Raw genomic sequence first — 144179 nt, 5'->3', positions numbered from 1 at the left:
ACGTTTACATGAAAGAAAATATGAAAGAAAAGTAATTCTTCCTAACCACGTAGTAGTAGTCAAGGTCACTAACAGAGAAACATTATCTGCAGTAGTACAGCATAATGTGAGGAATATCAAACATCAGACACAACAGAATAAAATAAATAGGGAATTATTTCTTAGGAAATATGTAAGAAAACATAAAGAAGGCGTAATAACATTATTAAAAAAAATATAGAGGTTATTTGTATGACAAGTGACCCTGGTCGTACAAAGAAGGTTAAACACATAATAGGTTTAAATAACAATAAATTTATGGCACAGAGACCTCATGGAGTGCTAGCGAAACACATGTTTTAATAATAAAATTGTGTGAAAGATGTGCTTTTAGAAGGAGTAACAGATGACGGTATCAGTCCGCATGCATTTCCGGTTGTATAAGTTCCTATGAAGAACATAAAGTTCATGTTTTAAATTGGTAAATGTTGTTACAGTTAAAGATATTTATCTGTTGCGTAATTTACAGAAAAACTTTAGAAAGGTTGGGTAATATTAAATACTTTTCATCTATTGATTTCAAAGTGGGTACTGGTAGGTAATAACAAAAGATAAAGCTCAAACTGCTTTTGTCTTACCTTCCAGTAAATATCAGTTCAACAGAATGCTCTTTTGTTTATGCAATACTCCTTCAACATTACAGAGATTAATGAATATCGTATTATGACACCTAGAATACTGAGAAAGTTTATGTTACTTCTATGACGTTATAATGTTCGCCACGACTATAGAAGAACACTTAGAAAGACTGAAACGTGTATTTGATAGATTACGAGAAGAAACTTCAAAGGTTAAATCAATCAAATGTCAGTTCTTGATAAAGAAATAGAATATCTAGGTCGTTTGGTAACCACAGACGCTGTAACACATGATACTAAAACGTAAGGTATCCGTGCATTGGTAGGACTTTATAGAAGATTTATTCTACATTTTAAGTTATTGACAAAACCTGAAACTAAGCTAACTATGAAGGAAGCAGAAGTTATGTGAGCAGATAAAAGACAAAGAACATTCGAGAAATTAGAAGACGTTGTATTAAATCATCCTTTTTAAACTACTTAGATGTTAGTAAAGAAGTTATCATAAACACAGATACTTCACGCTAAGCTATAGATACGGCAATATTACAATTAGATGAAAACAGAAAAGAACATCCTATCGCTTATCACAGTAGATAGTTAGGAAAAGCTGATGTAAATCACTCAGTCACATTACAAGAAAGCTTAGTGCATGGAATGTTACAAACGGAAGACACGTCCATATTATAAAAACATTCCATTCCAAAAAGTGCCAAGTTTATCCACACCATCTCAGATAGTAGATATGGATATTTTTTTGTTCATTACTTACTTTATACAGCGGAGAAAAATATTTGTTTGTCGTCGCACTCTATTCAACTAGATATATCGAGGCAATAGGCTTGTCTGTTCATAAGTGGAAACCATTGCTGAAACATTTGTAAATAACATATTAGCTCGACATTGTGTACTCCAGTACTTACTGACGGATAGAAATAGTAACCTCCTTTCCAAGTTAATAAAAGATATTTATCAATTGTAAGGTGTGAAGAAAACAGAAATAGTTACTTTTTATCCAGCTGCTACTGCATTAGCAGAAATATTGAACAGAACGTTGCTAAATATGATCTTTCAATTCTGTGAGAAAGATAATAAAACTTGAAAATAGCTGGTTCATTTATTACAAAAGTAATGAAAATTCGTCTACTCTTGAAAGTTCGTTCTTTTTCTTACATGGTAGAGATGTAATGCACCTATACAAGAGATAATGACCCCTAAATTATGTAATCATGCAGTAGATTATGATTACAAGACTGAACTAATTGTATTTCGTGGATTTGGTTAATAAGACCAACTTGTAATTCGGTGGTTTCGGTTAATAAGACCTACTTTATATTTGGGTGGTTTTGGTCAATAAGACTTACTTTATATTTGGGTGGATTAAGCTATTACAGAGAATGCAGTCAGCTTTTAAGTTAACTATTAAACATTTGACCAAAGCTCCTGAACATAAGGAGAAACAATGATGTAAAAAGGCGAAAACTAATGATATAAAAGTAAAAGATAAACTACTGTTATATACCGCTATTGTTAAGAAAGGAAATACCAAGAAACTATGAAAACAGTTGGTACACGTTTACATATTAAAGCAACTGAAGAAAGGAAACTCTATCAGAACGAATATATTACTGATGAAAACCAGTTGATGACAAAAACGAAAAATGTTTGAGTCGAATCAAATGATTCGAATAAACTAGATTTATTAAATGATGATGAAGAGATAAGTGAAGCCGAAATAGAAGCTAAAACTTAGAGGACGTTAATACCATATATTAGATTATGGAAATTTTGAGATAGATGTTCCTTCGTATAGAGTGTCAAGTTACGTCAACGTCTTTTTACCCGAGGAGAGTAAATAAAAAACACCTATAACGAAGTAAGCTGATACTGTTACCTCTTATCAGAAATAATCCTAACCCCTGATACTGTTACCTCTGATTATAACCTTAGATCACGTGGTCCTGTACCAACTCAATCAGAAGTTATCCTAACCCCTGATACTGTTCCCTCTTATTATAACCTTAGATCACGTGGTCCTATACCAACTCAATCAGAAGTAATCCTAACCCCTGATACTGTTACCTCTTATTATAACCTTAGATCACGTGGTCCTGTACCAACTCAATCAGAAGTAATCCTAACCCCTGATACTGTTCCCTCTTATTATAACCTTAGATCACGTGGTCCTGTACCAACTCAATCAGAAGTTATCCTAACCCCTGATACTGTTCCCTCTTATTATAACCTTAGATCACGTGGTCCTATACCAACTCAGTCAGAAGTAATCCTAACCCCTACAAGGAGACGAGTGAAATTCCTTCCCTAAGTAGTTCCACATAATCCTAAAATGACGTTAATAGAGTTATTATTCGCTCCAGTGAAGAAACATTTGGTGTGCAAGAATGTTTTAACAATGTTAAGACATATGCGTAGTTCTAAGTATGATTAAGTAGACAATATAGGATGTGTATAAACATTATTAAATATGTTATATATATGTGTGTGTGTGGGTTTTGAGACATTTGTCTTTATATGTTTTACTTGACGACATATCTGCAGTTTTACTACGATCATTATCCTACGGGTGAATGGAAACCTGGCGGCACAGAAAGTAGCATTTTACCAGTAAAAAATAAAACTGGAATGTTTCTTATTGAAGAAGGTATTTCACATTATCAGGAGATAAGTGGATAATTTTCGGAGATATACCATATTCACAGTATGTCCGATTAATAGTTTGATTGCGAGAAGGACTAATATCGTTTGAGAAATCTTTTGACGTAAGTCGTCGTGTTAGTTTCGATGAGAGTGATTCGGAAAATATGACGTCATTTCATGTGACAAATCCTGGAACAGCTATCTTATGTTCAGTGAGGATCTTACAGGAAGGATTAATTTAGAACTATTCAACGCAAGTTCGACGAAATCTTATAAAGATAGAAGATTTGTTATGAGAATTAAAGGATATTAAAAACAGCGTTTCTATTTTGGATCGGATTTCTCACAATTTCTTTTTAATAGACGAAGTTAAGAAAGGTTTTCAAATTTTTATTTGGATATGCTACCACAGATGATTAACCTGAATTAAACAAGAAAACGGAACATCAAACACACCTGTCTATAGAAATGATTATCTGACTATAAAATATTTATTATACCAGAAATTTGAATTGCTTGACCAGGTAATTAGAAAAGTGTCCTAAACAATGGTAAACATTACTAATTCTTTGATACATACCAAAATAAGATCTTCTACGCTTCAAAATACAGGAACTGAAAGGTTACATCACAATTCTAGAATTCAGAATCAGTAACTACTATTATCATTTACAGTTGGAAATAGTGGGACTGAGTTTTCTAAGTTGGTACAAGTATTGTATGTAGCTGCAGGTGGAAAATTGAGTTCATGCTTTACATCTCCAAAAACATTAGAAAAATTGTCACATCAAATTATTACAGATAAACTGAAATAAAGACAACCGCAGTAAAGAATGCACTGTGAGTGTTTATAGAGATACCTTTGAAAGGAACAGACAGAAAAAACTGAAAGGAAATTACCTCCATACTTACCATCTGTAAAACCTACATGATGCATGGACTGATATAAAAACAAAATAGTTTTTGTACCAACAGATGACAGTATGATGTATAAATATTTATTTTTATATTTTAGATAATTTATTCTTAATGTTTATAAAAAAACAAACTCTTCTTAGGATTCTTCAGAAAATGTTACGTTGTTATTGACTTGTCATTACCCCTCAAATGTTTCACCACTGTCATTACGATTAATAAATCTCAGTGTCAAACATTTCACCATGTAGTAATATTACTTCTGGACCGTTTCTTTTTCCACTTGTCAACTTCTTCGGTCTTATCATGAAGTCCATTTGACCATGACATGAAAATACAGAGAAATACCTATTACATTAAACGAAAATTTTTTGATGATGACAAAATATGTTTTTCTCTGAAAGAGTACAGTGTGGAATTCAACTAATCTAAGTAACCGATAACTTTGTAATATAATTAAAACTATACAATTTGCTTTCATTCCACTGTATTTTGGGGAAAGCAGATAATGGAGAAATAAATTTTAAAATCAGTTTTAAGGAATGATTGTATCGATCTATAAAATGATGATTCAGCCGATTTGCTGTTCGTTTTTGCCAATCGTGGGTAGTAAGAAGTGATTTCATATTGCCATAGTTTTCACCCTTCAACGTTTAAAGAATACATTTTACGTTAGCCGAATTTATAGCATAATTTTATTTTTACAAAATTAATACACCAGAAACTTCACTATCTTATGTGTGAAGGATGAACTTATCTTACTGATACTATACCCTAAATGAAATATAAATCGATTTCTTCATCGAACTGAGGTAATTAAATTAAAGAATAATTGATATCTTAGATTGGCTATAACTTGTTCTGCTCACAGCCAAGGAATTACATCATCCTATAGTTTTAGAAGTAAAACTAAATATAAAGGAAATCTTTTAAATATCAGAATACCCGGGCAAGAACTATTGACTGTAAAAGAGTTACAGTTAATTCAGAATATAAATGTAAATTCAAGTCTGAAAAAAACTGTCGAACATAAAAGATGAAATCTGAAACTTGCCCTATTCGAGAGCTGGATAAAGTATCAAGGAATTTTAACAACATGTACATCAAGAGAGAACTATAGCAGAAGGAAGTAGTTTAGATAAGTGGAAGTTGACTGATTCAGTAATGATAGTATTATGTTTTTTGTAGTAATATCAGTAAGTAGTGTGTTACACACAATACGTGAAAGATTTGTTTTAATCACATTTTGGAAGCTACATGGGCTGCGTAAGTTAAAAAATAATACCGGAACATGGCCAGTCAACAACAAAAGATCGTCTTACTCATAGGTCACTGAAGTGGTTGAATTATGTGACAATAGCCCATCTGGTTTTGATGTAGAGTAATTTATGATAGCTTTATTTTAATATTAAAGTATTAACTAACAGTCGTGGTTAGCTGATAATAAAATAAGCATATTTATCAAAATTAATAAAATTGATAGTTATATATATATATGTTCGACCATAAAAAATGAAGATTTCGAGAGCCGGTGCAGAAGGACAAGATTAATTTCCCACAGACAATAACAAAAAGTTATGAATTATTAACATAATAGTGTTAATAGCTTATTTATAGTAACGCCATGAAATGTAGACAAACAGATTCTTGTCATTAATCCTATGAAATCGACATAACTCTATCAAGCATTATCATTTTAGCTAAATGCTTAATATAACATCCCCTGATGCTAATCGTTCTTTGATTAGCATAATTTTCTAAAATATAGTAAAATTGTGCAGAAAAGTTGGCAGAGAATAATTATTAACAACCGTCCACTGCTGTGATTCTTTTGAAAACTTGAGATAGAAACAGCTAATCTAGTTTGCTTGACGAAACAAATACTTTTGTATCTGTACGTCCTTTTATCATATGGGTTTGTTGCTTCAAATCAGCCGTCATTCATCCTAATGACGACAAACCAAAAACGGTCCACTTTTATTCGTAGGTGAAGCTGAATGTTAAAAATGTAAGACCAATAACTCACTTGACGTTTCACGAAGGCATGTGCAGATATTTTCGTGAAGTTAAAGCGCTTTTAGCGAAATAACTTCGCATATGTGGCTTGTATTTATATCAAATTATTAATTTGATTCAAGAATTCAAGTGTTTATATACTGCGTTGTACGGTATCAATGCGTACTCTAACGGCATACAATATGACTGTATTTTAATTTCTATACTTGGATAGATAGAACGTATAGAGATTGTATTCTATGATACAATCTCTCTGAACCTTCTTTAGAACGATAAAATTAATTTATTTTTCTAAATTGTAACACAAACGCTATTATTCTATAAACACGACTGTTTTAAACTTAAGACACCGATTAACAAAATAAATTTTTCCTTTCATAAGACAAACAAAAAACGTTTCGCTATAACTCTCACTGATATCTCAGATTTTCAAAAACACTAATGTTGTTATAAATTCCACGAAACGTCTCGGTGCACTATATGGTCTGTAAAGAACATTAACTATTGTGATGGTCAGGTAGAAACATACTGATAACACTGTCCGTTAGAGGGAAGTGTGTGTGTGTTTTTCTTATAGCAAAGCCACAAAGGGCTATCTGCTCAGCCCACCGAGGGGAATCGAACCCCTGATTTTAGCGTTATAAATCCGGAGACATTAGAGTGAAGTAAGTATGAATTAATTATTGTTTCTTTGTTTTGAATTTCGCCCAAAGACTACACAAGGGCTATCTGCACTTGCCGTCCCTATTTTGCCATGTAAGACTGAAGGGAAAAAAATTAGTCATCACTACCCACAGATAATTCTTAGGCTACTCTTTTACCAACAAATAGTGGAACTGGTTGAAACATTATAACTCCCCCACAGTTAAAATGGCGAGTATATTTGGTGTGATGGGATTCGAACCCACGACCCTCCTATTACGAATGAATTAATGAACATTTTTATTATGGAAATGCATAACAACTTTTTAATATAAAGTTTGAGTTTTCTTGATATAAAAACAAACGACACAAACAAAACATAACTATGTTTTTATATATATTATATAGTTCCTTTACTTTGTTTTTTTATATTGCCATATCTCAATAACTGAACATTCCCGTCACACTAAACATGTTCGCCTTTTCAACCGTGGGAACGTTATAATGTGATGACCAATCCTACTATTTATCAGTAAATGTGTAGCCCAAAAGTAGGCGTTGGGTGGTGATGGATAGCTGTCTTTCTTCTAGTCTTAGCGCAAAATAAGAATGACTAGCTCAGATTGTCCTCGTGTAGCTGACCGCGAATTTCGAAACAAACCAAAACAGCAGCTTAACATTGTGTTTATTATCGTCACCAGTGTACGTACACCGCATAATGACACAGGTCCCACCGAGGTGAGAGAGAGATCAAATTTACCTGACCCTCCTGGGTATTTAACAACATCAATACCCAAATACCGACACAGTGAACTTGAACATTATGTTTACTTGGCCACGATTACCTATGATTGGTTAATTGGCAAGTTTTGGTCAACAAACACGGTGAAAAGTCTTTCGTGATATTTTCTCAATTTTGGATTTTAAGAATTTGTGAAATATATTTTCAGTAAACTTTATTAATTAAAAGTATTATACCCACATAATATATTCATACAATAACATTTCACATTCAACACAATTTCCAGAATCAACATCTGACACACTTAATTTTGAACTTTAAATTAATCTCAAAAAGAAATTAATTAGTATGCTCCCAAATTTTAAAAATAAATCAGGTTTATCATTTATTCGCCATTGCAAAATTCCTTTAGCAACAAAATTGTTAAAGACATGCAATTTTTTGTTCGGTTTGGTTTGATTTGTTTTGAATTTCACGGAAAGCAACTCGAGGATGATCTGCGCCAGCCCTTTCTGATTTTGCAGTGTAAGATAGACGGAAGTCATCACCATTCACCGCTAACTCTTGAGTTATTCTTTTACCAACGAATAGTGGGATTGACGGTCACATTATAACGCTTCCACGGTTAAGAAAGCGAGTATTTTGGATTGGCGTGAAGTCGAACCCGCGATCCTCAGATAATGAGTCGAGATATAATAAGGGAAATTTAACTATTACAGACGTTTTTCTCCTGTATCATGTTACATTTTCTTTCATGTATAATATGAATTATGATGATTCATATGTTGAGACTTTGACAGCTTTTGATCACTCTGATAATTTCGTTATTAGGCTTCTCTTGGAATATTTTTTCTGTTGTGTGTATATTTCATCAATTACCTATTTTCTTTTAATTTTATAATTATCATAATCTTAGATCATCATAATTTCCTTCTTTTGTTGCATGTTTGTTAAAAGTAATTTTTAACTTAAAATGATAAAATTCGGAACTCAGCTCAACAGTACGCAGAAAGCTCATTGTTTGTGCTTCCGTTCAAAGGTCACCTATACATTGTTTTAATACCTTTGAAATAAAGATCAATAAGTTGGTTTGTTTCATATTGTTTGTTTATGATAAGTAAATTTGTGTTGTATTGTTTGTTTGTGAAAAGTAGACTTCTATTACATTGTTTATAACAAGTAAATTTGCATTATATTGTTTGATGTTGTTTGCTTATGACTGGTGGATTCGTTTGTTCATATTGTTTGTTTATGATAAGTAAATTTGTGTTGTATTGTTTGTTTGTGAAAGTAGACTTGTATTACATTGTTTATAACAAGTAAATTTGCATTATATTGTTTGATGTTGTTTGCTTATGACTGGTGGATTCGTTTTTTATTGTTTGTTTATAATAATAATAAAGAATTAAAGAAGACCAAAACAAGCGTAAAAGTAATAACTTAGGTCGGTTCGTTTTACTTAGGGGAAAATGAAGCTTTTTTTATTCATTGTTTATATTAATGTTATGATTATTAATGCCCCAGCAGTTTTTGCTTAATTTTAATAGCTTATAACGTTAAAATTTCGATACCCACAGCAGGTGAAACACAGGTTTACATTGTGTAAAAATTCTATATAGAACAGCAAACAAAAGCAACATAAGCTTATTATTGCTTCATAAATAAAAAAATGAAGTTAATTTGCTCCATAATATTTTTTTGAAAAATTGTGAAACGAAGTTGTATATCTTTGTACCTGTTGTTCAAAAGCAATGAGAAAATTTTTCCATTTCTCTAATGGTACCAACAGTATTTGTTTAATTACTCAGATAAGCACTTTAGTTGCTCAATTAATTATCTTAGTTTCGTCTCAACTTGTTTTCTTGCGTTGTAAGAACAAGTTGTCGTTAACGTAGCTATGACATTGCACAAAAGAACAAATAAAGGGGTCTCCAATGCGAAAGGTTCGAAGTAATTGATATGTAGAAATAGTTTTAAATATATTTTCAGCCCTTTCGATATTAAAATCTGTCATTAAGCAACTTGTTCACTCTGAAAGCAACAACATGATTTTCAGAAAGTTTAGAAAAAGAACAAACAAACGAAAATGTAATAATGTTATTACTGTTATTTCACTCCATTATACATTAAACACATTTTTATCTTCTCATCTTTCCAACATATGCATTTTAATATCCATTACAAGTGCCTTTTTGAGGTTAAACCAACCACGTTAGTCATATGTACAAAAAATAAATCCTTCAGTGTTTTGCTTCATAATAATTTGTGTTTGGAATTAAGCAGGGAGATACACAATGGGATATCTGTGCTCTGCCAACTAAAAATATTGAAAACAGATTCTTAGTGAAGTGAGTACATACCGGTGAGCCACTGGGGGGAGGATGATGGGGAAATTAAACAAAGGATAATAAAGAATAAATTGACATTTCTAAATAAACCAAAACATTTCACTTAGACGTGTTAATTTAATCTTTCATCTGTCAGTTTTATTCACTTCTCTTCTGTTTAAGCAAGCAAAAGGAAATCAATATTTAACTTCTACAATATTAAAATTAATAAGAATAATCTCCCAATGATATAAAACACCCTTCAGTATAATCTTTAAAGCAGGTGACAAGAATAAAACAGACAATTGTATCCAAACACCTAAAATAATCTACATTTAAAATTCATATCACATTAAACTATCATATTATTTTGCATCAGTGTGACCAGAACTATTGACCTTTGACCCGAAAGATTCATCCCTTATGACCTAATATTGAATTTTTTGAAAGTAACTCACCACATAGTATGTGCAAATGTTTCATGTTAAAATATAATCTGAACACTCAAGATTTTAGGGTTATGTGGTCAACAATGTATAAATTATAACATGTTTTTGTTTTTCACTTTTTTATTTGTGCATTCAGTTTGTTTCCCAGAAATAAAAATATTAAAATACTGAAATGGAATTATAAATTATGTGAAATTCTCTTGGATTTTATTCGATCTTGATAAACGTGATTTTAACTATTTTGATTACCAGACAACGATTTTAAGTAATTTCAAGCTTTGTTGTTTATATCATTATGTAGCAATTCGATTGATGTTTATGTTTAAGTGTTGTTAGAAACCAGGATAAAAATACAGAACACTTGCTAATAAAAATCACTTAACTCTAAGATGATTGGATGTTGTTTATTTCGTGTTTTTACGTCATTTGTAACGTGAGTTACAAAAGAAGTACTTTTTCATATTAACACTAATATGGATGGGAATAAAACTGTCAAATATTATGAAACTTCGTAGAATGGACGGAAACTGCCTGTTGTGGAAGCAAGTGAAGAGGACGACGTTTAAAAGTCTTCCGCCTCTCGTGTTCAAGTCGACTTGAAGACAAATTTGTTTTACTACACGGTCAAATGTTTGATCCTGAGATTTATTAATTGTAGTGACAAAGGTAAAAGTTGGTTGTTAGTGACAAGTCAATAAAAGTGTAACATTTCTTGAAGAAAATTTATAATCGTTTTTTTCATATATATTAAGAATAAATTCTTCTAAAATATAAAACATTTATTTATATATGATTCTGTTCTTTATTGGTGCAAAATATTTAAAATGCGTTTCACTCCGGTACTTAAAAGAGTATATCATTTTCTATCAATTTTTTGTAAGTTCCGTTAAAGGGTGTAAAAAATATTACATTTCTGTAAACACTGTTCATCATAAATAAAACACTGTGTTTACATGAATCAAACTTTATTCAGTTTACAAGTTGAAGCTATCTTTACTGTGGAATTAATAAAGGAGTCTAAATATTATAAAACTACACGTCAGGTTTTTCTTTAATAAACCCATTGATTAATTTCGTTATTCAAATATTTTTGTCAAAATATATTAATAACAAACTAGCCTAACTAAGCATTTGATGAGTGAACAGCGTAATAGTTAGAGAAGTTCCAGAGCTATTCACTGAGCAAGTCAGACGTGCTAATATCTCTCCCAACATGCTTTTTAGAACGAAACGTTCATCCTCGCCAGTCAGGCCGTTAGTACCGCCGGTAATCGTCAACGGCCTATCGTCGAACCTCACGCCGTTTCAAGTCGCCACGTTGATCGCCCGAATCAAGCCAGGGGCAACCATTGAACCGTCCAGGACCCGAATTTTACGCTGGGGCGGAATCCTCATCCAACCAGCCACTACTGCAGACCAAATTTATCTTTGCGAACCATGGAACACCAAATTTAATGTAAGTTGTTCCCCTACTAAAAGTCCAGTCAGTCTTTACTCAGTATTCCTCAGGGGAGTCGACCCATCAATAGAACAAGAAGAAATCAAATAAGCCATAGAATCTCAAATCCAAGCCAACGTGTATGCTGTTCACTGAATCTTTTCTAAAAACACTGACCTGCCAACGTACTTTATGAAGATAGTGACAACGTCGAAGTACAGTGCTGACTGTATTTTACGTGACGGCTGTTATTATCACATATTCCACTTTAGAGCCGAACGCCCACATCGACGACTTTTCAACACTTGGTCAAACAAAGCTTCCAGACATCAGAAACAACCAACGGACAACTTTCAACAAGAAACTACAAAAATACCGCCGAGTCCAGATCTAACCAGAAGAAACACGAAAACAGATACAGCTAACTCGACCCAGAAGACGTCAACTCTCTCTGCTAGCAACACGCCAACCCAAGAAGGAAAGAGGACAGATCATGCCTGACTTCAATCCAAGTTCCACAGAATTTACCAACTAGCCAGACTCAAATCATTACCAAGGTAACCATCGACGCGACAGTACAAACTGAAAAACAAACTACCTCCACGCAGAAAACTCAAACTAAAATCACAAGAAGAAACAAAGCATCACAGACCAGCGAATAACAACTCACCGAAGAACAGTTAGTTGTTCCATCACCGAGACCACGTTTTTCACTTGCACCAATGGGCTTCAAGTGTGAAAACAAGTTCATGACGAAGATACCACCTGATCTACGAGACCGCAGCTAACAGTTTCCATGTATACCACCGTCATAGCTCATCAGTTCTTCTTTTTTAATTTTAATCATTTATTTTTTATTTTTCTCCCTATATTTCTTCCTAGCTAATTCCGGGCATGGTCTGGGTAGATTTTTCGGCGCCCAGGTCGTGAAAGTGGGTTTTCTCGGGGTACTCCCGTTTCCCCCACAGCAAAATCTCTGGCATCGGATCTGCAAGTCCCAGATACATTCTGAAAAGGGCCGTTTACTCAGTCATAGGGTATCTAGTCATAGTAAACAGTAAATTTTAAAATCAATTCGCCAGCCGCGACTGTAATCCGTCCTCGGGCCAAGGTCTGGCTCACTTCACTTATGCTGCTCTCGTCCGGTTCTCCCATCTCTCCTCTCACTCACAAATACCCCACTCCACCTTAGAAATATTAAAGAGAAGTAAAGGAAAAACCCCACGGATATTTTAACAATTTCTCAAGTAAGGGAACGAAGAGGAACCACAACGATCCTGAACATCCCAGTTGGAGAGAGAATTCTTCTGATTTCTCTCTCTCTAAACTAAACCCCTGCCACATAAGTTTGCGTAAGCATATGATTCTGTATCGAAACGTGTTCCTGGTAGAGGAGAAACACAGACAAACAGATTTACAAAAGTTTTATTTTAACTATAAATTACACTTTATTTCTTACTTTATTAGTTTATTGTTCTTTGTTTTCTGTTACGTAAAAATCAAACTAAATTCCAATGCAAAATTTATTTATATCAAAATTCAGTTTACAGTAATTTCAATATTTTTGTTTTCACTATATTACCTACGGGTTGTTGATTGAACAAAGGAAAGATTTCACAACATCACTTCTACCAGCGATAATCCAGATTCTAAGAAGCTGTAAAAAGGAAAAACATCTATAAAGTTTAATATAAGTTGAATTAAAAAGAAAAACATTGTCGATGTTGTTTTACGTAAGTTATTTAATTAACTTTAATAATTTTCAAAGGATTTGGGAAGTTTATTCGTGATAACGAGAAACTCACTTGAAGCGAAAAATTATCTCAAGACGTTTGGTGTGGATATTAAAACTTTTATTAAAATAAAGTAGACAACAACGTTTCCACCTATGTAGGTCATATTCAGGATAACAAAGATCTGCAAACTTTCTCTTTGTTATCCTGAGGAACTTGATGTTTGAAGACAACTATAAATTATTTGATTACTGTTGTATTTGGTTTCAATATGCACTATACTTTTATTCATACATATATATAGATAATTTTTCTATTCATATAAGTTCAATTTCCATTTCATGTTATTATACCCGACATATATATATATATAAATACACCAGTGGGATCTTTCGCAACAAATAATATATCACAGATGCTATTCTATTTATGAATCTCCTCTTATTTCCTTTCAGCTAATTCTGAAGTAGAAGTTAAAATGTCCCATTCTTACCCTTTTGATAAAATCGAAGATTACTTATGCTGCACAAACACAACTGTTCTCTCTCTTCCCCCAACGACTTGTCGATGACTTTAGTAACTTAAATCGCTAATATCCGTTATAGGTTCTATGCGAAAAAGAAAGATCACATTGACCACTGTGTGGCTTTGCATTAAATAAACAAAGTGACCTTAGGCCCTTATGTTTCTCATTTCATACCTGATACGTTTTTTAATGTGTATATATTTTAAACTCTTGGGCATTACACATTACCTAGAAAAGCAACGACTTATATTTACCATTAGAAGGCGGCAAATTTTTTAAATATTCAAATATTTTAAAAACAATAAAGTTATCAAACCAGATTCTTCCAAAAACTTAACATACCAATGACAATATGGGGTTATAGTTATTAAAAAAAAAGAGTATGCATTCTTTTATCCTATGAGATAATGTTCATATTAATAAAAAAGACATTACATTAGTCACAAATTTTGAAAATGTTGGGGCAAACTTTGACTAGTGATAGGGAAAGCATAATTTCAAACAGCGATCCTCAGATACACGAGCCGAGAGGTATGGCCTGGTGGTTAAATTGATTAACTTTATTATTTGAAAAGTGAAACTTTGAAATTCTTCCGTTTTTAAATGTTGATATTCTTACTTATTTATACTAACTTGAGCATCGAAATTAAGTCAGTTATTATCAATTACCTTCCACCAATACGATTTTATGCGTCCAAATGTAGACTGTCATTCATTCTTAGCTCACTATCCAATCTTGTTTCACTTTCTCTTCTTCCTCCGGAATCTCCTTGTCTTGTTGTTCGGGTTTCTCTTGTTAACCCATCTATTAAGTTAGGGTCATTGTGAAAAAACCAAGCCTACGTCTTCAGTGATGTCGAGAAACCCACTTGTTGAGAAATTTATATGCAAAAACGGCTCGTTTGGGTTGAGAAAATATTTTACATAGAAGAGCGAACAACGTTTCGACCTTCTTCGGTCATCGTCACTAACTAAACTAAACTAACGTGGCAGGGGTTCAGTTTAGAGAGAGAGAAATCAGAAGAGTTCTCTCTCCAACTGGGGTGTTCAGGAACTTTATAGTTCCTCTTCGTCCCCTTACGTGAGAAATGTTTTAAAATATCCATGGAGTTTTTACTTTATTTTTAACATTTCAAAAATATTTGTGAGTGAGAGGAAGGACGGGAGAACTGGACGAAAGCAGCGAAAGTGAAGTGAGCCAGACTTTAGCTCGAGGATGGAGAACCCTGGCGGCTGGCGAATTGGTTTTTTAAAATTTACTGTAATTGATTAGATACCCTTGACTGGGTAAACGGCCCTTTTCAGAATGAGGCTGGGACCTACAGGTCCGATGCCAGAGATTTTGCTGTGGGGGGAAACGGGAGTACCCGGAGAAAACCCACTTTCACGGCCTGGGCGCCGAATAGTCTACCCAGACCGTGCCCGGAAGTAGCTGGGAAAGAAAAAGAAAAAGAAAAAACAAAAAAAACACAAAATTAATAAAAAAACAAACAAAAAAAAACTGATGAACTACGTTGATGGTGTACGTGAAAACTGTTAGCTGCAGTCTTGGTGATCGGGTGGCAATTTCATCATGAACTTGTTTCCACACTTGAAGCCCATTGGTGCAACTGAGAAACGTGGCCTTGGTGGTGGAACTACTGGCTGTTCTTCGGTGAGTTGTTCTTCGCTGGTCTGTGATGCTTTGTTTCTTCTCGAGATTTTGGTTTGAGTTTTCTGCGTGGAGGTAGATTGTTTTTCAGTTTGTGCTGTCGCGTCGATGGTTATCTTCGTAATGGTTTGAGTCTGGCTGGTTGTTGAGTTCTGTGGAACTGGGATTGAAGTCTGGCAGGAACTGTCCTTTTTCTTTCTTGATCTACTGCAACTTGGCGTGTTGCCAACAATGGGTGTTGTCTTCTTCTGAGTCGGGTTGTCTGAATCCGTCTTCGTGTTTCTTCTAATACGGTCTGGAATCGGCGGTATTTTGGTATTTTCCTGTTGGAAGATTTCCGTTGGTTGTTTACGATATCTGGGTGCTTGGTTTGAACCATTCTTGGTCATCGTCAGGTTCACAAAGAAAGAGGTAACTGACCGGAAGCTGACCACATGTTTGAAAGGGGTTGTGTAACTGTGTGTCGAAATGTAGAGGGCGGTATTAGATGTTTGAATATATAACTTTATTTATTTTATTATATTAATATAGGTATAAAGGCGTTCCTTTATATTGGTTTATTTTGGGTTTAAGTTGTTGTATAAGTAAGGCTTCTTTAATTTTGCGTTTGTTTATGTTTGTTTCTTTATTTAGTATTTGAGTGTTTTCTATGGTTATGTTGTGTTTATTTGACTTGCAGTGTTCGAAAACGTGTGAAGGTGACTTTTTATGTTCTTTGAATCTGGTTTCCATTTTTCTACTTGTTTCTCCAATATAGAAGTCGTGGCAGTTATCACATTGTATTTTATAAATAATGTTGGTGTGGTGTTTGTCAGTGTAGTTTGTACATAGTATAGACCTCAGTTTTGTGCCTGGTTTTTTTAAATAAATTTGGTATTAACTGGAATGTCATATTTTATTACTAATTTTTGCCAAATGTTAGTTATTTGTTTGCTGATGTCAGGAATATATGGTATACAGTCATACCTATATTAATATAATAAAATAAGTAAAATTATATATTCAAACATCTAATACCGTATTCTTCAAATTTACGAATTTATATAATGTGTTATAATGGCGCCATCACAGTGAAGGCCACAGCTCTGAGTTACGAAACTTTTTTGACCCAGATTACTATTTACTGATTTTAAATTATACAAAGGTCGTACTTTATAATTAGATTCTCTTCCAGATATATTGATAAACAAATTTAAATCACTAATCAACGCTACAAACTTTATAGAAATGTTTTTAGTTTTTTTCTGAGACTGATGTATTTTCAAAGTACGATATCCCGTTGAATAAGCCTGATGGGGTTTATATAATTTCGTCCTAAGGTAAAATACAGAGCAATTTGTTTTTCTATGTTACAATCTCCATTATTTTATGCAAAAACTTTAAGTTATTTGTTTTTATTTTACAAATTATTATTATTTATTTGTTTGTCACACTCCAAACGAGTTTAGGTTTGGTATCGTTACGTCAAGTTATGTCAAACTTTCTAAATAAGTTAGCTTAAGGCTATTTAGATGAAAATTTACCATTTTACCTAAATTATACGTTACAAGGTGCGTCCAATAATTACTTCTTAATGATTTATTGTTCTATGTTTTACAGTACAGACTACTAAATATACGGAAGACTCAGCAGAGAGACCGATGTGGCTTTACTATAATAAAAACACAAACACAACTGAATATAAATAAACTTTCCTAAAGCTAATTTTTATTGTCAGGTACTTATTTAATAATATTTTTTTTCATTGGTATAGTATGTATGATTAACAATTAATATTCTCATTAAATAAGTTTCCTTATTTTTATTATTGTTTCAATCAAAAGCTGTAAACAGATCTGAAATCGATGCGAATATTTAATGTATTTTACTATCTTGTTTCCGTGTAATTGGTACGTGCTTCGTATGGAATGTTCTATTCTTCTTTTAAAGATAGTTACACTATCTTTATTGATTATAATATCTGTAATATAATTAATTTATAATGTCTACAAGTTATCTTGTCTCGAATATATCGCTAGATTTGTTATCAAATTCTGATCCTTATTGGTTCATTAGATCAGAAGCTAGCGAATTTAATAATACTGTTTGACTTTTAACAGTTTTGATGAATCCCATTAAATTGAACAACAACATGTCACACTGTTTTCAAATATCGCATCAAAACTATAACCATGCAGGAAATATGGAACATGTTACCGTGAAGTAAAGACAAAGACATTGTTCTACAACACTGTTTCAGTTCATTATTGAAAAGGAAACGTTGAAAATATGTTAAGAGAAGTATTTTATGTTTGGACTGGAATTGACAAAAATGGAAAAATCTATAAACTTAAGTTTTGTTTTTTAAATGTTCTGAAACCATGAATTTTATTTGATAAATAAATATTTCATTTCAAAGATTTTCTGGAACATAGTGCTGTCTAGTGTGATTCAAACAGTATAAAAGGAAATAAAAAAGTTTATATTTGTTTATGTACCGGTGAACTAAAAATATTTTGATTTAAGATTATGATAAACTCCCATCTAATAAAGATTTCTGACTGTAGTTGATTGTAAAGAGTGAATATAATTATTCTTACCGCCACTTCTTTCATTTCTTAAAATAAAAATAGATGGCCGGATGTCACGGTATCTTCTAAAAAAACTGTATTATCAAAGATAGCTTCGACTGTCTCCAAGCCAACTTCATATCCGTAAACTCACTTTGAAGATTAGCTAATTAAATATTAAAACTGATCTATTAATTTTACGTGAGTGTGTGGCCCAATTATTTGTGATTTAGATAATGTGATTACTGAACAAATTAATGATGAGCTAAAAAATAACTTGCTTGTTTGATCAAAAAGCGGAAACAGAACTTTGCTAGATATGATCTCTCAATACTGTGAAAAAAATAATAAAACTTGGGAAGAGCTGGTTCATCTATTACAAAAATGCTGAAAATGAGTCTACTTTAAAAAGTCCGGTTTTTTTTTCTTTTACACGGCAGAGATGTACTGCTGCCTAGGCAAGAGATAATGACCACAAAATATTTTATCATGCAGAAGGTTATGATTACAATATGATTATTATTACAGAGAATGCCGTTAGCCTTTGAGATTAATAAAAAACATTCAACAAAACCTGCTCTACATAGAGATAAAAAAACAAATAAAAAGGCGAAACCGATGATTTAAAATTAACATATAAATTATTTTTTATACCCTTGTCGTCAAGAGAGAAAACACCAAGAAACAAGTAAAACTGTGGAAAGACACTTTCAGAGTCCTTAAAGAAACAAGTTTAATTTATTTTGAGAATAAAGAAATGTGTGGAAAAAGAAAACAGTTGGTACATGTTAATAGATTAAAGAAACTGAAGAAAAGAAACCCTATCATTCCGAATATATGACTGATGAAAACCACACAACTGATAAAAAGTTAATATTAAAGTGGAATCCAGTGAGTTGAATAAGCTAGATTTATCTTATGATAATGAAGAGATTGTGAAGCCAGTATAGAAAATTAAAATTTATAGAACGTTAATACTACATTAGGTGATGGAAGTGTTGACATAGATAACATATACCGACGTATACCCTCTCTAGTGACGTTAACGTCCCTGTACCAAGGGACCATGTATCAAGAACATCTACAACGACGTAAGATGATACTGTTACCCATAATTATAACCTTAGATCACTGGTCGTGTACCAACTCAACAAGAAGTAATCCTTACCTCTACTAAAAGACAAGTGAACTTTTAACCCCAAGTACTTTTAAATCGACCCACAAATGACATTAATAGAGTTATTGTTAGCTCTGTTGAAGAAGCTTTTCACAATATGTTAAGCCGTAGTCGTAACTGTAATTAGACTTAAGTTGACAATATAGGATGTGTATAAAAATTATTGAATATTTTATATACATATATCTTTGTGTCTGTGTGGTTATCGGACATTTCTCTTTATATGTTTTAGTTGTAGAAATATCTGTAGCTTTACTACGATCATTTTTCTTTTGGTGAGTGGAAACATGGCGGAAAATAATGTATTTTACCAGAAAGAAATAAAACGAGTATGCTTTCTATTGAAAAAGAAAATCTTATATTATCATGAAATAAGTGAATAATTTTCGAAGATATACCATTTTTACAGTATGTTCGATTAATAATTTGATTACGAGAAGAAGTAATATTGTTCGCAAAATCTTTTCTCGTAAGTTGTCGTGTCAGTTTCAATGACGGTGGTTCGGAAAATATTACGTCAATTTATATGACAAATCAAGTAATAGCAATCTAATGTTCAGTAAGAATCATACAGGAAGGAACTGAGAACTATAACACCTTAGTTAGACGATATCTTATCAAGACAGAAGTTTTGTAATTATAATTAAATTATATTAAAGATAGCGTCTCGATTTCCGATCGGATTCCACAAAATGTGGTTTAAAAGACGCAAGTAGAAATGTTTTTTAAATTTTTCTTCACATAAGCAAAAACATACGATTTACGTCAATTAAACAAAAAAAATCGAACAACAAAGACAGGTATAGATACAAATAGTTAACTTAACAGGTCACTGTAATGAACTAATTAAACCAGACTCTTCAATTAGATGACCAGAAATTTAGGAAAGTGTCCTAAGTCTTAGAACACATTTTGATACCAGAATCAGACCGTCTGAACTTCATAGAGCAGGAACTTATCTGTTAGCTTTCAATTCTAGAATTCAAAATAACTAATAAAAATTATTATTTACAGTTGGAAATTGTGAGACTGAGTTATCTAGGTTAGAACAAGTATTATGCATGTAGCTGAAGATAGAAAGTTAGTTCATACTTTATACATCGAAATATATTAGAAACAAATAGTGGATGAAATTGATAGGAAAGTACTTCCGTACTTACAATATATGAAACCTACTAATAGTGAATAGATTTATAAGTATTACAAATGAACTTATATAAAGACAGCTGCAGCATAGGATACACTTAGGGTGTTTACAGAGATGTATTTGAAAGCAACGAATAGAATGTTCAAATTATATAGGATTGCATACTTAACCTCAAACTTTAACCGTTCGTTAGCTCTAAGTGTGGAAATGAAAGAGAAAGATATCCCGAAATGTGTAGAAGGTCCCCTTAAAGTACATAACCCTGAACATTTTAAAAATAGAATAATTATACTTACATTATTTTATTGTTACAAAATTAAAACACCAATAACTTGGTTATTTTATGTGTAAAATATGAACTTACCTAATCGATACTATGCTCTCAATGAAATATAAATTGTTTTTTTTTTTTATCGAACTTAAGTAATTAAATTAAAGAATAGCTGATATCTTAGATTGGTCAGCTCCTAGCCAAGAAACTACGTTGTCCTCTTGTTTTAGAAGTAAAACTAAATATACATGAATTCCTTTGAATATAAGAGTACCCTACCAGCAAAAGCTATTGCCTATAAAAGAGTTATAGTTAATTCAAAATATAAAAATAGATTTAAATTTTAAACAATTATCAATCTTAAAGGATGACATCCGAAACTTGCCCTGTTCGAGAGCTGGGTAAAGTATCAAGGAATTTTAACAACATGTACATCACAGGAGAGCTACAGTTTAAGTGGAAGTTGACTGATTCAGTAATGATAACATTGTGATTGGTAGTTATGTTTGTAACTATGGTGTTATACACAGTACGTGAAAAATTGGCTTTAATGACATATTGTAAGTTAGATACGCTTATTCAAGAATAAAACCAAATCAGGCGCGGGCAACAATAAAAGGTTGTCTTACTTACAGGCCACTGAAGTGGTTGAATTATGTGATGATATCTCAGCTGATTTTGATATAGAGTGATTTATAATAGCTGAACATTAATATTGAATTTGTAAATAATTGGCGAAGTTACCTAATTATCAGTTAAATATACAGATCAAAATTAATAGAGTCAATTAATATATATATATACATATGTTTGAGAAACCAAAAATGAAATGTTCGAAAACAGGCGTACAAGAACAAGATTAATTTCCCACAGACGATAACAAAAGAAGTTATGAAATATTACAGCAAAACAGTTAATGAATGACAAATAAAATAAAACCCACATTACGATAGTGTTATTCCAGAAGAAAACAACTTGAGCGATGAAGTGTTAAGTGATACATCGAAGTGCCTGTAAAACAGTTAAGTGAGAGAGTTGTTACAATGTTCTCTTCCGAGAAGACATTTCTGTTATGAGTTCAAAGAGACGACCAGGAGAGAACTAATCGTGAAATGAAGACCAATGAGACGTGTCTTGATTGTTACGGATGGACTGCAATTTGTTGTATTAATTAAACTTAAATAATATAACGTGTACCATATTAATCACTCTTTTCTTAATTTGGAGTTGTTTTTTTTACGATAAGTATTATATGGTTAAGTGTTATATGGCTAATGAATATTATGTGATTATGTATTATCATTGAGTGTGTTTACTATATATCACTATATCTCTGAACAGGTGTGTAATGAATTTATGGTACATATGTTTATATATATACATTTATTTACATTATTAATATTAAATTGTAAATGGTGATGGATGTAAGATGTAAGGATCGAAAAAGTGAGCTTTTACGAGTAAATATTTATCAGAGATTTTTATAAAGCAAGTAGGAGTGAGGCCTCGCTGAATATTTTTGAAGTATCGTATAATATTGGTTAATAATGATAATTGTGATACAGAATACAGTGAAGTATCATTAGACACGTATATAAAACAATGATGATCCTAGAACAACAATGCTTGAATTAAACATGTTGAGAAAAATTTTGCTGCTCGTTTAGCGTTTAGTCTGTAATTAGTTGACGCTATTAACTAAAGGGTTCAACCAATAAGAAACTATGATAGATTGACACCACTACAGTGTGAGAAAAAAGTTACAAAAGATTGAATACCAACAAGCTTAAAACTTCATGACATGTAAACAACTGTCTTATTGATTAAATATCGATAACAGAGAATGTACAGATACAAGATAAATATCCGGGTAAAACATTTGACCATGTAATTTCTATGCAAAAAACGGCTCGTTTGGGCTGAGAAAACACTTTTACATAGAAGAGCGAACAACGTTTCGACCTTCTTCGGTCATCGTCAGGTTCTCGAAGAAGGTCGAAACGTTGTTCGCTCTTCTATGTAAAAGTGTTTTCTCAGCCCAAACGAGCCGTTTTTGCATATAAATTCTCAACAAGTGGGTTTCTCGTCATCACTGATTTGACCATGTAGTAATATTTCTTTTACAGCATTTCTTTTCCGAACTGTCAACACTCGATATTTATTCTACAGAAATTAACCTAAGCAAGCATTCGATTCTGTATCAAATCGTGTTCCTTGAACAGGAGAAACACACAGACAGACAGATTAACGAAATTTTTCTTTTAACAATAAATTATACTTTATTTCTTACTTAATTCAGTTTATTGTTTTATGTTTTTATTGCGAAAAAAAATCAAACTAAGTTTCAAGCAGAGTTTTATTTCCTAATTAAGTTTACAGTAATGCCAAATGTACATTTTTCTTGCACTGTATAACCTTCGGATTGTTTTTTAAATAAAAGTATCAAAATATCACTTCTACTGGCGATAATCCGGATCCTAACAAGCTGTAAAATTAAAAACATATATAAAGTTTCACATAAGTATAGTTAAAAGCACAAAATTGTCAATGTTGCTATTAATAAGTTATTTAATTGACATAAATAATTTTAAAGGATTGGGGCAGTTTATGCGGGATGACGAGAAACCCACTTCACCTATTACAAGTGTATTTTGGTGATGATAAAAGATGTTGCAGATGAGATTTATGTCTATACATTTTTGTTGGAGAACAATATATTCCTGCTACTGTTATTATCGAGTGGTTTTATTAGAGGATATCAACCATTATATTTTCATTGCTGTTGTTCATTTGGATTTCAGTAACGGAAAGGTGTTCTTTATATGATAACATAATTATTCTGTTGGTGTCTTGATTATTTCTTCTATCTCTTCTTATTGACGTATAGTTACATATTTTGAATCTATTCTGAGGATAAATTAGTGTTACACTTACAATAAGAATAACAGGGTTAATATCATTTATTAAGTCTTCGATCTCGTGTTTCTTGGAAGCAAGTGCACCTTGGATGTTGATACTTAGAACTGTGAAATTAAAATTTTAGCATGTATCCTGTGATTGTTGTGATTTGTTGTGGAATATGTGATGTTATGTGTTTTTTTAGCTATGTCTATGAATAGGTCTGTGCTATATTTCGATTGGGTCGGTTTTGTACATTCTGTAATGAACTCTGTAACAATGTTTTTAATTAAGTTTACTGTCAGACTTATTTCATCATTTGTGTTTTCTTTTACTGTAAGATTGTTATTTTCTTGGTTGTTTGTTGTATCTGTGATTTTGTTAAGTTCTTGTAAATTGCTCACTGTTTTGGTTGAGGTTTGTTGTTCTTTTGTTGGTGGTTTTGGTTGTGTAGAGTTTCCTTCAACATTTGTGCATATGTAAATGAACCTGTAGTTGTGTGTGTTTGTTGTGTTAGGTGTGATATCTTGTGTTGGTTTTATTGTTTTATATCATAAATGCGTTGTTTTATCTTTTATTTCTCACATCCTTTGTAATTTATGTGTTTCCCCAGAGTTACAGCATTTTGGTGTAGCTTGTTCTTTTTTACATGCAGATATGTGGTGTTTACCGCCACATCCGCAACACCTCGGTGTTGCTAGACATGCCGCTGAAACGTGTTCATATCGTTGGCAATTATACAATAATATTGTGTAATGTCTACTGCTGGTGTTTTAAGCTGATCAACTTGGAATTTTGGTACCACAAAATGATACCATTGTTTATCAGTTCCAAGATGTTGTAATGTTGTTCCATGTAAACTCTTTCTAAATTTGTTGGTTTCTTAGTGACCTTGGAGATAATTCTTTCTACTTTAGGAGTATGGTATATTTAGTTTATGTAATGCTTGCTCAATATCCTGTTTTGTTATGGAGTGGTACACCCTACGGATTACTATTGCCTTAGGCTGTGGATTAGTTCCTGGTAAATATATATTCATGTTCCCAGGTGCGAAGGCGTCCTTGGGCCATTCTTTAAGTAGTTTATTTACGTCAGCAGTTCCTTGACTTCGGACAATGATACCGCCCCAAGGAAAACGCTTGACACTAGCTGTTTCAACACCTGGTTTACATCTGGTAACTTCCGCTGCTTGTTGCGGTTGATTATATGTGCCAGGCTCGCCTCAATAATAATAGAATATTTGGGTGTTTTGTTTTAAGTAGTGTATTTTTTGGTTTGTAGTTTCATTTTGTAATAAATTTCCACTTTTTCTTTTCGACACTACCAGAGTAAACTCTTCATTTTTATTTGTTTGTTCATCGCTTTGTTCTAGATTTTTTCTTCTTCATTAGTTTTTGCGTTATCGACATCCAAGGCTTTGTTTAAGTTAGTAACATCATTCGTATTATTGTTAGTGTAGGAAGGAACTATCTCCACCTCTGTATGAGAAGTTTCTTCACCTTCATCTTCAGAATTTTCACTTGAATTACTTAACTATTTTTCTTTCTGGTTTTCGTTATTCTTTTATATTCTTTTATTGTTTTCTTTATCACATTCCAGATATGTTAATTTTGCTTTTGTAATATTACAAAGTGCCACTAATGGGGAATTTTTTCTAAATTCTAAATTATTCATAGTTTTTGGCCACCAAGCGAAGTAGACATCTTTGTTTGTTTTTCAGGCCACTCGTTGTAGATGTTTCTTCGTTTTCCAGAGTCATGGTTGTATTTCAGTGGTCAGCATCGCTTTGTTCTTGGCGACCCACACTTTCGTCGACCTAGTTGGATCCATTTCTTTTTTCTTCTCATTCAACTGGTGCTGTTTTTTTCAGTATGGGTAATTAGTTTTATCCAAGTGAGTATAGTAATTTATCTTTGTTCAGATAAGTGAAGGTGGTTGTCGCTGGGAAAGGGTTATAAGTTTTTCCTACACTATTCATATAAACTCAAGAGTTTGCAGAAAACTCTCCTACATCTCAGCTCACACTCGCTAAAAGTCCCCGGCGTTTGACTCAAAAACTTAGTGCCGCGGGTTCGAATCCTGGTCGTACCAAACATACTCGCCCTTTCAGCCGTGGGAGCGTTATAAAGTAACGGTCAATCCCACAGTCAATCCTACTATCCGTTGGTAAAAGAGTAACCCAAGAGTTGGCGGAGAGTAGTGATGATTACTGATTACACTTCGTTGCTAAGGAGATTTCCTCACTGCTTACACTTCGTTGCTGAAGACATTTACCCCATTCCTTGCCTCCCATTGATAGGGACATTTCCCTCACTGCTTATCCCCCGATGCTAGGGACATTTCCCCCATTTCCTTCCCTCGTTGTCAGGGACATTTCCCCCACTGCTTACCCCTCGTTGCTAGGGACATTTCACGCATTGTTTACCCCTTGCTGGTGACATTTCCCCACTTCTTACCCCCGTTGCTACAGACATTTCGGACACTGCTTACCCCCGTTGCTAGGGAAATTTTTCCCACTTCTTAACCCCATTGCTATGGAAATTTCCCCCACTGCATACCCCCGTTGCTAAAGATATTTCCCCCACTCTTTAACCCCGTTGCTAGGGACTTTTCCGACACTGCTTAACCCCGATGTTAAGGACATTTCACCCACTTTCTACTATCGTTGCTAGGTACATTTTTCCCTCTGTTTACCCCAGTTGCTAGGGGTATTCCCCCAGTGTTTACCACATTGCTAGGGACATATCCTCAACTTCTTACCACCAGTTGCAATCGACATTTCCCCTGTGTTTATTACCCGTTGCTAGGGACATTTCCTCCACTGTTTACTACCATTGCTATGTAAAGTTCTCCCACTGCTTACCCCCGTTGTTAGGGACATTCTTCCCACTGCTTCCCTCCCATTGCTTGGGACATTAGTAATTTACAAACTATAAGAGATAGAATAACAGAACTTTCTCTCAAATATTATCTAAAAGCAGAAAATAGAAATAAACTAACGGCATCACTACACAAATTATCAAGTGCACCAACAAAATACATATCACCTTACAACATATTTCAAGAATCACAATCCACTCAACAAAGAATCTAAATAAATAAAATCCATGTCATTAACATGAATTCCTTTTTTTTTCAGATACAGGGCACACGACAGGCAAAACTTTCGGCGCCTGTCCTGTGAAAGTGGGTTTTCTCGAGGCACTCCCGTTTCCCCCCACATCAAAATCTTTAGGCATTGGATTTCTAGATCCCAGCCCAGGCAACTCTTTTGCCAGACCCCGAACCGTGCCGTTTGATTTGATCTGGATTTGAATTATATTCATATTCACATCTGCTCAACTTCTTCCTTTCGGGACAGGTCCCGGCCTTTCTTTCCGCTGCTGCCTTTGCCTCCACCCAAGACAACATTTAGAGAGACATCCTCCACCCAAAAAGTCAAGAATAATAACAATAATTAATTTATTAAATTAAAAAAAACAAAACCACCACTTAATCTTAATAACAATCCACGAAAGGGGACGAAGAGGAACCACAACGTTCCTGAACACCCCGGTTGGGGGGAGAACTCTTCTGATTTCTCTCTCTCTAAACTGAACCCCTGCCACGTTAGTTTAGTTTAGTTAGTATGTAAAGAGAGCCTGCAGAGATGCAGTTAGCTGTAGAATCATTTAACAAAAAAATGCCATAAGTTAGTTTTATCATAGATACTGCCAAAAATTAATTGTAGTGATGAAGCTATAAATATGTCACTAGGGTTAAGTGCTAGGTTTAAGAATAAGCAGATATTCTAGTTGACTTATGGGATCAGTTCAGCGGATACAGGGAGATTTATTGTAATGGATGATTTACATTTACATAGGGTAGGGGCAGGCTTGCTTACTAAGATTATTAACTCAGCTGTAAGAGAAGATTTTAATTAGGTCTAAACAATATTAAGGATCAGAAAAACTAAATGCAAAACAAATAAGAGGCAAATAAATGTTTTAGATATGTAATAGCATAGAAGGAGTTATAAGGATAAGTTTAATCGTTATTATTGTTATACTAGACGTATAAGAAATGAAAAAGATAACTTAGAGTACTGGTAGGAATGGGCGATTTTTATATAATGAAAATATTCGAAACACGACTAACCCTAGATGATTTTGATATAGAGGTTGTTTTGAAGTAGAGGGTTTATGGCTATTTATTAGGGATGGAGTATTAAAGAGGTAGGAGAAGAGTGACTGTATATGCACAATGTAGGTTACATTCTGTTGTAATTGAAAATACTAAAGATAATAGTATGAAGATTAAATCCATTACGGTCTGTATCAGTGGATAAAAAGGGAAAAGCTATTTAGTGGGAATTTCTTACAGATCACCAAATGATGCTGATGTAATAATTGAGAATCTCTACAATGCGATTACGAGTTAAATTGTTAATGAAGTAATAATTTTGGACAATTCTTATTTTAGGCATATATATTGAGAACTGCTAGGGTCAAACCATGAAGACAAATGTTTTGGAATCTTTTCAGGATTACTTTATTTACCAAATAGTCAAGGAACCTATCAGAAACAATGCTATTTTACATTTATTGTTAATTTCAAATATGGAAATGATCAAGAGTGTTGGAGCTAGAGAACATCACGATGCAAATGATAATTGGTTTATTAGTTTTAATGTTTTGGTACAAATGGAGATAAATGATAAAGATATTTTGGTTACAAGTTTCAAAAAATGTTTTGAGAGGATGCAACAAGAATTATCTGTTGTTAACTTGTCATGCAAGTTATGTGGCGACACTGCCCAAATGTGGAATATTTTTAAAGATAATTTTTCAATATTCATGTTAAATATATTCCTCAGAGAAAGAAAGGGGTAGCCGGAGGTAAAAAAAAAAAGAACAAGTTGGCTCAGAAAGGGTTTAAGAGATAAACTCGAAGAAAAGCATAATAAATTGACTTGTATGACAAGAGTTTCACAGGATTATAGAAGATAAAAAAATCGTGAAACACGAAATTAGAACATCGGAAAGGATGTGTGATAAAATACTGGGTGGAAATTTAAAAATTAACAGTAAAGATTTCTTTACGTACATAAAGAGTAAACAAAATGTAAGAATGCTGTTAGTTCGGGCCCTTCAAGGGTGATTTAGAAAGCTTAGTATATCGTGATTATGAGATGGCTGGGTTACTAAAATTTGTTTTTCTTCGATTTTTATTTACGAATATTTAAGCAGTATTCTACATTTTGAACAAAAAACATGGAAAACAAAAATATTACATGTGAGTATTTATAATATTATTATAAGTATAGTTTGAATGGGAACGACCTTATCAATATCATGAAAGAAAAGGAGCGTGGTTTAATGATTGATCAGTCTCCCTCTAAGTAGTGAGATGTTGCTTGTGATAGGGCAAATAAAAATTTAAATTGTAGCTACAGAAATATTGAACATAAGTCTAAAGAGGTTATGATTTCATTGAACTTGTCACAAGTTTGGTAAGATTTGGAATATTGTGTTCAGTCTTGGGATCCTTACCTTAAGAAAGACATTGAATTGTTGGAAATGGTTCACAGAAGCGTTACTAGTACAGTGAGATGAAGGGGTTGTCATACAAGAAGATATTAAATCTTCTGAAATTGTTTTCTCTTGCTAAAAGAAGAGTTATGGTAGATCTGATTGAAATATGGTACACAAATATAAGTTTTGACAGAGTAGAAGTCATATTCAGCTCACAGTTTCAATTTTCCAAGAGAGTGGTTGGCGTTTGAAATGGGTTACCTTCAGATGCTCAACGGCTGACTATAATTCTTAAAGTTGTTTTAATTTAGTTTAGAGAATGAAACAGTTAAGATGGACAAATAGGCTGCATGCTTGCACAAGAGCCGTAGTAACTAGTTATGGGTATTATATTTTGTTTTTCATAACTATTACATAAAGTTAGAAGTTGCATGGAAAAAACTAAAAATATAATAAAAGTTCGGTCATACAAAAATATTTTTAATGAACAACAGTTAACTAGAGTTTATAATTTTTGTTATAATTTGAGTAGAAAGTTTCTGTATGCAATGTTCCACATAACCTTTGTTGTTTTTTACTGTTTATGTTGTTTTCAACAGTGATTTATCTTTAAAGCGCTGCCAACCACGTAAGATCTGTTGGTAAAGACAGTTACATTGTTTAATTATTCTGGTTGTAGGGACTGAAACCCTTTAGTCTCAGTAAAACTTTATACAGAACTTAAATCTCTCATCGATTGATTCATCTATAGCTATTCTGCGGGTATGATTCAGTTTATTGACCAATAAAATTTAGTAACACACATATAATAAAGAATAAGAATAGAATTTAAGTTTATTTTACATCCGTTGTTTCTCAGTATTAATCTGTACATATGTATATATGCTACGACTTAAAGATTAATACTGAGAAACAATGATGTAAAATAAAATTTTGTAATACACATATAATACAGTAAATATAGAATTTAAGTTTATTTTACAAAAGTATGTTTGATAATAAAAACGCTGGCAATGGTCGATGAACTTTTTTCTGTATTGTTAGTTGTTATTTTGATCGAGGTAGTATTTTCAACAGTACTTTGTTTTTCTTCATTGTTAGGTGGTCTACCTCGTCGATGTCTTTTTCTTTTACATTTATCTTGTCAACCTCTATAATTTCATCGCCTACGTCGAGAAGCCCAGAGAGAAAAATCGATGATTCACAATCTCTCATCCGGGTTACAAATGTTCCTGAAACCAACAAAACGATACATATATATAGGAATAGTAAAATATTTGTAGTGAATTTGCATTGTTATTGCATTTTACCTGCCCAACTAAAATTCATCCACTAGTATCTAATTTGATTTGTTCGACTATGCTTGTCGAAATACATGAAAAATTAGATTGCGTTTTTTCTACAGGTAAGGATTTCCCAAACTAACAACTCAATGTTTTTAATATATTAATCATATATCAGTTATCCTGAAATTTATTCAACTATTTTTGGCAGAAAAACAAGTAATAACTCATTGTGGCTTAAAGCAACATCAAATAAATTAAAAACATGCGAAACAGCGAATTACAATTATATAGGCGTAATTATCCCATTTCTTTTAATGAGGTTTGTTGTATAACTGTTAGTATTACAACGTGTCCTGGAGCAAATGGGTCATTATTAACCATGCTCAATTTCGCATCCTTTTTCCCTGACTTATATCTTAAATCACAGACATTTTTTCAGGCTTTTAACTACTGAAGAGAGGCAACACACAAGGTCATATCGAATAATTTTATGTTTTTTTCCTGTTGAAAGTGCTAAGTGGACAGGGCTTGACCTTAGAGTTAGCAGAAAAGGAAAGTGGACCCGCGTGTATAAAAGTTCATATCTCACCGCCATAAGAAGATACTTCAATATTTAAGGCTGTGGGTATGCTTTGAGAATGAAAGTCAAATCACACTTATTCGGTTAGAAAATAACGTTTTAAGAGTTGGATTGCTTATTTGGATTAAAGAACAGATGCACAATGGGTTATCTGTGCTCGACCCATCACGAATATCAAAACCCAATTTTTAGCGGTGTGAGTCCACAAGCACACCGATGCCATTCTTGGGTGCAGTAGTTGTTGGTGAGTGTAATTCCGTGAATAACTCCCACCTACGTTATCAGTTATCTGCGCTATGTCCACCATAGCTATTTTCCAAACATTATTTTGAAACCTTCTTCCTTTATCCCAAAAGGAACAACTGGTAAAGGTAAATTGTAAAAAGTTCAGATGAGATCGTTTCAGTCACGATATAAAACATTTAATCTATATCATTTCAAAATCAGTTAATACAGGTGATTTTTACTTTCTCCTGAAATAAAAAAATAACTAATTGATAAAATATTATGTTGCGCTGAAACAAGCTTCGTCTTGATATTTAGTTATGAATTTGCTCGACCACATAATTTATTTCAAAATACAATAGCAACAACTTCGACATGAAGTAAATCCTCACTTTTAATAACTACATCGTTTGAACCTTTAACATGGTACCATCATCAGTTAAAATTGTTGTAATTCTATTTTCAAATTAACGGTTACTTTATTTTATTTAAGATTGTCATGATAATTGTCAGGACAATATTGTTTCCCCTACAATGAATTAACCTGAAAATAACAAATAATCCTTTCATTTTTGGTTAGATTTGCACCGATGAAATATATTCAAAAAAATTGATGCTTACTGAAGGGTCCTCTAATGTGTTTTGTTTCAAGGGTAGATAAAAACAAAATGAAGAGTAACAAATATTTTTATTTCTTGTTTTTCAAGTTCACGTGTCATGATGCATGTTATAGAGTGCATAATTATTCTCATGATTCATGGCATGTGCACGTTTTACTAATATCACGGCAATACAAATCATAATGTTAAGTCTCATTCATATTACATCATCGTTTGTTTATTTTTTATTAATTTCGTGCAAAGCTACTCGAAGGCTATCAGCACTAGCAGTCTCTAATTTAGTAGTGTAAGATAGCAGCTAGTCATCACCACCCACTGCCAACTCTTGGGCTACTCTTTTACCAACGAATAGTGGGATTTACCGTCACATTATAACGTCCCCACCGCTGAAAGGGCGAGCATGTTTGGTGCGACGGGGATTCGAACCCGTGACCCTCAGGTTACAAGTCGCACGCCTTAACACGCCTGGCCATGCTGGACCATGACATAATTTTAGTGCCTTCAGACTGATAAACAAACAGAGAAGAAAACAACTGTACGGCGGTGCAAATGATAACAACAGGTAATATTTCTAGGCGGTCTTGGACCTCCTTTGCGAAAATAGTAATAAGAAAAGAAACGATATTCTGGTACAAACAAGAGGATGCTTACCTTTGCTGTTTCCGACCTTTCTCCGAGCGGTAAAAAATCCGTAGGGCTTATGTGGAGGTTTTGTTACTTCCACAACACGTGTTTCATCCGAGAGAAACTGAACGAATCGACCACACGTGTAGTCGGAAAGAGGTAGGGAACTGTTTTCAGATTCCTCAGACGTAGAGTGACTGAAATGTGGTGTAATACGTCATGTGAATAAATAAGTTAATGTACAGGTTGATATTTTCCTTTTATTTTAACATGGATTAACAATTCCATTAACTATTAACCAATAGTGTTGATACAGACGGTGAAATGAAGACTTACTCTGTTCAAACGCTCAGTTAAAGTAAAAACCAACACTGCTGAAGCAGACCGTGAAATTGATGACTTACTCTATTGAAACAGTCATTGAAAGTGAAAATCAGTTGTGTTAAAAGAGACACTGTTGAAACACACAGTCAAGTTAAATACCAACACTGTTCAAAACAGACATTGAAACTGAAAACCAGCACTGCTGAAACTCACTGTGGTATTGAAGATCTCCGCTGTTGAACCAGACCATGAAATTGAAGGCCGACACTACTGAAACAGTCATTGAAAGTGAAGACCAACACTGTTGAAACACAGTGAGATTGAACACCAACACCGTGCAAACCATCAGTGAAAACGAAGACCAATAGTGTTGATAAAGTTAATAAAATGGAAGACGTACACTGTTGAAACATGCAGTGCAAGTGAAGACCAACACTGTTGACACATACCGTGAAATTGAAGACCAGTGGTGTTAAATTATAGTGAAAGTGAAGATCAACACTGTTGTAGCAGACTGAAAATTAAGACTACACTGTTGAAACAGAGTGAAATTGAAGACCATTAGTATTGAAACACACAGTGAAAGAGAAGAACAATAGTGTTAAAACAGACATTGAAATTGAAGACCAGTAGTGTTGAAACAGACAGTGAAAGGTATGACCAACATTGTGAAAACAAACAAACTGAAGACTGGTAGTGTTTACCCAGAAGTTAAAGTGAAGACCAACAGTGTAGAAACAGTCAATGAAAGTGAAGGTCAACAGTGGTGATACAGTCAGTGAAACTGAAGACTAATAGTGTTTAAACAGTCAGATAAAATGAATTTAAGCACTGTAGAAACAGTCATTGAATGCTAAGATCCATACTGGTGAAACGGAGAGTGAAATTGAAGACCTACACTCTTGAAATAGATTGACATTGAACACCAACACTGTTCAAACAGTCAGAGAAACCAAAGACCAATAGTGTTGATACATACGGTGAGATTGAAGACTTACTCCGTTCAAACACTCAGTTAAAGTAAAGACCAACACTGTTTTTCTCCCCCGTATTGGAGAAGCTTCCACACCTTTCTTAATGGATTGTTTGGTACTTTAATATATTTCTGTATTATCGTTCAGTGCTGGACTTTGCTGAGTTGTAGTTGATAGACGATAACTGGCTCGATCTTTCAGTGAGGCATCGATAAAGTTGCTTTTCGCTTGTCATGGAATCAGCGAGCTCTTGACACCAATAATTCATACAGTATTTTAGAAATGCTCGCTGAATAGATAAGACTGCTCTTCAGGCACAAACACAAATCCTTTCTAACATTTCTACTTGTTTATCCTGAAGTCTTGTGAAAGTTCATACATGAGAGGAGAAGTTTGAAATTTGACAGACTTGTCAAGGTTTCAACAACATATGTGCTGATACACAAATACACATAAACACATGTATTACATTATACAAAACTATGGCACTTAACAATACAGCAGTCAAAAACTTAATTATAACCATAGACAACTGCATTCGTTATTTGTCCTTAAGCTGACTGTGTCAGACTTTCCTCATGCGAAAACAAATTTTGATAGAACTATCAAGTTATAAACACGATGTTACAATCAAACTATTACTGATGTGAAACATTAAATAGTCACTCAATCATAATTTGATAATGTCATACACATGTACGTGTCACAGTTGTACAAAATGTTGCTTGTCACAGAAATAAGGAGAAAAGATAAATTTCTATAAGACAGTATCCCGCTATTAATAGATAGATACCCTTTGTAATTACTTGTTTTGAAAGTGATTTAGTACACCTTTTTATGTGCGCTAACATTTGATATTATTCTAATAACCAACAGCTACATTTTTTAATGTTGTTTACAAAACTTCCTGTGCAACCTGATAACTATCGTAACTTTCTTCTAATTGGTGGATTCAATCTTATTTAAGTGATTTTGAAAATTCGAAAACTAAAAAGTGGAAACACAAGCATCAATAACTCTTTATGTTAAAGATCAAAAGTCACCATTCATAACCAGGGCTGAATTAAGGGCAACTGATGCCCTAAGCACATCCCAACAATGGTGCTCCCTCGGATCCTCCATTGCTTAACTGACAAGACATTAAGACTCAATAAGTGGTGAAAGTGAAATAAAAGTTTGAAAATTTATAACCGTTCTTCAGTTTTCTTCCAAGTCAGAACCCACGACTATATTAAATAAAAACTTGTTTATTTATTTAACAGATTGGACATAGGTCAAAATCAAGCAATGGCTGAGACCTTTTATTTAGAAATGATGAGGGAAATCACTTCTCTGATTAATGTTGACTTTAAGAACTATTTTTACTATATATTTGTTTCACTCTGAGTTAACAATTTCTCACTTTGAACTTAAACCCTTGTAAGCAAATTATCTACTTATACCTTAATATTTATTAAAATTTTAAAAAGTTTTCTTCTATATTTTTTAATCCCAAAGTCTTTGATCAAGTTCTTAAAACTAATTTGGCGTAACAAATCTGCTTCTATACTCAGCAGAGACAATGAAGGCATTTAGCCTGTCTTGTCGCATAGTTATTCTGTTGGGATTTTTAATATGCTTGACTTGAGAAAATGAATGCTTAGCTGTGCAAGTTGTGACCATTAATGTTAAAAATATACGTAATGCAATGTATACGTTTGGAAACGAACACTCAATTTTGTCTTCCGAAATTATTTTATAAAGTTCAGCATGACTGAATCTTGTATTTACAGTTTTTGTTGCACTAAACTTATGGCACACATATGAGTGAAACTGCTGAAGCTCGGCAGAGATATTAGTGTCCAAGTCCTCTGGGTATCAATTAGATTTTGGGAATACTGAGAGTACCTTTCAGTGTCAGCAGATGAAGTGACATCATTTTGGAAAGAAAATCTGTTTGCTATTTCTTTGTACACCTCTCCTCTCCTTCTCATCTGGGTTTCTAGTTTGTCAACAATTGTGTAGAAGGTGGTGATACAAAATTTATCTCTGGCATTCAGATCTACCTCTTGTGAATCTCCGTCATTGAGTACCTTCTTTCTGACGTGTTTGTGAGTTTGAGCTGCATTGTAATCAACATATGGTAATATTTCCTTTACAACTGCTTCAAATCTTTCAAAGTCATCCCTTAAAGTGCGTATCTGGTCAGCTAATGATCCGTACAGATCTGCACGTATTTTTAAGTTCAAATCCTCATTTTGCAGAGCTTGACTTGCTTTATGAAACTTTTACAAAATCTCATCCCATATGATCAACATAAAAACAAATTATAGCTCTTGCATCTTATTTGTAATATTGTATGCTTTTCTTCTAGTGTCTCCCTTTTGTGACTGGTCTTCAACTAGACTTATACAGCTTCCAAAATCTTAAATAAAGGCTTCAAAATTGCTGTTGTTTCCATAAATGTGCCTCCCATCTGGTATCAGATAGGGATTTTAACACACATTCCAAGACAAGCTTTAAGAATTTTCCACCGGCTGGGCGAGGCTGAAAGAAATGTATTGCAGAGAACAAACTAACTGCCACTTGACAGCAGTCAACAGCACTTCGGCCTACCAGATTTAGTGAATGGGCTACACAGAGCACATATATGGTAAACTTATTTTCTTCTAAAATATTTTGCTGCATCCCCTTATTATGCCCAGACATGTTACCAGCATTGTCGTAAGACTGATCCTTACATGTTGAAAAATTAAGTTTGCAAACTTCATGCAAGTACTGCAATACCTGTTTTGTCAATTCCTCACCGGTATGGATTTTCAGTTCCAGAAAGGTTAAAAAGCGTTCAATAAGCTGCCCATCTTTTAAGTATCGAAGTACAACACTGATCTATATGTGATAGATCTGGCATCGAGTCAAATGACAAGCTAAAATAACCAGAAGAATTTACTTCATCAACAAAGAATGCATGGACCTTCTGAGCCATTGGTTCAATGAGTTCTTCACAGGTGGTTTTGGACAAGTAAGAGGGATTTATTTTACCAGAATTTCCATATTTCGAAATATACTCAACTAAAAATGATCCAAACTGACTTACGAGATCAAGCAGCCCTAAAAAATTCCCATTTTGCAGTGAACCAAATTTTTCATCTGTTCCTCAAAAAGCCAGGCCACATTCAGCTAATGTACGAATAACAGCTATTAGACGCTCTAAGACATGCTCCCAGTAATTGCACTCTTCTTTAATTTGTTTTTCCAACTCTTCTCGCAAGCCTAAACATTGTCTGCGATTTAATATATTAGTATAGTCTAAGTGAGTAGTACTTCCTTCATAACGATCAATTACAGTAGTATTTTGCCAGTCTGTTTCAACAAAACGAGAGGAAAATTTAGGGCCAAAAGATTACAAACAAAGCTGTAAATTTACCTGCTGATGGTGAATACAATAACTACTCTCTTGTGTTGCTCACCATTGGCTTTTACCACAAAGAAATGTTTTTGCGAACAGCATACTTTTGGTTTGCCGCTATTGAAAGTCTGGCAAGATTTGCCAAATGGCCCATTGTGGTGTTGACAATCAGTGGCTCCACAAACAATCCAATAAGCCACATCATCAGCAGAGAAATCGAGCCACAACCCTGGATCTTTTGCTTCAGTTTCTTCATCTTTTGTAGACTGGAGCATTTTACCATAGTCAGTAGAATTTCATTTTCAGCAATTATTTCAACTTCAGACTGTCTTGTAGAGCAACTTGCATCAACATTAACACTAGAGATATCAGGAGAATTTACAGGCAAAGTGAGATCATTTGTGAGACTTGTGCCAGTTGAGCCAACCTGTGACATCTCAACGTCATCATTATGTTCTGACCTTGAAGTGAACAAAGGGTACTTGTAGGTGTGAAGCTTGGTTCAACTTCAATCTTGTTGGAGACAGATGCAATGTAAGTGACTTCTGATGGCAGAGATAAGTTGTGATTTGGAAAATCATGTTGTGTAAGTAGTGTGAAAAAAGTAGTCAGCTTTTCAGTCTTGACCACTAAAACCAAAGCCTTTTGTTGGTTCTTTTTTGCCAATTTTCTGTAGTTATTAAGTGGTCTGAAAAACATTCCACGTTGTTAATGATGGACTTTTGTCGTACTCGAAAAAATAATTAGCAACTTTGAAATTTTCTTGTAACCTTCTTCTGATCAATGTTTCTTTACCACTTTATCCATGACTTGTTTAGAAAGTTTCTTGATCTTCACAATGTGAGTTGTGGCTTGAACAGATGATGCTTTTATTCTGATGTCCTTGCGTAGCTTTGCGCAAAATTAAAAAAACAAACAAAGTAGAATGTGCTTCAGACCGCTTCATAACTACAGAGATCATACGGCCATTTTAAATTAAGATGTCACTATGAAGCTAACAGTGAATTTGAAAGATGTGCAAAATTCCATTTATGATACGAGATTTAGTGTTCATACATCGACAATATCCGGTTCTTACACAAACTGACCTGATGGGCAAGTGGCAAGAAAGAAGCTGTTACTGAAAAGAACCATTTGAAATCTAGTACTGAGTTTGTAGCAAAGCATGTAAATGATATTGAAAACATGTCGCGGGTTTTGCTTTTTTTTCTTTGGTCAGGCAAGACACAAATTGAGTCTTTTTTTTTATTTAAATTAAAAGCATTACGTCTAGAGCAAGCACAACACAGCACATCGTCCTTTCAACACCATCCCAACTGTCAAGCATGGTGGCAGCAGAATGTAATGAAGGGGATGCAGGAACTGAAAAGTTTGTCAGGATTGAGATAAATATTTGTTTGGTCAAGTTAATCATAAAGATATACAATAGGCTATCTGTTCTCTGCCCACCACTCAGGTATCACAACCCGGTTTCTAGTGGTGTAAGTCCCCAGACTTACCTCTGTGCTACTGAGGAGGGTAAGAAATAAATGATGCAATGTACAGAAAAATTCTAGAATAAAAACCTGCTTAAGTCAGCAAAGAATCTCAAACTAGGTCAAAAATTTACATTTCAGGACAATGACCTGAAGCACAAGATAAAAGCCACACTGGAGCGGTTTCAAAAGAAGAATGTGAATGTTCTGGAATAATCCAGTTAAAATTTTGACTTCAATCCAATAGAAGATGTTTGGTGAGACTTAAATATTGCTTTCCATCAATATTTCCCAACGAAACTGTCAAAACATCTTGTATTGCAAAGCTGGCAGAGGATTATCCAGAAATGCTCACATAGTACTTCTACAAAGTACTAACTGAAGGGGCTTAATACTTATGCAAACAGCAAATTTCAGTTTATATATATATTCAATGTAGGTGTTGCTCATATTATACCTCCTTCCTAATTTAGCAGTGTAAAATTAGAGGGAAGGCAGCCAGCCATCACCACACACCGTCAACTCTTCAGCTACTCTTTCACCAACTCATAATGTAATTGACCGCAACATTATAACGCCCCCACAGCTGAAAAGGAGAGCATGTTTGATGCGAAGGGGATTTAAACCTGCGACCCTTAGATTATAAGTCGAGCGCCCTAACCACCTGGCCATGCCAGAAAGTCTTACTATTGATAATGTTACTTGAGGCGGTCAGTGTTACAAAGGACAATATTTCTATTGTTTTGTAGGATTTTAATGCACCTTCTCTTCCTATTTTACAAGTAAAACATTATAAAACTATGTTCATAACTTTCTGTAGGAAACTTAACAGATTATGATTCTTGCTGATTGAAAAGTATTTGCATCTAGGCTAAAAGCTTGATGAACCCTGATTGCCAAAAGTGATCATATACAACTTTACATAAGTAACACTTACCATTGTTTTCTGTTATATGTTTGCCATCAAACGATTTTGAGACCAAATAACCTGTTTCACACACACAAATAGTGTGGGCTATTTCAACATATTACCGAAGCATATCAGCTGAAGGCAAGTTTAGATAGCTTTGACCCATGTATTCGCCTTAGGCTAAAGCAAGTAAATTCACAGAAAAACCAGAAGTTATATTTCTGTATCTTTCAAAATTTCACTATGTGTACAATATATTATTTAACCTTATTGGTCTTCTAAAGTATAAAACACGTATTTTTCAAATAACCATATCCAAAAACAGTTGACAATCATGACTGTAAAAGGGTTTTTAGTTATAAATCAAGTGGTTATTATTCAACTATTTCAAAATAGATATTTCCTTGCCTAGAATTTGAAATTGTTGCAGTTGCATGAATTATATTTTCACTTAAGAATTTTATAAATGACATTGTGAAATTGGTTTGTGTCATTTTGAATTTCATTTTTATGTTAGATTATTGCAGAGAAGCTTGTCTGTTAATTTTGTAGAATAATTGGAATTATTTCTAAAAAGAAACTACAGTAGGTGGACAACACTTCATATGAAAAAATGTAACTAAAATAATAAAAGTTCAGGTATTTACGAAAGCCGGTGTTAAAAGTAAGATTTGAGATCATATTTGAACAGGTCTCGTCGAATGCGTTCTAAAAACATATAGTTTTACACATTTTTCTGTTATGAAATAAAAGATATAACAAGTTGACAACATTTTCGGGGGGGGGCATGTTTTTTGTCCTTCGCACTTCACTCATGCATGGATATCATTAAACTGATTTCTGGATTCCAGTAATTTGGTCAATGTGAATCTCCCAAGATTTGACAGACATCACTTGCTATCCACCTGACAGAATATTGTGATACCAACACCATCTTGGTTTATTTGCTTAAAATTGTTTTTATTTCATAGATTCATTTTACCAGCTTAATGATTTCCTATGCAGTGTTAAAAACAACTTTTTATAATAACAGCTTGCTACAGATGTCCTTACAGGCAAGGTTTGCTCCCCGCTAGTACAGAGATAAGTTTACGGATTTACAACGCTAAAATCAGGGGTTCGATTCACCACGGTGGGCTCAGCAGATATCCTGATGTGGCTTTGCTATAAGAAAAAAACACACACACAGGCAAGCTTTAACACAGGACCATAACAATAAGTATAAATTGCCCTCCTCCCAACTTCATTGACCTGTGCTGCCATACCATCGAAGCCTTTTCATCATAACAATGACTTCGGAATGAAGGAACAGATGTATCATTCCTGTAAAATACATATCCAAGTGTGTGTAGTATTGTCTCTGTTAACGTATGAGGTATTATATAAAAGTTCAAAAATGCTTCTATGGCTCGAAAAGTTACGTCGACATATCTAACAGTGTCTATTGTTTTAACAATTATGATTCAGAGTTTACCAGATGATTTTTAATATCTTAGATGGATGACGTCACAAATAATCTGATGAACCATGACTTTTAGCAGTTAATTTCGAATACGGCCCGGCATGGCTAGGTGGGGTAAAGCGTTTGACTCGTAATCTGAGGGTCGCAGGATCGAATCCCCATCGCACCAAACATGCTCGCCCTTTCAGCCGTGGGGGCGTTATAGTGTTGCGGTAAGTCCAACTATTCGTTGATAAAAGAGTAGCCAAAGAGTTGGCGGGGGGTGATGATAACTAGCTGCCTTCCCTCTTGTCTTACACGGCTAAATTAGAGACGGCTAGCGCGGATAGCTCTTGTGTAGCTTTGAGCGAAATTCACACAAAGAAACATCTCGAATATCAGGTCTTGTATGCTTTCGTATTTTTTTTCTTCTTTTACAGTTCTTAAAACACTGGGTCCCTATTGCTACATATTATAATTTATTTCTGACAAGTATCCGATTTATTATGTTACGTACGTTACACATTACTATTTCAAATAACCAGTCATTTTAATTTGAATTTAGTAGTTAATTAAATATTCATATGCATTAAATTTATGTTACTTTTCAACAAGATTGATACACACAGTTTTCTTTCTTGATACAAAAATATTTTAATATACAAGTAATAATATAATTTATAATAACTGTTATTACAAATAATGATTTATATATAAATGTTTTACAAAGTTACAAACAATATTGAGGCTTCTATCTGGTCTGGAACTGAATATTTCATCGACAGTTTACGATGAACAAATTAATTTCGAGTTGGTATCGGTACAGTTCACTTAACGAGGAATTAGCTAGCTCTTCACTAATCACACCAAAGTTATATAATGTCTTCGTAGAAATATTAACGTTCGATGGTATTCCTCTGAAGTTAAACGGCTTGTAAATTTCGAAATCTATAAATTTTCTGGTCAAATATCTGTAGTTTTCCGATTAATAAGCGTTAATCACAGTTACAGCTTCCGAGGTTTATCGTATACCAGTTGTAGCAAACTAAGATTATATACTTTCTCTTCGCGTATTGCGTTGACTATCTTTTATAAGCTTGAGAGGAGAATTGCTAGAAACTTTAGCTAAAATAACAATGCTGGCGATCACTATTATTTTACATATTCACGTAATATATTGTTGATTCTTACACTCAAGAACCTTCTACAAATTTAATGAATAGGCGGGAATTTTGCAATATAAATTTAACAGTATAAGTTTTATGCGTTTTTAAATATATATTTAACTGAAAAAGCATCGATATGAAAATAAATATGCAACAGTTAATCCGTCATACTATTGTTTGTTTCTTAATTTCGCGCAAAGCTACACGAGGGCTATCTACGCTAACCGTTCCTAATTTAGCAGTGTAAGACCAAAGAGAAGACAGTTACTCATCACCATCCACCGCCAACTTTTGGGCTACTCTTTTTACCAATTAATAGTGGGATTAACCGTCATATTATAACGCCTCCACGGCTGAAAGGACGAGCACATTTGGTGTGACGAGGATTCATATCGCTAGGAAACCGGGTTTTGATACCCGTTGTAGGTAGAGTACAGCTAGCCAATTGTGTGGCTTAGTGCTTAATTCCAAAAATAATATCAATTTTCTTTTTATTATATGTATCTCCCCCCACTAGAAGCATAAAATTGCTATTCAGGCTATAAATAAAGAGCACTAAGCAGTGGGGTAGGTAACCTATTTTTTCAATAGCTTTTCCATCTAAACAAGTAACTTGTGTATAAATACAACTGCTCATACACATTGCTAGGAATACAGAATAGAATACGAGTTGAATAATTATGTAGTTTGTAAGTTATTGACTTGTCGTATCTATTGTTGCTAAATTGTAATCTCTCCTCTTATTGATTGTTCTCTGTAAGATTCATCGTTTTTGTAACTCTGAATTGTTAATAAACAATGTTTCTGCTCTTATGTTTTTTCTCGGCCTTAAAGTTTCTATTCACTTCAACATGAGGAAGATGACACATTTCTGGTCTGGCTTATCGGCTTCTCTTCTCGCTTGTTCTCGGGAACCCAGTAAAGGAAATAAAGAACACGAAAAACATAGTAATGTCTCCTGAGTTTTATTTATTGCACAATTCAATGAAGAAGCGAAGAGAAACTTCAATTAAATTCTGACTACATACCAGGATTTGATTTGATTGGATGTTTAGCCGCAGTTTTCTGTAACGAGAGCAGATGGAAATGTTTACACGTTCCTCCTGGACGGATGTTGGTCCTTCTGTTAACTGTAAGACAAATTTTACATTTTGATAGACTGAAGCACATTTGGGGCAAAACTTATTGATTAAGGGCACAATGACTTGTCATTAGAGGCAGGAAGACTTTGAAACTGCATCTTTTCGATTATCCAAAACAGTAACCATTAAACAATGACACCCTTGAAAAGTACGATAAAAAATAAAAATGCATTCAATAAGAAGACCTGTTTTCACCCTTAGGCCTTAAATCCTTTTCTTTTATATATGAAAAATTAATTGCATTTTATTTGAAAGTCTTATTTAAATGTTAACGCAATCTTGTTTCTCCAAATATTTGAGAAGTGGCGCCACGACTGGTTGATTTTAAATGACTTTGAAAAAAAAATTTACAGAAACAGTTTAACGATTGCATACGTTCATAGGATAAGTGGCTGATGAAACTGGAATTCTATATGACCACACACCTATCTAGTTTTCTGAAGCAGTTGCCTTTGATCTTACAGCCCATCTATCTTCCTCAGATTTTTACTTTAACTACTGTTACCATATGTATGACTGGATTCAGAGGTTTATGTCACTACGGTCGATAGCTCTCATACCTAATCGTTAATACCTTACCACCAAAAAGTACAGCCAAGTAAATATTCAATGGTTAGATTGTTTACAAAAGCCCAGTGAAGTAAATATACCACATGTTCATAACTGTGAAGAGAAACAAATCTTGAATTATAGACCAGAATGTTTCTGCATGGAATAAAATATGATACGCGAGTTTTGCGGGTGCCACTAACATGGCTGTAATAAATGTTATGACATTGACACAAAGAATGTCGTTCTAAATGGACCCATGTGGTTTAGTTGAAATCGTATATTTGATAAATGTAAACTATGGAAAACTTTAGGATAAGAGGTCATAACAATATTGGAGATAATGTTTAAGAAAATGAAGTCTAATTATACAGATTTAATGAATTTCTTTAGGGACGAGGCAGTACTTTCATGCCTTGATCTACCAGGTGCCTTTTATGGAGGGAGAGACAACGTGACAAGAGCTTTATGAAATATTTAATGCAACAGAAAACAATTTTAAGATCAAGAAATCGATATAAGATATGACGAATACACGGGACGATATACACTCGTTGCCTTTGATCTTACAGCCCATCTATCTTCCTCAGATTTTTACTTTAACTTGGTGTAACATGGAAATTTACAAATTGAAATATTATAAATGTTCTAAGATATGCAGAATTTCATTCAGTTTTAGAAGTCTCTATGTCTAGAAACATTGTATCCGATATGTAAAAGCTATGAAATTAGAAATATATTTCATACTCACACAAGATTCATGTACATAAAAAAGTTTGAGGGCATATATTTACCAGTGATTACCAACCTGACCATGCAGAAAAACAGTTATAATCGTCAACCTGGATCCGAGCCATAAATCCAGTAGTCACTACTGGGTTTATGTTTACTTTCGATGAAATCAAAAAATAGAGTATTTTAACCCATCAGGATAACCTCCATATAATATAAAAATCTTCGTGAAGAAGAACTGTGAAAGGTGAACTTACAACCAAGACGTACTGTAGTTCTCAGAGTATTGACAATATTGTATATACTATGTTTATCATTGTGGTCGACGCGTTGAAACAGAAACCACTGTCTAAATTTGGATCCCACAGATATAATAAAGATATTTTTCATGATTTTCTTGTGAAACGTTGTCATGTGAATACGTCCTTAATAACTGTTTTTTAAACATTAGTGTTAACAATAGACTAAGGGTATTTGGTACTGAATATTTATTGTCAGACCATAATTATAAATACAGTGGTTCAGACCATTGTAGGAGTTAAGTGTTCACAGCTGTTACATGTATTGAGTACATTGTGTGTGTTTTATTTTGGAACTTGAAACTATCATATACTTTAAGATAACTAGTGATGAACATATACAAGTTATATGTAGCGTTTCTAGGTTGGAGGAGAAATTAGAGGCCATCTTAATAAAGTTAAGGCAATAGATAAAGAGAAATGACAGCAGGATTTGAGGAGGAGCTTAAGTTTTGCATGAAAAGGGATAAATCAACTAACAGTAACTTTCAGGAAGGTAAAACGAACAGTATCAAAGTAAAACGTAATGAAGTTAGTTACAATGTGCCAATTATGTTAAATCTGAAGATGAGGAACTATTGGATGGAAGAAAAACTAAAGGAGGATATAGTTATAGGTGATTCTTTGAATAGACATGTGTGTACAATAACCAGTGTGTTAAGGAAGGAGAAGAGAGTAAGATTATGCTACCCAGTGACACACACGGAGGATATAAGTGACAGATCAGACAATGTAAAGAGAGTTGGAGTTTTCAAGGTCGCCGTCAAGCAGAGCAGACGTTTAAGTCAAGAGCTGCGAGACACGTACATTGAAGACTAGGTATTTGTTGAAGTGCATAACTCCCAAGTTTTACTCAAAAAGGTTAACCCTTAGTCCTTATCAGGACTAGTAAAACAAGATGAAGCGAAGGAAGATCGCAACGCGATCCAACGGAAAAGCCCTTTCGAACGAAGAGATAATGGATATGCTTAACAAAGCGATCGAAGGACCAGCCTCAGAATCTCTGAGTAGTTCAACAGAGAGTTCTGAAAGCGAACACTCAGGAGCTGAAGAATCACCGAGACGAGAATTTCAAGAAACAAACGCGACATCAAACAAGAGGAGGCTGAAGAAGAAAAAGGACATGGTAAGTATAGTTTCCGACAATTCTACTAACCTCAACCTTAACGACGCTACTAATAGTACTAAAAATCAAAGTGTTAACAACATAACCCATGTTAATAACGACAAAGCCACTTGTTCTAACAAAAATAACGAAAATAACCTGAATACTAACAACACCACCATCGCCACTAATTCTAAAAACACCACCACTGTCACACAAACACACGATTCTCCTTACTACAGAATCCCAACTCTGTTCATCGAAGGAGTAAATAACACAACACGCATCCCACAGATTGTCAAACAACTGAGGGCCTATTACCCGGGCATTCAGTTTAAAGACATCAAACGTCTTCCTAATGGAAGAATCATGCTTAAATGTTCTGAACCACAAGAATTTTCATATATTTTGGCCCACTGGCCCAAGGATGCCTTTGGGGTTCAAGCCACTATTACTACACCAGAAACCAACACACCAAAACTAACAGTCATTATCAGAGATGTCGATTTCGACATCGAAGATAATGAAATCATTGACGAACTAATAACTCAAGGCTTCGACATTGTATCATCAAACAGAATTATCTCATTCAGAACGAAACAAAAAACGCCACTGATCAAGGTAACCGTCAACAAAAAAGACGATCAGGACAAATTATTAAAAAACGGTTGCTTTTTATTTTTCAAAAGACACACGACCGAACCGGAAAAAACACACCAAAAACCCATTATCCAATGCTACAAATGTCAACGGTTCGGACACACAAAAACTAATTGTATGGCCAAGGACAGATGTGTTAGATGTGGCGGATCTCACGAGGTCGCTCAGTGTTCTAACGAGTGTAACCAAGTGAGATGCGCTAACTGTCAGGGCCCCCACGCAGCCAGTTACAAAGGCTGCCCCAAATACGCAACAGATTCCTTTTCAAAACCACGAACAACAATAATCAAACTCACGGCTACCAAAACAACACCAAACAACCTTTACTACCAACTCCAGCTGACTCGCAAATTAAACACTCACAACCTCAACCAACACGTACTTACGCGGACGTAACACGCCCGAAAACAACACAAGCATTCAACCCCACAGATTTCACCACAAACTTGCTAGCAATGCTAATAGAATTGAGTGATCTCCCCTCATTCGAATCGAGGCACGAGTCACTCAAGGCTGTTTGCAGCCTTGCAAGTTATTATTTTAACCTTCCTCACCTCAAACCACACCATCTTTCACTCAAAATTCATGCAAGGGAAATAAAACAACACATTAAAATCTTACACATCAACTGCCAAGGAAATCTCAAAGACAAAAGGATAGAAATATACAACATAAACAAACATATAAACGCCAACATAATCATCGTTTCAGAAACACTTTGCACATAGATACAAAACACCACAATCCCCGGATTCATCACACACAGCATACCTCACTCAGAAAACAACAGAGGTATAATAGCTTACTTTAGTATGAAAATATCGCATTTAATCTCAATAGAAGATTCCTTTAGATCTAACATAAATGAAACCATTTTTTTGTAATATACACTTTAACAACCGGCTAACTATTCCGATTCTAGCCATATATTGTTCACCAACTAAAGATATCGACATTAACTTCCTTCAAAAATGAGTTAATCGCAAACCCAAACCAATTATTATTGGGGATTTTAATTCTCCGCATACAGAACTAAGGGGAAACAGAAACATACGCAGAGGATCGTGCATAAAAAATTTTATCTCTAGTAATAAAATGCACCTAATTAATGACCATACACCTACACACTTCTCAGCTGCAAACGGCTCATACGATGCACTCGATTTCATCATCGTACCCAAGGGCATGGAAAACAGAATATCTAACTTGATGAAAACATGATGAAATCACTAGTGACCACTTCCCCATGTTATGTATGATTCACCCGCGCCACCCTGCCGTGGCGTACGTGACTCCTTCCGCATACAATTTCACAGAAACAGACTGGCTCACTTTTAATGCCTCTCTGGACTCATACCTACCCCATCCAATCGAACATGTAAATAACAAAACAGAACTAGACAACTATGTTCATCAAATTAAAGAAGCCATAAAAAACACAATTCCTACATCAAAATGAAAACAATCACTTATTCAATGGACTCTAACACCAGAAATTCACGCACTAATAATCAAACGCAGACAATTAAGACGAACACACTACGTCACACGCGATCCACACATTAAAACAGAAATCAATAGAACAAATACAAAATTTAAACAAGAAATTAAAAAAGTCAGAGAAAACAATTGGCATAACTTCTGTAAAAACTTAGAAAAAACCAAGAACAATCCAAAAGAATTCTGGAAAAAATTCAAGAGTATTGCTTGAGACTAAAACACAAATCACATGCTACAACATATCACACACAACAATAAAATCGCAAGGACGGACGAAGAGGAAGCTAACTTATTAGCTGACTATTACAAATCCTCTTTTAGCGATTTAAACTCAGTAGATTTCGACACACAAAACCAACACCATGTCAACAACTTCATAAATACAAACCAAGCTTCATTCTCACCACGATTCCCTGGCGAGACACTAGAAGCATACTCAAGTTCAATCAATAGAAAAATAACCGAACTAAAAATTAATATCAAAAACTTGAAGAACACTTCCCCCGGACATGACCAAATACCAAATATTATTCTGAAAAAATGCTCCACTCTTCTACTACAACACCTCACGAACATCATGAACATTTCACTAGCGACCGGATACTACCCTGACACGTGGAAAAAAGCCATCATAACAACGATCCCCAAGAAACAAACTAATAGAACAAATCCAGATAATTTCCGCCCCATCAGTCTGTTAAGCTGCCTTGGCAAACTGATGGAGAGAATTATCTCCAACCGACTCCTCCATTTTTGCGAATCGAACAACATCCTTCCAGAAACTCAAAATGCCTCCAGAAAAAAATAGACAAACAACGGATCACCTCACACGACTCACCGAATCAATTTACAAAGCATACAACAACAATCAAGTAACCATCGGGGTATTCCTAGACGTCAAAAAAGCATTCGACAGCGTATGGCACAACGCCATCATATACAAACGAAATCATCTGCAAATAAACCCCACGATAGTCATATGGATTTCAAATTTCTTAACCAATAGAACAGCACGAGTAAAAAGTCAATAAAACTATATCCAAATTATTTAATATAACGGCAGGAGTGCCCCAGGGATCAGTCCTCTCTCCACTTCTATACATAATTTTCGTCAGTGACATACCTTTTCCAAATCTAACATACACACACAATTCACAATACGCAGACGACATCGCAATCTGGAGCACCTCCAGAAACCCAGTAATGGCCATGTCGCGCGTACAAGAATCACTAAACAACGTCTCAACATGGAGCAACAAGTGGAGAGTCGTGTTAAATCCAACAAAAACACAAGCAATCACCTTCTATAGAAAACTAAAGAAGCAAAGAAAAAATCTAGAAAAAATAAAACTATCACTTGGAAACACAACCATTAACATGAGCAAAAACATCACATTCCTTGGCGTCACTTTCGACACAAAACTAACATGGAAAAAACATATAAACAATATACACTCATCAATCAGAAAAAGGATTTCATATTTAAAGACTATAACTGGTAAACAATCGTAACAAAGGTAAACAACAAACTATATGTAGGTGAGTATCATTTATATAAATTTGTCAGAGTTTTTGTTTATCAGTATTTAGTGCAATATAAACATTTTCAAAGCTATTTTGTATTGTACGTTACATCAAAATGCTTTTGGAACTTCCCCCGCATTTGTCACCACGTCAGGTTACGCTTTTCCTAATGATTGTGAACTTTACAAACAGCCCTGAAGCGTAACTGTCATTGTAAAAGGCATGGACTTGAAGCTATAACGTTCCATAATCCATCTTACTTAGGATGACAATGGTTTATAAGCAGCATTTTCAACAACAGAATCAAATAGAAATTCAAAGATGCTCTGTGTCTAGCAACATGGCCCAACGTTTTCGCTTGGAATAACATGTTTACATGTATTTTCCAGATGCTTGAAGTATGTCAAGGTTGAACAGGAGGTATACCTGGAAGCCCTATCTTGATAAGCTCTCACACTGTTGACCTCATTTCCAGACAGAGATCCTACTTTATTATGTTGCTTACTATTGTCTAGTTTACGAAGACGAATTTGCTACTGATTCTGGATTTGTCTGTTTAGGTCCGGCATGGTCAGGTGGGTTAAGTCGTGCGACTCGTAATCTGAGGGTTGCGGGTTCGCATCCCCGTCCCATCAAATATGCTCACCTTTTCAACTGTGGGGACGTTATAATGTTCAGCCAATCCCACTATTCGTTGGTAAAAGAGTAGCCCACTGCTAAATTAGGTACGGCTAGCGCAGATAACCCTCGAGTAGCTTTGCGCCAAATTCAAAAACAAACAAACTGTTTGTTTATTCTCGCTTCTTAGAAAACGTTATAATTTGCTACAAATGTTTTTTTGGATGGAGCTGGTCTCGCATATTAATTCATATGACATAATTTCTGATAATGTTAATTTCAGTTGTCATAAGCATACCCTGATAATAGTTTATCTATATTTAAATTACTTTGTGATTTTTTAGTCTTCTTCATATTTCAAGTTATTTATTCTGATTGTTATGTAACCCTTATTTTTATGAAATGAGCCCATGTAAGTGTAAAATCGTTACTAACATTTCAAATTGAAAAGTAATTTATTATATGATGTAACATTAACAATTTTTTAAAACGAGTATTGAAACATCCAAACATCTCTATACTATAGGTGTATCTGTAGGGTTGTCAAATCATAACTTTTCCCAAACAGTCCTGATAGTGGATATTTATGCTCACTGTTACTTTTGATGCGATTTGAGTAATGAAGTAAAATTCAAGAACTAGACTAAGAACTATAGTTAGTTTACCATTTTAACTAACATTTTAGTTTTGTGAGAACTGTAATCAAAGGTTTTCAAATGAGTAGGTTTTATTCCATTGTTACAGTTTTAATATGCCTACATGTCTGTTACCAGAATCTTAGTGTAAAATAAACTGAATTTATCATAGAAGATATAAAAAAAATTACCTTTATTAATTAATTCAACAATATATTTTCAATAGGCTTCTTACTTATTTTCAGCTAACACTGATTACATTGTGTTTGTGTACAGGAAAAGTTAAGGTTAAGTAAGTAAATAGATAGTATAAGTACTTACAATGAAATGAGAAAATAACTATCATAAATCACTGAGGCAACCTCAGAGACAAATATATCACAGCCATACTGTTTATTCAGGTTCACATATTAGGTTAGGTTCGTTCAGTATTTTGATGATAATTTATAAGTGCATCTTAAACAATATAAAACAAGGTTAATCATATGAAACACAAAATATTAATTTTGTACCAGAATAAACAAAATAATCTAATGAGTAACATAACATTACGCAAGTGTAATGAAGCTGTAGTAGTAATACTTCTTCGAAGTTTTCTCCCACAAAAGGCTGATTGTTGGATCTAGTTGTGTTGATGCTTTGTTCAGATGATAAAACTACACAATTCATAAAGAAGCAATAAATTCTTACAGTTCTACATACAGGTATTATTGTTTGTTTACTGAATCTAGATGATCTGTATTTTACTAAACAGAAACAATAGATACTTACAGTTCCATATATTTACTATCGTTACCTAAATGTTGCATTTATATGCATTAATTCCTTATTCAGATGACATATATATACACTGCTGACCAAACTTTTAAGGCCAATGAACATAAAGAAAAAAATATGCATTTTGCATTGTTAGACTCAACCACTCATTTCAGTAGAGCTTTGAAAGATAAAAATAAGAAAAGGGAAAAAAAACAACTTTATAGCATTTAATAGGGAAAATGTGAAACCAGGAAATTAGCCTCAATACTAGCTAGTCAAAAGTTTAAAACCATACCAAAAAGACGTCCTCAACAGGGTAGGAAATGCCCAACAAGAGTTCTCAGTAGTTAGTTGCATGGCCGTCATTATAAATAACTTTAAACATTCACTTTGGCATAGTTGATACAAGCGTTTGCAGAAGGCTGGCTAAAATGTTATACCAAGTGGTGAAGATGGCTTCACGAAGATGATGTGTTGTTTGGAATTGACATCCATTTCTATAGACTTCCCTGGCCATCCAACCCCAAACATTTTCAATGGGGTTCAGTTGGGCAAACACGCTGGATGGTCTAAAAGAATCACGTTATTCGCCAGTAAAAAGTCTTTTGTCCTGCGGGCATTGTAGATTGCAGCATTGTCCTGCCGAAAGATCCAGTCATTTCCACACAAGCAAGGGCCTTCAGTCAATAAGGATGCTCTCTCCAACATGCCAACTGCTGTTTGATGCCCCTGTATAACCTGAAGCTCCATTGTTCCATGGAAGGGGAAAGCACCCAGATCATGATGGAACCTCCTCCACTGCGTTATGTAGAAAATGTCTCCGGTGGGATATCCTTGTCGTGCCAGTAACATTGGAAGTCATCTGGACCATCCAAGTTAAATTATATACATAGTAAAATCCCAAACCTAACAATGAAACAGCTACTTAAAAGCTCTCTAACCACAATGCTGTATTACCTTCATTTCAGATGCTGATATGAAATCTAATACAGCTTCCTCTCTTGTAGATTCTGCCACCAGTTTGTGTATAAAAGTATCTTGAACAATTTTTGAAAACCTCTTCCTCATTCTCAGAGCCAAAATTTTTGCAATCAATTCCCTGAAATTAAAATCTCCCATAATACAACATTTTTTCAGCTCCCAATCTAATTTCATTATACAGTTTTTTGTCGACTTTCAAATTTTGACCTGGTGGTCTATAAGAAATCCCAGTCACAAGGCTTTTCCCTTTATGTCCACTAACACTAACCCAGATTGACTCGAGCTTATTGCTATTTTCTTTAACGTACCCTTCTTTAAGTGTATGTTGTCAATTCAAAACAAGATTAATTTTTCCATTAAATTATTCAAAAATCTAATCAACCTGTTTGCTTATCATTACATATTGGTCTAAGCCTGGCATTCAACCCCAATGACCTACTTAGTTTCTCTTCCCGACAATTTATTTGACAAAATCAAACTATAAACCCTTTCCTTAAATGTGATCTTATCAGTGTTCCATACTTACCAATAAGCTCCTCAGGTTCATCTTTCCATAAATCATTAGCCCCAAAATTGCCACATAATGTGCATTGCTACTAGTACCCTTAACTATCTCTAGTTCTGTCACTTATATCTTATACCCCTTCTCCTAGATAATATAAACAGATTCTTTCACTCTGTTTACTCCACATACTTTTATAATCTATGTGACTAACTAAATTCACCTACAACTATAATTTCCCTATCTTTTACACTTATTATCTCATCTGTTTCCCCTACCTGCTCCATCTCATCATTAGTAAGTGATTGTAATCAAGTGTTTATTTTTAAATTCAAGTCCATCTTTACTCTTCAATGCAATATTTTCCAAGTTTTTGTCCCTGTTTCCTTTCTTAGCTCCCTAATGATGAAGATACCCATTCTTAGTTAAGGTGTTCTGAAGAAAAATTATTTCACTATAAACGGAGATGTAATCCAAGCAAATTGAGTCGACTCTGTGAATAAGACTTAAAACCAAGTTTAATTTGAAATATTTAAAATAAAAAACTTTTCATCTAATACTCATAAAAATAAATATTGAACATTCCAGATCACAAACATGTTAATATAGCTTTTCACTTAACTATAATTTAATTGTTTAGAAGAATTGTTTTATGCACAATTACAAAGTCATCTGTGTATATTCATCTGCCCCTCCTCCAACAAAGTGGTAAATTTGGTTATTATAGAACAGATAGCCCATTGTATAGATTTGTTGTTAACTACAAAATAATTGAAATAAATTTCAGATATTCAATTACACTTTAAAATGTTTAACTATTCACTTGATAGTGATCACAATTCAATTTTGTTCTTGGAGGGGTTGTGAAAAAAGTGAGCATATACATTAGGACCTTTATAAAGTTCAGTGGATAAGATAGTTTGTGGGATAAATAGGGAAAAAGGTTTGGATTACATCATTCAGTGAAATGGGTGGAAAATATAACTGACAGAATAGAAGATTTAATAAAGAGGTTAGTAGTGATGCAATTTTTAATGTGCACATAGAAGCTAATGTTGCAGGGAAAGGCAGATCAGTGGAACTAACTGATAAGAAAAAGGGGCTAAAAAGGTATTTAAATCAAAGGGTGATAACAATTGTGTCAGGAATACCATTGAGAACTAATGATGGGGCTGAAAATGTGAGTAGGTCACTAGGGCTGAATACTAGGTTAATATGTAAAAATGAGCAGATTAACTGATTTGACTTCTAGGATCAGTTTAATGGGAGAAAGGAGCTTTTTCAAAAGGAGACTTTACATTTAAATAGCACAAAAGCTGGTTTGTTTGTAAGGGGTATTAACACAGCTGAAAAGGAAGATTTAAACTAGGACTAGACAGTACTGTGGCCCACGATAAACTAAATGTAAGATGTAGAGGAAAGTTAAGCATAGGAACAAAGTACAGTAATAGCTCTAAATGTAGGCTTAACTGTCACTATTGTAATGCTACAAGTATAAGAAATAAATGAGATGACTTTGGAGCACTGGTATAAATGTAGAATTTTAATATAATAGGAATAACTGAAAGAAAATTACATGTAGATAGTTTTGATAACACGTCTAATAAGTTATAGGTTATTTAATGTGGAGACATTTTTGAAGAAAGAGGTAGGAGTGACTGTATATGTAAAATGTGTTACATACTATTAAAGTTAAGAATATCAAAGATAATGATGAGGAGAGAGAATTCATTTGTATTTCTGTTAGCAAATATAAAGGGAAAAGGCTTTTAGTGGGAATTTGTTACAGACTATCATATAATACTGGCAAAATTTATGAGAAACTGTAGAGTGGAATTAATATTTCAGCTGTTAATGAGGTTATAATTATGGAAAATTAATTTCATCTATATAACTTAGGAAATATTAGAATCAAACCATAAACTGTTCAAAATGGCTTTTCTTCATCAATTGATTGAGAAAACTACTTAGGACAATGCTATTTTAGATTTACTGTTAATTTCTAACATATAAATGGTTGAAAGGGTGGAAATCAGGTAACATCTGGGTGCAAGTGATCATTGCTCTATTAAGTTTACTTTGTGGTCCGTGAGAAGATAAGGAATAATAATATTTTGGTTAGAATATCAAAACATCACATTTTGAAGGGATTTGACAAGAAATATCTGATGAGAAATATACAGATCAATTATTTGAAGTCACTGCTCTAAGGATATAAGGAATAATATTTAGAAAAACAAACACAATATAAATTTGAGAAATTTAAACTGACTGGTGTTATAGTAGATTTAAAAGATCAAGATAGTTGCTGAAATAGAAAATTATGACATAAAAAAGTGATATATGTAAAATGTTAAACAGAATATACATCAGTGAATTATAGAAAAGTATTAAAACTAAAAACATACACCACAGTGAGATCAAAGTAGAGAATAAAACTTTAACACATTCTCATCAAAATACTAAAATCATCTGGTTTTAGAAGTTACTAAGTTTGGAAATGCAGAAATACGTCTAATATATTTATTTAACAAACTAGAAAATAATTAGAAATGTAATGAATAAACTTTATATTTTGTGTTGTGTCACACTAAACAAAGATTTCTAAATCTAAAGTATAAGTGTGGTTTGTGTGTGTTAATATGATTACTATATCTTAAGTATTTGAATATAATTTTTTTCATATTTATCAGTACATAAATGTAATACCTATTTTATATGAAAAGTGTGTTTAAATCAACAGGAGCCATAAAATCTTTGGAATCAAAACCTTGTCCAAGAGACAAATGCTAAAAACATCTACTTTCCACCTCAATCTCCAACAAAACACCCACGCAATTCAAATACAAGTTTAGGACTTTGCTTTTGTTAAACAATAAATAATAGTTGAAACTACTGTGCTCATCCATTCTACATTAGAGAGAAATGTGAGCTTATGGTAAAAAATGAAAATAACCTCATACTCACTTCAACACATCCACACAACGTGATGGAAAAGCCTCCCACTCTTCTGTGACACACCTTAGTTCTACCTCTCCCATCTGACAGTGGTTTGTTTCTGTGTTTATACATTTGTTTAGTTGTTTGTAATTTAGCACAATGCTAGACAGTTCTCTGCTGACCACAGGTATCAAAATAAGGTTTCTAACTAAGTCTGCAAACATTCTGCTGCGCCACTTGGGTGCCTGAAAATGGCAGGTGACACAACACTGTTATGTTTAGTGGACAGTATTGTGATTAAAATAAAGAAAAATAAATGGCTTGCCAGCTGAATTCTAGAGCAATTGAATTGGCCAAAGTGAACTTTTGACTAGAAAGAGAGAAACGTATAATGTTTAAGATGCAACTATGATCTCCATAGGACAAAGAATATTATACATAAATTTAACTTTTTCTGAATATATATATACACACACATTATTACAAAGACAAGGAGTGCATACTGTTCATTTATTGTCACATTTATCACCAACAAGTTAGAGATTTATTGTCGAAGAATCATTAACCCGACATACCCATAAATTTACATTACATACACACACACTAATAGAAAGTAAGTTTACAACAATAATCATCAATAAATTAATGTATTCATATTTGGTTAAAACACTTATCACTTAGTTTAAACCTTAATATTCTCAGAAACTAAAAATTAAGTACTGAAACTACACCATATATAAATAAATGGTTATAACTTCATGCCTTAGGAGGAGGAGTTCCAGCTATTGTACATAAAACCCATGCTTTGGCTTTTGTTGATACATTAGTTCATTCTCCATGTTTAAAAGTTACATCTAAAATATTTACTTACATCACCAGTTTAGTGCAATATTTCTGGACAGGGTAGTACAGAATAATCTAATTGCTTATGTCAAAGTGTCAGAATTATCCACTAAAAACTTTACACTTCCAACACAAAAGATCCTTTCACTTGTATGTTTCAAGAGGATATCATGATAAAAAAATAACACTAAACCAACACCTGGCCCAAATAGGCATTAAATACTAAACTAGTTCCATTAAGACAAATAAGATAATGCTTTATATCTCTAGAATGTATCTTCATTAGCTTAACACTTTGCTATTATAGTTTTTCAGAAGCTTGGCTATCATAGAGCAGAGCTGCAGTGGGATAGCTGATATGTTCACCACGTGGAATTGAACTTCAGATTTCTAACGTGAGATTTTTCAGAAGCTATTAAACATCCTACTAGTTCACTAATCCAGTTTCAAATAGATTGGTGAATTTATAAAATACTGATAGCTCCTAATAATGTTGTAACAGTAAAATATATAGTTTATAAAGAATATTGCTGGAAACATATGGCATTATTTACCTTAATAGTAATGTCTCATAATAAACTTTATTGAATACATTTCAATTCTGATGTATTTTTAAAAGTGTAGAAGAATAACTACAAGTTTATTTTATATATTCTTTTTAATTCAATGATTTAATTTTGCTCTTGAAATTTAACATGACTTAATTCAAGCCATATGTGGTTAGACCTATAGCCAGATAAATTTTCGACTTTTTCAGAATTATTTGTTAATACTTACATTAAAAAAAGTACAAAAGAGAAGCTTTGGAGCATCTTAAAATAACAGGTATCAACTATTGCATCATGATGCATTCTCATTTGGTAAATAACAGTAATATCTCATTCTCTAACTCATTTTACAGTTAGTCAAAGTGGAGAAATTTATTTAATGAACCAATGGATTTTATATCACAGTCCTATAAAGAAATGTAATTGCAGTTTCAAACTGATGTAAAATTATTTAGTTTTTATAAAAAATGGATTAATCATTATTTAGGCTGCAGAGTGTCACTAATGTGTTAAAATTAAAATACAAGTTTAAAAAATTATCTTAAAAATGAGACAAAATAATATTCACAGTGCAGTTTTCAGAAAGGCTATTAATTATGAAAAGATATTTTGAGAAATTTAGAAACATTTATTCTTAATTCTTCTTAATATACTGGTTCTGTAAAAAAATATTTCTTTTCATTAGTTCTCAAGGAACTGGAGAAGGCGTCTCCTAATTCTTTTACATTTTAAAGACAACTTTTTTCTCACAACAATTATAAAATCTAACCAATCCTTGAGGTGGTATATGAAGTACATTTTGTTAATTTATCACTGTAGTACAATAATAATAAACAATACATTTTGTACAAACAGTTCCTTCAATAAGATACACATCCAGAGTTCCATAGTATTGTGATGATGTCAATCCATGGAAGTTTTTTTTTAAATATTTGCTTTCATACATAATCTACAGTAAATAGCTGTGAACATAAACACTCCAGTTTTACAGTTAGCTATCTCACTGAATTATTATCTTTAAACTTTTGGTTATTTTAAAGATGAGATCTGAGTGAAATATAAATCAGTTTTACAATGCTTGAACAAACCTCTTTCTCTACAAGTTCTTCAATGGAAATGTCATCTTTCTTTTCTTGGTTCTTCTTTTTGTCTTTATTAAGAACAAAACATGGTGGGAGTGTATGTTGGTAATGACACTTGTCTCCTCCATTAGGGCAATCCCAGAACCAACTATACTTATTATTCTCAAGTGCCTCCAAAAAATATTTACAAATCTACAAGGATATGAAAAGCCAACAATATAATATTAGTTAAAGTTCAAACTTTCAAAGATATCCACATCAGATTCAAATCTTTCACAAGGAAAGAAAAATATTGTGGTCAACAGAGCTTGTTCTCAAGTTATAAATTTACTGTGCCATGTATTTCACATATTCCTTAACTTTAGGAAATGGAATAAAAATAAGAAAACTAAAATACATTTACAAGTAAGGAAAATGTTAACTTCCAAAATAACCCACTTATCTCTCTTCACACAGTACTTCAGAAAAGGCATCAAGAGGCAAAAAGCTCATGAAACAGGATATTTCATAGTAAGAGATTATTAGAAGAGACAGTATACTCTTTGCTTGGGTAGATGTATGAAAGAAGGAAAGCAAAATTAAGTCAGGTAAAATATGTGACCAGTCGAACTATCAGCACTTAACAAGTCAGGTGGACACGAGGTGTAGTGTAACTAGTGCAATAATCAGGCCATATGATTTATATGTACAAGTTACTCACCATATATATATATATATATATATATATACACACACACACACACACAGACTGACTCCCAACAAGAACACTTTTGCCCCATTTGGCTGGTCAAAACAACTGAAAAGTTGTCATACTATATAACTGTGGGTGGCCTATGCTACACTGACATGGATATCCCTCCCTTATTTCCCATTGCACTGCACTACACTGCCTGCTTGGACTTTTTCTAAAAAGATCACACCAACAGAGAGGAACTGTCCAGAATTTCACTCAAATACATTCTGGGGTGGTCACACTGGGTACACTTTGGAAAGGTTCCCTGAGCCCCATTTATCTTGATCATTGCAAAAATACAGGAGAAACCTATTTTGAAAACCTGGCATGCATGAGTCAGTAAATTAGGCAGATACTCCCCTGATGCTGGCATTTTACATGATATTACATGAAAGATGTGTTTTGGAATGGATACACACATGCACGCATATACAACCATACTGGTCTTGCAGGAAAACACCATCTCAACAGTAGTTACATAAAAATCAGGTTGGATGGGCTTTCCTTTACCTCTATCATTATGTGGATTTGGAAAACAAGTATAGTAGCCACTGAATGGGTTCTGGAGATAAGTGTATAAAGATATAAATTAGGTGCTTACCCCATTAAGATTGGCAAGTAGGTTGAAAAATAGCACTTGGAGGGATGATATATCTGTTTGAAGATAAATGCCAGATACTGAAGGCGTGCATGTCATCTGTAAGATTCAATCCAATGGTTTTCAAAACAGTGACATCAGAGTGAATCAAAGTACAAATCTAATGAGAAGTGAAATAATAGAATTTGAGAATGTCATCTTCTTGGAAAAACAAATAACCCAGATAAGACCTGAACCCACCTGCTAAGAATAGTTGACTCATGATCCATGAATAAGGAGGAATCATAAAGCAAGAATAGGTATATGCATCCTGAAAGAGAGCAGTGCAAAACTAGATTGCTTGAATTGGGTATAAAAGACATCGTAATGAGCTGAAAATAATGGAAGAGAATCAGAAAAAAATGACCCACCACCTGTCCAAGCTGCTTATACATACAAAAAGAAAGAGCAGTAAGGGAAAAAAAATGGAGCAAGATTTGTGAAGCAGAGTACAGGAGGCATATAAGGCATAAATATTAGAAACCTGATGACCGTAAGCCTAAGGAAGAAGGAAAGAGGCTTCATGTAAAGGTGAAAGAACAAGTGGTTAAGGTTTCAAACAGATATTAGATAAATGTGTAAAGAAGCATAGAAGGTTCTCTGACATTGTGTCATTGAGACAATGGTGCTAAGGATCAGAAAATAGAAGAAAAACAACAGGGAAAGAAGAATAGGAGGAAGAGACGATAGACAAAGGGCAGAAACCAAAGTGATGCAAAGATCAGTTATGAAGTGAGTAGAAAAGAAAAAAAAAAAAAAGCAATTCAACAGGAACCATGTCAACTAGGTTCAAAGGTTATAGGTAGCTACCAGTAGAATAGACAAAGGATAACCCCCTGGGAGGAGAGTATGGTCAGAGGAGGCAGAGAAAGTGAGAAGAAGAAATTATGAAATAACAAGTGTACATGGGTCAAGGAATGGTAACGATGATAGAGTAAAGACGTGATAAAATGATGGCAAGAAACTTCCACCCAAGACTCCAAGGAAAGAAAAGCATCTTGAAGACCTCGTGGCAAATGAGTGGAGCAAGACATAAGTCATGTACAGAAGACTGGGGAATGTAAATGACAGAGAAAAGGGTGTCACACACAAACAGATCTCACTTGCACAGAAACCATGAAAAGAAACAATTATAAATTTCATGAAAGTCATAAGATATTATCAAAAAGATAGTAACTTGATAATAAATATTAATAAAGGAATCACAAAGATTGCACAAAATCTTTCAAAATTAAAAAATGAATGTGCCTAAATTAAGAACAAAGATAATTTCAAGTGTAAGTTCTTGTGGGGACCCATGAGCATGGAGGATGTATCACCTTCTTACTGGTGGAGGGATATTACTACATGATGACCACGTTATGTACTAGTGCAATTCATGTCAAAACATGTGATTTAGGTGGGAAATAGTTCAAGGTTAGTAGCATGAGCAAAAACTCAAGAGTAGGTACACAAGAATTACTATTGTATGCAGAGTTAAGTGGATTGTTTAAAAATGATTATATTATCACTCAAAAAAATTAAAATAAGTTTTTATCATATATATATTTACTATATATATCATATAGTAAAAATTCAGAATCAAAGCAACAAGAAAGCAACATTCATTCTTACAGCTCTAATAGTTGGTCATTGAGAAACTTAAAGCATTTTAAACATATCATTCATGAGAGAAAAACACAGAGATTTAAGAAGTCTTGATAGAAATGAAATGGAAAATCCTATAACCCAAGTGGGTTGGTAAAAGTGTTGAGCAACTGGGAGATCATTTTCAGTGTTAATAGAAGATTTATGGTTGTTGAAATGTTCTCTAAAGGTTATGTCCTACATATTGATGACTGCATTTGTTTACACTGTGTAATAAAAATGGTGTTTTTTTTAAACAAAGTTTCTTTGTTTGTGTATGTCACAAAATGAGTTAGTGGTTTTTATGAACTTGCAGGTTTGACAAAAGGCTTTAGTGCATGGACGACAATCATTTTTGAGTAGGATGTTATTCACTTTTGTTTGAACAAGGATACCTTTTAGAGTTCTGTTTTTTTAGAAGGAAGCAACAAGAACTTCAGGAAATATCTGTTTATGACAATGATTGAGCTGTAGAAGATAAAAATGTTTCTTCAAAATCCATGAAATGTTTGAGTTTAAACTGATAGGTAATAATAAGGGAAATTCTATTTGAAAGTTTAGTATTACTTAGGATTGCTCATCTAAATACTGTTAAACCTTTTGTAATTAACACAGATCCTGGAATCAGTGATCTACATTCATTGGTTTCATCAAAAATAACTTTATTCATTAATTAGTTTTATGAAGGTCAAATTTCCTAAAACTTACTATTTTTTAACATAATTTTTCATACTTAAACTGATTAGTATATTTTTATCAGTCAGTCTCCAGGTGTCATATTTATTTTACTTAAATACCTAAGCATAATTTTATATATACACATATTTCTAAACCAAAATATCCATAACACCTTTTCACATACATTCTTGCCAAAGGCTACATTGTACCAGAAATAAAACGCTTACAATAGTTCATAGAAAAATAAATGTTTCCTGGAAAACCAAATATATATCACTCTTTGACTATACCACCACACTCATTTTGCCCCTGAAGAAGAAAAGTCAACATTTCAAAAGTGCTTGGGTTACATGATTTCTATTTCAAAAATAATACCATAATGGTTAGTAGTCTTTCATGATAAGATACTTTTTTAGTAAGTCAATCTTGAAGATAATACTTCTTGAATACAGTCAGGTTATTAAAATGAACAGGTATTAAATTTAGGATACAACAAAATGTTTTGTTACCAACTGGAATGTAGAAAGTTTAATTACTAAAATATCAGAAAGCTCACAAATAAGTCTGTTTTTAATATTTATACATTATGAGTGTCAGTATCATTGTCTTTTTAAATAGATGAATGTGTTTCATGGTAACCACAAGTTTCACCACATGTTAAGTGTAACATCACTTATATGTTTTGAGAGAACAAACCAAATATATCACCTTTTACAGTTACAAATTTATATATGATCTATACATGTCTGACTGTCAAGTTTATTTAAGGGGCTGTTAAAATTTTTAAATGGAAAAAAATGTAATTTCTGTGTGTTTAATGCTTAAAAACAACAGTCTTGTATAACTTAGGTACTTTCCATCCAAGTGGCACAGTAAACAAGTTAGAAAATCTTGATTTCCTGTAGAGTAACACGTATTTGAACTTACTATATTAGTGGGGGAATTTTTCTTATCATCTTTCCCATGTTTCTTTTTAACGACTTCTTTTAATTTAGCTTCATCCCAATTTTCCATTTGAGAACCACCAGTTGAGAGTACTTGTCAAAGAAGCAAAAATTATACAAAGGACAACATTAAATAATGTTCCTCTTCCCTTCTTTGTTACTAAATCCCTATTAATCTCATTAGATAATAATTGTGTACCCTATTTTGTGGAAAGTAATAACTGATTCCTTGAACTGGTCAATTGCACTCAACCCATTAGTTCCACACCTTTTACAAACCATACAAAAAAAAAGGCACATGCTTATTCCTTAACTTTTTCAACCTCTGCATTATTCTAACGTAGTATCATTTTTAATTTTTTCTTTCACTCTGGGTTTTTTTTTTCACTAATTTTCAAATTACCCTTAATTTCACATGATAGCCTTTATCTCTTTAACAGTTGCCATTTTTAGTTAAACAATTTATTTATCTTCATTATTTGAACAAAATAAACACACTAGAACATTATTTAATAAATATTTGCACCATCACAATATCTTGCAATTTTCTACCATATTCACTAAATAGTAAACTTGTACAATTTGATGACAGTTTTTTATTTGGTGAACATATTAAAAAATATGTTTGCAAACACTGCAACTTAATAAAATCATAATGTGTCTATTAAAAAGTAAAAACAGTAATTATAAACAAAGTATCAACAAAATAACTTTATTATGCTTTAAGCAATCTCTTTGTTGCATACAATATATATTTCAGTGTATAAGTATATTATTAAACCTGATGATGACAAAACTTTTTCCAAACACTATACATTCATTATCATGTTAAACTTTTAATAAGATTTGTTATCAGTTCAACCCATCTTTAAACTGTATAAGCTTACTTACCTTATGTAAAGTTATCATATACTTTCTCTTTGAAGAAAATTTCTATAGCTTTAAAATATAATTTTATACACAAATACATTCAGAATTCACAACAAAAGAAATTTTACAAAGCTATAAAAAACAACCTATATTTTAACTTTATCAACACATGATAGTCTATGTGCTATATCCAAGCATATTTAAACTTTCTCAACAATTGTTATCATAGCAAGAATAGTTTCTCTATTTCTTTTATGAAGAGGGGTCTAATTGGACTTCTAGTAGTTTAATTAATAAGTGTACATCACATTCATTGTTTTTATTATTTATACCTGTGTTACAAGTCATTAGTGATAAAATTAATTAGAAAGTCTATTATTATTAGTTCATATAGGTTGTAATGAACAATTTAAAATCTATATCTTTATTTCTACTAATGTGATCAATTGGAAAATAAAAACAAACATTTTAAACTTTAATTGAAATAAATTATTATATTTTGAAAGGAAAACCATGTCTACACCTATATTCACATTTTAGTGTTTCCAAACATCAGTCTGTTTTCAATTCTTTTTTGTCACTTGCATTTTTACTTATTTTGGATATCAACAGTACTAAAACATTTTTGTCAATAGCATTATAACATTCAAACAATGAAAAACAGATTTTAAATTAGGCATATGTTATAAGAGCTACAGGTGTCATAAATATAAGGGTTACAAATTATGTAAGAAATAATAACCATAAATAGTTATTTCAAAATTTTTGTTGAAATAAAGTTTTTTATTATCATTTAGAGAAAAAAGGTAAATTTTTTCTAACTTCATTACCAAAAACCAAAATGTCTGGTGCAGATAGCCTAGTTGCTTTGTGCCATAAAATGCCAAGCTAACCAACCAACAATGAAAATGTCTAAACCCCTCCATTATACATTATAAATTCTGAAAAATAATGCTAACTTTAATGAAAACAAATCTCCATAAAGTCTAGAATGCATGCACACTGTTAATTTCTGGAAAAAAGCCAAGGCCTGATAATTTACCAGGGAAACATTCAGTTGATGTTCATATTATTGTATTCATAAGTTAATGGCTGAAGCTACACCTGACTGTTATAGATTCAAAATAAACTAAATTCAAATAAATAATAATAAAGGTAATTAATAGACCTATCAAACAGATATTGAAACCTAATATTTATTTTCAATACTATTCACTGTTTTCAATATCAAATTAAGGGGGGAAAAGGAGAGGGAGGAGTTAAGACCCCACAGATATGAACCTATTTATAAAAAACATTAAATGACACAGGTATTACTTTTTAAAAAGGAAGAGCTAGAAGGGATGGGGTTTCAACTCCCTTGATCTCTACCTTAAATTCATGCCTATTCAAATATAATATTAAACAACATAATTATTAATCTCTGAAAAATGTGTATAAAGTTTACCCCAATGGATCCCTTCACTTCACTTGCATTCTCTTATACAAAACTGAAGAATAAAGTTATTAACTACTAAAAATATGAATGACTGGACCACTTGGGTTCCTAGCTTTGATCTGCTCATGCTTATACAACCTTAAATAATAGTGATACAATTGTAATGTAAAAACATTACACAGTGTTGAGAAAAAAAATCAAAATACAATAAATTTACACCTAATTATTTAAATAGCCAGAGAGTTGACAATCAACAGTTCAAAATTGGTGCAGTGGCAGATAGCATCTGTAGCTTTGCAATAACAATGACAGAAATCGTAAATTTAATGGCAATGGAAGTCATAAAGCATCCCCACACCTGCCTCTTATGTAAGTTTGAACTTAACAAATATTTTGATCATTTGGAAATTTGGAATAACTGGAAACAATAATTTCATAATTTTGATTGATTGCTAAAGTAATTATGACAAAGACTAATTTTGATTGGTTAATTATTTTTTATGATATAAATTGTTTTATGGTACACTAATTGATGTAATCACTGCTCCTATGTAAATAATTATATTGGTTAAATGGCTCAGTTCTTCTGTAAGCAGATGCATGTTAATATCACATTAGCAAAGAAATCACAAGTTTTACTAATGAAGAAAATTCAAGTTAAAATGAAAAACATTTTATAACATACAATATGCAAGGTAAGACATGAACTAGTAAATGTTGTTACTAGTTTATGGATGCAGGCAGTGTGTACAGGTGAGAAGTTTCACTGATCTCACAGTTCCCACTAAAGTGAATGCACACAAGTTTGATCCATAGTTCACATCCCCACAAAGATAAAACACATTTAACTGCATGAAATGTGAGGTGAAGAACATGTGAACTGCTTGCTCCAAACCTGAAAAGGAAAAGGCCAGGCCCAAATGAGGTTGGAAAGAAGAAAACTACCCCAAATGAATGGGTTATTGGGAGGAGGTAAGAATGGATTTCCCCCACTGTCATTAGGAAACCTTTCTCTGCTGTATCTTGTAGAATCAGTGGAGTGTGGTCTATGGATTGTTTTACTGAAAAGAAAAAGAAATCACTGGCCAAACCCATCAATCTAATTTCCTGAGAATTAAAGCCTGTACCTTCTCTGCATATAAAGTTGAACTAAATTCCTGGGAAATCTTACCACTAGTATGTTCAGCTATAATGTGAATTTCTAAAGTCAATACACTGATCATATATTACTGCAGCAGTAATTTGGTTTGTCAACATATTAGATACCCAGAGCTCTCAATGATCTTAATGTAAAGCTCAGGGAAAATAAGAAAAATACTGAGGACAGGAATTTTTATTGTGTCTTTTGTTGTTTTGGTTTTATTTCTGAAAATATTTCTCACTATTTGAAAGCTGCAGGAATATTCTTCTATGATATCATATGTTTATTCTGGTTTATCATGTGCAGTATGCAATAAATAACTGACTGAAATCCAAATTATTTATTAGATAGAAATTCATCTTGACCAAAAAATATAGAATTTAATTTTTTTATAATTGAAAAGAAAGATATGAATCCTTAACAGAATTAGATTTATCTACATTAATTTTATAAAAGGTACAACAGAAGATTGCTTTTAAACTCTTAAAACACTTCAGTAGTTTAGCACTAATAATGCAAACACAGAAAACCATAAAGTTGATTTAAAAGACCTTTATACTTTACATTTTTAGTAGGTAATAGATGCATAGATAAAAAGATAAACTACATTACTTTCATTTTGCAAGTCTACGTAAAAACTCTTCTTTTCACTCTTACTTTCAACATCATCGTGGGAAAACTTGCATTTGTCACCTTTCTTACACTGTCCTTACTTATAAAAAACATACAGTACAGATTTAGGATCAGTTCCTGAAATTAAAATAGTTATATCACCTTTTTGCAAGAGATGAATATAACTGAACTGTAGCCATGTTGAGACTAACAAGACAAAACACTTCAATGCTGTGGTGTGTGATTTACATAAAGCAGACTTTGAACACTTGTTTTGATTCACCCTAAGAATATCAATGACCTAACTATAGAAAAAATCACAAAAAATATGAAAACTAATATAATATTAAAGATGGTTATGTACAGTACAAGAATTCATGCTTTCAGTTAATATGTTCACAATACACGCACCACACACTTGTTACATAAGTTGTTTTAATTTTTAAGTTATAAAAACAGATAAAATTTACCATTATACATTTTTAAATGTATAAAAATAACATTCAATAAAGCTACAGTAATATAATAGCTTACACTTTTGTTTTGAATGACTTTTAGCTATGTAAAAAATTTCATTGTACTTATAAAGTCAATGATTATCTACCTGATTTATGTCTCTGCTGAGTGTTATAACTACATAACTCATATGTAATAGAACTGTATTTCTTTCCGACCACTCTTAAAGAAAATATTTAACTCTCACTGATAAAGAATAAATATTTATAATTACAAGTTATACATTAGTACAATTTTAGTGCCAGACCTTAAAAAAAATACTGAAAAATAAATATTTAGAACCTTAAGTGGGTGAAATTGTAAACCTGATATTCTGTACTTCAGAAATTCTTTTATATTTATATATGTAAAAAAAATACTAATACTAAAAAATTACTTACTTATGTCAGGATTTCAATGTCAAGGAATTGTATCTCTAAAAGTAGAAAGCAAAGAGGTTCCTTCTTTAAACACATTTAAGACTGTATATCAAGAGTAATATTAATATGGTAGAATACATCATGATGTATTTCAGTTTCTATATAATACATAAGGTATAAAAATTATAATAATTCTGGAAGGTATTTTAACCTTTTCCTGAGTAACTCAGTTTGAAAGATTCAACTTATGTTGATATTTGCTATTTCTCAGAAATAAAATCTTAAAAACCTTCATGACCTACTTAGACAGCCAGCTCATTAACATATCCAAAGATAATCTGTATTAATAACACTTCTGTAATAATTCTTAAAAGTCTTCAGTTAACTATAAAATCCTATGTTTTTTAGTACTATTAAACCTCACATTGCCATATTCTCCTGCTCATTTAAACCATTTCAAAACAAGCAAAAGCAATAATGGAAAAAAATAAACATTTTTGTATTTATATGTTTACAAAAACACGCCATATCAACATGTATTGGGGTGGTTAAGTGATTAACAATATATCACGCATTTCGTGATGGCAAAAAACCAACTTGAAGTAAAAATGTATCTCAGAATAACTGTTGCAAACTCCTTCTTTGTTAATTTGGAGATGACCTAAGAAGGGCAAAACATTGTTCTCAGCTTTATTTTGGTATAACCAGTTGTCATGCGATACATATCACGTACTTGTTATGTTACTGGAAAGTCATACAACAATGGGAATATAGAAATTCCAGAGTTTCTTGCTCACACTCTCTATTAAATTACACAGAAATAACTTACAGGAAAGCTAGTCTAATCTAGCATTTCTATTAGGTAAAATTAAAATAATAAACCATTTTACTCCATACACAAATTATCTAACATTAACTTCATTCTCCACAAGGAAGGAAAGGTGACAGAAAAAAGCTATTTCATAATATATATATTTGTATTTTACCTTTCTTAACTTTCTGTGTTGTTAAAGGTTTGAATATCAAGTTCAGATCCTCAACTACCCTCTTTTTCTCATCTTTTTCTTCCTGCTTGTTGATCTACCTGAGGTAATGTGAGTAGAGTGTGATTACTCTTCTACCACTGACAATTTGTTTGAACCTTTGTATCAATAACTTTAATAAACATGGCATACTATTTCATCAATTAAGTAAACAAATTATGCATTACAAAGATAATTAAAGTTTTATAACATTCAAAACATTATCTAATACATGGTCATTAAAAATAAAGAAAATGTGACAGCTGTTGGGATGAAAACTGCACTTTATGAATTTGACTTTTAATGTGGTACTTATAAGATTGCTGCATGGAAGTATCATTTTACAAAGCCCTTCATACTCTACTGTTTTTCTTTCTACTTTCCTACAGACAATGTTGATGATAATTACAAAAGTACAAAGTGTTAAAAAACATGTTAAAAGGCCAAACTGTTGGCTTTACATGGCTCATGTTTATGTATAAAGTGCAATATTTTTTGTTTATATTTTCACACAGTGGTAAAAGTTAAGGTAGCCTTGGATACCTTGTTATACTGTAATATTTTGAATGCTAATACACTGTCTTCTTCGTGAAGTTTATAAGACGTCCACACCTTTTCAGCATGATATTAAAGCAGTAAAATGAGATACAAACACCCAGAATTTGCCTTTACCAGACCCACATTAAATACAACTGATCTATTTGGGTGGGTGGGTGGGATAATTGAACAGATAATGTTCAATAGCAGAACATTCCTATAGTTCAATTTGCAAGTGACCTCAAAAAAACATTTAGTTAATACTTTGACTCATAGTTGATTACTACAAATTTATAGTTTGATTTGAAATTTGTGCAAAGCTACACAAGGGCCATCTGTGCTGTCATCTCTAATTTAACAGTGAAAGAGTAGAGAAAAGACAGCTAGTCATCATTGCCCATTGACAATTCTTGAGCTACTCTTTTTTACCAACAAATATTGGGAATGACCATCACATTATAATGCTCCAACAGTTGAATGAGCAAGTATGTCTGGTGGGATAGAGATTTGAACCCACAACCTCATATTGCAAGTGGCCTAACCACCTGGTGATGTATAACCAATGAAATAAACTTTACAATCTAATCAAACTGTTTACAGCAGCAGAAATGAAACTATCCACTGGAGAAATTATCCCAGTGAAATTTTTCTTCTCTTACTAGTATTAACCATGTATAATATCATGAACACATAATCTGTCACTAGTTAAAAAAGTGGGCTGTCAACAAGAAATTAAAATTAGAGAAATTTAGGCCATACTATCATGGTTGTAAATTCTGAATTCCAGGTTGGCAAAGGTCACACTAAATATGAAAACTCCTCCAACTAAGGAAACATTCACAAAAATAATTATATGTATGACTAAGTTCAATTACTACTAATAATTATATAATAATTCTTCAATGGTTTGTTATACCTAACAGACTCTAAACTAATACCCAAGAGTGGCAAAAGTTTGTGTCAAGAATCATTATGATTGTTATTAAAACAAAACACAGACACTTTCATTATTAAAACTAGATTCCTTAAGCAGAACATCAAATCCTCTTTCTCAAGGTGTGCTGAAACAGTACTTTAGATAATATATACATATATAACATATTGGCATGACATAAATAACTTCTCATTTGCAATAGATATTTACAACTGCTACTGGTGTTAGCTGTGACTGATACTCTTATGTAAGTGACGACAAAGAAAAAGTACAATGGCTAACCACAACTAATTGCTTCCCATTTCTTAACTTATTATATTAACAGGACTCATGCTTAACCTCTTTTATGGAGCTAGCCAGGGCCCCAAAACATGCATTTTTGGGGGCCAATCCTATAGTTCATTGTGAAATGTACTCTACAGTGAATGTTATCAGAAAAATCACTAAAAAAAGCAGTAGTTGTCATGTAACTTAAAAAGAAATTAAAGATATCAACATATCATTTAATTTTGCTGTGAACTCTTATTTTATAAAAACAAAACACCAGTCAAACCATTTTATTTCACAGCACTTAGGATTTTTATCTATACAGATAAAAGGCTAGTGTCCTTCTGTCTGCAAAACTTCTCCACAATTTAATTTTGAGTTGGTTAATTCTTTACCATCATTAGGGAAAGTTCCTAACAAAATTTTAGTTGAAATGGCTCTCTAATTGAAAAGTTTAGTTAGTGCATGTGTGTTTTTTTTAAGAAACAAGTCAATAACAGTTTTATATCATTTCAGAATATATCATAAAATAGATCCTTTCAAGAAGCCACAGGGCTACCTAGGTAACACTTTTTATGGGCTCACCTGCATTTGCAGGAGTCTTTGGCTCCTAGGTTTCTGCTAATTTCAAGTCTTCTATTAATTAGAGTGCTATCAGACACACTGAAGGCATCTTTCAGCAGGATGTTACATATAATAACTATTATGTTTCAACTGGTATTTTATTTATGTTAAACAAAGTTTAACAGCATTTGTTGTATTTTAAGCTCCAATGGTATATAATTTTGGTTCCTTTCTTACCGACATAGCTCCAATCATGCCTTGACTTGACCTATTTGAAAAAAAACTTATGCTGTGTCTCACCTACCTCAAATATGGTACAGAAATACTTACTCACTTGATAATGGCCACAAGCACTACATATTTGTAAATATGGAAGAATATGAATTTCTTTGAAAACATTTAAACATTTTCATATCATAACATCATATGTAGTTTACAACAAGGCATCTTTCACATCCATATATCTACCTGAGTATGAAGTTTATTTATAAGTATGCTGGTTTGGTGTGTTTTGAAAGCCACACCAAGGCTTTCTATGCTAACCATCCCTAATTTAGCAGTGTAGGACTAGAGGGAAGGCAGCTAGTCATAACCACCCACTGCCAACTCTTGGGCTACTCTTTTACCAACAATTACGAGTCGAGTGCATTAATCACCTGGCTATGCCGGGTCTATAAGTATACTCCCAAATGCATTTTATCTTCTTAAATTAATTCATAACATTATAATGAACTTACAGATATATATCATAAAGTTACATGGTGTATGAATACACAGTTTTGTAGGAATAATTGTTTTACTAACTAAAAATTTGCCTATGATCACTCAATACATTATTACACTCCTGATATCCAATCTTCACACTTAAGCCTACCTTTTTTACACTCTGGTTTCCAAATTTTACGAGCAATGAAGGTATTTGAGGTAGTCTGCATGTCACAGCATGAATAAAATTGTCCAGCAGCAGTTGAAAAATAGTGAAAAAAACAAGAGCGGAGGTGAAATGTAAACCATCTGGAAGCAAAAAACTCTTAAAAGGAGACAACCAAACAAAATATGTGTCAAACCAAATCAATAAAGGCAGAAGGAGATATGTCCTTTGTGGAAGTGAAATCTCAGAGAATGAAGGGTTGAAGATAAAACCCCAGAAAACAATAGTTATGAACTAAGTGGCAACAAATGGTATGAACAGAGAAGTCTGTCTGAGCTTGAAAAAAAACACAGTAGAGTGAAACAGAAGGATGAGAGAGAAGAGAAGAAGGATGGAGATCTTCTCTCCAAGTGGCTGAAGACTGAGGCAGGAGGTACTGGAAAGGGGAAAAAAGAATAACAGGACAACATAAATGGTACAGGATAAGTCAGTAGCATAGAGAGAGAACTGCAATTACATACAAAATATGTCTGATGAAAAGAAGGTTGAAGCTGCAAGTTACTAGTGGTTTGAATGGTTAGGAACAAGAGCACATAGGATGACACCAAGATCCCAGGTGGGCTCAGGAATCGGGCAAATTTATGTATAGACAAGAAAAGGATCTGACCATGATGAGAGAACAAAAGAGGAAACACTTTGCAGTATCAAGCAGGCAAAATGAAGAAGGTGCCATCCAATAATTGGCAAAGGCGGAGGCAGCAAATTCTATTGAACATCCTGGTAAATGGAAGGGAGGTGTTTGATGGTAGAACTAACGAGTAAAATGGTGAAAGATTGACTAATGTAAAAAGCCACCTCCCACAGGTAAAAGGGCTAGGTGGAATGATGCGCAGATAAGGAAGAGATTAGCAGATGGTAAAGTCTGGCTTAACCAGGTAAAGGATTACCCTAAATCAAATGTAAAGGTGAAAGAACAAGATTCAATGTTGGAATAGAGGTGGTATAAGTAGAAGTAATAGTGTATAATTGGCAGAGTGTTGGATATATAAGACTGACTGATGCATTTTTATTTAGTTTATTTTGTGATTTAATATTTAATGATTGTTTAGTTTTTAAGACAGAAGTGTTAAAGATTGATTATTTTAAGTATTAGTTGTGAGAAATTTCATTATGCAACTCTGTACAAGTCAATAATTATTTAACTTTTGAGATATGACTGTGGTAATCCACAAAGTAGTGTGAGTGAATTTATATCAGATTGTATAGTAAGAAATAGAATAGAGGAAATAAAATATTATTGTCAGTTGGATTCTAAAGTAATTGAATCAACCTGTATGGATTTTTGACAAGAAAATTTAGAATTTTAGATACAAATGTGATATCCTATTAAGAATTTTTTTACTCATGTTTGACTTGTTTTAATATATCATTTTAGTGGGTTGTGTGCTGTCCATTTAATGTTAAAATTTATCACTAACAAATTATAGGCACCTATTATAGATGAATCCAAGTCCACACTTGCATATCCAAAACCCTGACACAGAGAAGAGGGGTTTGGTTGACAGATAGCAAAGAACCAAGGTCAAACCTGCTAAGGGATACCATACCACCAAGAATAAACAACAAGGAGTGTCTTAGTTAAGGCCATGGCCCAAGGTAAAGTCTAGAAAGGAGGTGAGCAACATGGTCAGACCAGGCAGAAGGTAGGAAGAGCCAGGGCCAAGGGATGGAGAACAGATAACCTGAAGAGGTTGGTTGGTTGTTTGGCATTTTATGGTGCAAAGTAACTAGGCTATCTGCACCAAACAACTGGTAAAAAAATTAAAAGTAAAGTAATGTCATTAAAATTTGTAAAAAGGAATCAAGGTAAAACAAAACAAAGCTTAATTTTTGAATTAAAAACTTAAATAGCATTAAATCCAATTTTTAAATCTAGTTAATAGCAATTAGAGAGAAAGTAAAGCAATACAAGTTTTAAAAGGCTTTCTGTAGCATAATTTTAATTATTGTAACATGCCAAGATGATTAACAGGTAAGTTCAAACGTCAGTATGAGTCACCTGAAGTTGGCCTCTCCAGTCCTGGTTTCAAGCTATTCGATGTAATGGCCATTTTCTAATTTTGTAATGAATTACTTTTACTTTAATTCATAAAAAAGAATCATGTTAAAAATCTAGTTTATGAATTAAAAAACTTAAATAGCATTAAAAAGGCCAATGGCCTTTAAAAAAACATTTGTAAGGAGGACAGTGTCACCATCATCAATGACACTGTCTAATGTTAGGGATAAATCTTGGGACAAAATGTGTTTAAAATGGTGCCATCATAGAGAGTTGTAATGGTAGCATGACAGTAAAATGTTGCCTATTGTGACCTGAGTTTCACACAGACCACACATTGGTGCATTAGTCCCAGACAAAAACAAAACAAAACAATGAGTTAAAAAACTATGACCAATGCATAGATTAGTTGGTACAACTTCCTCTTTCCCATCCTTATGGAAACAAGATGGCCAAAATCCAATAGAGGGTTTTATCTGGAAAACTTGTTTTGACATTACTCATTCCAAGTCAGCTGTCAACTGGCACAGAGTCAAGTATTGAATACAAGACCACAGTCTAGATATGAAACAGGCACAGCAGTGATAGCACCAGAGCAGACAGATTTAGCTGCAGTGTCTGCAAGCTCATTCCCACGAACAACAATGTAACCTGGTACCCAGAAGAACTGGATAGAAGTGGATGTTAAAGAGAAATGAGCACACAGAGAACTAATTCAGCCAGAATAAATAGTAAAATTCGAGTACTGCTTAGCTTCTATGTGATCCAGGGCAAGAGAAATGGCATAGAGTTCGTCAGTGAACAGAGCAACTGTAGAGGGAATTCTGTGTGCAACCACTGAACCACAACAAACCATGGCAAAGCCCACAGTCACCTGATTTTGAACCATCTGTATAAATGGGAATGAAGGGGTGGTTCAAAAGATGTTCAGCAAATAAAAGACATTATTTCCAATCTGTAGTATCCAATTTTCTCAGATGATTTAGAGAATGGTTACATTTTGGGATGGTAATAATCCATGGTGGAATGGGCTAACCCGTGGATACAGGAATTTTATCCAAGGACACACCCAATTCATCCAACTGCACCTGGATACGAAAAACAAAAGGAACAATGGCTGATCATCTGTTCTGAAAAAGCATAGCCCACTGAGGAAGAAAAACACATCCCCAGGTGGGATGCTGTGGTAAGGATTGAAGTTTAGAAGCATACAGTAAAGACAGTTGCAAACAGCAGAGGTATAGAGGAGGTTCATGAGACTCTGTGTACAAACTCTGGACTGGAAAAGTGCAGAAAGCTCCAGTGCAGAGCCAAAGTTCCTGATGATGAACGAGGTCCACCATCTACAAGGCCAAGGTCCTGGGCAGAGTCACAGACCAGAGACCCATAGTCTAGTTTTGATCAAGTAAGAGCACAATATATCTTTAGCATAGAACATCGATCCACTCCCCAAGTGGTGAAAAAGAAGACATGGAGTATGTTCAGTGCTCTTGTACATTTGACTTTTAGCTGCTTGATGTGTGATATAAAGGTCAGCTTATGGTCAGAGATAAGACCCAAGAACTTTGTCTCAGGGACCGCGGGAGCACAAATTTGCCAACACGATGTTCAGGATCAGGGAGAATACCCCATTGGCAGAAAAAGTGCATGCAAATGGTTTTTATAAAGAGAGATGTGAAAACCAATTGGTGTGGTTCACTTTAGTAAGTAATTGAGGGCAGTCTGTAGCTGCTGCTCAATATACCTCTGGTTCAACAACTGACATCAGATATGGAAGTCGTCGACATCGAAGGAGTTGTTCAGTGATGGCATTAATACTAAAAAGTTTGACACTCAAAACAATACCCTGAGGGGCTCCAAGTTCCTGTAGGAAAGAACAGGAAAGTGTCAAACCCACACAAACTTGGAATTGCCTGCCCATTAAAAATTGTTAATAAAAATAGGCAAATGGCCATATAACCCATATAAGTGTAGGTCTTGCAAAATGCCATACCTCCACGTAGTATCATAAGCCTTCTCAAGATTTTTCGGTGTATTTCTGTTTTAAATTGTGTATCAGTTCTTATAATTCTGAGGTTAAGAAATGATATTTGATTTCTTTCTTCCTGTTCACATGTGAAATTAATGTTGGGATGTATAAAGTTAATGTGATTGAAAAAATTAAGTGTGTGTTCTATAGATGTGAATCCCGCAACTGTGTCGTCTACATATCTGTACCAGTATAATGATGGATGTAATGCTGTATTAAGTGCTTGTGTTTCAACTTGTGTCATAAAAATATTAGCTAGAACTGGTGATACTGGGTTGCTCATGCTTAGGCCATTTGTTTGTATATAGTTGTGGTTGTTGAACACGAAGTTTGTCTTCATCGTGGTGAATTCTATGACGGTTGCTAATTGGTTGCTGGGAATGTCTATAGTTGGGTTAGGGTCTCGGATATAGAGTTCTAAGGCTATCTTGCAGGCTTCAGTGGTTGGAACTTCTGTAAGAGGGATATAACATCGAAACTGGCCATTAAGGCTTTATGATTAAGTTGATTAAGATTAAACTTAAAATTAAAAGTCTTTGATGAATGAGCTGGCTGATGTTACATATTTGGTGAATGCCCATGCTATGTATTTACAAAGATTGTAATTAAACGATTCATATGTGGACATTATTGGTTGTAATAGATAATCTGGTTTATGAGGTTTGGGATGTTATATATTTGTGGTATGCGTGAGTCGGTCTTGCATAGGTAGGAATAAAGTTTTTAAAATTGCGTTGGCTTTTTTCATTTTTAGTAGTATTTTGTTTAGTTGTGTTTCGTATGTCTTTGTTGGATTTGTGTGTATTGGTTTAAATTTGTTGGTGTCTGAGAGGATGTTCTTCATTTTTGGATGTATTCATTGGTGTTTGTAATGACTATAGCATTTCCTTTATCTGCTTTTATAATTTTTATGTTTTTGTCTAGTTTTAGGTTTTTAATGGAATTAATGTCTCTTATATATATGGTGCTAGAAGATATGCTGGTTGTAAATTTAATCCAAGATTCGTTCTGGCTTTGACGTTTTACCTGCCGAGCATGTTCATGAGCCTGCTGGAAAGTGATGTGGTTCGAGAGTGTGAGATACCTACAAAAGTTATCCCAGGAAGTTTTTGAGCCTTCTATGCCATATGGCAGGCAAGATTCCACCACGGACGAGGATATCATGGAAACATGTCCAGGACTTAGGAATACATTGAACAGCTGCCTATATGCTACAGTCAGTTACTTCTGCCACCCAGTCAGCTGTCGATGGCAGGATCAAGTTCCATGAGAGCAGTGAAAGATAACCAGTGGGCTTGATCCAGCTTCCACCAGGCATGATGGTCAGGTGGCACAGACCACAGCCAGTCTCTCTCAAAATGATAGGAAAATTATCACTATTTCATGGGTTGATGTCAACCCTCCATCAAAAGTGGGAAAATGGTGAAGGAGAGCAGACTGAAACCAATAGCAGTAAAAGACTGACCAGGTGCATCAAAATAAGTATAAGAACAAATACTGAAAAGGTGTGTTAAGTGGCAAAGACAGGGTGGGCACATGCTGATCGACCAACATGCCTTTGTCCGTCACACGACCTGTCATTTCTGTACAAAGAAAAATGCCAAAGGTATCTTGAGACTCACTGGACCTACTTGTCACTAAAAACTTGTCTAATAAAGCTTGTTTCCATCTGGGACCCTCCCCATGTCTCACCACACTATGTATGCCACTTCTCTTCCTAAAGTTTTCAAACCACCCCCCCTACTAGTCTTAAAGGCATCACTTGTATCAGCACTCGTTCCAGGGGTGTTTTTCAGGAGGTCAGCATGCAACTGCTTTGCTTTCTCACGAATGATGGTCTCAGAAATGCTATCACCAGCTAACTGTTTTTTGTTTACCCAAATCAACAACAGTTTTTCTACCTCTTCCATTGTTTGTGATCTTTGTTTCGTAAGCACTGTCACTCCTTTTGCAACATCACCTCCTTTATTTTTCAGTATGGTGCAGACTGCAGACTTTGCCATTCCAAACTGTGCAGCAAGGTCAGACAAGCGAACACCACTCTCATACTTCGTTACAAGATCTTTTTTCTCCTTTATTGTGGCTCTTACAACGTTTCTTTTTGGTTTGCCGCTTTCATTATCCTTCTTTGACTTCATGATGACTTATTTAATCAGAATATTTAAAAAAAAAACGAAAACGTTCACAACAGATTTTAGTGGGGGTGTGGACTGAGCGACGTGTGAGCAAAATGTTTTGGGCAAACTTGGCATGGGCCGAAAATGGTCGAAGGGTCGTTCAGCTCATCAGTCGGGCTATTTCAGGGGTTCAGGCTAAACAACTTTGTTTGGGAACCGAGTTTATGTTCGACAACCGAGACATTATTTTCTCAAACAATATGTTCAAAAACCAAATAGTTCAGGAAGGGAGTCATTCAAGAAGATACCACTGTATTTGACTTCATTTTATATGCCATTATTCCATATTTTAAGTAAGTTATGGATTCCACGTGAACAAAATTCCTTGAATTTGGATTTAAAAAACAATCTTAAGTCAGTTTTGAGTTCCTCGTTTTTACAAACCTTTCTTCATCTTAGTAATGCTGTGAGGATCTTAAAACATGATAATCAGATGGAGCAGTACCAGAATTGGTTCATGAGCATTTCTTGTTGTCAAAGATTAACAAATAGTGACTCTCTCAACATGTTAATTATCCGAAACCTAGTGTCCAAGTTTTGAAACTTTTCCAATTTCGTAGATGTAGGTAATGATTGTTACATGGAGCTGTTGAGCCATTTCTCACAGAGTCAACTTTGAATTGCTTCAAATATTAAAATATTGACATAAATTTGCAAGTTCTTTTCCTCAAACCGAATGATAACTTTTTGCATAAAAACGTTATTTACTTTTCTATCTAATTTTCTCTGTGATAATTCTTTGTATCATTAAAGTTTTGTGCTCTGGTAGTCATCACTATGGTCACAATTTTCGTGTTTGCAGCATCCCTAATGTGTTTCTTTAAATATTTGTTATACACGCACACTCGTATATAATTGATTTGAAAAATTGATATTTCACATTCTGTATTTTATTCCATACAACAACTTTATTTCTTTATTTTAATTTTTACTGCACTTCTTATTCTCACCCCTCAGTGTGGACTCCTGTACGTGGTGAAGGGAACTCCCAGGGAAGGTTCTGTTCTTTCAGATTACCTCTTCTGGGATCTAAACATCCACCCACGTGTTTACCATGTGTGGTGAACCGTGAAGGGGAGGATAGGATCCTGTTGGTTGGGGTCCAACCATAACACACCACTTTGACCTTGAATTCCTATAGACAGGCAGCCTTGGGGTGGCCCCCCTTGGATCAATCAGCTGGTCCACTTGGGCTATGGTCAACCAGGTACCAGTGTTGAAAGTTCTTAACAGGTGTTGTGGACTTTGTGTCTGACGTAGGTGTTTGGGTGTAGTGCTCACAAAACCCTGTCGTTGCTGCAGTGTCCTTGCTTGACATTGTAGTGCGTCTCCTTATAGGGCTCTATGGTGGGTGGGATCAGAGGGCACCAAAAGTTTCTTTTCTCTTATGGATCCTCCAAACAAACATTTAAATAAAATAGTGAAAAAACAGTCAATAGGAAAACAATCACGTCTTGAAGATTCTGATCAGCAATGTTCAACATCTGTACCACCAGTTGTACCTCATTTTATTATCCTACATTCTCTTTCAGAGAAACCTTGAGGGCAAATGTCCTCCTTTTTTATTCAGAAGGGACTGTAGGGACTTGCTAGCTCTCCAAAGTCAGAAAAGAAGCTTTGATCTAGAGACATATCAGTGGAAACATCCAACAGTTATTGTTGAGAGGGATTTGAAGAACATCCCCAAGTCAGAGATTTTTGCTGGGTTCTCCACTCGAGTTTCTGTAGTGAGGCGTATCTCCACTCACAAAGATGGAGTTACAATACCGAACAATATCCTCATTCTGACATTTACATCATCACCTGCACCTGTCACCATCAAGGCAGGTTATATAAATTGCAGGGAATGGCCGTACATTCCAAACCTTCTCCGATGTTTCCAGTGTCAGAGGTTCAGTCACTTAAAGACGTCACATCATAGTTGCCTGACATATGCTACTCTACACACCCTTCAAGGCCGTTGCCATCCGTGTTTCCTTGGGTCGTACTATCACTGTTTGTAAATGGCATCCAGTGTAAAGATGTCGTTTAAATTGATATATTTACAATTTTTACTCTTCATTTTTAAACTAGAATATGTAAATATAACAATATGAACCAGTATTGGGCAAGAATGCCCTACGAAACAGGTATTCATTTTTTTATGGGCTGCCATAACAAGTAGAGACGTGCATGTCATTTGTAAAATTTTTATGCTTTACTAAAATAAATGATGTCAAAAAATGTAACTTATACAAGCTTGGATGCTATTGGTGAGCTTTTCAGAAAATTTTTGATGAAAAATGTGGATGTAGGAGAACATATTTTAATTGATGAAGCATTAGTTCTATGGAAAGGATGACTAGGCTTTCGCCAATTCATAAAAACTAAATGTACAAGGCATCAAATTATTTGTCACGTGCAACAGTGAAAACAATTGGTGTGAATACAGCTTAAGGGCGTACTACAGAGAATACCCAACAATCAATATTCTTTACTTGATGTTGAAGGAGTAAATAAGCTTACATCTAGTGAAAAAATAAATAACTGTCCATTTATTAGAATCTGTTCTTGAACAAGGGTGTCATGTAACTGTAGTCAACTGGTATACAAGTACTTGATTGGCACATTTTTTGAAAACTCAAAATATAATGAGGATGACTGCTATTCACACTAATAGAGAAATCCCAAAAGAGCTCGCTAATGAGCATCTGGAGAGTCATGACACAGCTTTCGTTCGTAATGACAACGCTCTGATAGTAAAATGGGAAGACAGAAGAGCAGTATATGTGATAACCACAAAATATTCAGCTAATTTCGTTGAAAAGGATAAAACTTACTTTGGGGGGGGGTGACCAGACAATTTTACAAAAAAACTATGTTATATAGAAAAGTTTAATGAAAACATGGGAGCAGTTGATAAAGCAGAACAGTTGCTGAAGCTTTATGAGCCAAGTCATAAACCCCATGCATGGTTTAAGAAGCTAGACCTACACTTGCTGACATGTATGCTGCTAAATAGTTTTCATGTTTACAAAAATACTGCAAAAAAAATTTACTTTCAAGAGGTATGTCGTAATGGTCACACAGCAACTGGTGGAAATGCATAATTCAGATGGAATTGCCACTAAAAAGAAATTTGTTGCTAGCAATCCTCATGCAGGTTGCAAGCAATAGCCTGGAAAAAAACTGTCCATGCTTTAGTTTCTATTCCACCCTTGCCTGGTGGTTGAAATATGCATCCAAAAAAGTGATGCAGAGTGTGATATCCAAAATGGAAGGAAACAAGAAAGTGTTGTAATGAATGCTCTGAAAAACCAGGTCAATGCAGTACAGACACTTTGAAATATGGCATAATAAATAGGATTCTTCCATTTACGTAAGTATTACAATTCAATAAAGTTATATACTAATATACTCGCATATTTTTCAAGAACATATTATATAAGTAATACACTCATAAAAACAAAGTGTATAAAAATTAATTATTTTATTGGTAGGTGGGTAAAAATCATTTTACGCTACATGTGGCAATTTTCACAATTTGTACAGAAAGGGTTATTAACAAATTGTTAGAGTACAACAAGGACCCAAATTATGAATATATTTTCTATAGCATCTTCAATAAATGCAAAGAGTTAGATTGCAATATGAATTTCAAATTTAATTTCTTGTATCTCATGTCCATTTCACTGCTGGCACAAAGATTTAAGGTTGTTGTTTTGAATTAAGCACAAAACTACTCAATGAGCTATCTGTGCTCTGCCCACCATGGGTATCGAAACATGGTTTTTAGCGTTGTAAGTCCACAGACATACCTCTGAGCCACTGGGGGGCAAGATTTAAGGGAAGGTGGAACATCAGCATGATGGCTGATTATTGCTGAAAATTGAAATAAAATAGCCAGAAGCAACATATAAAAGACCACATCCCATAGTTTTGAGACTAAAAGATGTACACTTCACTAAAAAAATCAGGAAGAATGAGAATGCATATTCATTGTAAATAATATTCATTTTTTTCTGTCAAATAAGTTTTTACAAATCAGGAAGAAGAAAAAACCCTTACTTAGATCAAATTATTATTTTGTTTATGATAATGGATAAAAATACAAACAAACTAAAAAAAAGAATATTATTTTTAAAACCAGTGGAGCTGAATTATGGGAAATTGAATATTAAATCCAAAACAACTTTAATTATTACCATTTTTTATAATATCAAACATCCAACTGAGAAAACTAATGTTATATTTGTTTGTTTACTGCTAAGTACAAATCTGCAGGACAAACTATTTGTAATATGGGTAGTTACTGCTTCATAAGTTGTCGCCTTTTTTATTTTACTTCAAGCTTGTTCAGTTTTTCATATTTTGTAAACATTCTGGACTATATTAAGTCCATAAGAACCAATATTCAAAAGCCTTGTACTTTTCTGAATTTGACAAAGAAAAAAATCCCACTTTACATTTGGGTCACACCTCTTGATTTATATCATTTGGGTGATACTGTGCCTTACTGACTATACTATAACTGAAATGATGTGTATTTATACAATGGCTGATTAACATAGAAATATCCTCTGAATTTGTAAACACATTAGTAAGATTAGATACCAATAAACACAGAATGGAAGTAGCTAGATACTACATATCTATTATTTTTTTTGATAACACAGGTGGAAGGGGGGGAGGGTTAAGATGAGGATCATACCACTGGTAAGTGAACTACCAACCACAACCTAGTCTCTTGAGAATAATGTTAAAAAAAATCATAAAATTGGACAAATTTAAAAAGCATGACAAAATACACCTTGACATGAGTACTGCCAAATGAGAAGTGATAATTTGGCAAAATTCAATAGGAGTGTCACATGTGTCTAGAGTGTGTGTCACACTACTTTTTGTTTGCTAGAGGGATGTTGCATGATGATTTACAGGGGAGATGCATCAGTTGATTATAAGGTATGTAAATGCTCAAGACGTGTTGCATATGAAAAAAACATTTCTGTATGGGGAGCAACATTTGAGAGGGTATAATGTACCATACTGGAAGGCAATTTTTTTTCCCTTACTTTTTAAGAACTTTTCAGAATAAGGGCTTCTGGCTTGAAATTTATTAACTTTCTAAACTTTTATGAACTCTTTATACATATGTGATCAGTTGGAATTAGTGTGACTCGAGTTTATTTACCCATTTTTTTCAAAAAAATTATATGATTCTGAAATTTAGTTGGTAATTTGCAAACTTTTGGCTAATGAGATTTGTTCAACCTCAAACTTTCTTTATTATCTAGCTAGTGGTACAATAAAATTTGTTTCAGTGATCATCTGGGTTAGGGGTTCTTTTGATAATCAAAATCCCTGTTCTGCAGATGATAGCATTGTTCCAATTGGTTTAGGGTGTAGTTTCTGAGTCTGTTGTTGTCCTAATTGTTTAGTCACAAAAATTTCTATACTTCACTGATGAAAAGTGAAAAACTGCCTTCCTTATGTTAATGTTGTTTTTGGCACTATATCATTTAATAATTTCATTACATGAAATGAAAGGCCTATGATATGTTCCTCCACCTACAAGTCTTATAATATGACAGCACTGTATTATTAAATAGTGTGGAACTGTGAACTTCAATATATAAATCTGTTAAACATATCACTAACACTTATATCTGTAGCAGATGACCAAACAACATGCTTTCCAGGGAACCAGCAGAAAACAATGAAATGAAAGAATGGAACATATCTTAGTTACCAGAACAGTGAAGAAAACAGTTTATAAGTACATCAATATGTAACAGTATAACTATAACTGTATAATAGTATCACTATGTAACAGTATAACTATAACTGTATAATAGTATCACTATGTAACAGTATAACTGTAACTACACAAGTGTATTTATGTCTACACAAGACATTCACTGGACCTCTGCAAACCAGTCATTACTTTTACTGCAGCTTGGATATATTTTTTCCTCATGCTCCCTCCACCACATACTGCAACAGAGACAAATGTTTCCCACTCTCATTCAAAATTGCCATGCATGATGTATAGTAACATTAGACATATTCAGCTAAGTTTATTCACCACTCACACACTTGACATAGTTTATATAAACTTGTCACTGGTGTAATTTTTCTCGACATTAATCCCTTATTTTCCTTGTCTTTTACTTATATATATAAAACCCTGTATTGCTTAATTACATATCACAGCCAAAGAAAACAGTCAAAACATGTACATGATTATAAACCTGCGCAGTGACTTTCCGAACACCCTGTACTTAAAATAAACATTTGAAGTTTCCTATTAACATATTACAGTAATTTTAGAATGAACAAAGCATAATTTAAATTTAACATTATTCATCTATTTACATTTATTATCTTTTATTGAGCTTTCAGCTGTGTCTGAATAACAGTAATGCCACAAAAGTTGCAATCACGTGACACATGAGCAGCTCATGTTATCATATCCAACAGTGATCTTTAAAAAGTACAACTGTTTTAGTTTTTTACAAATAGTGCACCTAGTGTTTTGTAAAATATAATCACATTTCAGTTACATTATGTATGTATGTATATTATTACTATTTTCAAATTAATTTTAAATTTCAGTCATTATTCATAAAACAGAAAACTATGTGAACAAATATAGAAAATAATTATCTTTGCTACCTACAAATGTTAAGGTTTATACTTGCTTGGCATAAACTGTAAACATTGTTAAATTTGGCACGAGAAAAATATAAAACAAAATAATCTTTTTTAAATTTTATATATGCATTTTGAAATGACAAAAAAATATATAAATTATTATGTAAATGCCATAGAATTTCACTGCAATGTATCAAGGCTACCAACTAAGCAGCATTTGGGTCTAAAAAATACATCCAATCTCCATTTTGTCTATATTTAAAAAAGGTGGTTCTTTAGTACTTAAGCCTTGCAAAGGCTGAGAAATAATGTGAAGGAGAAGTCTGAGCTTTTGATTTGCTATGTATACCTCATGAAGTGCAGTGGGTTATGTGTAAAAATATGGTTTCAAAAAATGGAAAAGGAGACAGAGCAATTATGGTGGATTCATTGAACAGAATGATATCTCAGGACACAGAAAATATAAGAGGTTCTTATTTTATATTCCAGCTTGCAATATTAATAATTTGAGTTTGTAACTCATAAGAAACTAGAGATGTTGTATTGTGAGCTTTATAAAATGTAATATGACCAAACACATCACATGACAAAAAAAACTGATATTTAGCAATCTTATTTTGATATTTATTTTCAAATTAAGAAATTAAATAATGTATAGTTTTATGCCAAATTTACTGACATGAATTTATAAAATAGTAGTTCAATAATATTTTGAATATAACTCTACAAACATGATAACATGCCCTCTGCCTCCAATCCATAGGAAAATTTGCCTCCATGGGGTTAATCACTACAAAAATTATGCTTTGCCTGAGTAGTAACAATATTATAATAAGTAATTTACATCAGTTCCATATTCCTTGAAGGGATAGTAAATTAATTAGAGAGGAGACTTAGGAGTAGACATCACAATTTTCATACTGTATAAAATTAAGAACTCAAACTGACATAATATTACATGTTTTAACATTTGATTTATTAACTTTATTTGTGACCATCTTTATTTGAAGATGTTGATACTACTATCATGATATTCTGTAAAAGGGTTGCAAAGTGCAGAAAAGGGTGCTTGTATAGAAAATGTTAAACATAAAAAAATATAAAGACAAATTAGATTTAAAGGAAAAAATAGTAAAATTTATCAGAAGATGTTAATTCAACAGTGTTTGTAAAATGCAACATAACCCTGAAATTGTCAAGCAAAGTCATTCAGCATAGATGTATATGATATAATGATGAATTTGTTCGATGAAGAAAAAATTCTGAGTGTGAAAAAACATATACTTATACTGTGTAAGAAATTTAGCAATAAAATATTTTGTGAAATAAACAACCTAGGCACACACACCTTTTCTTTTCTGATTTCTCTAATGTAGTCATAACTCGGTCATAATACTTGGCTAAATGGAAGTGACCTTCTTCCCATTCAGGCTGAATGGCAACCACATCTCGGTACATTAGAATAAGGGCATTACTCTCCAAGACAGCCGATTCTTCACTATATTTGGCAAGCATTAATGTTGCCTAATAAAGATAACAGAAAGTGGTATTACAATAAATGAACTTAGTTATCTTAAATTATTTCATATGCTCTATATTATTCATGTGGTCCTAAGCAAAATTTATACAGAGATGGAACTACCACAATATTCAGATTTGAATTTAGTCAAAACACCCAATCTACATTATGATTTTATATCTACACACTAATAACCCAAATGGAAGGAGAAGATACCAATAGTTTAGGGTGATGGAATAATATTTTACATTATTTGATCAGACTGAAGCTTCAAATTTTACAGTTGAATAAACTATTAAAACTCTGGAGGATTTAACAGTGTAACAAAGGCAGTATATATTTCACAAAAATATTAGATATTTTGAAATGAGAATGGAAAACTTCAGCTTTCTTAAATCATAACTTACCATTAGAAAAGTTAAAAATGAAGCACTTATTATGTATTTTTGCTTTTGTTAAAATACCCAAAAAAGAAATACCATTGTTAACTCTCTCAACATGGGCTTGGTTGACTTGACTGACCACAAGACCTCTTTGCACTCATTTCTACTCTTTTTATATTTAATACTTCTAACTTTCAATACAGTGTATCTGTCCTCACAAAATTTGGCATACTTTCAGTTAACATTCCAAGTCATTCACATACAAAATCATATCTTTAGTGAAGAATTAAAAAAAATACAATGGAGATTTTTTCACGAATTTATTGAGCATTTACTTTGAATAGTCCACAGGCAAAGTAATTTTCATTTAAAATAAAAAAAAATACTTTTGTCACCTCAAGAATCTCAAATTTCCTTTGTGTAGTCCCTATAATCTCCTAAGTAATACATTTCAAACAATTTTGTTCCAGTAAAGTTTATAGTTCATGTTATTTTCTTTACCCTATCTCAAAATAAAATCAGTCAATTTTAGATACCTTGTAAGCACCAGAAAAAAACAACCAAAAAAGTACCCATCTTTTCTTTCTAGAATGACTTAAATTGTAACATAAACCTACATTCTTTTATCCCAAGTAGTTTTAAGCTCATAGCAGAATAAACCTACTTATAACTAAACCACTAACCCACCATTATGAGATGTTAATCACCTGGGAAACATGCAGTTCACATTACATTAATGAATTACATTACTTGTGAGTTGCTTGCTCATAAAAAAAATATTACTTAATTTGTCTGAACTAAACTACACTAAAAGGATACTTATTTTTACACTTTAGTTACTTTTATAAATAAACATAAAAATAAACATGAAAAATAAAATGCTTAATCATTTTCATTTTTTCTTGCTATTGACTATTAAAGAGACTTCATCCTAATTATGCTAGACTCCTAATAGTAATGCATTTAATAATTTGTATTTAATTAAATAATGCACCAAACAATATAGATTTCTCAAAATTTTCCCTGGCTTTCCGGCTATGTGACAAAAGTCGTTACAAATTCATTCAACGTAGTTGTTAACTTTCTTGTAAGAACGACGTTTGTACTCGAAAGTGACATCAACATTTCAGAACATTGTACAATATGCCATTTGATACATAAAAACCTTGACTTTCTATTGATCATAGGTAACATATCATTAAATATAGAGAGAACAACTGATGAATTATGAAAGGCATGATGTGACAGGAAGGGTCTGATTTTCTCTTTGATAGCTCTGTAACCAAACAGAATTGAAGGCTATAAAAAAATCTGGTTTGTCTGAGTCATGATGAGTTTATAGAGAGAAATTTACTTTGAATTTTTTACTTTTCTGAATAGTGGTTGATAAAATATGAAAGATGACATGCTAGAAGAAAAGGTGTCAGAACAGAAGAAATACATGATTTTAAATATTGTAGAATTTAAAACTTATACACTATTAAAATATGGATTATTAGCTATGCTATTGTAATTAGTATAACACAAACACGAAGTAGTTTAATAAACTTCTGAATGTAAGACACTTAAACTTTGTATCTTATACATTAAAGAATAACACACAATATTAAAATAGATAAACAATCAATCACATTTTAAATTCAGGCCAACCTACAGCCTATAAAATGTTGACTCTATTTGGTTGGGGCCAATTGAAAGTGTGAGAGTTGGCAGGCCATAACATTTCTTTCTATAAAATAAGCAAAAAAGAGTCCTTTATATTTTCTACCAACTATAAAACTAATCAAATTTCTATTAAATTGTGATATAGAAACTCTTAAATTTAATAACAGATGAAAAATAATTCATCAGATAAAAAACAAAAACTATCAAATTTAAGCACTATAATTTCATGTCATGAGCTGTATAGTGAGTTGGTGAACCAAATCTGACCTGCAGGCCACATGTTGTATACCTCTGTTCTACATGTTTAATATTTTCTACATTATCATCAGCAAAAAGTATCTAAGTAATGTAACATAAGTGTTAAAACTTCTGTATAAGTAGCATCCATTATTACCTTGGCACAAGCAGCAGCCTCTTTCTGTTTTTGAGATGGGTTATTCTTGAACTGAGAAACATCTGGAAAATGTTCCTGAATTCCTTTCTGAAGAATATTGATAGCTTGTTCCTGTTCATTCTGTATAACAAGTCACAAAATAAGCATACAGGTACCAGAGTACTAGCTGGCTATTAAAATTTTAGAAACATGACAAGTTTGCATATCATATAACTGATATCAATATCTACTGAAAACTTAAAAACATTTAAAACCTCAATTTTTATATACATATCAATTTTGACATAATTTTAAAATAATATTGATTTACTACTGATTCACATGTATGTTTCTACAAATATCTTGTACAACATCCATTTTGAAGATTCTTTACTTGATAACACTGTGTTATCAACCCTTCTGTTTCATTAAATTTTAATATCACCAGAGGAAGGGTGTTCAGGCTATTTATCATTTTTTGTGGTATAAATTTTTATTCTCCATTTTTCTTTAATACTAGACCACAGTAAGATGTAACAGGGTCATTCAGTACAGTGGTTACAAATCTACATTATCACGAATAAAATACAGTATTAGGCCTAGATGAGTAATAACAAAATATTATACAGATAGATCAAAGACTAGATTATCCCAAGTACAGTTCAAGAAAAGAACTAGTTGAATAACAGGATTATTCTATACAGAGATCTTAGTTTACACTATCACAAGTACAGTTCAACATTAGGCACAGTTGAATGGAAACAGGATCATTTAATACAGTGATCTAAGACTATATTATCACAAGTACAATTTAATATTAGGTTAAGAAAAGTGACACATGATCATTCAATTTGAGGTGTTATAGTTTAAAAGTCAGATATAACTTTTCAATCAGTAGGGGAAAAAATATATAGAAAGCTAGTACATCAGAAATATATGATAATATTTTAAAATGTAAGATTTTTCACAGAAAACTTACTGTTCATTATTTTAACCCAAACCACATAACATTAAATACTCAAAACAAATCAAACTCACTTTAAACTATAAATCTTACAATTCAAGAGAGCAACACTCATTTGGAAATTGTTAACTTTCATGTAATCTAAAACCTACAGTGTTGAATTTGTTCACAAGTAAAAAGTAAGTTGAAGTTAATACCTACATCAATGTGCCCTCTATCTTATATTGATAGTGTTCATAAACACCTCCGCACAATACTGACATTTTTCGAGACAGACCCAATCCACAGTCCCTCCCTCAGACATGAATGTCTGCATAGACTGTGGACATACTAAAAGAAATATATAATACTAACAACATAGTGAGGAACTGCACCACAGCCACAACAGGCATGTTACACACTCAGAAACTAAACTGTGCAGTGGATGTGGAACTTGAAATGATATGTTATAATCACTGGCCAAGCCCCAACCACATATCCAAGGTATCACTGTTCAGGGTTGGAATCACAGGATCATGGTTCCTAAATCCCATGTTGGTGGATAGGGCATTTGGATCATAATATATATATGTGTGTGTGAGACAGGATGGATCCAAACCCATAGCTACAGAGTGATGCATCTGGAATCATAAGAAGTAAATAAATAACACCAATGTGGACAAGCCCTTTCCTCAAACTGAAGAAGTCCAAAAGCAAAACCACAGATTTGGAATAACATGACACTGCATGCAATATTTAACCTGAGGAAACAGAACTTATCCAACCTGAAATTACAGACACTCATCCTCTCTCCCTAGCCAAGTGGGCAGCATAAATTCCATTTGTCCCTGGAATTACTGGAAAGATATGGAACAAACTGTGATGAACCAAAAACACAGAATGGGACTACTCTGCATCCACAATTATGAAGTGACAATGAACAATGTACTGAACCAACATTAATCAAGAAGAAAGACCACACCAAACCCAACTGGATAGCTGAGTGTCGAAACTGAACTACTCTTACGAGTAAGCTCCTGTTTAAGCTGGTGCTGCTCCTACCAAAATCTGGAAAAAAAAAACAACACTCAAAATCCTGAGTAGAAAGGTTTCTAACTGGGGGCAGGGGTAGTGCACATTAGAGAAGTCCTAAAAAACAATGCTCTAGAATCAGCAAAGTAAGTGAACCAAATTTCCTAAATTTCTAAAAGCAAACTGACCCTGATTTATTCAATCCACTGATGCAGAGATGGGGAAGAACCCCTTATGCTTTATTCATTATATTTTCTGAGTGGTAATCCAGCATAGTAGAGTAATACCACTCAGTCTGTCTCTGTGTGGTTGTATGTGACACCACATTTCCACAGAACCTGTAACAACCTAGATAAAGTATACTGTGTCAGTAGTTGCTAGAGTGAATTTGGTTTGATAAAAGCACACTTGATTGGGCAACACTCACCAAAAAGTAGAATTTTGAAATTAAAAAAAAAGAGAGAAGATTAGTGATGCAAATACTCACCTTTCAGTATAACCTAGCAGATGAGGTTAACATAGATGTAGGGGTAGTAAAAAACCCTCAAAGAAAGATAATGCCAGATTATGTAAATAATGTGAGATAAAAGTATTGGGGAAGGTTCACACACAAGCTCAGAATGTCCTCCAGTGAGCAATTCAACTGGGCCACGATGAACATAGAAATGTGATGAATCTGATAAGTTGAGACTTGTAGAATTTTCCTTGCCTTCAGAGAGAGCCCATAAAAATCAATATGGATCAATTCTACCACTCATCCCATTGAGGTAACCAGAGGTAAGCCCTGGGAAACTAAAGAGACACAATAAATAAAAAGCCATTGTCCAGCACCACTAAAACCTTTAGTTTAGGCAACCTAACACCTCAAGGCCTTCATTAGACATAAGAAACAATGGGGACCCATCATTTATATGTGTGAAAATAAAGAGGTCAGATGAATCAGTGAAAAGTATTTATCCCTTTCCCTGGCTGCCAGTGGTAAGGTAAGAAGGACCTATCTGGGTACAGAAAACATGGGTAGAATGAAAAAGTGTCCTCTGTAAGTGTAATGCAAATAACTCTGACTGGTGATGTCCACAGGCCAGAAGCAACATAAAATAAACCCTAAGGGAAAAGTGGTACATGGTATATGAGATAAGGGTTGATTAGGCCAATCTCGTGCAATCAACAGAATACGACAAGAGATTGAAGAAATCATTGCTAGGAAGCTGGGTAACAGATCAATCAGTGGGTAGGTGTATAAGCACAATCCAGTCCAGTTATGACTGAATAGAACTATTGTCAATGCCTAAGGGTGGGTTACTAGAGACCAAAAGGCTGGTAGTTGAGTGTTCCAAAGAAAATGAGAAGTTTTAGCTCTGATAATAAATTCTATCTTTTTTGCTTTAGAGAAATAGTATCTGACTGTGCTGTGATGCTGCTACTAGTAGCAAGATGTCCATGTAATGGTGTGTGCACAGGCCCAGGGTATGGGGTTAATTAAAAAGATTTGTAAACTTTAATAGTCAATAGCAAGAAAAAAATGAAAATTGTTAATCATTTTATTTTTATGTATATTTATAAAAGTAACTAAAGTGTAAAAATAAGTATCCTTTTAGTTTAGTTTAGGCAAAATAAGTAATAATAATATTTTTTCATGAGCAAGCAACTCACGAGTAAATTTAATTTATTAATGTAACGTGAGCTGCATGTTTCCCAGGTGATTAACATCTTATAATGGTGGGATAATGGTTTAGTTATAAGTAGATTTATTCTGCTATGAGCTTAAAACTTCTTGGGATAAAAGAATGTAGGTTTATGTTACAATTTGAAGTCATTCTGGAAAGAAAAGATGGGTGCTTTTTTGGTTGTTTTTTTCTGGTGCTTACGAGATAGCTAATATTGACTGATTCCATTTTGAGATAGGGTAAAGAAAATAACATGAACTATAAACTGTAAACATATGGAACCAGTGTGAGTTTAAAGGGCAGAGAGATGACCTGCAGCACCAAACCCTTGTGCACAAAACATAGATAGTAGCAGGATGACTTCACCATGGAAATGTGTAGATAGGCATTAGCAACATTAAACATGGTCAACAACATTCCCAACAAAAAAACACCAATATAGAATGAGGAATGACTCCACCGTGAACTGTGGAAGATTTAGGAATTGATTTAAATGAAAAGACTGATGACAATATGGGCACAACAAATATACAGAAATAAACCTTAGTAAGAACTGAAACAACTCTCTCAATCACTCCAATGACCAACACATCTCTGATAACCATGGATGGAATGAAGTTAAAACATTTGAGGACTTGCAGGAAGTGAAATACTATAAGATGATGAAAAATGGTAGTGGATATGAGAAATGAATGATCAATTCTGATGCAAGGGCCTGTAGTACCCATGGATCTGTGGTAAAGGTTTTCTACATGTACAAAAATTAATGTAGATGAGTCCCCACAGGACACAAAGGAATACAGTAGTCATTTACACTGCTGGCAATACTCCAATCAATTGAACATGGAACCCTGTAGATAAGGGCATAAAATATTGTAAGTAATGATGAAACAAGGGGTTGTTGTTAGGGTCAGGACAACATTGGAACTAGACCTCCTGTAAGAGCTGAGGAAAGTCAAGCAACCAACAACTAAGACGAATGCAGATGGGTGACATAAGCCCTTGAATATGAAGGGTCTGGAATGCCTGCAAAAATCAAGAGTTTGAGAAAAGGACTCATATAACACATGGAGGTTGTCAGTAAGTAGACAAATGCCCTCTAATATGTTTCAATGAAATACCAGCCACGAAATTCAGGAAAGTGTTGAAGTCGACAACTGAAATGAGGAGAAAAAAAAGTGTCCATACAGTAAATATTACAGTGTTAGTTAAGGTCAAACAAATCCTACAAAACTGTGATATATTCAGATTAAGCATAAACTTCTTTATGGAACTTAACATTTTCAGGAGCTGATCTATTCTCTGAGAGTCTAAACGTGTATCTACCTCATGATAATGAGTTAAACATGCTGTTCTGACAAACATGGCAGACAAGACATAGCTGTCCCTTTACAAAACTGAGCAATAAACATCTCTTATATGAGCCTCAGTATCAGGGAATGGAGGGAGGACTAAGTACTCACCAAACTGAGCAGTAAACATCTCTATATGAGCCTCAGTATTAGGGAATGGAGGGAGGACTAAGTACTCACCTTCAGACCTTTCCACCCCCAAGGAAAACCCACCAAGTAATGACAAAAAACATGACACACTGAATGAACTAAGTAAAGAAAAGAAGTTGGTAAAAGGTGATCAAAATTAGCCTCATTAGAAGCAAACAGATGAAAGGAAGGCACAAGAAAAAGCAAATCTAAATTCTCTCCAGAATGTCCAGGATCACCTAAAAGTTCAGCATCACAGTCCCCTGGAGACCACCACATCAAACCTATGTTTCCACCTTACTACAGATAAGGTCATGGACAGCCTCAACTAAGAGCGACTCCTTTCCCAATTTGGGAGCAATGTTATATATCAGAGGTGAGATAGGAGAGGCCTAATTTGTTTCCATGCTGGATACATTAATTCATGAATTCAAGCTGTAAACGTACATACCAAACAATTTTTTTTTTTACTTCACGAAAGTCAAATATATAACCTGAAAAAATGCATAAAATATCTTCAACAACTGTACTACATGCACCTGTTACAAAATGCTTATATACAGTTTTAAAACAGAGATCACATTGATGTAGGTGAAAAGTGTAATGAGATAGATTTAAAGGTGAAATAAAACACTGGAGCAAGGGAGAAAAAAATCAGACCTATACTTAGATGGACAAAGGAAAAGAAACCATAGCAGCTGAATAATAACTGTAAGGTAAGAAGATATAAATATATTTTGGAAATTTTATTTTTGATGTAATGCAACTCACATTTGAACTAATTGTTTCTTTTTTAAGAGGTATAAGATACTAATACTGCACTGATGTGGTTCTAATTTGAGATAACAATCATATGCATAAATAAAATTTATTTATTTACTATTAGTTCAAAAAATGCAAGTTGACAGAAAACTGTTATAACTAAACACTAAAATTTGCCAGTAAAGTGCCAAAATAAATAGACTGCTGTAACATTTTTGTTAATTACAAATTCATCATTATAATCTTCACAAAAACTCAGATTCAAAGTAAATATTACAGTTTAGAAATACCAAATGTTATGGTGTTTGATGAGAAAACATTTTTACTGCCTCAAATATAAAAATTTTTCACTTCAAGGTTAAATTCTTAATGCTTTTAAGTTCCAGAATCTTGTACTTCCAAATGTATACATTTAGAACATACAATGTTCATAATTTAACAGTTTCAAAGTTTAAAAAAAGTGACATTTATAAATTAATAATTTTCAAATTTACTACATTATAACATAATAGTTCAAAAATTTTAAATCACAGCAAAATCCTGGAGCTTCCAATTTCACAATTTTGGCATTTCAAAAATATTAAAAAGAGGTACTTTAAATAATTTCATCAAAAGTTTTACAAACTAAGAACAGTATCTGCTTTAATAATTACAAAAAATATTACCACTGAGATTTATATTTACTTTATTCCAGTGCCACTTAGACTTTTCCACAAATGTCTCAGGTATGTTTAATACTGAAGCTTCTAGCAGACAACTATAAGCCCTCTGTTGATGACCACTTCTAAAAAACACAGGTTGAAAATACTATTCTGAAAATTAATGGACATGATTCATTGTACAGTTAATGGGTTCTAATCATAATGTATGCAATATAATAGTGCAATTAATTATTACATAATTAATATAATTATGCAATTAATTATTACACAGATACTTCTTAGTTTTTAATAACAGTTAAATCTAATGATATAATTTAATTACAACTCATTCTTAAATAAATTCTTCACTTAGTGTATGGTACTAATTCTACAGTTATCAGATGAATTACTATCAAATATAATATTTATGCTAATGATTCAAATCTAGTACCAGTTCTGGACTTTAGCAGTGAACTTGAATACAAGCTATTAATATGCACAAGATTAGTTGATGAACACATGAAAGCTTCAAGCATGTCAAGAACTTGAAGTGGCTATAAAAATACACGAGTTAAAACAAAGAGCATTTATTATCATAAAAAAAACAAACCTAGATACAGCACTTACAGATTCCTGTGCTAACAAACTTCCAAAACAAGCACTGAGAAACTAATGTCCCCATAAATTAAATCAATTATAGAAAGCATGGTGTCCTGAGACTCGTTGTTGAATGTTTATGCAAAGCTACACAAGAGCCATCTGCACTAGCCTTCTCTAATTTTGAGTGATGAATTATATAGAAAGCAATTAGCCAATACCATCCACCACTAACCTTTGTCAGACTGAATAGTGGGACAGACTGTCACAATATATAATGTTCCCACAGCTGAGAGGGCAAACATGTTCAGTAATGAGGTTCAATCCTGTAATCTGTAGATTACGAGCTGAAAAGCCTAATTATCAAGTTTCAGATGTAATTTCTACATGACAGTTGCATGAAAGAGCCTTCTGTAATGGAGACTGTGCTGTCAGAATATTGTCAAGATGTACAATCGTTAGACAGAACACAACTATGTGGCAACATGAGCTGCAGCACTCCAACAAAATCATTGACTCATTCTCTGTGTTTGAATATTTTTAATAGGGGTATACAAGTTTAGATTGATTGATATCCTAGGTAGATTATGTATGATATCAGTAGTAACCAGATGTATACATTTATTTGTATTACCTTTTGTTATATGGGGTTCAAGTCCTATTATTTTAGCATTACTCTAAGAAGAAAACTATATGTCAGAGATTTCTCTAAAAACACATATACAGGATATGTACACAATATTAAGTCAGAAAAGCATTTAGAAGCCAAAAACAACTGTAATTAATTTGCATCAAATCACCTAACAGAGAGAGATCATATACAGCATCTTCTGTGGATTCCAATATGCTGTAGAAACATCAAGACTAAAAACACTAGAATTCAGAAATATAAGAGATACACAGTAACTGGTAAAAGTAATCTATTATAAAAGCCCACCATGCCACAGAATAATTCCACCTTAAAGTTCAGAAAACTGCTAGTGGGGTAATTGTCAAATTATCAATACAATATCATTTTCATATTCAAACCCAGTTCTGCACAAGAACCATATCAATCCACACACACAAAATGTTATCCTCATCACCTCTTATGCCAGACTTACAGTCCCCTGAAACATGTATGTTGTATTTATTCACTTATGTACAGAAAATGTGAGATAGAAGAACATAATCAAATATCTATCAGATCAACTGAAACAAGCTTTAGTTTCATTACATCCATCAGTAGGCCTCCATATTTCTGTAAAGTTTGAGGTCTGTACCCTCACGATTTTGGACATTTTGCTACTCTGGTATCAAGCTAATCCCTAAAAATTAAGCTACTTCATAAATAATCTATTCTAGACAAAGTTCAATGGTTCTTACAATATTCTGAGTAATGGCACACATTTAAATCTCCATTATCATACTGTTGACAAAAGAGAAATAAAAGCAATGCCAGATGGTAAACAAAATTATTTTTGAAACAGTATGATTTGGTTTGTAATGTCCTCTTTTGTTTGATCATTCCTGTATAAAACTTATGGACCTTATCTATGAAGATAGAATCATTTTAAATATGAAGTTTTCTTTCAAACTTATAACTGGGTTACAAATAATACATGTCTTTTAACTTGACATAATTTTAGGCTAAAGTGACAATGCATAATTAAAATATATATGTAAAAACGGCTGGTATGGGCAGAGAAAAACTCTATGTAGCAGGTTTTCTCACCATCATGGATCATAAATTATTTCTTTAACATTTTACTATGTGACACTAACAACAGAATCAAAAAGTCAGATTTTGATGAGAAATACTCCCCCAACTTAACTCAGTAAACTGGATTACGAATTTGTTTTTTTTAAAACTGCATTTAGTTTAAATTTTCATCAGAAGCTTACAACCAAGGTGTGCTACTTGTATAAATTGTGAGACTAATATATAACTTTACTGTGATTATAAATTAAAATATTTTAATAAACATTAATGATTCTGTTAATGTGAACAAAGTGTTAGAAGAAAATGATACCCCATAAACACATTATATAATATTCTCTCTGTGAGAATGTACATAAAAGCTCAATAATGTCTTACAAAGAATTAGAAATGAGTAATAACTTCTACATGCATGCACTGACAGGTTTAGGAACTTTTCAATGTGATATCTTCAGTATTAGTGGTGCAGGAAGGAGAGAAATAGGTGGAGTGCTTGACTAGACACGCAAAATGTACAATGAGGAATTTAAAGTATAAGAAGCTGCTAAAAGTGTTTCCCCCTGCTGTCAAAGTCAGCTAAGTCTGTAAAGATTTAGGGCATGTCCTCACCAGAAAATTGATATAATAATTTACAGTTGCTATGCATGTAAAATATGTAAAAGTGGGGATGTTACAACACCTCCAGGTCTGATGCCTCTGAAATACTCCATACACATTTCAGAGAAATGTATGTTACTATATGATATTAATGAAAGAATAGATCAGATTAATAATTGACTGAAAAGTTAAAGGAACAGTACAGATGAGGTGATTACAAGAATTTATTTGCAGTGTAATAAAACCTACTTTCTGGCAAGTTTTGCACTTTGTAACCAGCAAGTTACGATTTCGTAATCAATCTTTTTGGTCTGCTCAGGAATGTGGTTCTTGGCTATTGTAAGGAGAACCCGGTACAGATTAAGAAGAGGTTCCTGATAATGAAGTGAGGACTGTAAAACAAAGAAGTAAAAAAAAAAAACACTCATGAATACAAAATATTATTTCTAATTCAAGATCTCCTCTACTAGGTACTGTTTAAAGGGAAGTTAAATACAATTAACAAACATTTATAATCATAAAATATAATTCATCTAAATTTTAGCCTTTAAAATAAAGAATTAAGTAAAAATAGACAAATATTATATGAAAACCAATGAAACAGTTGTTATAATTAAAATGGTATATCTTTAAGTTTGGGTCATGGTATTTCAGTAAATTTCATTTCTATATTACTTTTAATTATTTCTAGAGAGACAAACAGAACTATAAGTGCCTGTTCAAGGTTAGATTAATAAAATTTTAATCTTTGTTTTAATGTAGACTTTGATTATTAGTATACTAATTATTTTAAAACGTTTGTGTATATGATCATTAAATGATTCTTTATTATTTATATTGTATAATCTGCTTTAAACAATTTATGTTTTTAAACTCAGAAATGTGTTCTCGTACCTAAAAAATGTACAATATCAAAGATATAAATGTTGAAGTTCTTATCATTAGAGTAGTTGCTCCCGATATATAATGAGACACTTTTTTTTAAAACAAGAATGATAAGTGCTTTCTATTTTTCTCTTCACATCTCATTTGGTATCTTTAAAGCTTTAAAGAAATAATCAGTAATGTATACAAACTATAAGTTAAATTATCAATATCATTAGATAAAAAAATCATTCCTAGCTTTTGAGACTGCAGTTTTATATATTCTATTTGCAATAAAAGTAAAACCTGAAACACATACTTGAACCAATTTTCTTCTTCCTCTCCACTCTTCTAAGAGTGGAGTTCAATCTACTGACTGAGGAGTAGCTTCCTTGAAATGAAGGGCAGAGACCTGTAAAACTTAGACTGCTTTCTCCATATCTGTCAACATGTGTAGTCTGGAAGAAAAACAAACACATACTCCCTAAAATCTTAACAAACTACATTTCAGTGTCTGACGAATACAGAAAAACTAGTATATATATATATAAAAAAAAAAAGTAAACAAAAGAAAAACACAACTGAGATAGAGAATCATGTTAAATATCTTTCTAAACCATTTAAACATTTTTTAGCATGAAAAGAAAACACAGCTGAAAGCAGCATAATAAAAAACATACTTCTAATTCACTGTTACTAAGATAAAAGAATAATATCTGATGATATGATGATACCCCAAATATAATGTAACATTTCCATGCAACTAGACATGGAAACAATTACATGGATGGCTGGTTGATTTGGTGTTCTAGCAACCAGGCTATGTGCACCAAACATCTGGTTAAAAGTTAAAAGTAAAGTAAAATTATTAAAATTCATTAAAGGAAATTAAAATAAAACAAAACAAAGTTACATTTTGAATTAAAACACAAATAGCATTAAATCCAACTTTTACATCTAGTCTACAGCAGTAAGAAAAAAACTACAGTAATACAAGTTGTGAAGGACTTTTACAGCATAATTATAATTATCATAACTTGCCAGAATGACCAACAGGTAGTTAAAAAGTAGCATCAGTCACCTGAAGTTGGTCTTTCCATTCCTGGTTTCAAGTTATTGGATGTTATGGCCATTTTCTAATTTTAGATCGAACTAGATGTACTTTGATTCTTAAAAGTGAATCACATCAAAAAATGTCAAATATATAAAGTAAAAAAAAAAAAACAAACTTAAATAGCATTAAAAGATTAATAGACTTTAAACAACTAAAAACATTTCAAAGGTGGACAATGTCACCATTGCCAATAACAATGTCTAACAAATAAACCTTGGGACAAAACATGTTTAAAATGGTGCCATAATTAAGTCGTAATGACACCGAAACAGTAAAATGTGGCTTAATGTAACAGACAATACATTGGTTCATCAGTCCCAGATAAAAGAAAACGATGAATTAAAAAACTGTGACCAATGTGTAGTCTAGTTAGGACATTTTCCTCTTTCCATTTTTGGTCCTTAAGAAAGCAAGATAGCCAAAGTCCAATAGCACGTTTTATTTAGAAAAGCTTGTTTTCACGTTGCTCACTCCAAGTCGACTGCTAACTGGCATGAAGCTGAGCCTTGAATACAGGACCATAGTCCACGTATGGAACAGAAACAGCAGTGATAGAGCCAGAGCAGACAGATTTATCTGCAGTGTCACCAAGCTCGTTCCTGCAAATACCAATGTGGCCCAGTATCTAGAAACACTGGACAGAAGTAGATGTTAAAGAGAAATGGGCCAGTCGATTTTGAATATCAGTAAGAACTAAGATGAAACAATTCAAGGACCAGTAGAGAACTAAGCGAGTCAGTATAAATAGTACAATTTGAGTACTGCTTAGCTTCTGTGTGATACAGGACAAGAGAAATGACATACAGTTCAGCAGTGAACACAGAAACTGTAGAGAGGATTCTGTGCACAACCACCAAACCATGGCTGAGCCCACAGAGTCACCTGATTTTGAACCATCTGGAATGGAAGGGTGGTTTGAAAGATGTTCTGCAAATAACATACAGTATTTCCAATCAGGAGTGTCTGCTTTTCTCAGATGACTTAAAGAAAGGTTACATCTTGGGACTGTAATAAGCCATGGTAGGATGAGCTGACCAGTGGATACAGCAAATGTTATCCAAGGATAGACCCAATTCATCCAACTGTACTTGGATACAAAGGCCAAAAGGAGCAATGGCTGACTGTCTGTTTTACAAAAGCATGGCCCACTGAGGAAGGAAAACATAATCCCAGGTGGAATGTTATGGTAAGGACTGAAGTTTTGAAGAATACAGTAAAGACAGTTGCAAACGGCAGAGGTGCAAAGAAGGTTCATGAGATTCTACGTATAAGCTATGAACAGGGGAAGTGCTGAAAGCCCTGGTGCAGAGCTGAAGTCCCTGATGATGATCTTGAAGGCCAAGGTGCTGGCAGAGCCATAGACCAGTGATCCATACTCCAGTTTTGAACAAGTAATAGCCTGATATATCTTTAGCAAAGAACATTGATCCACTTCCCAAGATGTGAAAGAGTGGACATGGAGGATGTTCAGTGCTCTTGTACATTTGACCTGTAGCTGTTTGATGTGTGGTATGAAGCTCAGCTTACAGTCAAAGATAAGCCCAAAGAACTTTGTTTCAGGGACCACAGTAAGCACAACTTCACCAATATTGAGTTCAGGATCAGGGTGAATACCCCATTGGTGGCAAAAGTGCATACAAACAGTTTTAGAGAGAGAGAATTAAAACTGTTTGCAGTGATTCACTTCAGAAAACAATTGAGGGCAGTTTGTAGCTGTCGCTCAATATACTGCATGTTTGATGATTGACATGAAATGTGAAAGTCATTGACAAAGAGACCGTATGCAACAGTAAGAGGGAGTAGTTCAGTGATGGCATTAATCTTTATACTGAAAAATGTGTCACTCAAAACACAGCCCTGAAGAACTCCAAGTTCCTGTAGATAAAAACTGGAATGTGTTGAACCCACATGAACTTGGAATCACCTGTCCATTAAAAATTTTTTAATAAACATGGGTAAATGGCTAAGTAACCCATATATATGGAGGTCTAGCGAAATGCCATACCTCCATGTTGTGTCACAAGCCTTCTCAATATCAAAGAATATTGATACAAGATTTTGTCATTTGAGAAAAGCTTCTCTGATTAATGTTTCAGGTCGAATCAAGTGGTCCATGGTGGAGCACTGTCGTTAGAACACACACTGGGTGGGCGAAAGGAGGTTATTGTCTTCAAGGAACCAAACAAGACGAGCTTTAACTATCCTCTCTAAGGTGTTACAGAGACATTTCATCAAAGCAATTGGATGGTAGTTTGAAGGAATCTTCGGATCCTTCCCAGGCTTAGAGAAAGATAGGAATATAGCTCAGTGCCAGGCATCAGGAAAACATTCTCCTGCCACATCTGGTTGAAAACAATCAGAAAAACAGCAAGAGAAGCAGGAGAGAGATAGCACAGCATTTCATAGAGCACATCATCAGGTCCAACCGAATGTACTGACAGACTGATGAAGAGCCAGTGTAAGGGGACGATTATAGTCACAGAGACAATCAGCTCAAAGGAAAGAAGTAATCACTCTGCCCAACTGGTGATATGTTGATTGTGAACTTAATCCAAGAGTCCTTCTGGCTTTGACATATTACCCACCAAGCATGTGCATGGCCCTGTTGGAAAGCGATGCGATTCGAGAATGTGGGATACCTATGAAAAGTATCCCACGTCCATTTTTGAGTCTTCTGTGCCATGTGGCAGGCAAGATTCCACCACAGATGATGATATTGTGGAAAACATGTCAAGGCTTTAGGAATACTTTGAGCAGCTTTCTGTACAATACAGTCAGTTATTGCTGTCACACAGTCGTCTATTGATGGCATACAGATGATGGCAGGATCAAGTTCTGTAAGAACAGTGAAAGAGAGCAAGTTTGCTTGATCCTTTTTCCATTGGTGCACATGGGTTGGGTGGCATTGACCACAGCCAGTCTCTCTCAAAATTGTAGAAAAATTATCACTGCTGCATGGGTTATTGTCAACCCTCCACGAAAAGTGGGAGAATAGTGAAGGGGAGTAAATGGAGAGATCAAAAGCAGTAAAGAACTGACTAGATGCATGAAAATAAGTATAAGAACCACTATTGAAGAGAGAAAAGTTGTGATCTGAGAGCATACACTCTATGGAGTGACCCTCCCATCAATATCAGCACTTCCTCAGAGGGGACGATTTCCATTAAAGCCCCCAGCATTAAAAAATGGAGATGGCAACTGTTTAATGAGAGCATCAAGGTCTGATTGATCATAGGTCTCTCTAGTCAACAGGTAGAGAGAACAAACAGTGATGGTACGACACAAAGAAACACAAATGGCTACAGCCTCCAAGGGTGTGTTGAGTAACAAAGACAGGGTAAGCACATGCTGATCAACCAACAGTGCTACCCCTCCATGCACTTGTCCATCACACAGCCTGTCATTTCTGTACAAAGAAAACTGCTGAAAGGTGATTGTATCAGCAAGTTTCAGAAAGATTTCCTGTAAGGAAAGACATACAGGATGGTAGAAAGAAATAAGTGTTTTGATGTCACCCAGATTAGAATGTAAACTTCAACAGTTCCATTGTATCAAGGTGGCTACTTTTATTTACGTGTAGGCAAATTGGGTGCAGACCATGTTTTATTTCTTTATTGTCTTTATTCGAGGGAGGTTTACCAACCTCAATGGATCCTACCCTGGGTTGATTGGGCAAGTCTTTGTTGTTAGAAGAGGATTCCAGTGACTTAGGGTGCAAACAAATGATCATTTTGCACCTTGGGAAAGGAGAAGAAAGTGTAACCAAAACCAAAGGAAGCAGATATTGGGGTTTGCTGAAATTAATGTTAGAGACAAAGATGGGTGTTGACATTGATTCATTAACTTTTTTAACCATGGATGTCAGAAGACTTTCTGTTTGTTTTGAGAATGATTCTTTTGGAGGTACAGAGAGATCTGTCTGTACTCCCACTGTAGTAGTGGAATGAAGTGCATCAGCATAAGTCCAACATAAAGTGGTAGATAGCAATTTTCAAGCCTCAGGGCAAGTAATATTTTGAATCGTCTTTAAACACTGTACCTTTTTATTCCTTCCAACCATTTAGGGCAAGAATAAAAGTAAGATGGGTGAGAGCCATTGCAAGTGATGCAACAAGGGTCTGTTTCATACTCATAGACACCATAATCCTTGCCACTGCAACGAGCACATGTAAAGGAACCAAGACATGATGTCTCCGAGTGATCAAATGGCTGACACTGGAACTATCCGAGAGGGTTTGGAATGTATGGCCGTACCTTGCAGTTAAAATAACCTGCCTTGTTGGTAGCAGGTGGATGCTGTGATGTAAATGTTAAAATGAGGACATTGATCGGCATCATAATTCCATCTTTGGGAGTGGAGATACACCTTACTGAAGAAACTCCTTGTGGTGGGAGAAACCAGTGGGAATCTCTGACTCAGGATGTTCTTCAACTCCTTTTATCAACAAAAACTTCTTGTTACGAATTCAAAGTTGAATGAGGCATAACCTCAATAGGTATATTGCCTTGGAATGTAAGAGGAATTCACTGTGCTCGAGATGTGGATATTTCTACCAATATGTCACAAGAGCGAATCCTTCTGACCAACTTTGGAGAGCCAGTGAGACCTTCTGGTCCCTTCTGAATGAAAAAGGGAGACATTTGCCCTAAAGGTTTGTCTGAAAGAAAATGTAGTATAATAAAAGAAGGTACAGAAGTTACAAATGTTAAAGATTGCTGCTCAGAATCTTCAAAATGTGATTGTTTACTCATAAACTGTTTTTCACTATTTTGGTTAACTTTTTATTTGGATGGTCCATAATAAAAAAAGAATTTTTCGGTGTCCACTGTCCCCACCCACCATAAAGCCCTATGAGTGGATGCATTACAATGCCAAACAAGAACACTGCAGCAACACCAGGGTTTCATGAGCACTATACCCAAACACCAGCATCAGGTACAATGTCCACAACACCTGCTGAGAACATCCAACACTGGTACTTGGTTAACCCTAGGCCAAGTAAACCAGCCAACTGACCCAAGGGGAGCAACCCAGGGATTGCCCATCTACAGAAATTCAAGGCCACAGTGGTATGTTAAGGTTGGACCCCTCAACCATCAGGATCTTCTCCTCCTCTTCATGGGTCACCATGCACAACACACATGTTGGTGGATCTTTAGATCCCAAAAGAGGTAAACTAAAAGAACAGAACCTCCCTGGGAGGTCCCTCACAAATCACAGGAATCCAGAATGAGGGGAACAACTACCTGAAGAAATCCACAATGGTAAATATTATTCATCATGTAACTACACATGAAAACAATTACTTCAAGATATCCACAATGATATGTGCCTTTCTCCTTGTAATTACACATTAAAACAATTACTTCAAAGATATCCACAATGATGTGCCTTTCTCCTTGTAATTAGACATTAAAACAATTACTTCAAAGATATCCACAATGATATGTACCATTCTCCATGCAATCAAACACTAAAACAATAACTTGAAAGATATCCACAATGATATGTGCCTTTCTCCATGTAATTAGACATTAAAACAATTACTTCAAAGATATCCACAATGATATGTACCATTCTCCATGTAATTAGACATTAAAACAATTACTTCAAAAATATCCACAATGATATGTACCATTCTCCATGTAATTAGACATTAAAACAATTACTTCAAAGATATCCACAATGATATGTACCATTCTCCATGTAATTAGACATTAAAACAATTACTTCAAAGATATCCACAATGATATGTACCATTCTCCATGTAATTAGACATTAAAACAATTACTTCAAAGATATCCACAATGATATGTACCATTCTCCATGTAATTAGACATTAAAACAATTACTTCAAAAATATCCAGTGATATCTTCCATTCTCCATGTAATTATACATTAAAACAATTACTTCAAAGATGTAATTATATATGGTGAACCTGATGATGACCGAAGAAGGTCGAAACGTTGTTCGCTCTTCCATGTAAAATATTTTCTCAACCCAAAGGAGACGTTTTTGCATAGACATTAAAAATTACTTAAAGATATCCACAATGATATGTACCATTCTCCATGTAATTAGACACTAAAACAATTACTTCAAAGATATCCACAATGATATGTACCATTCTCCATGTAATTAGACATTAAAACAATTACTTCAAAATATCCACAATAATATGTACCATTATCCATGTAATTAGACATTAAAACAATTACTTCAAAGATATCCACAATGATATGTACCATTATCCATGTAATTAGACATTAAAACAATTACTTCAAAGATATCCACAATTCTCCATATACCATTCTCCATGTAATTAGACATTAAAACAATTACTTCAAAGATATCCACAATGATATGTACCATTCTCCATGTAATTAGACATTAAAACAATTACTTCAAAGATATCCACAATGATATGTACCATTCTCCATGTAATTAGACATTAAAACAATTACTTCAAAGATATCCACAATGATATGTACCATTCTCCATGTAATTAGACATTAAAACAATTACTTCAAAGATATCCACAATGATATGTACCATTCTCCATGTAATTAGACATTAAAACAATTACTTCAAAGATATCCACAATGATATGTACCATTCTCCATGTAATTAGACATTAAAACAATTACTTCAAAGATATCCACAATGATATGTACCATTCTCCATGTAATTAGACATTAAAACAATTACTTCAAAGATATCCACAATGATATGTACCATTCTCCATGTAATTAGACATTAAAACAATTACTTCAAAGATATCCACAATGATATGTACCATTCTCCATGTAATTAGACATTAAAACAATTACTTCAAAGATATCCACAATGATATGTACCATTCTCCATGTAATTAGACATTAAAACAATTACTTCAAAGATATCCACAATGATATGTACCATTCTCCATGTAATTAGACATTAAAACAATTACTTCAAAGATATCCAAAGATATCATGTAATTAGACACAATTACTTCAAAGATATCCACAATGTACCATTCTCCATGTAATTAGACATTAAAACAATTACTTCAAAGATATCCACAATGATATGTACCATTCTCCATGTAATTAGACATTAAAACAATTACTTCAAAGATATCCACAATGATATGTACCATTCTCCATGTAATTAGACATTAAAACAATTACTTCAAAGATATCCACAATGATATGTACCATTCTCCATGTAATTAGACATTAAAACAATTACTTCAAAGATATCCACAATGATATGTACCATTATCCATGTAATTAGACATTAAAACAATTACTTCAAAGATATCCACAATGATATGTACCATTCTCCATGTAATTAGACATTAAAACAATTACTTCAAAGATATCCACAATGATATGTACCATTCTCCATGTAATTAGACATTAAAACAATTACTTCAAAGATATCCACAATGATATGTACCATTCTCCATGTAATTAGACATTAAAACAATTACTTCAAAGATATCCACAATGATATGTACCATTCTCCATGTAATTAGACATTAAAACAATTACTTCAAAGATATCCACAATGATATGTACCATTCTCCATGTAATTAGACATTAAAACAATTACTTCAAAGATATCCACAATGATATGTACCATTCTCCATGTAATTAGACATTAAAACAATTACTTCAAAGATATCCACAATGATATGTACCATTCTCCATGTAATTAGACATTAAAACAATTACTTCAAAGATATCCACAATGATATGTACCATTCTCCATGTAATTAGACATTAAAACAATTACTTCAAAGATATCCACAATGATATGTACCATTCTCCATGTAATTAGACATTAAAACAATTACTTCAAAGATATCCACAATGATATGTACCATTCTCCATGTAATTAGACATTAAAACAATTACTTCAAAGATATCCACAATGATATGTACCATTCTCCATGTAATTAGACATTAAAACAATTACTTCAAAGATATCCACAATGATATGTACCATTCTCCATGTAATTAGACATTAAAACAATTACTTCAAAGATATCCACAATGATATGTACCATTCTCCATGTAATTAGACATTAAAACAATTACTTCAAAGATATCCACAATGATATGTACCATTCTCCATGTAATTAGACATTAAAACAATTACTTCAAAGATATCCACAATGATATGTACCATTCTCCATGTAATTAGACATTAAAACAATTACTTCAAAGATATCCACAATGATATGTACCATTCTCCATGTAATTAGACATTAAAACAATTACTTCAAAGATATCCACAATGATATGTACCATTCTCCATGTAATTAGACATTAAAACAATTACTTCAAAGATATCCACAATGATATGTACCATTCTCCATGTAATTAGACATTAAAACAATTACTTCAAAGATATCCACAATGATATGTACCATTCTCCATGTAATTAGACATTAAAACAATTACTTCAAAGATATCCACAATGATATGTACCATTCTCCATGTAATTAGACATTAAAACAATTACTTCAAAGATATCCACAATGATATGTACCATTCTCCATGTAATTAGACATTAAAACAATTACTTCAAAGATATCCACAATGATATGTACCATTCTCCATGTAATTAGACATTAAAACAATTACTTCAAAGATATCCACAATGATATGTACCATTCTCCATGTAATTAGACATTAAAACAATTACTTCAAAGATATCCACAATGATATGTACCATTCTCCATGTAATTAGACATTAAAACAATTACTTCAAAGATATCCACAATGATATGTACCATTCTCCATGTAATTAGACATTAAAACAATTACTTCAAAGATATCCACAATGATATGTACCATTCTCCATGTAATTAGACATTAAAACAATTACTTCAAAGATATCCAAGATATCCACAATATGTACCATTCTCCATGTAATTAGACATTAAAACAATTACTTCAAAGATATCCACAATGATATGTACCATTCTCCATGTAATTAGACATTAAAACAATTACTTCAAAGATATCCACAATGATATGTACCATTCTCCATGTAATTAGACATTAAAACAATTACTTCAAAGATATCCACAATGATATGTACCATTCTCCATGTAATTAGACATTAAAACAATTACTTCAAAGATATCCACAATGATATGTACCATTCTCCATGTAATTAGACATTAAAACAATTACTTCAAAATATCCATATCCACAATGATATGTACCATTCTCCATGTAATTAGACATTAAAACAATTACTTCAAAGATATCCACAATGATATGTACCATTCTCCATGTAATTAGACATTAAAACAATTACTTCAAAGATATCCACAATGATATGTACCATTCTCCATGTAATTAGACATTAAAACAATTACTTCAAAGATATCCACAATGATATGTACCATTCTCCATGTAATTAGACATTAAAACAATTACTTCAAAGATATCCACAATGATATGTACCATTCTCCATGTAATTAGACATTAAAACAATTACTTCAAAGATATCCACAATGATATGTACCATTCTCCATGTAATTAGACATTAAAACAATTACTTCAAAGATATCCACAATGATATGTACCATTCTCCATGTAATTAGACATTAAAACAATTACTTCAAAGATATCCACAATGATATGTACCATTCTCCATGTAATTAGACATTAAAACAATTACTTCAAAGATATCCACAATGATATGTACCATTCTCCATGTAATTAGACATTAAAACAATTACTTCAAAGATATCCACAATGATATGTACCATTCTCCATGTAATTAGACATTAAAACAATTACTTCAAAGATATCCACAATGATATGTACCATTCTCCATGTAATTAGACATTAAAACAATTACTTCAAAGATATCCACAATGATATGTACCATTCTCCATGTAATTAGACATTAAAACAATTACTTCAAAGATATCCACAATGATATGTACCATTCTCCATGTAATTAGACATTAAAACAATTACTTCAAAGATATCCACAATGATATGTACCATTCTCCATGTAATTAGACATTAAAACAATTACTTCAAAGATATCCACAATGATATGTACCATTCTCCATGTAATTAGACATTAAAACAATTACTTCAAAGATATCCACAATGATATGTACCATTCTCCATGTAATTAGACATTAAAACAATTACTTCAAAGATATCCACAATGATATGTACCATTCTCCATGTAATTAGACATTAAAACAATTACTTCAAAGATATCCACAATGATATGTACCATTCTCCATGTAATTAGACATTAAAACAATTACTTCAAAGATATCCACAATGATATGTACCATTCTCCATGTAATTAGACATTAAAACAATTACTTCAAAGATATCCACAATGATATGTACCATTCTCCATGTAATTAGACATTAAAACAATTACTTCAAAGATATCCACAATGATATGTACCATTCTCCATGTAATTAGACATTAAAACAATTACTTCAAAGATATCCACAATGATATGTACCATTCTCCATGTAATTAGACATTAAAACAATTACTTCAAAGATATCCACAATGATATGTACCATTCTCCATGTAATTAGACATTAAAACAATTACTTCAAAGATATCCACAATGATATGTACCATTCTCCATGTAATTAGACATTAAAACAATTACTTCAAAGATATCCACAATGATATGTACCATTCTCCATGTAATTAGACATTAAAACAATTACTTCAAAGATATCCACAATGATATGTACCATTCTCCATGTAATTAGACATTAAAACAATTACTTCAAAGATATCCACAATGATATGTACCATTCTCCATGTAATTAGACATTAAAACAATTACTTCAAAGATATCCACAATGATATGTACCATTCTCCATGTAATTAGACATTAAAACAATTACTTCAAAGATATCCACAATGATATGTACCATTCTCCATGTAATTAGACATTAAAACAATTACTTCAAAGATATCCACAATGATATGTACCATTCTCCATGTAATTAGACATTAAAACAATTACTTCAAAGATATCCAAATGATATATCCATGTAATTGACATTAAAACAATTACTTCAAAGATTCTCCATGTAATTAGACATTAAAACAATTACTTCAAAGATATCCACAATGATATGTACCATTCTCCATGTAATTAGACATTAAAACAATTACTTCAAAGATATCCACAATGATATGTACCATTCTCCATGTAATTAGACATTAAAACAATTACTTCAAAGATATCCACAATGATATGTACCATTCTCCATGTAATTAGACATTAAAACAATTACTTCAAAGATATCCACAATGATATGTACCATTCTCCATGTAATTAGACATTAAAACAATTACTTCAAAGATATCCACAATGATATGTACCATTCTCCATGTAATTAGACATTAAAACAATTACTTCAAAGATATCCACAAATATGTACCATTCTCCATGTAATTAGACATTAAAACAATTACTTCAAAGATATCCACAATGATATGTACCATTCTCCATGTAATTAGACATTAAAACAATTACTTCAAAGATATCCACAATGATATGTACCATTCTCCATGTAATTAGACATTAAAACAATTACTTCAAAGATATCCACAATGATATGTACCATTCTCCATGTAATTAGACATTAAAACAATTACTTCAAAGATATCCACAATGATATGTACCATTCTCCATGTAATTAGACATTAAAACAATTACTTCAAAGATATCCACAATGATATGTACCATTCTCCATGTAATTAGACATTAAAACAATTACTTCAAAGATATCCACAATGATATGTACCATTCTCCATGTAATTAGACATTAAAACAATTACTTCAAAGATATCCACAATGATATGTACCATTCTCCATGTAATTAGACATTAAAACAATTACTTCAAAGATATCCACAATGATATGTACCATTCTCCATGTAATTAGACATTAAAACAATTACTTCAAAGATATCCACAATGATATGTACCATTCTCCATGTAATTAGACATTAAAACAATTACTTCAAAGATATCCACAATGATATGTACCATTCTCCATGTAATTAGACATTAAAACAATTACTTCAAAGATATCCACAATGATATGTACCATTCTCCATGTAATTAGACATTAAAACAATTACTTCAAAGATATCCACAATGATATGTACCATTCTCCATGTAATTAGACATTAAAACAATTACTTCAAAGATATCCACAATGATATGTACCATTCTCCATGTAATTAGACATTAAAACAATTACTTCAAAGATATCCACAATGATATGTACCATTCTCCATGTAATTAGACATTAAAACAATTACTTCAAAGATATCCACAATGATATGTACCATTCTCCATGTAATTAGACATTAAAACAATTACTTCAAAGATATCCACAATGATATGTACCATTCTCCATGTAATTAGACATTAAAACAATTACTTCAAAGATATCACAATGATATGTACCACATGTAATTAGACATTAAAACAATTACTTGATACACATTCTCCATCCATGTAATTAGACATTAAAACAATTACTTCAAGATATCCACAATGATATGTACCATTCTCCATGTAATTAGACATTAAAACAATTACTTCAAAGATATCCACAATGATATGTACCATTCTCCATGTAATTAGACATTAAAACAATTACTTCAATGATATGATATCCATGTAATTAGACATTAAAACAATTACTTGATATCCAAATCCATTAATTAGACATTAAAACAATTACTCTCCATGTAATTAAGAACAATTCACAAATATTCTCCATGTAATGATTGTACCATTGTCATCCATGTAATTAGACATTAAAACAATTACTTCAAAGATATCCACAATGATATGTACCATTCTCCATGTAATTAGACATTAAAACAATTACTTCAAAGATATCCACAATGATATGTACCATTCTCCATGTAATTAGACATTAAAACATTACTTCAAAGATATCCACAATGATATGTACCATTCTCCATGTAATTAGACATTAAAACAATTACTTCAAAGATATCCACAATAATATGTACCATTCTCCATGTAATTAGACATTAAAACAATTACTTCAAAGATATCCACAATGATATGTACCATTCTCCATGTAATTAGACATTAAAACAATTACTTCAAAGATATCCAGAATGTACCCACAATGATATGTACCATTCTCCATGTAATTAGACATTAAAACAATTACTTCAAAGATATCCACAATATGTACCATTCATTCTCCATGTAAAATTACTTCAAAGATATTAGACATTAAAACAATTACTTCAAAGATATCCACAATGATATGTACCATTCTCCATGTAATTAGACATTAAAACAATTACTTCAAAGATATCCACAATGATATGTACCATTCTCCATGTAATTAGACATTAAAACAATTACTTCAAAGATATCCACAATGATATGTACCATTCTCCATGTAATTAGACATTAAAACAATTACTTCAAAGATATCCACAATGATATGTACCATTCTCCATGTAATTAGACATTAAAACAATTACTTCAAAGATATCCACAATGATATGTACCATTCTCCATGTAATTAGACATTAAAACAATTACTTCAAAGATATCCACAATGATATGTACCATTCTCCATGTAATTAGACATTAAAACAATTACTTCAAAGATATCCACAATGATATGTACCATTCTCCATGTAATTAGACATTAAAACAATTACTTCAAAGATATCCACAATGATATGTACCATTCTCCATGTAACCTCAGAACTTTTATATTTTTGCTTCTTCAGTTTATTTTGTCCCCATTACTTTAAGACTTTTGTCAATATGATTATTAATCCTTTGTTAGTTACTTTCATTTAAACTCTTATTTCTTAATTCTGTAAGCATGAAATGCATCACTTTTCTTATAATTTGATAAAACAGTTACGTGAGAACATTATATCTACCCTGGTACACACAATTTATCTTGTAAATAGAAATAAAATTAATTGCAATCACTTGAAACCATGGTGGAATCCACACTGGTATTAACTATTCCCTTGTAAGTAGATATAAAAAATTACTGAAGAACATGATAACATGTATGGTGATTTATACTTTTATATAAATGGAGATTTAATATAATTACCTGAGAACGTGACTGCATCCACGCTGGTATGCACCATTTTCCATGGAGGCTGCTGATAAAGGTCCCATCTGCTGAGTTCTTACAATTTTCAGGTGTTCCAATATTTTCTCATTTTCCTATGTGAGATAGTCAATGGTGGAACAAAATTTACCACATCAATCCAAAAAGCATTTTGAATATTTCCTAGAGACATGAATAATCTTTAAGTGACATGCCTCTTCACTTCTTCCAAATACATTTACATTACTAACATATAAAAAAATATGTATTGCACTTGAATGTTGGAAATACATCTTTGCTAATTAAAGCATTTATTTTCTTATGGAGATACAAAAGTTTATTTATACCATGATTATACTTTAAAACTCAGGAAAGAAACTAAGTTTTTCTCAAGAACTTTGCTATAATGTTGTGTATGATTATAACCAATGGCAAAAATCAAAATTAATTGAAAATTTATGTTACAAGATCTTTACATAACATCACATTCATGGTATGAACTTATTTTCATATGCTCTCAATGAACAGGTAGATTTAAACAGTTTGAATACATCTTTGGTGTTAAATTCACTTATTTTTTGTGGAGATGGTTTACCACAGGTTTGTTACGTAGCTGTGCATGTATCATACTTTGATTAAATTGTTGTGAATTGGCACTTGTTGTATATTGCTGAATCATGTCAGTAGAACCTTCCAAGATTTTCACACTATCACAAATTATTGCATCATAATATCCCATGAAAACCATTGTGTAAAGCAACTGAGGCCTCTTTCAGACAACAAATATGCATCCAAAATGCACTTTGAGTTGGTCACTTAGATATATCTAGACAGTCTGAGTGGGAGTTTAGCCATAAAGAGTGTATTCTGGCTATTTCTGAAGTGAAATTATCACAGACTGTATTGTAACAACAAAGTAAAAATTATATAATATGAACAAGATTGTGCGAGCTTTAAGAAAAGGAGACAACAATTTAAAGATTTGGATACAACTGTAATAGCCAACAGTGTAATGAACATTTGAATATGTTTGACTTGTTTTAATTTACTATTATTTAAAAAAAAGTGAACTCTATGCTGTTTCTTCACTGTTGAAATGCCAACAAGTCAGACACTTACTGTAAAGCATAGGCCTATAAATTCACAGCTGAAGCAATAGAATAAATATTGTAGAGGCCACATATACACCATTTTAACTGGCTTTGATAAGTGGATGGTGAAGGGCAAATAACTTAGCCTTAAAGATGGTGATATATGAGAGTTTGTTACACAACAACAAGACATAAAGAGAGAAACAAACAACAAAAAAAAAGAGAAGAAAAAGAAAGGCTGAAAAAAGAAATGAAAAACTGGAAACTGAGAGAGAGGAGAGACTAAAAACAAAGAGAATATAACAGTACAACTTGAAGTCACTAAGTTTAACAAGCAAATTGAAGGATCATTAACAATGGGCTGACAAAACTTGATGAATAGAAAGACAACATGAATGATCTAATGAGAAGTGAAAGATTCACCCCTCAAGGTCAAAACTGGGACAATCCTTTTCACAGTAAAAGGACTACAAGTGTATGTAGGTGTAATATCAGAAGATGCCATGGACTAGAATATGTTAAAAATTGCCTTGCTGAAATGCAATGAAATTACATAGGATGGTTTTTGTTAGAATTTAGAAAAGGCAAAGTTGACACTAGAGAAACTATATTTCAGTTTGTGGCATGTCTACAGCAATATTTCACAAGGTGAATTTACATGGCCAAGTGTGAAGATAGTTTTGAAGGACTGGTAAACCTACTAACAGATGAATAATTCATTATCATGTACTCCACTTACATGTCATTTTTTGTACCAGAAAGAGCACCAAATGACATGATAAAGATGATCAAGCTGGCAAAATAGAATGTGGAAGCCCATGGGGAGAACATAACAGGCAAATCCAATCATAACCATTCAAAGCCAAGAAGAGGGATTACAAGCAGGATGCCACCACAGGTGACAAGAAGTCGTCAGACAAATGGGAGATACTACACTTGTTAGAAAATGAGACATATTGTGATATGATTGCAAGTTTGCAACCAACAAGAATCTCAAATCAAGCAGTTAGAGTTACCTACAAAGATGGTGCTAGTAAGATACTAGAGAAGAATGATTGTCACTGTTGCCAGAAATCACATAAAATAATTCATGATTAAACAGTACTTGAATGACAGTCAGTTCAAATTAACAAACGGATCAATCACAACTTATCAGTAGGTGAACACTATGTTTGGCAACAAGAACATGACAGTGAAATGAAACACTGGGAGCAGTAATGAGAATTACTCTAGTATCAAATGACCAGATAATGGCAAAAGTACATATATGTGTGCTGACTGATGGGGCAGTGAGAAAGTTTCCTATAGTAACAATAAAGGGGAAACTCCATACTATGTGGGAGACCTTGAGACAACACATAAGAAAGCACCCATCTATGACATGGTAATCAGCAATATACCTGACAACAGAAATTTGAAAGAACTAGACAGAAAGGAGACTGATGAAGTATCTGCAGTCACCACAAGAATTCAAAAAATAAAAGCAAAACATCAACCCTCTGAAAATCTCAAAAAGTGACATTGTGTATGTATGTCTATGGGAATTGAAGAAAGCACAGAAGAAAGACCCTTCAATGATGAAACTTTGAAACAATGTCTAAGAGACAATTGAGCACAAAACTGAGGAAAAAAAGGATATACAGAACAGAGAATCAGAAGAAAGTGCTGTATCAGATCTATCAAAGCACTTCTACCAGAAGTTAAACAGATCATTGTACCAACAAAGCACTAGACTCAAGTAATGGCCAACAAGTAACTTGTGAAATGACACCAAGGAATAAAGAAGATGGCATACAAAATAAAGGGACTCTACCTAGAATGAATGTAGCCATAGAGCCATGAGATGAAATGTCTCTTATGGGAGTGCTATCCAACACAGTTGCCATGGACTTGATTGGACAACTTACACCTGACATGAGCAATATGTATGTGATGATAGTAGCTATGTAACACATTACCCAGAAGCCATAGCACTACCAAAGACAGAGAAACTCGCAGAAACCTTCCTTATAAGTGTTCTGCAGAGAAGGGTTTTAAAAAGAAGTCTCAAGTGACAGAGGGACCTAGTTTACCTCAAAATTGATTCAAGAGGTGTGCAGACTCATCAGCACTAAGCAGTTCTTTGCAAGACAGTTGATGACGTCCTAAAGAGCATGATGAAAATGTTCGAGAAAAGACCACGTGACCAGGACAAGTACCTCAAGGCAGTAGTATTTGCTTATTAATAATTCTCGTACGTAAATATAAGACTTTCAGTATTCATGTTACTGCATGGAAGAGCAGTATGAGGTCCAATGCAGATACTGTGAAAACTGTTCACAGAAGAAGAAGAGTCAGAAGTGATGCACATATACCAATATGTGTTCGACCTAAGAAACCAACTGTAGACGACTTGTCAACTCACTCAAACAAGTTTGTATGCAGCCGATGTCAGACAGAAATGTTTCTATGATAAGAAGTCCAAGGATTAACATTTCAGAAAGAAGGTTTCTGTTCCTTAAAGACACAACAAACTCATCTGAAGGTTAGTAATTTTCACACACAAAAAAAATGAAAATCTGAGACCACTGGGTGTAGATGACATGTACAAAAGTGTCAACATCAATGAAGAAATTAATGACAAATTGAAGAAAGAAGTAGCAGTGTGCATCTGTCTCCACAGACAGATAAAGCCAGACAGACTGTGACCATGACCAAGAACTCAGTCAAAGTGAAGCCCTACCAAATGTTCTACATAATAAAAGCCTGATTAAGCTAGAAGTTAAAGTAATGTTAGAAGCTGGAATAACTGGGCCTTTAAATTAAGTTTACTATTCACTGGTGGTAATCATGAAGACCATGAATGTCTCACAACCATCTGTACAGATTTCCAGAAAATAAACTTTATGACAGAATTTGGCTCCAAACCTATGGGCAACCCAGATGCTATTGCAGTGAAAATAAATGGGCCCAAGTTCTTCACTAAGGTCAATCTCAGAAAAGTGTATTGGCAAAGTTTAAAGAGAAGACAGCCTCTTTGACACCTGATGAATGGCACCAATTCAAGAAAGATGCCATCTGGATTAATCAATTCAGCAGCAGCATTCAACTTCTTGATGAGAAAAATGTTGCAAAAAAAAAACACCAACATCGTGTATGATGTAACCATCTGAAGAAACTCAAGGATCTGTTCAGAAAGACACTGAGCAGTGAGATCTGTGACTCAAGAAGTGTTTGGCCACCATACTGACATTTGGAACTTCTTGAACAGTCTGTATGGAAGGAGTTCATCACCCAAATGAATCATCAACCACTTGCAAAGATCCAGAAGTATAAAACTGACTGTGCAATAATCATGAGTTAGGTATTGTACCCCAAGAACTTCTGGTCCCACATTGAATCCAACAAGAGGACTGCAAATGTTGGTGCAGACTGTATGAGTAGATTTTTTGGATGAACTGGAAACAGTCTTTGTATATAGTACAAAAAATAATTGTAAATACGTTTCTTAAAGAGAAGCTTATTGTTATATCCACACAAGTGTTTAAGTTTAATGTAAGTGTTATTACTTAAGTAGTATAAGAGAGAGTGTTCAATTTAGTTATTTTTTAGTAGCAGTAGTTTATAATTACTTTTCTGTGTATGAATCACAGACTGTGATTTATACTTGCTGTACTATTGCATTATTTTGCTTGAAACTTCAAAATTTTTCTCATTGTTTTGATTGAATATTATTTTATCACAATAACTCATAATGTGAAGAATGTTTAAGACCTCTGTGAGGTTATAAATGTGTGTCAAAAATGTAGTTTGGGTTAGTTTGATTGAACAGATAGATCTAGCCTGTGTGATTGTGAGTTTAGCCATAAAAAGCATATATTGGTGATTTCTAACTTGAAATTATCACAAACTATATTGTAACAACATAGAAGACAAGAATTAATTTGTTTTGTGAATTGGATTCTAAAGTAACTGGACCAGGCTATGTGGATTTTGATGAAAAGAAGACAAGTATTTAATGCTCTAGATACAACTGTGCTAGCAAATAATGAAAAAAACATTTGTTTATACATTTTAATTGTTTTAATACATTATTACCTGAAACAAGAGAACTGTATGCTGTTTGTTTGTTATTGAAATTTGTTGCCAAGTCCCAGACACCAACTACAAAGAATCCAGCCCATATATACATATATATATTTATATATACAATAAACTAAAACACCCTGACAACAAACAAGGTAAACAGATGCAAATCTCTATGTCACCTGTTCCAAATAAATAGCTAGATTTAAAATAAAAGCCATAACTAGGATAAACAAATGCACATACTTATTTTAATCTGTTTCAAATAAATAGCTAAATTTAAACTAAGAACTATTACTATGATACAGATACACATACTTATTTTCATCCCTTTCAAATAAATGACTAGATTTCAACTATATACAACAACTACAATAAGTAGATGTACATAGTTCTTTAAGGGGAACCATTTTCTTTTCCCATGATGTAGATTTAGTTTGAATATTCATACAGTGTAGATAATATATATACATACATACAATAACAATTACAAAATATGATACTTTTGTTGATATTATATTTTCTTGACTAATAAGTAATAGCAAAAAAAGACGATTTGTTTTTAAAATTACAAAATAGTTTTCCACTACAGTTTATGGAATCAATGAAATGGACAATCTTAGCTCAACTTTTACTATGTAAGAGAACTCATAATTTTTCAAACTGTGTGACTTAAAAAGGACATGAACTCAAGTGTTCTTGTTTTAATATATATTATTTATTATTTGAATGTTTACTCACACAATAATATTCCAAACATAACTCATAAACAACTTGATATATCTTATATATGAGTTCTGATCAAAAGATTTCTTCTGTTACAGGTGCCAGTACAGAGGCAGTAAGCTTTACTGAGGTGTGTACAAAGTACAAATAGTGATCTACCTCACGGATAAACCACTTATCCAGACCTTATACCCGTGTTCAAAGACAGAAGCATCTCTTGCTTCTGTTGAAATATAAATGGACAGAAAATAAAAGCAACATGTTTGCATCAAATTTTGCATCATGAAATTGCTGACAAACTGAACATTTCCTCTGCATTATGTCATGTGATTTTAACTGAAAAACTCTGCATGTGTCAAGTGTCTGCAAAATTTTTTCCAAGGCTGTTGATGGTTGACCAAAAGTTTCACCATCAACAAGTGTGTGAGGATCTGAAAAGAAGGCCAGAAATTGATCCAAATTTCATCAACATCATTATCACTGGTTATTGAGTCATGGGTACACAGTTATGACCCTGAAACGGAATTTCAGTCACCCCAGTGGAAATCTCCATCATCACCACTTCCAAAAAAACATGACAGTCTTGATCAAATGTAAAGACAATGTTGATCGTGTTTTTTGATGTTCAAGGTATTGTTCATCATGAATGCCTGCCTAATGGCCAGACAGTTAACCAAGCATTTTATAAAAAGGTCCTAATTTGCTTGAAGGAAGAAATTAGAAGAAACTGCTGCGAGCTGTGGAAAATGATTATTGGTTTCTCTGTCACGACAATGCACCTTCACATAGTGCTGTATCTGTTCAAGAACGTTTGGCAGAAAGAAACATTCCTGTGATACCACACCCCCTGTAATCTCCCAATCTTGCCACATGTGATTTTGTTCTGTTCCCAAAAATCAAAATTAAGTTGAAAGGAAGGTGATTTGATGACATTCCAACCATCCACAATTATGTGAAAGCAGAACTTAGTCACACAAAAGTTGAAGGCTTTCGAAAATGGCAGGAACATTAGGACAAGTGTGTATTAGCTGGAGGGATTACTTTGAACGGGATATAATATAATACTGATGTATGTACATTGTTCTGTGCAATAAAAGTGAAGTCTTAGAACTTTTTGACCATACATCATATATTGCAAATAGTGGTCTCTGTTCAATCATTTGCCTGTCTCCAGTTTGAAAAGTTGCACAAAGAAACAAAACTCAACATTTACTTTTGAAATTACAGAAGAACAGACATGGATAATGTTGATGCCAAATTTTATTTCACAAACAGGATATTCTACATTAAATGTTAGAAAGTAATCATACTGTCATTCAAATTTCAAAATGTAACATAACTTAAAGAATAAAAATGTACATTTACCATATGTTATTGCTGAGCACCACTTAGGATGACTAAAATGCTCAACAATTACTTTTGCAGTGTGTGGTACAAATATGTTAGAGGCTTGACACTGAGTGAAACCAAGAGTGCAACACAATAAACATTTTCTTAAAGTCTACAATATAATTTAAATTGAAAGATCCAATGGGTCATTTAGGTTGGGGCTAGAAGAGGCTCAGCCCTAGGGCTTATGGTCTTAATGTAGGCCCATTGTAGGACCCTCAAAGATTATTAGCCACTATGCACATACAACCTTTAATCCATCACTGGAAAGATCAACATAAACGTTCTTATTATGTGAGATAAGTATGTTTGTTTGTTGTAAATAAGCTAACTTTAAAATTTACTTTCTTAATTAGTAATTTTACAACTACTAATTAAGAAACAAGGGCACTTGGCAAAAAAAGTGTCATCCATAAGTTACTACATATTAAACTTGTTATATAAATGACTATATATTAGTTATTAAAAGTTTCTCATACCTTTTCTTTAACAGAAAGAAGAATTTTTCCAACTGCAACTCCCCAGTTATCAGAAGAAATCTGCTAAAAATTTGATAAATAAAAAACGGAGTTACAAAACTGTACTAAGGTACAGGTAACATGGAACAATTAGCAGGCAAAAATATACACATTCTTAGAATGAACTTCATTTATTACCTTTAACTGAAACTATATTGACTATTAAAATACACATAGCTGCACCAATTATTAATCTTTTGTATTTTCTCCCTTGTTTATAATGCCTTAAAGTGTTCTGCAGAATCAAGCAATTTTCGCTTTTCAAAGTTAAATGTAAAATAATAAAAAATAAACTTTTCTAGAAAGTTCATCATTGAACCACTGTCCTTTTTAGTTGGGAAATTACAGCTCCACAATGATTTACAGATACCAATCAAGAAAGAGACTACCTAAATGGCACCTAAAGATACAGTTATGGTTGGACCTATGTTAAAGAGTCACCATTAAGATAACTGATCACCAAATTGTTTCATAGTTCCTCATGTTAAATAAACATCTGGTACCACTGGAATCTGTGGTAATTAACCTGAACAGAAAATAGAGAGAGAAGACAAAGAGGGAATCAGAAAAATTTTGTCAGCAGTTATTTAAAATGTAAGCAGTGATCTGTCATCGCACTCACAAATGGTCCCTATATTAAACAGAGACGACTGGGTACTTACTGTCTTGCAAAACAACACATTCTTCTTGTGAAACTTAAAAGTCTTATACAAGAAGTTCAAGAACAGAGATGGAAGCCACACAACAAGCTGTTTTCTGGATTATGGAAAACAATGAACTGCAAATAGAAAGTTCCATGACATAATATCTGATAACAATTTCCAGGCAGTACTGTATAAAGTTAAAATTTTCCAACACCATAAATGTACTTGCAATAAAAACTTAGATCCTCTCACATAACAATTTTTTTTTCAGGTCATACTGCCCTCCACATGCACAATTTGTTACTCTCCACTAGCCTTGAGACTCACACCTCAATTCACATTTCCACATGCTATTGATGAACTGTAGTATAAAATGAGCATGAGACAACTTTCCACCAATAGGGGTGTGATGTACTATCCTAGCACAGCTGGCATAATCTATAATAATTATTCAATTATCACTTTAAATTACTCAATTAAAGATGTACTGGAAGTAAACAAGAAGGGTGGGAAGTGTGACAGAGGTAAGTACCTATACGAAATACATTTTCAACATTGGAAAACCTTAACATTCAATACAATATCTTACCTACCCTCACATTAGAGCTTAAATCCCACACTAAAACAGTGGAGAAACCAAAACAAAAGCAACTTAGGTGAACTCCCTTCAGAAAGTGCCTGAAGAAAACAATTGGAGCACAATACCCTATACTACAAAAGCATAGGAACACACATGCAGAGTATAGTCTTCACCTGTAGTGAAGATACGTGTCACCAAGAAAACAAGTCCAGTATGGAAAATGGATATGCTTGATGGTGTAGTAGCTAGGTGCAATAGAAAGTACATGGTAGGTTAACTCTAGTCCAAAACCAGGTAGTATTGAATACATGTCTTCTAGTCTACAGAAGGAGAAGGGTCCCAAAAATCTTCACTTCAATGGCAGGAAGCAGAAAGGAAAAGCAACATTTTTTCTGGCAACTTAGATACGGCAAATGTTTGAAGACCCAGTACACAACTAAGAAAAGGCTACCTGAGAACTTAACACCTGGGAAATGGTAAAAAAAAGGGAATGCAAACATGGTGGGTCAACTCCAGTCATAAACCATGTAGTGTCAGGAATTTTTGTCTGGTCCATGGTAGGTGTAGGGTCCCTATCATTCATACTTGGGAGGCCGTATGCTGACTGGTTATATGTGACTCAAACACAAGACTGCATGAGAACTGATATTCAAGTGATAGTAAAATGTGGGAAAAAGTTAGCCAGGAGTAAAATGCATGAGGCAGACTTGTTTAACAGAAAACCATACAATATTGGGAATTTTTCATCCATTCCTCAGTAGTAAAAGGATACACACTATATGCACTAGCAGAGCACCACCACCCTACTCTCTACTGATTGAAAGTTGTCATGCACTTGACGAAGCCTTCATGGTCCACCACTCCAGCAGTTAGAAACTGGTAAGTTGCAAGAACTTCCATACTGCACTGAAAGGGAGATATACCATGTAGAATACAGAGAAATGAAACACTTTACAATATTTTAGTAAAACTACACAGGCAGATGAAAACATATGAGAACAAAATAGGGTGGGGTTAAAGGACTTAAGTAACAAGGGCATTATGCTCCTAACAAATGGTAGCAACAAATCAACCAAATATGAAAGGATAATGCTGAAGAAGATAAACACACAACTGTTGAAAAGATAAGTAAAAGAGCATGCACCAAAACACCAATGTAAGATTGAGATTTCTACAGAAATAAGGTGAATGAAACAAACTTGAGGAAACTAAATTGTACAAAAGAATAAAAAAGGTTTAGGTAGTTTCAAGCCAGCATTGGTACATGATTAGGATGCAGGTAATAATAAAAAAACTGACAAAATTCCTTCCATCTCAAACAAGAAACATAACTGGAGATATGTCATGTACAAAAGAAAGGCAGAGGCTTCATGAACTTGTCCACCACTTGCTGTACAAAAGCTGTCACATCTGCCAACAGACAAACCCAATGCTTATAAACTGCCCAGTCATGAAATGATGATTGTATACTTCAGAATGGAGGAAGTCAGCTGTGCTAGAAAAGTGTGTTACTCTCTTACTGTTGGAGGGTTGTTGCATACTTACTTGCATGGAAATACGAATCTGGACAGAAGTCTCAAGGCTAGTGATAAGCAAAATTTATACAAAGAGAGTGTAGGCAACTCTAGGAAAGCAATTATGTTAGTATAGGAAAGGTATCATATCAGTAATTCAGTATTTTCCCATATGGATGACAGAAATAAAGAAACTGTATAGTAAGACCATCCTCTGTCACTGTGTGCCATACCACATAGGGGTAAAAGTAAATGAGACAGTTAACAAGCTCCGCCATATCCACTCAATTCTAATGAAAGAATATGGCTCCACGTGCATTAATATGGCAAAAGTGACAACCATAGAAAGTATTCCTCACAACATTCAGAAGAAAGGAAACTGTATGATACAGCAGTAAAACTAAAACACGAGCTTGTCAACAGGACAGTAAATAAACAGAAGTCGATTGGTAAAGTAAGTAAAGGATTCCTCCTCTACTTGCTGCTAGAGAGCCAGCTCTACAAGAAGGGTCATTGAACCTCCTGGTATTATTAGCAAGTGCTATTCTAAACAAATTTCTAATAAAAAAACAAACAAGATTCACTGTTATTTATATTACAGTACTACATCTCTAGTGAAAAGACTTTCAGTGAAACCACGAATTTCCAGTGAAGTGGCAGTAATGAGTTTTTCAATGTGTTGTATAAAACATTATTAATTGAAACTTTAATCAATAAAAGTTTGAATATAAAAATGACAAACTTTAATCATACTACTTGTAAAACAATGTTTTATTCATTTCTGTAAATTGTACAAATTATAGTTTATTTTATCATGATGCAATTTTATTATACATGTTGCAGACACAATAGTTTTTTTTTTTTTTTTTCATAATAAGAGATAAATAAACACTCACTGTTTTAACAAATCAAACTGATGTCTCTTGGGACAGTTTCTTTAGATAAATGAGGACTTACGATGCTCTTCTGTATCAGAAGAACAATTAAACTAGTACAGAACTATGAATAAAGAAGACATTTATGTACAGAAGTATGAATAAAGAAGACATTTATGTACAAAAGTATGAATAAAGAAGACATTTATGTGCAGAAGTATGAATAAAGAAGACATTTATGTGCAGAAGTATGAATAAAGAAGACATTTATGTGCAGAAGTATGAATAAAGAAGACATTTATGTGCAGAAGTATGAATAAAGAAGACATTTATGTGCAGAAGTATGAATAAAGAAGACATTTATGTACAGAAGTATGAATAAAGAAGACATTTATGTGCAGAAGTATGAATAAAGAAGACATTTATGCACAGAAGTATAAATAAAGAAGACATTTATGCTCAAACAGTTGTGCCAATGAATGTAGCTAACAAATCATCCTAGTCACTACATTAATTTAAAATTTGAAAATACTTTTGATCTTATCGTACTTACCGATTTTAGGAACTCAGAAAGGCCGTCCCAGTCTGCTAACTTCCATGCTGATTCTACATGAAATGGATTTATCTCATTTGACCATTCTGGTCTATAAAAATAATGCAACAAAAAAATTTATCTAAACTTTCACATTTTTCACCAGAAAATGTCGAAGTTTATATAGAGTTAGTGCTAGTACAAAGCATTATGAATATAAGAAAATAAATATAATTAACAAATAAATCTTATTTCCTGTCAGGTGTAAAGCTAGACAAATTATAAAAAGAAGAAATACCCATGTTTAAGAAAGCAACTCTGTTTCCTGTTGGATGAAAATAACTTAAAAAGTGTGCATAAAACAAACAAACACAAACCTCTCATTTACAAGACCAGTAGCATAGGTAAGTGCTGTGTTTGACTGATCTAAACCCATCAAGCATCGAAGAAGACCCTGATGGTGACTAATTGTGTCTGGTTTAACTTTTACAGCTCTTTCATAACAGGAAAATGCATCTTGTAGTTGACCTATCAAACATGATAACAGAATTTGAAATTCAGCAATTTGATCTTGATGAAACTTTGTAGAATTGATAGCTACTGCCTGTTGTGGAGACACAAGTGTAGAGGACAACGTTTTGAAAGTCTTCTGCTTTTTGTCTTTAAGACTAAAGTCACATAACTCTTGATGCGATGGAAAATGAGTTAGAGAAGAGGGTATTACCTACTGAGCAAATGTCAATCCTCACACTATGATGCTTGTTCTGAAAAAGATAAACAGATCGCCAAAAGTATTACTTACTTGGCATGACACAAGATCTTAGTGTCTCACAATCAAAATTTAATTAATTTGTTATAACAATTAGAATAGCATAAACAGCTCAGCTAATAATGCATATTATAACAGTATACAAGTTTTAAGTTCTTAATTCAAAAGGCAATATTTAAAAAAACAGGATTTGTCAAAAGAGACTTCATAAGCTGTAGCTAAAATTAGCATGTAAGATATTTCTTTGATGGAATTAAAACATTTCCATCATCTTTAAGTCCATCACCAATAATCCTCTTTAGATTACTTGTACCTACATCGCCAAAGCTCCCAATGTTCTGTAAGGCAACAACAGAAATAAACTGTAAAACATTGCTTCACTGCTTTAGCAAAAATCAGTTTGTTTATTTTTAGAGCCAGTTTTCATGTGTAACTACCACAACTAAGCATTGCATAAAAGTACTGCAACTTGAATGGCTTCAACAATAATGTTAATTAATTATTTCTTTCTATTGGCATTATCAAGATCTGAAATCAACTGTACCCCATTTTGCTTTTACACTTTACTAGAGTTTTGAATGCTGACAAAGTATGTCCATCCACAGCAAACAGGTAAGCTGTTTAAGAAGTTTTCAATATGCCTCTTTAGCTTGTACACCCAGCGTTAAGTTATCTGAGGATGAAGAGAGATGCTGGAAGCAAAAGATCATCATCAGTAATACCAGTGTTGTCATGAAGACTTCTCATCATCTTTGGACAACTTTTTAAAACATTAAAAGCACAAGTGTATAATTGTATAAAGTTTATGTTGGATACAATGCAATAGAATAGATTAATAAAAATAGCATAGCTTGAATTAATAAAATAAATGGATAGTATATCTGTGTAAAAGAAAATCATAGTGATTGAGAAAACAGAAATTCACCAAAAATAACTAGGTTATAGACTTACCAGTTTATAAAAAAACAAAAAATCAATTAGTGTGTGTGTGTGTGTGTGTATGTTTTCTTATAGCAAAGCCACATCTGGCTATCTGCTGAGTCTACCGAGGGGAATTGAACCCTGATTTTAGCATTGTAAATCTATAAACTTACTGCTGTACCAACTGGGAACAAATCAATTAGTAGATAATACTACACACAGGATAAAATTTAATTATGTTTAAGTTAGTACTCAGTAAATAAAGACCACAAAATCAGTTCTCTAATTACCTTAGTATATGCTAATTTGAATTACTAACAAATAACCAAATTTAAAAGTTCACATATAACTCAAAAATCAGATAAAAACACATATATTAAACACATCATGACACACAAAAATCGATGTTTAGGTGTCTTTTTAAATAACGTATAATATGAAAATTTAAATATTAACATACAGTTTGATACCAAACTTAAGAAGATAAAGTTATAAAATAGTAGTTCAATAAAATTTTGAATGTAAGTTGACAAGTGCAATGATGTGGCCTTTGACCCATGACCCATCTGGAAAGGGTTAACAGTTACATACATAAAGAAATATTTACTTTTACATACCAGTTGCTTCATGACCTAGAATCAAATCATGAAGTGTGAGGTCTTCTTGGCGAGATGCTGCTTCTCCTGCCACTCCATCTGGTTCATCAAGGAGAATGTACAGTTTCTAAGACAAAAAAATATATGCATACTGATCACAACTGAAAAAAGTAGTAGTAAAAAACAATGCATTCATCCTATATATATATAAAAACATTTTTTTCATTTGAATACTGAATATTCTTAGATTCCTTATTCTTATAAAGAGTGATTCTGAAGTTCATTAACAGGTAAGGAGAGGCACAGGATCAGAAATAAGGTACACTGAGTCTGCCCTGTGACAGTACCATTGAAATAATGGGAAATTTTGTTGATATGAACCAAATAACCAAATTATCAGGAGAAAAGGTGTAGACAATAAAAAATAAAAACATTTTAACATGAGTACTCTGAAAATATTCTTTGAGAGCTATAATTTTATGTATATGTGCATGTAAAGTTGTACTACAGAAGATGTAAGTCTGACAGTAGCAAAAGTTATAGCACAAATCTGAGTTTGAGGTACAAGCCCAGAATTTTATTATACAATTAGCTCATTGAAAGATTGTAAGTATTAAACTTTACACAGTTTGGTTTCTATTCATCTCATGAATATTGCAACTTCACATAACACACACTGCAGATTCACACTTAAAATCTGTTTCAATGCAAAATTACCAATATCTATTGTTTTCCTTAAACTATTATTTTGTCATTTGAAATCAAACAGAATATTCTGGCATGTGATGTAATCTTAGTAGTATTAATATTTTATTATACAAAATTACAAGAGATATCATTTCAAAATTATTTACCTGCAAGAAAGCCAACTCTTCAGGAAGTCATAAACAGACTTATAGTTGGGATCATTATGTGGGTCCACAAGAGAAATAACAACTTTGTCAATTCATGCATTAGCAAAAGCAAATCACAAAAAACGAAAAATACATTGTCTTTACATGTAAAACATTTATTATAGATTAAGGAAAGTTGGTGTATTCATTCTATGCATGAGCTTATGAATATACAAAACCACAACAGTCATCATGAGGTCTTAGTAATGGGTCACATCTCAATAACTGAGAATAATTCTATTCTGTTAACAACAGAACCAAAACAGCCATCTTGAGGTCCTAGTAGCAGATTACATCTCAACAACTAAGAATCGTTTTATTCTGTCAAGAACAAAACCCATAAGACCTCCATTAGGTCACCAATAATTACAAACCATGTCTTATTATGTAAAGAATAGAATCACAAAAATTTCTGTCAGGTCCAAGAAAAACAGGTCACCTTGCAAAATGTGTAATTATGGGTTTTTATTTGTCAATAACAAAATCTTAACAGCATCCATCAAGTCAAAAGAAAATTGGTCACAGCACAATAATTTGGAATTTTATCTATTATTTTAACAATAAAGTTCTAAACAGAAGTTGATATCAGTTACAAAACAGATGTTGAAAGCAGCAAAGTTTGAATGAACTATAATAGTACAGATTGTACATGTAAACAACTTCAGATCTTTGAAGCTTATCAGAAAAACAATAAAAACCACTAAAGATGAATCCCAAAATACTGATGTTGCAATAATTTGACTCTACAATGAACTGAAGCATTTCATGGAGTATGTTGATATATATATAGAGCTAAAGGAGATGTGGCACAGAAACTGAAAAATTGCAAATGAATTCAACATTGAAACTCTGCCATCATTTCTTAGCTGAATTTCTACTTTCAAGGGCAAGTTGGCAACACATTTTGGTGGTTTCCACAAGGTCATTTTATTATTAAACTGCAACTTACTTTGCTTGTTTTGAGAAATCGAATATTTTGTAAATTCTGGTTTTATTTATACCATAACAATCATCACATTTGCTTCCTTTCAGGATGAAAGCTCCAACACATCATTCTATAGTTTCTCCACTTTAAACCAAAATCTGCAAAATTGTCAGCTTATCAGTTGTTTCAAATGAGACTGCTGACATATCTTGTTTCTGTCAAATGCAGTCAAAGTTTTCATCCGTGAATCAAGTTGAAGACACAATATACAATACAAGTACATAAGCCACATACAAAGACAAATTTCTCTTCATTATCAATGTAGTTCTAAAGTTTACAGGTTACATATTTTAGAAGTTACATACAAATATCAATGAATAAGGTGTAACAGAGAGTTTATACATGCTACTTCATTTTATATATGAAGGATAGCTTTTGCTAGAGACAGATCAGGAAAAATTATGATAACTAGCAGTCATTTAGCCCTTTTGCTACAGACTCAGTATAATATACAAGTTCATCTACACATTTGCACACATTAAGTATTTGTACTATAACTTTTGATACAGCACATGTACCTTCACAAAATCTGGTAGACATTAGTACAGATATAAGTATTTTTTATCAAAAATCAGATGTTTCATGAACTATTTTTATAAAAGATCTGTTTGTGAAAATTGAGTCTGTTTCATTACTAGTATGAGTGCAAAGTGATTTCATGTTATGAGTTAAAAACTGTTCTTCATCCCAAAAATCTCAAATATTATTTGCATAATCTCTAAAACTTCCTAAATATATTTCAGATGTTTGATTTCAGCGAAACTTTATACATTATGTTATTTTCTACACTCCAGGTGTGGGGTCTGTCACTTAACTAGCTTTGTAACTATCATTAAAAAATTAGGAAATAAATAATTTTATTTTTTTAGTGCTATGATGATGACATATTGTAACATGAAAATACAAATGTTTAGTTTAAGTAGACTAAGTCTCATAATGCTATATGTTACATATATATTTATTATGTTACTGACCTTCCAGTCATGCCTAGCTAGCATTGTGCAACTTGCATTGATCTGGTGCTCTCATATTACATATCCAGTAACATAAAACTGACCTTTAGTCTTTTCTGTCTTAGCTGTGTTTTAGTGGACTAGTATTTTGTAATATACAGACACATTTAAATTATTATACATTATATATATGTATATACATTATGACTATTCAGAAATAAATTATTAAACTTTTCTTAAAATATAGAAAAAAAATGGGAAACGCAAACAATTATCTCTTCTCTCTACGATCTCTGTACTTGGTTGTTGCTGGACATAAGTTGCTGAGCCTTTTGAAATTTCAGAAGTGGAGGATATCAAACAATTTTTTTTTAGGTTTTATACATACAGTTGAATAACCAAAAAATCATAAGTAACTACACTGATACCATAGAATTCCACTTAGTAACTAGATTTATATCAATTTTAAAATATATGAAACTATGAGCAGACACAACTCCTTGAAAACTTAGATTGAAAGAACACTAGCTTTTTCAAAGATTAAAATAGCTAAAAAACCACTTTAGGAACATCTTAAGCTACTGATTGGTTTTTCACATGTCATATACTGTAGTAAGAGTATATAATGGACTGTTTCAAAAATTGGAAAGAGTTGAATAGAGCCCACTGTGTTAAAGACCTCATACCTTTTTTATTTTATATTCTAGCTTGTCAAAGTTAGTAATCTGAGTTCCTAATTTGTATGAAACTGTGAACTTAGTATTTTGACACCACAAACATCTAATTTTAAACTGTGCAGCATTAAACATAACATGTGACTCACTAAAATCAATATTTATGTTCTTTTAATACTTATTTTTAAACTAAGAAATTAACTCATACATAACATTAAATAGTAAAATTATAATCTACAATTTGATTCCAAACTTACTGACATAAATTCATAAAATATTTGTTCAATACAATCTTGAATGCAAGTCAACAAACACAACAAGATGGCCTTTGATCCATGACCCATTGTAAAAGGATTAAACATTGTTAAGTCCTTAATACTGCATGAAAGTTAGACCACACAGTACTGAATATAATGCACCAGATTAGGTCACAGTATAACTATACACTTGCTACATGGATGAAAAGGTCCTGTCACAAACTACAGCTCTTGAAAGAACATGATGACTTGCTTGTACATCTCTTGAATGTTAAAGACCTAAGTGACATACATAGGTTTGTGTACACACTACCATTTAAAATATTCAATTGCTCTTTATTAAACTATAAGTCAAACTCAGGGTTTAGATGGTAATGTATCAAAAATGGAAACTAATGCTTTCTTAAACTAAAAATGCACTTCCAATAATACTTACCTATGCAGACATTACAGCTATTTCATGATCTCTAAGGATTCCATATTTTGCCCATCTAAGCACTGAAAATACTAACTTCAGTCTTTTATACCCAACTTAAATACCTTAGACAAGTTCTAACTAGCAAACTGCTCCACAAACTTTAATGTGCCTTCTAACTAGGTACTGTATATAACCATCTCATCCTGACAACACAGTCACTTTTTCTGAGAAATACATTTGGTTTTAGTGGGAAGGTAGAACAGGAGAGTGTCAGTGAAGGTAAGTATTATCGAAAATACATGTTCAGTTAACTTTCGAAATATACCATCTACTGACACTAGAATCCCATGTTAAGAAGGTGGAGGGGCTGGTGCAGGCATGATCCATACAGAAAGTGTCTTCATAGAACAGGAGTATACCAAGAAAAAGAATAGTACAAGAGTGGGAGAACTGAACTACCTCCAGAACAGATATGCTCTTCACCTGAAACTTAATTTTTATATCCAAGGTGGAACAGAATACGAGTATTCATTCGTATAGGTTAGCCTCAACCAGGTAGACAAGGTTGGATTTAGGCAGTCATGAAACCTGTATCTCATGTTAGTGGTTAGGGTTATTGGACCACAATGTTTTGTGTGTGTATATAAATATATATGACTGGATCTCAACCTGTAGCCAAAGAATGATGCTTTACACAATGAGAAAGTAACAACAACTAAGTGGACAAACCTTCTCCTCTACCTAAAGGAATCTAAAAGGCAACACAACAGTTTTAGAAATACAGGCTAGACTAATAATGAAATTAATTTTTTCTTAAAGAACACTGTAGAAAATTTGTTACCCAAAAGTTATTACCACCACTAGCTTCTACAGATGAAAGTCTTGTAGTAAATTCAATTATTTTACATGAGAAAATATTCTGGTAACCCTGCTTCAAATTTTGAAATTATTACCCTAATAAATCATTACTTATTTCCTAGCAAAGTGACATTTTTATGTTGTAAAAACATAATCAAGGCTGTTAATCAATGACTAGAACAGGCATTTTAATTGTTTTATAATATTTACAGTCTTTAATTTCTCAAAGAAAAAGAATATAAAATACCAGTAACTTAAGCTCATGATTAATTAATGAGTATTCCAACTACCTTTCCCTTTATTTGCAGGCTTGGAGTTATTCTGGTTACTAGATCTCAACATCACAAAATACTGATGACACCAAACCGTTAAACAATCCAATATTGAAAACACAGTCTGGGCACTCAAGTGGCAAAGGTCAGTCTTCTCATGAAACTTCAATTTGCTCTGTTCAGCTTGGTCAACATGGCTTAGAACAGCCATAATCTCTCTGTAGATCTATAGACCCAAATACATAAAAAAGTTTTGCTTTTCTTTTTATAATAACACATATTAATTCTAAATTTTAGTGAGATTAAAATCTACCTTGATTATCAATGTTAAAAAAATTATTTTGCATTCCATTTTGCTTTTAAAAATTCTACTACTAAAATATGCAGCAAAATATTTCATAGATTCTTGTAATTTATAACATCTATGATAACGCAAAAACTGCTGTGAACACATTATTCAGCTCACATTTTCAGTTCACTTTGGTATAAATCAGTCATCTTTACACCTCCACAATTCTGAGGATTTCATCTTAATATGTAAGACAACCACCATGAACAACAAAGGCAGTACAGCACTGATGCTGTATACTCGAAATCAGAATGTTCATTAAGTTCTAAGGCATCAGTAATCACTCCATTAAAAACAAATACCTTCAGGGCATTTTCAGTATTCTGAATTATTTCATAGGATGTGATGAAGCTCACAAGAGTATCTCATGCATGAACAATGGATATGAAGACTGGTGACACACTTCACTCAATCCCCTCTTTTTGAAGACGATGTACTGATTACTTCTACACAGTTAGAATGAAAATCATAATTCATTATGTGACAGAACACAGGATAATAGAATTTAAGGCATTAGTAGTCCAATCAGAAGATCGTAAAACAAAGTCTACCAATGTTCATTACTGTCGACACCAACTTGAATCACCATCATATGTACAATGTCTCCGTATGAATATGGTATTTAACCTGACTCTCAGATACTCATCAAATAAGCACATAGCTGTTATGTGGTAGCAGGGTGAGACATAGCTCACTTGTAAAATTACTATTCTTATATTGTTGGTCCACTTGGTATGTTCTTGGCACAATAAGAAGCAAGTCATTTCCTGCTATATGTGAGCATAATGCACCTTAGTAGGTGTGTGAAATACAAGCTATCCTCGTATAGTCTCTATTTTAGCAGTCTGTATACTTACAGTGCCAAAGTAAAAAACTACAGACATTTGACACAGTCTAAGAGCAAGTTTAACCAACCAAACAGAGCTTTAGACACCTGACTCAACCTAGATGCAGTTTTTTCAAACTCATCTGCCTGTGCATCATTTACTATTGCAGTAACACTGTAGTCTTACACTGCACAGCATTCAAAAAACAAACAATGTTGTCTTATATAATTATATAAATCAAAATCACTGTTCAACTGGTATTTTTAATGCTATAACATTTGGTGTAACATGCAAAAGTGGATTATAGTTTATTTTAACATTCATGTTTTTCATATTACATTATATTTGTTGAAAGCTATGACAAGACTTCAGTGCACATAAGCTAAGTAAACATGTACGGTAAATAAAAACAAATTATTCTAATAATTCAAACTATTTCTTCTTGAATGTTACTGTTAAGTTTATAGCACTCATAAGATACACATAAATAATTTAATATCTATTAAAAAAAACATTATTAGATATAAATTCATGCTGTCCAAGAATACTCTTAGCAAAAATATTGTTAATTAGACTGACAAAAGTAACGTTGATCTCAATTTCAAAGATCTGACCATAGGTCACTCATACATTTTTGACAGTTTTATCTTTGTTTCTGGCAGTGACAGTTGTAACTGGCAAAATAAACTGTCAAAAGAAATAATGTTACTTTCAATCAAGTTGAAATTGACTAGATATGTAAGATGGAACTAGGATTTGTAATCAACAATAAGAAAGAAAGAAAATTTTTTGATAAAAGGAAGTACTTTTAATATTATTTTGAAAATAGTTTCTCACAATAGAATTCACATCCTGAAAAACGACTGAAAGACTAAAGTTAAGTAAAATGTTCCAAAAGTCAGAATACCTTTGGCTGACTGATGGATAATTAACCAATTCAGAATCTTTTCTATTTACTGTAAACATCAAAGCAGATGTACTGGTACTGGTATTTTCTTTCTGTTCCCTGCTTTCTTACCCCTTAAAACATTTTATTACCAGATCTAAACAAAATTAATGATTGGCCAATCTGATAAGAGAAGATGCAGAAGTCTGTCAAATGGCTATCAATGCTAAGCTCTGTCTTTAAAATCTCACAGCCTATCAGTTGTATTACATTCTTTACTTCTGAAAAAGAAAATGTCATATAAAGAATTATGTACATTTACTTCTATACTTTATATTATTTCTTAAAACAAACATCTTCCTTTTCTTCATTGCTTGCATCTTGTAAAACATTAACCATGATGTGAGGAAGAAGAAAAACTGCTGTCTTCACATCGTTTTTGTCAATCATGAAGCATGACTGAAAAACTCTAGCTGTATTCTCTCGCTTTATCTGAGAAATTAAATACACAAAACTATATAAATTTTATAAAACTAAGGGCATTTAAAAACATGCTAATGAGCATGGAAAAGTTAGTTTTAAATTGAAATGATTTTGGTTGTTTTCTCTATGGCATAATCTGTTCTCAAAAAGCAGTTTTATAAGAAAACTATTCTGCATTATTTCTTTTCTTTCCATTAAAAACAGAAAATTAACATATACAAAGACAAAATGAGAGAATTTTAAGTGTAATGTGGTGATTATAATCTAGTACTTGTCTTTGATACTACAGTAGTCTACCCCCCCAAAAGAAATTCTAAAAGTGTATACCACCTTTATGTTCTAAACATATTTGTAGAGTAAGTTTCAATAATGTGCTCCTAATGGGCTAAAACTGTGACAAATGTCGCAGAACTGTGTGCACGTTACTTAATAGTTGAAATTAACATTCTCCTGAATTAGAAAAGGAAATGAAACTCAGACTTACAAGAACTGTGTGAACAGATATGTTTAGCTGAACTGTGAGGTGCCTCTGTTTCAGTAATACTTTTATCTACACAGTCTGATCTCTAGTTCAAATTTTGTCATGGTTTTAATTAATATAATAATCACCTATAACAATAATATTGATTAGCAACCTAATTATCTCATTTCTTTTTATCACAGAAAAGTGCTTCTTACCTTCTGGAGAAGACAAGATGCCCAATTACAGGCCCAATCTTTAAAAGTGCTTCCTAGTTTGCTCCCATATATTGGGCATGGAAAGGAAGTCCTCTTGTTACTAGACATAATGTACCTATCAAATAATAACAGAAAACCTGATGAACTTTTTTTTTAACTTTTATTAAAAAGCAGAACAACTTCAATATTCAAATAACTTTTCAGTTTATGTGAAATATTAAAAAAAATTGAGTTTTTAATGTTTAAACTATGCTAAAATACTGTTGAATTGTAATGTTTTATAACACAGTAAAGATAAAAGAAAAACATAACACAATGAACAATGTTAGAAAAAAAATTGATAAGAAAGAAAATAACTGAAAATTACTGTCTAAATTTCATTATAATAAAAAATAAAATACATACCTAGAGTGCTGCAAAGGTACCAAAATTTCTTGAACCTCTTCTGAAAACCTGTTCCAAAGACTACCACTTGGTCTCACAATTTGTGACAACTCTCCACTTTGACAAGTATATATCTGTAAGGTTTCCTGCAGTGCATAAGATGCACAGTCCTACAAAAAAGAAAAATGTGTACTTTACATAAGAAAACAGTCATAAACACAGCATGAAAAACTTCAGTTCCAGAAAGAAAGAAAAACGTTAGGAAGTGGAGAAATAAAAATAACAATAAATACACACAATACCATATGTTTACTGTGAAAGGCCTACAGTATCATACGTGACTATGTTTACTGTGAAAGATATAAGGTATCACGTGTGACTGTGCTTACTGTGAAAGATATAAGGTATTATGTGTGACTGTGTTTAATGTGAAAGATATAAGGTATCATGTGACTGTGTTTACTGTAAAAGACCTAAAGTATTAAAAGGAATATGAGAGGATAATGGATGATGATTTCCTTGATAAACAAATCCCAATTCAAGGGGAGTGGAAGACTTGTAATATGCATGAAGAAAAAGTTCACATACAAAGGGCAACACTAAATAAGAACAGTTAATCTTGTGAGAGATGGCAAGTACATTGAAAATACATTTTCAGTATAGGGAAAATTAAGACTTCTGATATGGTAATTATCTACTCTCACAATATTAGCTAGAATCTTACATTGATAACAAGGAGGGACCAGTGTGAGGATATGACAAAAGAATATTTTAAAATTATCTGAAGGATATCTTGGAAATGAAAGAATCAGATCTTGAGATCATAGAAAGGGAAGTGGACCATTTCTGAGCCAGGGATACTCTTCATCCGATTATGGAACGTGTGAAATATAAGGGAAAAAAATGAGAGGAGTACATCAGAGTGAGAGAGAATGTGGCAAGAAAGTGGTCATAACCAATACTGTAACTCAATCTCAAAATAGGAAAGGCAGGTAAACAAAAGATACACCCCTAGGTGTACAGCAGCTTGGATGCAATGGACTACACATAGTAAATCAACTACTTTCAAAACATGCCCATGGGATACCAACATCCATGTGAGTGTAGAATAAAGAGCATACCCTCTTTACCTCAATCCCATGAAATGGGGAATTGAAACCCACTCTAATTCCTGGGTATGACACTAGGATTAGATCTGAGCTATTGAATTGGTATCAACAGAATGTCTGTTGCATGTAATCAACTCTCATAACTGTGAAATGGGCCAGGACCATCCATAGACAATATCATACCCCTAATATTAAGATGAGAAAACAAGAAACAAGAGATAGCCAATGACAGAACCAGAACAATTTCACAAATCATTGCTGTGACCCACAGCCAAGATGGAGGAAATTGAGTTAGGAAGATAGTTAACTTGAAATATGTGTGAGAACTTAAGTAAATGAGTTCACTCTAAATTCAAAACCTTCTTATAGTGTAACAACATTTAGTTGAGAGTAGGATGACAGTTTCCAATAAAGGGATGAATTACATCTTGATGTCTCATTCTGTTGTCAATGGTTATCATAAAGAGAAGAATATCACATCATCTACACCCATAAAATACCACCACCCTATTCTGTAATTGATTGGTTATTGTGAGTAACTCATTCAGCTGGGTGCCTTCAGGGTCAACCACCTCAGCAATTTGGAACTGGAGTTGTAAGGATGCCCATACTCCACTTGAAGCAAGGAAGGTGACAATGTGGTGGTGAAATCCAAAGCAGTATCACCACATAACCACAAAATCTTATTTTGAAAAATCAAACCATACTGAGTTATTAATTCTAGGAATGATTGGGATGGACAACAAACCCCTTCTGTTTTCCCATTCAGTCCAAGGGTGATACAGTCTGGGATGGGCTTGGTTATGAAACACAAAATATCATGAAAATCATGAACCTATATGTGATTTTGTGGAACACCCCATCTCAATGGTGAATGTGTGAAGCCATGGAAGATAAATTGAACACATCATGGAAGTACAGTGTGGATTTAAAGTTTAAAAAAATCCTGGTGTCTGACCACAGAACAGGATCAAAATAATGATGAATGAAAAGAAGACCTGTGAAAAGAAAAGGAAAGTATAAATAGAAACTTAACAGTCAGTCACACAGAATTGTGAAGAATGGCTACAGGTGGAAGATAAAACCCCAAACAAAGAGGAAACTGCAATATAATGGAAGACTTAGAATGGATGACAAAGGCAAGCAAGGGAAAAGTGAAATTGTCAGATCTGATAGGAGTATACCCAGAACAAATTCCAGGAGAAATAGACCAACTGAAACAAAAGATGGACCTAACTGGCAAAAAAAGTAGGTAAAAGATCATGAACAGAGGAGGATTGCCAGAGGATAAAGAAAACTTATCCTGGTAGGAAGCAGTATGTCAACAAAGAGCTCTCACTGAGCACAGAAGCCTACACGGATAAAGTCAAGGGGAAAGATGGAAAATGGAAGAAAAGGAGGAATCACCATCTCGAGCTGCTAACAATAATGCCATATCCCCAAAAGTGATAGAACCTTGTGAGCAGTAAATACAACCTTAAAAAAGAAAAAGCTCTTCCAAACCTAAGCACTGTCAAATGAGAAGTGATAGTTCAGTAGAGGAGTGTAGAAGGAACCACATATGTCAAATGAGTATGTCACACGACGATTCGGATGAGAAACGCATTGAAATCTTACAATTCCAAAAGTGGGGAGCGGAAGGTTTGAAGCATGTGTAAAGTTCACATATGTGAGAAAAGATAATCATTATGTTGGAATTTCATATTTTTTTAGACCTAAATACAGCTTACTTACTAAGCTTGATAAATTATAGTGGAATTCTACAGTACTGATATTGTAAGTTATGACTATTTTGTTTATTTATACTGTATATTTGTTACCTGTAAATAACAGTATTGTAAATACGTATATAATGTATAATAATTGAAATGTGACTGTATTTTGCACAATCCTTTTCCACTACAACACAGTCAAAACAGGTCACTCTGTGGATAGTAAAATTAGTTCCATATAACTTAATACAGTAATATGACACATGTGCACTGCTTCACTGTAGCTTCTGTATTGTTAGGCATGCATGGATGAAAGGTTGTTATAATAAAAATAATAAATATATATGAATGTATAATGTTATAAGATTTAAGCTATTTAGTCTAAACATTTGTGTTTTCATGTTATACTCTGTTGTCATCCCAGAATGAAAAGGGCAAAATTTATATATACACACACACACACACACACATATTTTGTTTTTTGGTTACGAAATCAGTAAAATCAACCAAACCTACACAGAGATTCATTAGTAAAAATAAAGGGCAAAACATAATGTTTTTCCTTAATAAACATTTGATAAGTTTTTGAATGTTATATTTTGTATGTGAAATTTGAAAATTTTCTGATGCATGAAAGTATTTTTCATCTCAAAATGTTGGATAAGAAACATGCAAAAAAGAAAAAGAAAAGCTTACGACTTCATAAAAAAAAACACAATATTTTGCATAACAAATCTTGTAATATTTATTGATAATATACCAAGTTCCATCAAGATATATTTATTAATTTAAAAGTAATAGCTTGAAAATTGTATCAAACACAAAATGATTATAAAGCCAGTCCCAGAGACTAAGCCTGTGTTAAAAAAAGTCACATATACAATCAACATAGATTCGTTATACAGTACAGTTCTTGAATTCTGTGTACACCAAAAGGTCTCCTCAAGAATAATTACTTCTTGTTACAAACTTTAGATATTGGCACTTTATTAACAACCCTATAATCTCGAGTGTGTCTAATATTTTTCACTATCTACAAATACATGAAGCTCAACAGGTCTTTCACTCACAATAATGAAAAGTCCAAAGCAATATTGCAACTTTATCAATGGGTGCTTCAGAACACAGGATACAAACATTATCAGTCTACAAAGAATTTTATTTCAACACATTAAGTCTATTTGTAAGTAATGAATGAGCTTATAAAAGTGAAACCTGTTAGTCCTAAAATTATGCAGATGTAGCTTAACACTGTTTCAGTGAAGAAATTCCTTCACTTTTAGAAGTATATTCTCTTCTCTAAATACATTTCACTTAGAAACAAAAGTGACATTTCTATATTTTTTGCCCTCCCAGAAAACTGATTTGCTGATTCCACACAAAATTCTATGTCCTGAACAATCTTAATGTTCCTACTGACTAGTGATAGTAGTGGATTTGTAAAGACAACACTGAGGTCTCTTCTCCCTGGTTTCACTCAATTTTATGCCACTAAAGATGGTTAGTTTATGTTTTCACTTCATGCTCTTTTTTTAACAAAAAAAAAAATATTTCTGTTGGTGCCTGGCACACCTTTACTACTTCATATAGCTGGAAGGTCTTGTCTTAGGCTCCATGCAGGTTGGCAGAAGTTTATCAACTGTAGTAATGTTATTAACGGAGTTACAAAATGTTATACAGGGTGTTCAGAAAGTCACTGTGCAGTTTTGTAATTATATGTCTATTCAGTCTATTTCAAGCCAGCAACTGACATCAGTGTTTAGAAACAAAATAAGAAGGATCCAAGCCAACAGGGGTCACTTTTAATATTGTTTATAATTGTTATTCATATTTACCTCCTGTATTCTATATTGAAACATGTCTGTTAATAAATATACAAGTGCACAGTGACTTTCTGAACACCCTGTACAAATGATCTTTTGATAGTTTATTTATTCTATTTACCTGATGACGATTTAAAACTTTCTCCATTTACAGTGTGTTTCAGTGGCGAGTTATGATTGTCACAATCTGTATTTTGTTCAAAGCATATATACAATCCAAAATGGTATGCAGTATTTGAAATATATAAAAGCACATTCTGCTGTCATTCGTAAGTCCAGGATTTGGAAACACACCTTAAAATGTGGCTTATGTTTTGTTGCACTGAACTTCTTCACCCATTTGTATCCATATTTTGAAGACCACAGGAGATTCAAAACATGTTTGTCCATATTTCAGAACATCATGTTACAAACCATTTGTTGGGTAAGAAAGCAACTGGGTAATGTAAACTAAATGTCATATCTCACTGAATATCTAGTGATTACTGTGATCAACAATTTGTTTTGAGATTTCTGAAAAATTTAATATCTCATGTATAGTGAAAGAAATAAATGGCAAGGTTCATAGATAATTAAGATTATATTTTAAACTAATTTTTTTTTAAATAAATGATTAAGTTTTAACAAATGAAAAACTTAAATTTAAGTAAAGTGAAAATAAAGTATTTTTCAAATCTGTGCAACTTTTGTATAGGTAGTCTAATTATTCTAACCATTTCTCATAAGTATGTCAATGTGAAATAAAACCAATAACACAGAGTCAAAAGACACACTTCAGTATAAAATAACCACTCACTTGTATTCTGGTGTCTTCAGCTGCTAGGAAAGACCTAACTAGCTCTTGAACCAAATCATAAGCAAAGTTTTCATCTTCTACACTTAAATAAAAAAATGAAGACTTTTGGTTCTCACTCAATCTCCTCATTTCTAATCTAAAAACAAAACAAAAAAAGATAAACATTTATTTAAGTTTCAACTCAAACTTCTCTACTTCAAAATAATCTGTATTCCTATATGTATTCTTGAGACAGCTAATATGGATATTAGAACTTTAATTAACATAAAGCACAGAAGAATATTTTGGTCTTCTCATGTAATCTTCAGGTTAACAAAGAGAGAGTTTGCAACTGACTCTGCTTTATGTTAATTAAAGTTCTAATATCCATACCAGCTGTCTTCAGAATACATTTTACTTGAAGTGTGTTTCTCATCTTCACGAATGTATTCCTATATATTACAAATAACTTATGAACTGTTGTTTAGAGATGCACATAAATTATTCATGCAAGTTAATGTAAAAAAAAAATGAAAAAATGAAGGGCTTTCCAACATCTTTTCTAAAACTTGTCATTTACTGGGATCTATTTTACTGATTTTAACAGATACACGAACTCCAATAAACTAAGTTTATTATATTTTGTAACAAAATAATTGCACTGAATACAATAAATAAACTGCAGTGAGTCCAATACAGCTAAAAAACAATAGAAACAGGTTACTGAATAAGTACTACTGAATTCTTCAGTCTTCATGTTCCCTTAATTATACTTTTTCAATTTCAGTGC

The 144179-nt window shown here is 33.1% G+C and overlaps 3 protein-coding genes and 1 long non-coding RNA gene across 16 annotated transcripts; all 4 read right to left on the bottom strand.

Moving 5' to 3' along the window:
- Positions 1-30282: 30282 nt before the first annotated feature.
- On the bottom strand, positions 30283-45054 carry LOC143243094 (uncharacterized). The gene is made up of 3 exons (XR_013023878.1): positions 43311-45054; positions 32632-32801; positions 30283-30501 (listed from the first exon to the last, which is right to left on the bottom strand). It is a non-coding gene; the product is annotated as an uncharacterized LOC143243094 (long non-coding RNA).
- Positions 45055-51222: 6168 nt separating this feature from the next.
- On the bottom strand, positions 51223-69343 carry LOC143243226 (zinc finger CCCH domain-containing protein 15-like). Of its 13 annotated transcripts, none has more exons than XM_076487069.1 (7): positions 69242-69343; positions 68277-68311; positions 67381-67518; positions 63303-66688; positions 58708-58893; positions 56256-56473; positions 51709-53687 (listed from the first exon to the last, which is right to left on the bottom strand). In XM_076487069.1, the coding sequence occupies exons 4-7, from the start codon at positions 63387-63389 to the stop codon at positions 53639-53641; spliced, it is 540 nt and encodes a 179-aa protein (XP_076343184.1). In that variant the 5' UTR covers positions 63390-66688; positions 67381-67518; positions 68277-68311; positions 69242-69343; the 3' UTR covers positions 51709-53638. The 13 variants fall into 13 exon arrangements, 11 of the variants coding, with proteins under 11 accessions (XP_076343190.1, XP_076343184.1, XP_076343187.1 ...); XM_076487072.1 differs by having other exon boundaries at positions 63303-63412; XM_076487073.1 differs by having other exon boundaries at positions 67381-67480.
- A 19966-nt stretch (positions 69344-89309) lies between these two features.
- Positions 89310-129174, bottom strand: LOC143243227 (serine/threonine-protein kinase atr-like). The gene is made up of 10 exons (XM_076487080.1): positions 129075-129174; positions 127145-127295; positions 126789-126879; positions 122584-122646; positions 120002-120067; positions 114834-114949; positions 99891-100029; positions 98957-99099; positions 95839-95985; positions 89310-89429 (listed from the first exon to the last, which is right to left on the bottom strand). The coding sequence occupies exons 2-7, from the start codon at positions 127201-127203 to the stop codon at positions 99993-99995; spliced, it is 432 nt and encodes a 143-aa protein (XP_076343195.1). The 5' UTR covers positions 127204-127295; positions 129075-129174; the 3' UTR covers positions 89310-89429; positions 95839-95985; positions 98957-99099; positions 99891-99992.
- On the bottom strand, positions 129075-143546 carry LOC143243225 (serine/threonine-protein kinase atr-like). Its single transcript, XM_076487067.1, has 6 exons — positions 143411-143546; positions 137992-138140; positions 137587-137701; positions 136780-136917; positions 134382-134589; positions 129075-129180 (listed from the first exon to the last, which is right to left on the bottom strand). Exons 1-6 carry the CDS (start codon positions 143537-143539, stop codon positions 129161-129163), a joined length of 759 nt encoding a protein of 252 aa, XP_076343182.1. The 5' UTR covers positions 143540-143546; the 3' UTR covers positions 129075-129160.
- Between the last annotated feature and the right edge of the window lie 633 nt (positions 143547-144179).

Source organism: Tachypleus tridentatus, unplaced genomic scaffold (assembly GCF_004210375.1).
Source record: "Tachypleus tridentatus isolate NWPU-2018 unplaced genomic scaffold, ASM421037v1 Hic_cluster_2, whole genome shotgun sequence".
In the NCBI taxonomy this organism is placed as follows: Eukaryota; Metazoa; Arthropoda; class Merostomata; order Xiphosura; family Limulidae; genus Tachypleus; species Tachypleus tridentatus.
Note: the sequence above shows the minus strand (reverse complement) of the source record. Positions and strands in the feature narration are given on the sequence as shown.

Bases quoted from the DNA above. Each gene is read 5' to 3' on its own strand.
- LOC143243226 (XM_076487068.1), bottom strand. From the start codon at position 63,389: ATGGAAAATTGGGATGAAGCTAAATTAAAAGAAGTCGTTAAAAAGAAA. The intron at 58,894-63,302 runs GTAAGTTCAAAT...ATATCCTTGTAG, and splicing joins AAAATTCCCCCACTAATATA to ATTTGTAAATATTTTTTGGA. The intron at 53,688-56,255 runs GTGAGTATGAGG...CTTCATCATTAG, and splicing joins CGTTGTGTGGATGTGTTGAA to GGAGCTAAGAAAGGAAACAG.
- LOC143243227 (XM_076487080.1), bottom strand. From the start codon at position 127,203: ATGGGTTTAGATCAGTCAAACACAGCACTTACCTATGCTACTGGTCTT. The intron at 122,647-126,788 runs GTAAGTACGATA...TCAAATTTTTAG, and splicing joins TTTCTGAGTTCCTAAAATCG to CAGATTTCTTCTGATAACTG. The intron at 100,030-114,833 runs GTAATTATATTA...TTTTTCTTCCAG, and splicing joins GGATGCAGTCACGTTCTCAG to ACTACACATGTTGACAGATA.
- LOC143243225 (XM_076487067.1), bottom strand. From the start codon at position 143,539: ATGAGGAGATTGAGTGAGAACCAAAAGTCTTCATTTTTTTATTTAAGT. The intron at 138,141-143,410 runs GTGAGTGGTTAT...TCTTTTTTGTAG, and splicing joins CTGAAGACACCAGAATACAA to GACTGTGCATCTTATGCACT. The intron at 136,918-137,586 runs GTAAGAAGCACT...TTAATTTCTCAG, and splicing joins CATCTTGTCTTCTCCAGAAG to ATAAAGCGAGAGAATACAGC.